Source organism: Pituophis catenifer, unplaced genomic scaffold (assembly GCF_029215685.1).
Source record: "Pituophis catenifer annectens isolate HBS135680 unplaced genomic scaffold, rPitCat1.0.hap2 SCAF_3, whole genome shotgun sequence".
Classification (NCBI taxonomy): domain Eukaryota; kingdom Metazoa; phylum Chordata; class Lepidosauria; order Squamata; family Colubridae; genus Pituophis; species Pituophis catenifer.
In genome coordinates this window covers 119,413,430-119,557,608 of record NW_027256883.1, presented here as the reverse complement: position 1 = coordinate 119,557,608, position 144,179 = coordinate 119,413,430, and the positions used below count along the sequence as shown (strand labels likewise).

At 36.9% G+C, this 144,179-nt stretch overlaps 1 long non-coding RNA gene across 1 annotated transcript; it reads left to right on the top strand.

Moving 5' to 3' along the window:
* The first annotated feature begins 46,815 nt into the window (after positions 1-46,815).
* On the top strand, positions 46,816-105,937 carry LOC139313824 (uncharacterized). The gene is made up of 3 exons (XR_011600161.1): positions 46,816-46,866; positions 99,905-100,032; positions 105,467-105,937. It is a non-coding gene; the product is annotated as an uncharacterized lncRNA (long non-coding RNA).
* Positions 105,938-144,179: the final 38,242 nt, after the last annotated feature.

Below are 144,179 nucleotides of genomic sequence, written 5' to 3'. Positions count from 1 at the left end.
CTGATGTCACACTCTGGAGGCTCCGGAGTCAGCACATAACTCCCAGATGGCCCTGGCCCCATCTGTGCCTCCAATGCAGAGCTCTTGTCTGAGCCTTCCCCAGACTCCAGGACTAGCCCATGTTCTTCCCCAGCCTCCTCACTGTCCGACTCTGCTGCCAGCTCCACAGGCTGCCGGCGGACCACAACAATAAGAGCAATGTGTATGGAGATATTATCAAGATGAGGTCACCTTGAATTATTAATCTATATTGGAGACGATCTGGATTCAAATCTATTACTGGCTATGAAATTCACTAGGAATAAGCCTTTTGAAATGGCAAAGTCAGAAGCAAGGATTCCAGGCTAAAGGCTACACAACATGGACACAACTAGAGAAAAGAAGGACTAGAAGTGACATGATATTCCAGTATTTGAGGGGCTGCCACAGAGAAGACGGGGTCAACTTATTTTCCAAAGCACCAGAAGGCAAGATAAGAAACGATGGCTGGAAACTAATCAAGGAGAGAAGCAACCTGGATTTAAGGAGAAATTTCCTAACAGTGAGAACAATTAACCAGTGGAACAACTTGCCTTGAGAAGTTGTGGGTGCTTCATCACTGGAGGATTTAAAGAAGAGACTGGACAGCTACTTGTCCCAAATTGTATAGGGTCTCCTGCTTGAGCAGGGGGTTGGACTAGAATACGTCCAAGGCCCCTTCTAGCTCTATTCTGATTGATTGATTAACTGACTTTGTAGTACCAACAACATGGACTTTGTATTGTTTTACTTTGATAAGCAGTGTGGGTTCTAGTATTTTAATTTGTCATTGTTTTCTTTTTTAAATGTAATGTAGAAAGCTTTTTGATTTTCTGTTATTAGTGATCGGGTGATTGATACATTTTCAAATTGCAAGATAAAGTAGCTTTGCTCTCCAGGCAAGGATAGGATAGGAGTGTGTTTGTCTTAAAAGGATGCCCATAGTTTGTCTTTTGATTAGTTAGAGAACTCTTCAGAGTTAATTGACATCTGGTTTGTCTCTTTGTGGACTCTTAAGTGGACTCTGAGTAAACTTTTGACATTTTTTTTTCTCATTAACATTCTAAATTCTCTGCCCATAGGTAATGGAGGTTTATTTAAATCAGTGGTGGGATTCAATTTTTTTTACTACAGGTCCTGTGGGCATGGCTTGGTGGGAATGGCATGGCTTGGAGGGCATGGCTTGGTGGGCATGGCTTGGTGGGCGTGGATACTGTAAATCTCCATTCCCACCCCACTCCAGGGGAAGGTTACTGCAAAATCCCCATTCCCTTCCAATCAGCTGGGACTCGGGAGGCAGAGAATAGATGGGGGTGGGGCCAGTCAGAGGTGGTATTTACCGGTTCTTCGAACTCAAAATTTCTGCTACCAGTTCTTCAGAACTGGTCAGAACCTACTGAATACCACCACTGATTTAAATGATCATACTAAGAGTATTATGGGTTAGCTTTCACTGATATACATCAGTGGTCTCTATATGGCTTATGATTCAAATTATTTTGCTCAATGACAGAAAACATTCCAAACCCAATATGTTTGAACTATATATAAAACCATTTCTCCCCTTCCTAAGGATGCTTCCAACTTGTACCTGTGAGTACATCTACTTTTTCTAGTTCAGATGCTATTTTGGGCAGCGGCAGACCAAGCTAAAGTACCTTATCATGATTTATGGCCAACAAAGCATTCTCTTTATTTTTGTAGTGTGGAATAACAGAATATTGAAAGCTTATTAGAATTTCTCTATACCTTATATTATACCAAAGAAAATGAAAATGGGATTACTTTAGATTACTTTCTGATCCTTCTTTTTCGAGACTGAGTCATCTTTTCTGATCTTCTTCTCCCATTAAATAGTTTACTCATTCCTTCCTCATTCAGAAGACCAAGCCTAGATTACTTCACAGTGATGATTCTGGCCCTACTGCATATAATTGATACTATGAGGATGAAAGGTAAGCTGATAACCTTATAACTGAAATAGAAATTAAACTCTCTTCTCGGTCTCCATTTCCAAAGCATTACAGAAAAATGTAGATAAGTCAGGTTTTTAAAAGAATTAGGAAGCTATGCATACAAAAAGTTTTCTAGTGGTACCGTGGAATCCTGTTACCAAATTTTGGTTGTGGATATCCTTTTCCCATTTTTTGTGCCAATAGCTGTGTAGTTGCTAATTTGCCAGCCTTGAAGGTTTTTGCCATTTGTCCTCAGTTTTAAAAATAAACAAGGTTTCTGGAATTAAAATCAGAGATCCCATTTCATCATGTTCAAATCTCACATCAGTCACTTTAAACTCTTGGAAAAAATGCAGGATTGAGCTGCCTGCATTCCTGTCTGCTGATCCATCTATCCATCTATTCAGGAATCCATTTTTATAATGCCGTTGTTATCTATCAGACAGCTTTGGGAAACTCCTTGAAAATATTCCTTGGGTTATGAACATTCATATAGTGACTGTTCAAAGTTACAATGGCAATGAACAAGGGTGATTTACATTGGGTCTTTAAAGTTCTGGCTGCTGCAGCATCCCCATCACGTGATCACAATCAAGGCACTTGGTACCAGACCTATGATTATGAAGTCACAGTGAGCCACAATCATGTGATCATGATTTTCGACATTTCCTGCTGGCTTCCAACAAGCAAAGTCAATGGGGAAACCAGAAGGAGTCAGAAATCATGATTATATGACATCCTTATGTGGTCAACAGGACTGCCAGAGTTGCCATCACTCTATGATGAATCACACTTTGCAACTGTGCCATTGGTGATCGAGTTCCTGGTCCCAATCGTCATAACCTGAGGAAACAAGACAAAAGTAATATGTGGGTGCTTCCTATATTCTGTGCTATTACTATCTTTAAACTATTACTATGATAATCCTAGTGTCATGATTACTATTATTACTATTACCTATTACTCCAGGGGAAATGCTCCTGATTCGGACTGGATCGGGCAATCCGGTAGCGATTGTGGCAGGTGGTTCAGAGAACCAGTAGCGATGGTGGTGCGAGACTCTGCCCACCCGCCTGGGTGTCATTACTTCCTGGTTTTAACCAGGAAGTAATGTGTTTTTTACCCTCTGCGCATGCGCAGAAGGTTTTGCGCAGGCACAGAGGGTCTGTGCGCGAATGTGGTGTGTGCACTTCCGAACCGGTAAGGAAGGTAAGTAGATTTCACCTTTGTATTACTCAAATACAATTACCAATATTCTATGCTCTAGCTATTACACCAATATGCACAAAGTTTGCTTTCTTAAGCCTATTCTGCCTTAAGACCCCTCTCTCTGAGATTCACCTTCTTTTTTCTGTAAATAGCCAGCATGTAGAACTCTTTACACCTTCTTTATGTTGTGCTTTGTCCTGCTGGCTGCTATGCTTCCTTTCTTCTCTTTTGGACCATCTACTTCTTCTGAAGGGGGAAAAAAATATCTCTTTTGTTTGGCTCCTGTGCTCAGTTTGCTAGTGACTGCAGTGCTTCAAAACATGCATCTCCTTCATCCTTCATCCTCCTCCAAGCTTTCCCCAATTTTGTGTTAAGGTTTCAGCTTTATTGGTAAATCTATTGTGCTGAGGCTGAGAGGGACAGAAAGAAGGCAGCACAGACACCTGCAATTTTTTTTTCCCAGCAGTCTTCTCTTCAAAGAATTTTGATATTACTTATGAATTACCCCAAGTGTCAGGGCACGCCACAGGGAAATGGACTCATGGTCACAAAGCTTCATTATTGTTTCTCCTGAGTCAGCTGTAATAAATATTGTTCTCTGTTAGATGGAAGGCACTGGTCCTAATTTTGCTTTTCAAAACCAGCTTAGGGCAATTCACATTACATCACCTCTCTCGTGAAGTTAAAAAAAAAAAAAAAGAAGATAATGCTTCAAATCCAGAATTTAAAACAGCTAAGAGATTCCTTTTTGTGAATGGCATCCTCCTCCTTTAATTAGTTCCATTAAGCAGTTTCTCAATGACTGCAACATCACAGGAAATCCATTCAATAATTCAACATCTGAGAGCCTTTACAGTTTGCAACCTCCGCCGCCCTCTTTATGGCCCCAGTGAAAATGTTCAGATGTTTTGTCTTTTCCAATATTTCAAACGAACCATAAGTGCTAACACTTAATGAATGACAAGCAAGGGCTGCTTCTATCTGCTCCCCATTAACCTTCATTAATGTAACAATGCCCATCTGAAAAAGTGCTTTTGAGAGGACGACAACATTTATTTGTGCTTATTTGACAGACTTCTTTAGCATTTTGCCCTTTCTCTCATTGTTCCAGCTGAGTAATAAAAGAAGACCTGGGCAATGTTCCCCTTTACTTCACAATTTGGAAATTATAATATTTCACTGAAGTGTAAGGGCAGCTTAATTCTGTTTACAATGAATATTTCCTGATTTTTGATTTTCTGTTTGAGGGAAACCAACATGTCAGAAAGAGTAAAGAAAGAAATATTTCTGTTATAAAAGCTTAATGTCAAGATTAGACCTAGCCTACTATATATTCCTCTGATTGTCACTCATCTTGAAACCCATCTTGATTATTTGTTTATTTATTTATGGTATTTTTGCAGGGTGAATATACAATTAGCTTCTGCATAAGTCACAAACATAAAAATATGATTAAAATAGAACTCTCTCTGTGTGTGCGTGTGTGGATCTGCATCCGTGTGTATTAGAGAAAGAGTGATATAGAAATTAAATTTGGATATCAATGGCACTATCAAGAAGAGTGAAGGTGAACTTTTCCTTGAGATAGGATTCTAGGAATTCTGATGAAATAAAAAAGTGATCTACCTCATCCATGGACCACAATTTCAACATTTTTAAGGGACAACAGCAGTGGTGGGTTCCTATTGATTCACACTGGATCGGGCAAACAGGTAGCGGTGGCGGCGGGAGGCTCCTCCCACCCACCCAGATGCTTCTGCACATGCACAGAAGTGTTGTGCGCACCCACAAGCAAACCAGTAGCCGTGGGTTTTGAAACACGCCCCTGGACAACAGTCCATAATTTACGTGCAATAAGACTCTCTTTGTATTTCTGCCTCTGCGGAAATCTACTTCTTTTGGTAGATTATTCATGCCCAGGCAGAATCACTTGAAAGTAACTTAAAGTTCAAGCAGACGTGAATGGGGAGAATGCAATATTGTTACTGACACATCTAGCTCCTATTTTTCTTGGGATGCATTTTAAAATGTAGGCTCCTTTGGTTTTCACTATTATTAGAGAACTATAAGTGTTTTGTTTTAAGTACTAAACTTTTCGTTATGTTTAATTCATTCAAATGTTCAGTTGATGCATGAGGAGGTTCATGTCATCTTCCTTCCTTCCTTCCTTCCTTCCTTCCTTCCTTCCTTCCTTCCTTCCTTCCTCCCTCCCTCCCTCCCTCCCTCCCTCCCTTCCCAATGTTAGAGAATGTTAAGTTGATCTGGAAAGAAATGGGTTGTGTGTTAAAGTATAGCACAAAGCTTTTCATTCTAGGAAATTTTTTCACCTTTCTGAAAATTTTAATAATATTTAATAGATTTTCTCATTGTTTTAGGAAAGTTCTACTTCCATTCAAAATTTAAAATAAACTTTATCAATTGGTAGGGAATGATCATTGTCTAAACATTTCATATTGTTCATGAAACCATTATTTCTTATCAGAATTTAGTACCTTTTTATTCTTTTTCAACTTCACCTATCACCAACAAATCTGCAATGACACTAATAAGTAGATCAATAATTAAAATGAATGAGTGAATGAATTATATAATTCACAGAATGCCAATTCTGTAGAGGGTAATAAAAAAGACACTTCTCTAATAAATACTCTTATGTATTCGATTGCTATCTTGTTACAATCCCATTTATCACCTGTGGTTTCCCATTACCTATGGTGGGTCTTCTGAAAACTAATCAAAAAGAGGATAATTACTGCACTCAAGTTTTAACTTGTCCAGTTTTTTTCAGATGTTCTGGGAATGGCTATCACTAGAATGTGAAATACAAACAGCAAAAAACCTCCCACTTCAAGTTGTTGTCCCTATCAACAGCAACATATAGCTAATATATGCTAATTACCTTCATTTATATGTGATCAACAAAAGGAGCAAAACTTATAAAGCTATGTTGTTGAAGGCCAAGAGCTTATACACTGACTAATCAATTTTTCCAAACAGTGCCTATTTTCTTAGACTTTTGAGGCATTATAATATAGAACAGAAGGAGACAAATTTCTGTCCTTGAGATGGTTGGGGTTACAATTCTTATAGCTCTTTGCCATTAACCATGACTGATGGGAACTGAAGTCCATACATTTGAAAGGCACCTGGTTGTTACACAATTAGCACTAATACAAATTCATTCTTGGGATGCAATGACTTGTAAGTAGCCTTCATCAGTTTTAAGTTACCAGATTCCTTCAAATAATTATCCTCACAAACACACGCAAAAAGAACCTTCCCATCCCAACTCTTTAAACTGGAAGAGAGAACCATCACAATGAACATATTCAGAAAGCACTAAATGAAGAAGGGATGGCATGGACTAGAATAGAATGGAATACTATGCAGGAGAGTAAATCCAAGTTATAACAATGATTAATAATAGATCACAAAGCTGATTTAGCCTTTCAGGCAATGAGCTATCTCCTATATGAACCTAGTTTTAATCCCGTCACCTCCATAATTATATATGCTTGGTTATGATAGGGCTTCTTATCAATGGTATCAAAGCTTATAGAATATAGTTCATTAGCAGATTAATTCTGCTCTCTCCCTCCCTGTTTCATAGCTACATAACTGCATAGCTGATACTCAATGGCAAAGAAAAACAGATTTATTAAGAGCATTTCACTGATAATCTTGCTAAGTTCAAATATTCAGTGAGTTTTGATGGGAGTCAGCTTGTCTGATAGTTATTTCAGTATGCATTTTTGCTAACTATACATGTGCTACAGATTTTATGAAATTGGTACGTGCTTTCTGTATTTTTAATTAGTAGAATATATTATAACCTTATATTTAGTTCTTCATTTTAAATAATGCAATTGTATTTAGTTCCTTAAATATAGTATAGCCTTTATTGTCATTATACATCATGTATACAACAAAATTGGTTTATACATAAATGCATAAATGCATGGTTGCCACCATATAACATTTTAAGTGTCACAATTGAGGATTCAGTTGCTGTAGTGACTTTTACCCAACCAAATCCCAGGGATGAGGAAGCCATAAAGAAGTACACTGGTACATCTTTACATCTTCAGACATTGTTGTCCATTTCAGTCATGGTAATGATAGGGCTCACACTTGAATAAGGCACTGTAAATCCAGCCAACTTGATATTCAATAAATTGCTTAAAGAAACCAAGCTTTAACATAGTGCATGACCTTGGACAGTGACATAAAACTTCATGCAAGGAAATAAAGAACTCCCAAAGCTGTTTACTAAGATTCGTCATCATGAGAGGGATAGAAAAATCTGTGCCTCTCGAGTTGGTTAAAAAAAAATGAAATAATTTTCCTTTCTTTGTTTTGAAGAAAATATTCTAAAATTGTAGCATTGATACAATCCGACAGAGGGACAAAAAGAAAGAGGGAGTGCACCATTTGTCATCCCTATCATTGATGTGGTATAAAAACATTTAGTTCCACAGCAAATCAAATGACTCTTGCTATCCTTTTGATTTCAGTTCAGGGTGTTTTTATCTATGCCTGCCATCATATCTTGGGCAAGAAAATGGTTTATTGGGAAAGAACAAAGAGACTTTGATTCCCCAACTCTATGCTTTCATGGCAATGTCCCCAAAGTAAGAAGTTCACATATAATTGATGTTCTTGTTCTTGTTGTTATGACAGCTTGAAATGTGCAACCCTAACTTATAAAGCTGCTTAAATATAGGAGGGAGGGAGGGAGGGAGGGAGGGAGGGAGGGAGGGAGGGAGGGAGGGAAAGAAGGAAGGAAGGAAGGAAGGAAGGAAGGAAGGAAGGAAGGAAGGAAGGAAGGAAGGAAGGAAGGAAGGAAGGAAAAGGGGGACAAACCAGATGGACACATCTCACTCTGAATGAAGTCAGTGAAAACAAAGGTTGTGCTTAATTCTCCTACTGTATAAGAATGGGGCAGTTAAAAACTTCTTCAACACCTAATCATTCCTATTTGTAGCTATGAGACAGCTCAATACTGGAAAACCTAGAAGCTGATTCAAATCTTTAAAAATAAATCAAAGAATATACAAGAGTATAGTTAGTACTACCTCAAGAAAAGGGAAGTGGGTTAATTTAAATTTGAATTGACTGGCAGTGAGAGGCTTCAAGGCTCATTTTGAGCTCCCTGGCACATAAGGGCTTCTCTATTCTGGCCAGCAGAGAATAGACTAGCATCTGTACATCCATCTAGATTTGGAATGGGAAAAGAAGCTTTTCCACTGTGATAAGCATAATTCTAAAGGTTTGGCCTGGATTTAGACTAACCATTAGGAGCAAATGTGGCAAACCTTTCTGGACATTCCACATTTCTACATAATTATTCTGACATCTTGCATACCTGTTACCTGGTGATCATGGAGCCTAAGTCCTTTCAACCATTTTAGTGAGGTTCTTTCTAACCTTTTCTTCCACTGAACTAAGAACTGCTTCTTCAGTTTAGAGTTCTCTCTAAGCCCCACTCTCATATTCATTCCAGATGCCTTCTTTCTTAAGTTTAAAAATGATCTAGAGGTCATGGTGTAGGAGCCTCAAGAATTATAATTTCCAAAGTCTCCCTCATCATAGTGCTCTATGCAACATCTTCCTGGACTATGGATAAGACTGAGGAACTTTTGTTCCTCAGAAGAGCAAAATAAATGCATAAATGAGCTTGGAAAAAGAGATGTCTCCTCTTATTCCTCCCAAGTGGACTCAAAATGTAGAGCTGTAATCAAAATGCAGGGCTGTAAAGTTTTCTCATACCCAATACTGAAATTTACCACTTTTAATGATCTCTGCTGGGGTACATTTTCCCATTTATATATTCTTCACCAGAAATATTTTGACCATCTGGACTGCATAGGATATACTTAGATATAAATTAAAATGCATACATTGTACAAATAGTTGAAAGACGGTTGTAGACAGACTACAAAGACAATGCTTGAATTATGAACCAAGCTGTTAATCAAGCTTCTTCTCGTTGTTCCTCAGACAGTGTTACAATACCATTTTTTGCCCTTTTGAAATCAGGAGCTCTGCTAATGATAAATGATTCTACTATATTTTTGCTTTATTCCCCAGTCCATTGTGGTAAAGAGATGGAGCAAAATGCCTTTCCATCAAAAGAGGTGTAGCAGAAAAATGATGCAAAAACATGCAAGCATTGGAAATAGGAATACTTACAGGTAACAATAGTTGTACTGACATCCCCTAACAGTATGAAAGGTACTGAAGGAAATATCAAAATATGAATTAAAAAAACATTGTAAAAATATGAATAGCAACTATGAACCAATGTGTATCAGGCAAATTGTCATTTCGAATCTGCTATAAGAAGCTTTTGCAAACTAATTTCTCAGAAAGCCAACTAATAAACAAATCTTAGCACCATGGCACCATAATTGATGAAATTTAAACAAGAGGGGAAGGAGGGAGGAGAGGAGAATGAATGACTTCCATCTACAAAATCCTTTATAATACATAAATATTATTTGTATTATTTTTATGAAAAAGAAGAAGAACATGATGGTTTTCAATTTCAAAGGATCAGAGGCAGAAATCTAAAGTTGTCAGATTGAAGCGGTGGGTACATCATCAAACCATGTTAGGATTTGAAATAAGTAATCACTAGTTTCCATGCTTGAAATAGCAGACACTGCCTGAACTGGAGCAGAATGAAATAAATTAAAATATGAAAATACAACTCTGGCTTCATGTTATATTACTCAAAAATTAGGTTCATTTTTTTTTAACAAAAAGACAAAACAGAAAAGGGAAGATTATCCAGCTGCCCTTTCAACTGATTATGTAAAAAGTAGAAAATGTATTACGGGATGTATCATAGAAATAAAGAATATATAAAAATAAATAATAAATTAAAAAGGATGCTTCTGTTACCTGTTAACAATTGCTTTATATGGTACATGTGATGTGGGGGGGGGAAGGTTGGTGTATTTCCTGCCAGCTGTACAGTATGCCTCATCTGGTGGGGGTAGTCTATCTGGACCCATACCAATCGGGCTTCAGGCAGGGGTACAGCACAGAAACGGCATTGGTTGTGTTGGTGGATGATCTCTGGAGGGCTTGGGACAGGGGTTGCTCCTCTGTCCTGGTCCTATTAGATCTCTCAGCGGCTTTTGATACCATCGACCATGGTATCATGCTGCAACGGTTGAGGGGGTTAGGAATAGGGGGCACCGTCATGCAGTGGTTCTCCTCCTTCCTCTCCTACCGTTCACAGTTTGTGTTGGCAGGGGGGCAGAGGTCAACCTCGAGGCACCTCGCATGGGGAGTGCCGCAAGGGTTGGTCCTCTCGCCCCTTCTGTTCAACATTTATGTGAAGCCGCTGGGTGACATCATCCGTGGTTTGGGGGTGAGAGTCCATCAGAACGCTGATGACATTCAGCTGTACATCTCCACCCCAGATCACCCCAACAATGCCTTTGATGTGATGTCTCGCTGCCTGGAGGCCGTGCGGGTCTGGATGGGGAGAAATAGGCTCAGACTCAACCCTTCCAAGACCGAGTGGCTGTGGTTCCGGTGTCCCAATATAGTCAGCTGGTGCCATCAGTGACTATTGGGGGTGAATCTCTGCCCCCCACAGAGAGGGCTCACAATCTGGGTGTCCTCCTGGATGCACGGCTGTCTTTAGAAGAGCATATGACGGCCGTGGCCAGGGGGGCTTTCTATCAGGTTCACCTGATTCGCCAGTTGCAGCCCTTTCTGGACCAAGACGCCTTGCTCATGGTCACTCACGCTCTTGTCACCTCCCAGCTGGACTACTGTAATGCTCTCTACATAGGGCTCCCCTTGAAGAGCACTCGGAGGCTCCAACTGGTCCAGAATGCGGCCATGCAGGTGGTTATGGGGGCAACTCATTGTGCCCACATGACACCCCTCCTGCACAAGCTGCACTGGCTCCCAGTGGTCTTCCGGGTGCGATTCAAGGTGCTGGTTACCACCTTTAAAGCGCTCCATGGCATAGGACCCGGGTACCTTCGAGACCGACTTCTGCCACCAATGGCCTCCCACCGCCAGTCCGCTCCCACAGAGAGGGTCTCCTCAGGGTGCCATTGGCCAAGTTATGTCAGCTGGCGACACCCAGGGGGAGGGCCCTCTCTGTGGGAGCCCCTGCCCTGTGGAATGAACTGCCCCCGGAAATGTGTAAGATCTCCGACCTCCGTGTATTTCGCTGTGCCCTCAAGACCCTGCTGTTCCGCCAGGCCGGGCTATCAATGTAATGATTTTAAATTGGGTGTTTTAAATTTTTGGGGTTTAAAATCTGAGCTGAAATTATTTAATAATTTTAATTATTTTTAATTGATGTTTGTCTTTGTGCTTTTAGTAGGCTGTACACCACCCTGAGTCTTTCAGGAGAAGGGCGGTATAGAAATTTATTTATTTATTTATTATTTATTTATTATTTATTTATTTATTTATTTATTTATTTATTTATTCAGTTAGTTAGGTATCTATCTATCTATCTATCTATCTATCTATCTATCTATCTATCTATCTATCTTCAGGCACCACTTGCTCAGAGTTTCTTTGCCCACAAAAAGGAATAATGTATGCTGTTCCATGGAAAACTGACATTATTGAGCAAGATTGTTTCAGGGGATTTTCCCCTTCCATCTTACTGCAGTCCAAATTTTTGAAGACTCTGCAGGTGATTGGAATGAGAAAGGAGTGATATAAGTTATCTTTGGCTCATCAGATAATAAATAATGGAGGGAGATGGGTGGTTCAAAAATGTGAATAAGTAAACATCACCCTATACAATATTCTCTCTCTCTAGGCTGTTGGTTTGAGCTCAGAGCTTAGCAATTTGGTTGCAAACATTTCATCACCATTCAAGGAGACATTGTTAGTGCATTTTGAGTTGTGCTTATCTGTCAAAAGACAGGTCTTTAAATATCTTTTTATGAGATGCAAATTAGTCTGAATGTTGTTTATTCGGATATTTCTGAGTCATGGTCTGATTTCGGACTGCTTGATTGGTTGTTGTTGAAGGCTATAATTAAATACCTTCTGTGTGATGTAGATTAGGATTAGAGTTTTTTAACTGGGTGCTTCTGAGTCATGGTCTGATTTTGGCTTCTTTGATAGTTTGAATGGCTGGCTGTTGTTACTGAGACGTGGTCTGATTTCTTGTGAGTCAATGAGTTATAACCCAGGTGAAATCAAGGAGTTAAAGAGAATTCCTTGAAGCCTGCTTTTCCACCAATAAATCAATAAATAGACACATTGACATCAACCCCGTCTACCAATTGCTGAGAATGAAAAAAAAACTGTATCAACCACAATGAACAAACAGGCTCCCCACCCTGCAGCAACAAAATTATAACCTATTGGCTCACATCTCAGAAATCGGACCACATCTCAGTAACAACAGCCATCTACTCAAATTATCAAACAAACCAAAACCACACCTCAGAAGCACCCAGATAAGCAACTCTAATCCTAATCTGCATCACACTGACGGTACTTAACTATAACTCAGCAACAACAGCCAGCCAATCAAACAGTCAAAATCAGACCATGACTCAAAAATATCTGAACAAAAAACACTCAAACTAATTTGCATCTCATAAAAAGGTATGTAAAGACCTGTGTTCTGACAAGCACAATTCAAAACGCACTGACAATGTCTCCTTGAATGGTGATGAAACATTTGCAACCAAATTGGCAAACTTGGAGCTCAAACCAACATCCTAACTACCAACCCAAGCTACTAATATTCAAACACATTTCATTCTCTATTTCTCTCTCTCTCTCATTTATCTATCTATTTATATTGGCTTATCATCTATCTGTCTGTCTGTCTATCTATCTATCTATCTATCTATCTATCTATCTATCTATCTATCATCTGTCTGTCTATCTATCTATCATATATCTCTTCACTAAAAGCAGCATAAAATGAAGCATGAGCAAATCAGTTGATTGGATGTACCATATCGCTTCCACATATTGTATATCCTGCTGGAAGCCTATTCTTTCTCATTTCTTCCACTGAGCTTTTCTTTAAAAAGAAAAACTGCTTGAAAAGTTTGCCTTTAAATACTTAATCTAAATATCCATAAGGCATATTTTATTTCAAAATCGAACTTGTGTGTGTGTATGATTTGTAGAAACACACACAATTCAAGAATGGAAATGCTTGGAAAAAAATATTGCTGCTAAAAAGAGTTGCAAACAGATAGTAGGTTTGCACTCTTGCATGAGATGAAATATAGATCTGAAACTGAATCTGAAGTGCCCGCAGATAAAATAAGATCTGAACAGTAAGATCAAGGTGTGATTACAGTTTCATAAAATAGCTATGCATCCTGTGATAAACTTTGAGCCACCCTGATCATGATAGTGTTATATCTGCAATAAAATGTTGTCTGACAAAGAAAGTTACTTCCCTGTTCTGGGGAAATATGGCTTGCAATGTAAACAATTTGGTATTTTCCAAAAGTTTTAGAATTCTATTCCTATTAGCTCCATCTGAAAGGCACAATGATAAGGGATTGTGAAAGTTGTCACCCCAAACTTCTGGAGAGTATGAAATTGCCTAATTTAATCCTCAACTGTATCATTTGGATACGGCTGCTGGAAAACCCAGATTGTTGGAGAAATCCAGAGGTCAAAACTGTCGCCTTGAATTTTGCTCAGGATCAGCTTGTTAACTGGTTTCTGCCTGAGGCTGATAAATTTATGAAGGTAATCATACACTACTCTTCTCTATATTAGCATACCTGAACAAATCTATAATGCTTTTACAAGAAAATAGGATTTTTGTTCTGTGATTCCAATTGTCAATCATCTTATACCCAAAAGCGGGGAATTGTCTTAGTCATCACTGTTTTACTCTGCAGGAATAGTACCATCGAAGCTGAAAAATAAAAGCCACTTGAATGTTAAGAAATATGAATCCATTACAGTGGTAAAATTTAGTAACTGTCAAAATTGTCTGCTGGCCTTGCACTGTCTGGGTGAAATAAAGTACATTTTGGAAAATAAAAAGAAGGAAATTGGAAAGGGAGGCATGGAAGATAACTAAACAATTTCTCAAAGAATGAATATTGTTTTTCAATTAAAGGGAGGGGTGGAAATTCAAACAGTGTAATTTAGGACAAAACAGGATGTTTTATTTGTCTGTGGATATTCTCAGTCATCCAGGTTATGGTTGTCTCAAAGGTGCTTTTTCAAAAGGCAATTGGACTTTATTTGTTTTTCCTGGAAGACATTTTACTTCTCATCCAAAAAGCTTCATTGGTTAAACAATTCCCAAGAATAAAGGATGCTTTATTCCTCCAAATAATTAAATAAATGTGATAATAGATTGTGAATAGGCAGCATCTCTTGCCTCATGAATGAAAGCTTGAGGCAAACTTGTGGAGCTACAGATAATACCAAGGTGTTGTTGGGGATACCTATTCACTAGGTTACTGTTTTCACTATCTTCAAATTTGATTCTCTCTTCTTTTTTTTCTGAAGCTCAATCAGTCTTTGACACATGCTCAACAACTGCACCCTTTCCAGATGTTTTTGTCTTGACGCAACTCCCATAGAACCAAATAAGCCTATGTCCTAGTGATTTTGCATTACATAGTCTGGAAGACAGGACCATAGTTTCAGTTTCAGGTTCTGTCCATTTTTCATTTTCCAGGTCTTAAGTCTTATTTCTTCATAATTTTGAGGTCTTTTTTTAAAAAAATATTTTTATTTCTCATAAACACATTTACATGTACAGTCATTTCCATCATTTTTCATTCATCTTTTATTTTAACTTTCATTTTTCATTTTTACTTTTTCGGGACTGCTTTTACCTGGCAGGGGAGACACCATGATCACATAATCTGTTGTGGTGGTTATTACTTGGTTTTGTTTAATTGTCTCATGAAAATCCATGGATATTTTTAATATTTTGAATGAATAAATTTTCTCTTTTTTCCTTGTGTAAAAACAGCAACATCTTTCTCAGTTTGTCTGTCTGTCTACTTATTTATCTGTGAAGTTAAAGTTTTACTGGACTTGAGCATTCTTATTCTGAAGAACAATGACGTTTTAGATGTCTCTTAATTTCCCAGAACAAAATTGGATATATTGGCTGTCAAAAGTGAAGCAAACACATTTCTTCCTGATGCTTATCTTGTAAGCCTAGCCACTCCAGGGCAATTACTGGGAAGCTATCACCCTATCAGAATGCTCTATAGATCCTTCCCTAATGATACTTTTACACAGGTATCTAATTTGCAGTGAGCTAAATCTATGAATCTATAAGCTTTCATTCTTAATGCCAAACAGATAAATTCTCTTGCATTTACTTCTTACCAGTTCTCATTTAATCTAATGCAGAAAAAGTGCTCAAGGAATTTATTCAATGAGAACTATGGAAAATAATAAAAAAAATCATGGGTGATGTGAGAGGAGTGAGGTGTCCTTACATTTACTTCTTTAAAAGGAAAATTTGAGAAATATGAGAAATATGAGAAGCCAAAGTGGCCTGCAGCCACTGTGGCTTCTCATATTTCCACTAAACTCAAAGAAAGATCTTCTGAGGGAGAGCCTCCCTTCAGTTTTTCCAATAGCAGTGCTACTTGTATAACTAAAGGAAGTCCTGCTTTTGAGAAAATGTTGGACATTTTTTCTTTCCCCTGGAGAAATTCACAGAAGATATTCACCCATAGATCTGCTGGGGAATTTTATATGCATAAGGGTCCAGCTCTGCAATTACATTCAAGGCTGTGGGAGATCAAATTTTCAGTTCTTAGTCCTAATTGCCCATCCTTTAATCTAAATACTATTGGTGCCGCCAATTAAATCTGCTGGTGCCATTAGTGTTATAGTGTTACTTCTCTAACTTGCTGTAGAAGATGAACTTTGACAAATGGAAAGCATGCAACAACCATAATTGGAATATCAATAGATTTGGTTTCTTCATCATTATTCACCATTTTTATAATTCTATAATCCAACTTGCCAAGACATTTTCAGAAAAGGTTTAAGCAGGGAGTCAGGCTATGTTCATCATTTTGTCGTTTTTCCCCACTTAAAAAAGAAATAAATAAATTGTGCAAAGTTTTGTGACATTATAACATTTGCTATAATGATCCCTTTGCAGGTTGAGCTTTCCTGATATGACCTATTGTGCTGACTTGAAAGGCAGAATGACATTTTCTAAAAGCCAGGAGAGGTTTATGATTAGGGGCAGAGAAAATAGGGAAGGAATAAAATTGAAAGCAGGCATGGCATTTATAGAGACTGCAAACAATAATGATAGAGTAACATTTCACTTGTACATTAAGGAAGTAATGTTGCATCCCTGATATAACTCCAGAAGAAAAGCTGGATTTGTTAAGAATAACTTCATTCAGGAACCTGAATCAGCTGGCATAGAACAAGCTAGCAAAGAACTTGATCGCTGGTTGTAAAAACATGTTGCTTTTTGCTGTTTTTTCAGCATTTGACTCACATCATAACATGTTCGTGTATTAGAACACTTTGAGTTTTATAGGCTCTGGATTGATGGGTATTCTGTGGATAGAATGCATTGTGCATCAAAGAGAAATGCCATCTGGAAAGCAAATGGAAGAAACAACAATGGAAGAAACTCAAGTTTGGTGGAAAAAATGGGCCGCAAAACTCAAATCAGATTTTTGCCTGGAGGCATCTCTGAAGCAACTCATTAGACTTCCTCCTTCAGTGGGAATACCCGAGAAAGGGCATGTGTGAGATGGCTGCAACTTGTTTTAACAAGGTACTTTATTATGAGTGTTGTAAAAATATAGCAGGAGTTAAAATGTCCCTAAACACCACCAATTGTTCTTTTTAAGTGGGAAAAAACATACAACAGATGAAACCTTCCTCCTCTTAACCCTTGTCAGATCACTTTTATAAAATATCCAGCAAATAGACTTTTTGCCTCACTCAATACAGCAGTGGCACAATTTGCTTCCTTAAAATGGTTCAGGATGGCAATCCACGGTGTTTCCAATAGGTGGAAGAACATTCCAGTCTGTGTTTGTGTATCACATGGGTACACATTTTTTCGGTTGCTACCGGTATTCCAAGGACACATAGAGAAGGTCATGAGAAAAAAAGGCTGCAGCTTTGCTTTGCTGACAGGGGCATATTTGTTCATAATACAGGTTTAAAGGTGTGATTTGCCTGAAGCATCACCAGAATGACACATCCTTTCAAAACCTAATAAAGAATATCTTCTATTCCTTTCTCCTTCCACATCTTAGAATGCTTGAATTTGAACTCATCCAATAAATTAGTATTCTGCCTAAAGATCTGACTGGGACATTTTTGGCAACATTTTTAAGAGTTAGGGAAATGTGAAAAGGGAAGGGGAAAAAATATCTTTTAGAGCATGTGAAAATTCATGGGCATTTCAGGAATGCCAGAAGCAGAATTTTCTCTCTTTCTCTTTTGAAAAACAATGAAAACAAACAATGAAAGCCGAGGCATTGCATTCTAATAGTGATATTCAATGTCAGGTATGCTTCCTTCAATATCCAGGAAAGAAAACCCCAAACTCAATCATTTTGAAGAGATTAGTACTTTTACTGAATACGAAATGATCGCAACCCAGGTAAAGCTGGAGGTGAGCAAAACGCGCGAAATGCATCTACTAAGCTTCTCCCCCCACCCCCGTGTCCATTGATCATCAGCCAATCCAAAGGTCTCCCAAAGGTCAGGTGGCATCATGTCTGGCAGCATCATTCATCAGGAATGTAGGGCAGTTGGTCAGCCGTCCCCTTTGAAGATTCACTTTCGTTTCTTATGAAGACACGTCCTACAAGGAAAAAAAAACACCTCCTGCATCTTCCCACCCTTCGCCCCCATAACTAATCCCTCCCCTGTTTCTTATGGCAGCTGAAGCAGGCAAAGCTGAGGCTGACATTCGGCCCCTCTTGCAGAAGAGACGTTATTCCTAAATAAAAGGAAAGAAAAGAGAGAGAAACAGAATATATACAATAATTATGGTTTATCTGGGTATTTGGTATAGAATTGCTGTATTTTCTTGGGAGCTCGGACATCCCGTTTATTTACCCATTCAGCCTGAGACAAAGGGAAATGTTTCCAGGCAATCAGATATTGGACTTTACCATGGTGTTTTCTAGAGTCCAAGATTTCTTTAACTTCAAAATGTTGCTCCCCCTCTATAAGAATGGGAATTGGAGGGGTGCTTTGGTCAGCCCTTAGGGGAGACGAGTGTTCAGGTTTCAATAAACTAACATGAAATACAGGATGTATACGTCTCAACGTTTTTGGCAATTCCAATTCAACTGTTACTGGATTAATCAGTCTAATCACACGAAATGGTCCCACATACTTAGGCCCTAGCTTTTTGGACTTCTGGGTAGTCTGTAAGTATTTAGTAGATAAATAGACTTTATCACCCACTTTATAAATGTGAGCTGGGGACCTTTTCTTATTGGCTTGCGCCTTATGGGCCCGGTGTGCCTCATCTAATGCCTTCCGAGTCACTGCCCATGTGCTCTTTAATTGTTCAATCCAATCCATCAAGGAGGGATTCTGAGGATCATCTTGTGGTAGCTCGGGAATGGGTACGAAATCCTGGCCCGATGCGACCTTAAAAGGAGTGAATCCAGTGCTACTGTGTACGGAATTATTATATGCCACTTCTGCAAATGGCAACAAGTCTACCCAATTGTCTTGCTGGTAATTTACGTAACACCTCAGGTATTGTTCTAGCACCCCATTGGTTCTTTCACAGGCCCCATTTGTCTGGGGGTGGTGACTGGAACTTAGCCCATGGGCGGAGCCTATCAACTTCAAAAACTCTTTCCAGAAACTGGAAGTAAATTGTACACCCCTGTCAGAAATTATTCTTTTTGGAGATCCATGTAGTCGGTAAATCTGCCGAGTAAACAGTTTTGCGAGGGTTCTTGCTGAAGGGATCTTTGAGCAAGGGATGAAATGTACTTGTTTGGAAAACAAATCAGTTACTACCCAAATGACAGTGCAGCCCTCACTCTCTGGTAAGTCCACAATAAAGTCCATAGATATTTCCTTCCATGGGGCGGTCGGTCTAGCCACACTTTGCAGTAATCCAGGGGATTTTCCTGGAGGTCTTTTAGCCGAGGCACATACTGGACAGCTAGCCACATATGCCTCTATGTCCTTTTTAAGTGCAGGCCACCAAAATTGTCTCTTAACAAGATGTAGAGTCTTGACAAACGCAAAGTGTCCTGCGGCCTTGGAATCATGAGCATATTTCAATACGGTTGTCCTTAATGTGGTTGGAACATACAATTTCGATCCAACCCAAGCTAGTCCGTCACGAAGTGTGCATTCACTCGAGTGGTTCTTAAACCACTCGTCAGTTTTTAGCGCTTCTCGTAATTTTTCGAGCAAATCCCCCGAGAGTTCTGGTTCGGTTTTACTCTGTGCTCTGGTAGTGACAGGTGTTGTCAATTGTGTCAAGGGGATCATTGGTTGAACCACTTCCTTCTTGATGCTGTTGTACTGCGGCAATCTGGAAAGTGCGTCCGCCATGAAATTTTTTTCACCAGGAAGGTAACGTAAAGTGAAATTGAAACACTTGAAATGTTGGGCCCAACGAGCCTGTTTTGGTGATAGTTTACGTGGTGTTTTTAATGCTTCTAGATTCTTATGATCAGTCCACACCTCGAAAGGGTGTTTCGCCCCTTCTAAAAATTGTCTCCATGTTAATAGCACCCATCTAACTGCAAACGCCTCCTTCTCCCATATGGCCTATCTCCTTCCCGTATCTGATAGTTTACGGGACGTGTAAGCACAGGGTTGTAAGATCCCGTTTTCATTCTTTTGCAAGAGTATTGCTCCTACAGCTACGTCGCTGGTGTCAGCTTGTACTACAAAAGGTTGTTCCATGTCAGGGTGTTTGAGCACAGGTTCAGCCGCAAACAGCCATTTCAATTTTTTGAAAGCGGCTTGACAGTCCATAGTCCATTCTAGTGGTTTCGAGGGTTTGGGCCTTACTTCCCCTTTGGTTTTTAACAAGTCTGTAATTGGTAGTGCGATTTTCACGAAAGAGGGGATAAATTGTCTATAGAAGTTAGCAAACCCTAAGAAACTTTGTAACTGTTTACGGGTGCGCGGTGCGGCCCATTCCAGCACTGCCCGGACCTTTTCAGGGTCCATCTCTATTCCCTCATGCGATATACAATATCCAAGATAGTCGATTTTGTCTTGGTGAAATTCACATTTAGAAAGTTTGGCATAGAGTTCAGCTGCTCTGAGTTTCTTCAAGACCGTTCGAACCAACTTTACATGGTCGGCCATGTTGTCAGAATAGATCAGAATGTCATCCAAATAGACCAACACCCCCTTAAACAGGTGCTCGTGCATGAATACAATACGTCCTACAAGGAAAAAAAAACTTCCCACCCTTCGCCCCCATAACTAATCCCTCCCCCGTTTCTTATGGCGCTGAAGCAGGCAAAGCTGAGGCTGAGGCTGAGATTCACTCTCCCTCCCTTGTCCTTTACAATACTTTGAAAAAGAATATACCTTGAAATATTGTCCATCTAAGAGCATCACTAGAAGTTGGGTAACAGAAAGATGACTATCTTCAATATCCAAGGATATTATAGAAGGGCTAACTCTAACTATTTTGTCAAACAAAGAAGATGAGAAAATTATCTCTGAATTTATTTTATTTATTTATTTATTTATTTATTTATTTATTTATTATTTGTCGAGAACGTATTTGGTAATAAGTATAAGTATGGATTGGATACATAGAATAGGTACAAATAGAAGAAACATTAGGACAGGGATGGTAGGCACGCTGGTGCTGTTATGCACGCCATCATATATACTAAAATGCTCTAATTTATTCCAGAAAGCCATAGAATTTTTTCCCCCAGATCTCTGATCAAAGAGTGATATTGAGAAAGTTGGCAAAATTTGATGTAAATAAATTCAAGAGGCAGTGGCAGAAGATATGCAGTATTTTTCCAACCATATTACCAGTACATTGTCTCTAGGAGCCATCTATGTGTTCATCTATGGAACAAAGTTATGCATTGTGTCTTGACTCTGTGTCATTTATTATACATATACATACATGCACATGCACACACGTGCACATACACACAGAGAGAGACACAGACAGACAGACAGACAGACTCCTCATGTCATATCTTTATCTGCTTATGCATATGTGTGCTGGGAATTGCATGGTGAATTGTGTATGTTCCCCTCCAGTCAGATGTCCAAGAAGGATGAAGAGCTATAAGAATTGAACAGAAGGCAACATGCTGCAATATTCTCAAATTCTTCTCCCATAGGGAAATACTGAGGGATTGTCTTTTCCTTTTTTATTCTCTGAAATTTCTTTCTCAACCTCACATTTAATGATGTTTTGCTCAAGTTTATGAAGATATCCTGCTGACAGATGTACATTATGAACATTATTATCATTAAATCAGTGGTGGGTTTCAATTTTTTTTACTACTGGTTCTGTGGGCGTGGCTTGGTGGCAGGAGAAGGATACTGTAAAATCTCCATTCCCTCCCAATCCAGGGGAAGGTTACTGCAAAATCCCCATTTCCTCCCGATCAGCTGGGACTTGGGAGGCAAGATGAGGGTCAGTCAGAATTTTTACTACCAGTTCTCCGAACTACTCAAAATTTCCACTACCGGTTCTCCAGAACTGGTCAGAAACTGCTGAAACTCACTTCTGCATTAAATGTGGAATCCTCTTTATACTTAATTTTTAATAGACTTATACTTTATTGATTTTTTTTATACAGATAAAATATAATAATTTCTATTTGACATCGGATTTGCAGTGTTTGTACATATATACTTGAAAAAAAAATCTGGTGTTATTTATACTATATATTTCTAATTGATTTCTACACCTTTTACTCCTTCCTTGATTCTATCATTTATCCATTCGTACCATCTTCCCCACACAGTATCATAATCTGAATTTTCATCATTATTTATCTCGTGCATTAATTTACTTATCTCTGCACACACTAAAATTTTAGTAGACTTATAAATGAAAAAAGAATAGGGCACTGCTGCTGACTTGAATCTTTCCTCTCCCATTTGGGCTTCTGAAGGTAATTCATGTTTGCATGGTTTGGATTTTTTTTTTCATTTTTCCTTATTTTTCTGAGTTTAATTTGTATTTGCATTTGTTTTTCCTTTTTTTTAAAATCCTTTTACTATTACTGTTTTTACTGCGCAGAGTCATTGTATCAATGAGATGGGCAGCATACAAATTCAATTAATAAATAATAAATAAATACTATTGTAACTGAAATGTTTAATCGGAAAAATGAAGAAAGCAGTATTAAGTCTGAGAGATGTGAATATAATTAGACATGTTTTTAACACAGTAAATAAATAAGTAAACACAATAGCTCAAAGCAGAGAGAGGGATGATATTAGAAAGCTGAGAATATATTAATGATGGGATGTAATGGAGACTACATATGAACCCCAAGTCATATGAACCCCAAATCATAGGGTGTGAACTTTATTTTTGATGCAGAAACAGCTGATATGCTTTTCATAGAAAAAAAGCATCATTGATTTGTAATACAAGTCTGGATTCTGAATCTTTATTATGTGCATGAAACATTTAATAGGCAAGTCATGCTCAGTAGTTCTTTAAAGAACTGTAAGAAGTGAAGTAGTACAAACCTGGATCATTAATTTCTAACAAAAACAAGTCATTTTAATGGCTTCTCTTTCGAAAATAATATTGTGCCTAGGTTTTGGTCTGCGTTCTAAATATATTATTTCTCAATTCTCAATTATCTGTATAGCTAATACATCTGTATTAGGATATAGCTTTCTGTCTCAGCAATGTTGGATCAGCAAAATATAAACATATCTATTCACTCATGTGCCTCGTTTGTCAATATTGTGGCTATAAATTATTAAACTGCAAGACAAAACAACATCAGATTTATTATGGGAGAGGCTATTATACAGCTCTCAATTGGATCCAGAAAATTAAAATAAAACTGCCTGATTTTGATCATTAGAATATTTGCATTACAGAAATTGATTAAGGAAAAGAGGAGCCTTGGGAGCATCACAATTAGCTATGTCTGATGAACTTTTACACATTTCGAATTTCAAGCAGAATATGTTTAAATGAAAATCAGTTTTCAACTCAGTACCCTCCTGCAGATAAACTAGAATAACACCCATCACTTTTATTCAGCACAATGACAACTTAATCTACTTTTGAAATACAGGTTGAAATACAAGCTCACTTGATGACCACAAATGAGCTTAAACTTTCCATGCTAAGCAAGAGAATTGTTACAAGAGTTTTGCCCCATTTCTTGTGTTAAATGAAGCACAGCAGTTGGTAACATGGTTGTTAAATGAATCTAACTTCTCCACTGTGTTTTGCCTGTCAGAAGGTCTCAAAAGGCAGTCACATGACTCCAAACCACTGCAACCGTCATGAAAACCGTCATGACTTTTGGCCAGTTGCCAAAAGTCTGAATTTTGATCATGTGACCACTGGGATCCTGCAATGATCATAAATGTGAAAAACAGTCATAAGTCACTTTTTTCAGTGCCATTGTAAGTTTGAATGGTTGCTAAACAAATAGTTGTAGGTCAAGGACTATCTATCTAGAGCCATGGTGGCACAGTGGTTAGAATGCAGTACTGCAGACTACTTCTGCTGACTGCCGGCTGACTGCAATTTGACAGTTCAAATCTCACCAGGTGTTGTGACCCAGCCCCAAGTAGGTAGTAATCGACGCAAACAGTTCCAAAACAAACAGACTTTATTAGAACAGCTGAGAATTAACTCAGTCTCAGCGTAGTCCAAACTAAAATAAAACACACTCTTCATAACACAAATTCTTCAGTCTAATCACCAACCTTGGTATAATTATGCAAACTGCCAAAGGCTTCTCTTGGCAAAAGTTCAAAAGTGGAAGACGCCGACAAGAGATAAGTGCAGCAAGACTATCAATGTAGTTTTCCAACAAAGAGCCCAAGAGCCATTGCTGGTCTTTTAAGCCTTATGGGAGGGGCCAATCATCTCTTGGCCCTACTCCCGAGTCGTCCTCTTTGCTTTAGCTGCTCTTGCCTTCTGGCAGCTTTTCTTATACGTGCACTAGGAACAGGCTCCTCCTGTTCCTCTGCTTCTCTACTGTCAGCCTTTGGAAGCTCCAGAGTCTGCACATCACTCCCTGATGGCCCTGGCCCCATCTCTGCCTCCGACGCAGAGACCACATCCAGGCTTTCCCCAGCCTCCTGGACTGGCCCATGTTCTTGCACAGCCTCATCACTGTCCGACTCTGCTGCCAGCTCCGCAGGCTGCTGGCGAACCACAACACCAGGCTCAAGTTTGACTCAGCCTTCCATCCTTCCAAGATGGGTAAAATGAAGACCCAGATTGTTGGGGGCAATATGCTGACTCTGTAAAAAACACTTAGAGAGGGCTGTAAAAGCACTGTGGAGTGGTATGTAAGTCTAAGTGCTATTGCTATTTCTATCTGTGCTGAGGAATTTGGAGAATCTTGACTGCATTATTTTCTCCAGTTATTTACAGTTTTATGATGGTCTGTTTTGTTGAAAAATTCTATAATCTAGTTCAGGATGAAATAAACAAGACCTGTCTGGTTTAATGATTTATAACACATCTCAACAATAATGTCACTACTACTTTTCCCTCTTGTTAAGCTTATTCAGTGCAGTGCCTTTTTTTGTTGTTGTTGAGGAAAGAATAGAATAGTTGATTAAATTAAATGACTCTGTTTATTAGAATGCTTTATTAGAATGGTCACTAAATGAATGGTTTTTGTGGACTACCTGTAGAAATGCAATAAAACAAGAACAGTTTTTTACCCAAATGCCATCACTCTGCTAAACAAATAATTCCCTCAACACTGTCAAACTAGTTACTAAGTCTGTATTACTATTAATCTTCTTATCGTTCCTATTATCCATCTCCTCCCACTTATGACTGTATGACTGTAACCTTGTTGCTAGTATCCTTAAGATTTATATTGACTGTTTCCCTATGACTATCATTATGTGTTGTACTTTATGATTCTTGACGAATGTATCTTTTCTTTTATGTACACTGAGAGCATATACACTAAGACAGATTCCTTATGTATCCAATCACACTTGGCCAATAAAGAATTCTATTCTATTCTATTCTATAATTATTGGGGAGAATGTACTAGAGGGAATTGCTGGGATGAAGATACATTTTTAGGATAAGATCCTAGGAATCTGATACTGTATGCATTTGTTTCTGTGTAAGAAGAGATTTATCTTCTTTTCACTTTTGCTCCTTCTGTCCTTATTTGGCAGTTAATCTTAAATTGTAACAATGATTTATATCAGTTATACTTTCACATTCCTTCCCAACTCAACAGATGTATTCTTACATTCAGTTCCAATTGTAACATTTGAATATGACTTCTCTGAAGACAAATGTGTTTCAGGAAGAGAACTTGTATGGGTCCCTTGTTAAAAATATAATTTGATAACTAATTTTTGTCACATTGCACCTCTGCCACTCCCCTCTCAGTTCCAGGTGATACAATACTGATTGTTTTGGTACACCAATCAATCATTGCATGAGTGGGACTGAGATGATGTGCTTTCCATTGGAATGTGGTGTTTACTACACAGACAATTTATTTTTATTATGGTGTATTATAATCACAATAGTGATCATCCGTACAATACTACAAGCAGCACATCAGGCATTACGTCTGGAGGAGGATGATCATGTCAATGAGCCATAGCACAAGCTTCCAGACCATAAAAAAACAAATGGCCAGTGGATGATGGTTCTTTAATACTTCTAAAACAATTTTTGAAAGAAAGTTTTTGTATTGACTTAGCAGTCGCTCTATTAGCTCTTTGCTGGACATTGGGAATCTATTTTTTTCAGCCTCCCTTCTATTAAATTTGTTCCAAAGTAATCTTGTTTCCTTAGAAACTTAAATCATAGTTTGAATTAAATTAATGAATCTTCAAATCTGAAACTGAAATTGGATCTTGGCTGATCCATGTGCCTTTAATAAATAGCATGTTCTTTGTTGCAGGGATATAATATATTCACAAATATGTACAGAAAATATAATTTAAGATAAACACTGCTTGAAATAAAGAAGCTTTTGGGCAGAGGGTGTAGAAGAAATGGGGAAAGTTGAATGTAGTACATCATATTTAAATCTGGATTCCTGCTAAAAATGAGAATTGAAGAACAAGCCAAAAGTTATATTCAAAGGAAATTAATATAGGAAAGGATGGAAAATGAATTTGTTTCCATCTTAGTTTTGCATGTGTTCAGTCAAAAGTCCATTCCAGCCTACTTTTACAGTGCAGAATAATTTGTACTTAATATCTGTAAATGTACTCCAATTCGCATTATAGTCATATTAGTCAGAAAGCATGCATTAGAAAAGTTTATCATGAAAGATAGGTCATAGTTTATTAACATCCCTACATAGAGGCTGAAAAAATGCACTTGCTCTGTTTTACAAAGATGAAATTTATGAATTATGGTTCCTGATAGAATGAGCTGACTGAGTTGAAATTTGAAACTTAGCATGATTTACAAGTTTTTGAATGATGGCCAAATTCCAGATCGACTTAGTATGACATTTTCTCCTCTGTCTCTGCATTACAATGCCATACATTATGGCATACTGTTTTCTCATTGAGCATTGTAACACTCTTTGGGCATTGTTACAATTTCTTGCTTATTGACTAATTTTATATAACAATAGTCCTGGCAGTTGTGAGGGCAAAGTTGACAGAAAGAAGAGCAATGAAGTATGCCAAGTGTATGTAGATGTAGATGACTGATGTGAATAAGAAGGAAAAATAATGAATGAGGGCTTCTTGGTGCCCTCTGAGCTTGATTGTTTTCTTGCATCACTCCCCTTTAGTTCAATCAGGCCTACATTGTTACATCATAACCCAAACTAGGTAACATCATCAGTGCAAGTAGGAAGTGGGGTTGCTTCCATTTTGTATTCTAGTCATTTACCCTGTCCTATCAGTATTGATAGGAGTGGTCTTAGTGGCCTTAGCTAACAAACTGCTTGTTTGGCAGTTTCTTGATTGGGGCATTGTTTGGGTAATGGAACGTCTACAGGAAAACAACCAAGCTCAGAGCGCACCAAGGACCCCTCATTTGTAGCCTGAGCTACAAATATTCTCCTCTAGCAAAATGATGAATGGATTATATAAAATTATCCTGAGGGTGTATCAAGAGCAGACATTTTAAATTTATTTCAGTAAATAATTCAATAAATAATCACATGTAGTTAATCACATGTAGAGTGAGAAAGACATGCAGACTATGCAGACCACAGAGACACAAAAGTAATAATCAACTGTTTTTAATATATTACCTGTTGGTAATATATTTCTTTAGATGTGAGTAACATGCATGCAGATATCCCTTATAGACATGAACATAAAGGAAAGTGCAAGAGGCTTGTTAATAGACGGAGACGAATAAGAGTATTTTCATGTGAATAAACAGCATAGCTCTTTGAGTTACTAAAGGTGGAAAGTAAAGTAAAGGAAAGGAAAAAATATAACCAACAATGTAGGCCTGATTGAACTAAAGGAGAGTGATGCTGAAGGGAGAATGGAAAACAAGCAAAGAAAAGAAGATGGCTGGGGAAAGAAAGCTAAGTAGATCAGAAGGTAATAGTGAAATGTCTATGGAAGTTCTCAGTAATCGAAGTCATGGTTGTCCCAAATGTGCTTTTTCAAAAGGCAACTGGACTTTCTTTGTTTTTCCTTGAAGACATTTTGCTTCTCATCCAAGAATCTTCTTCATCCAGAAGCTTCTTGGATGAGAAGCAAAACATCTTCAAGGAGAAACAAAGGAAGTCCAACTGCCTTTTGAAAAAGCACCTTTGGGGTAATGGGGAAACAAACGAACAAACTAGTTGAATCTCTTATACTTCTTCTAGAATGAGACAAAGTTAGGCTGCAATCAAGAAAACAATGGCATGCATGATGTCCTACACCAGCAGATGTTAGAAATAATTAGACTTGCTTTCAATCAAATCTACTTATGTCAGATTTTGGGGGTAGATATTTGAATGGGATTTGATATACAATAAAGCATTGTTGGTATGCAAACATGACTAGTAGCATCCATATTTCCATGTTAGAAATGAAAACAACAACACAACAAAGTTCAATTGTTTAAAGGTTGGAAATACAAAAAAAAAAGTGGTTCTTTTGATTTCTTTTTTGACTCTGCTTGAATATTTTGGCATTTATATGGTGACTTCCACAATTATTGTCTTGATGCACTACTAATCTTTCCCAGAAGGCAATTTAGAAAAAAAAAGGCAATATAGTGGGGAAAAAAGTTACATTTCTTTTAGTCTATGTCCTGACAATGCTGATTAATCTGTTCCTAGTAAATTTGCATTCCAAAAGAGAGTACAAAATTATATTATTAAATTGCAAGGCCTAAATGTAATTGTTTGTAGGAAAAACCTTGGGAGTCCTGGCAAAGAGTCATTGCCAAGGGAATGCTTTGATCGGAGACAGTGTTAATTTAATGCTGAATAAGCAATTGGATTGTGAGTGGGGAAAAGGGCTCAGAAAAGACCATCCCTAGTTTATCAGTCCATAAGAAGTGGGGGAGGAAATAGTGCTTTCAGCCATGCAAAATTCTGTCAATATAGCTTTACAATAAAGTAGAATTACTCATCTGGTTGCTGATTCCTATCTGATTTACCCCAGAAGGCTGACACCAATTTGTGTTTCATTTAGTAAACCATTCATGATTTATGGAAAGTCTGGATAGCATAACTGACCATTGACTTTTCAGATTAGATGCAGGAACTTTTTTTTTATGGTAGGCATAAGAAATAGGGTGGTTTTAATATGGATCAATAGCATAGAAGGTGTAAATAGCAATTGGACTATGCTTAAACCACAATTGTATTTAACCATGTTATAGTAATTCCTTAGCAACTTATTTTTTTTTCTGTAATGTTCCATGACATCATCATCTTCTTATCTCCATCCCATGAGTGAAACAGTTGCCCTTAGCTATATCAATGACTCATTAATTGGAGAGCATGAAGCACTGTCTTCAAAATAAATCTGCTTTGTCACTAATTTGGGTGACTGGCAGTGACCAGAAACAGAAATAATAGAGATAATTAGAAACAATTAAGATACAGTAACTCATTCTTGACATTTGTATCTTTTGCATTCCTATGATTAGTTTAAGAATGCAACAATAATCGAATTAGAACTGTGGACCAGTTTGTTTCATGTTATTCCAGATTAATGGAAGTGGGATCAAACTTAGATTCTACTCCCGTTCCATTTCTCTCCATTTTAAATGCACTTGAACTGTTAGAAGTGATTCTCCCATCCCAGAAAGTCTTGATCTCAGCATGAAATGATATTCTAAACATGCTCAAAAATATGATTTCATTTACAAAATTTTCTGTCAATTTTGAGCTGGGACTATTTTCTTTTGCCAATTCTTACCACGCATACCACTTGGGAAAATAACACAATATGTCTGGGTCAAGAGGCCGGGTAAAAACAGCAGTGGGGAGAAGTAGAAGAAATGATGACAAAAATCAAATCGTTTTTGAAATCAATAGTGAGAAGTTCATCCATCCTTAGGCATAACCATATATGTAATACTTTGAAATTGATGATCCAAATAATTTTAGTCACTGCATGCTACCAGCAGGGAGCAAAATAAATGATCAAGTGATGTGATGCCAGAATTGCTTATGGGACAGAACGTATATTGATGAAATGTGGACCAATGCTATTTTATCATTTGGAAGCTGACGAGGCTGCTATAATTGTAAGCTATTCCTCATAAACCTCATAAGCATTCAACTGGAAGTCGAACCAGTATATTGCTTTCACTATCAAAGCACTTCTTCATCATTAGATGTCTCAGGGTACTTTCAATGGTTTACAAGCTTTTTTCATGCCCATTTCCTTTAGGGATCCATTTTAAACTAGATAGCTCTAGATCTTTACTTCTTAAGGCATTCTTACAAATCACTGCTATAAATAGAGAAAGATAATAACTGAAATAGACAAACTATACACTACTTCATAATAGTCCATAATAGATAATATTCTCAGTGCAGCTATGGAAGGAATGCTCCAGAGGAAGCATATGAAACATGCAAGTAAAACTATGGGTGACATTTTAGTCCTTAATGGGTTCTGAGGTAAATGATATGTGAAGTCATAAATTTGGTTGACATATTTGCTGGCTTTGATGTTCTAATGTATGTGATAGCAAAATAGAAGCTTGCTTTCAGTTTCATTACTCTTTTGTAATTACATAGCATACCAATACGCAAGAAAATCTAATTTGAAAGTAGTTCCAACTGTGTTTTAGTGTTAATTGCTTTCAAAACAATGAATGTTGAAAATCAGCCACATTTCAACTGTCTGGAATACAGATTAAAAATCTTTCAAGCCAACCTCAACTCCTTGTGTCTGCATAGCATAGACGTATTTAACTTTGTTAACGACCATAAGGAAGTTATTGATCCATCCAGGGACTTTTTAAAAATATTAATTCCCTGTCTACTGTAAGCCATAGCACTGAATTTTCCAGTCCAAGAACTAATAATTCCTTTGTTTTTCTAAGATCATTAAAAGTGGGTTATTATAACTGCTAAAGTACCTTGATGATTGCAGGATCAGTTACCGGCACCAGGTTTAATCTTCCAAATTTTCGGACTCATGCTGAGTTCATTCTCAGGGAACTTCTCTCTACCAGAATGTATGCTTTGGGCCTTGATGGTTGTTTGGTTTATCACCCAAAGTTGACTTTCTGCTGTAACAGTGTCTGTGCTATGCTTTCAACTTGACAGAAAGTAATTATTCAGCATCTTCATTGTATATTAACTTGCCATCTGAGTTTAGGAATACAAATACTTACGTATCTTTCATGATTTTGGTTACCTTTCTCTGTGGAGTTTGAATTTCTGTGAAAGTAAAGCAAAATAGATATACAGATTAACCTTCAAGGTGAGCATTCATCTTTGATTTATAGCAGTGGGATTAAGATATTTCTGTAATATTTTGTACACTTCATTTGCAATACATGAATTCTGCTATCTTGCCTTATAGACAGATGAAGGACATTGAATGCATTCCTCAACAAATTATTTCCACAGTGACTCATGCCTTAAATAATTTTACCACTACAACAACCAAGTTCTGGGCACTTTTAGGCTGTCGTAGTTCTAAGAATTTTTAAATTATTTTGGTAGAATTTCAACTGCAATAGGTCACAGAGTAGGAATCAGTATCATTGAATCCATTGGGATATACATACATAGGATTATTCACTCCAACTCTCAGTCGAGCTCAGAAGTGAGGGAAGATTTGTGTCATAATGTACATAAAATTATGATTACATACTAACTACTTCACTAAATCTATTAAGAAGGCACAATAAAGTGCCTTCTTAATAGATTATGACAATCTAGGGGTTCATTGGTGGGATTCAATTTTTTTTACTACCGGTTCTGTAGGCATGGCTTGGTGGGCATGGCATGGCTTGGTGGGTGTGACTTGGTGGGCGTGGCAGGGGAAGGATACTGTAAAATCTCCATTCCCACCCCACTCCAGGGGAAGGTTACTGCAAAATTCCCATTTCTTCCCAATCAGATGGGACTTGGGAGCCAAAGAATAGATGGGGGCAGGGCCAATCAGAGATGGTATTTGCCAGATCTCCAAACTACTCAAAATTTCCGCTACCAGTTCTCCAGAACTGGTCAGAACCTGCTGAATACTACTTCAGGTTGGCATTGAATAAGATAGATGCCTCTTTATCTCTTTAACTATGACATCTACAATCTTTTTTCTTTATCAAACTGGTGAGAGGGCACTTGGATACCCTTCTTGTTTCACAATTTAACAAGTCAAGCAGGATCCAACTAGAATAAAATAAATAAATAAAACAATAAAAATGTGGATAAGCGGTTTATCTATTCCACTTAGAATAAATCTCCTCTGAAGTTGGACAAGATCAGGATGATATGATGAGAAAATTCTAAAATACATAATTTGTCAGTCTTCTCAGAAAGACCAGATAGCAAACACAACCAGATGATCTTATTCTACTTTATTGTAAGACTACTTTCTACAAATAGAGTATAATAATATCATATCATATAAGTGTGTGTGTGTGTGTGTGTGTTTTCTTTCCTTTTTGTAGGCTTTATGTGTATTTCTCTTTAGCCAGGTTCTTCCTACATAAACCAAGATTTTTATGTAGCCCTAGTTCAGTGAAATCAGTGAAATTCTATAACCACATCCAGAAGCCAGACCACAGCGGCATCACCAGCTGCTGCACCCCCCTCTCATCCCCACACAAAGCAAACTGACACACACCATGAACACATGGCAAGACCTCAAACTCGGAGCCAAACCAAAGCCCAGGATGTGGCATCACAGCCATCTGCTCAGGACACTACATCAAAAAACTCAGGACATCACAACACTAGAACTCAGAATGTTAACACACAGCCCATTACCCAGGTGGTTAAAACACAAAAGACTAATGGGCACACATCAAGGACCTCGCCCACACAGGATGTTACGAAACAGCTGACTAATCTGCAAACATCAACAACACAGGCAACCAACCCACTCACAGCAACAAAGCCAGCACCCCACACCTCCCCACCAGTATTTATAGAAAGCCGGGTAAGGAATAAATAAATCTATTCTATTGCAAACACAGTTTTTCTCTTCTTTTCAAGTAATACCAGAAGGAACTGTTTTTCCTTAAAGGCATTTATTTAATGAGATGACTCTTTAACTCAATGAGGAGTCAGGATTCAAGTCATTATAAATGGCTAAATCTGACAGCTATGAGTTTTACTGGGCCTATCTAGTTCAGCTCTGCTTGAAGCTAAATGAACACTAAGCATCCCCTGACATGCCAAAGTCATCAGAGCATTTTTTTTTAACCTTAAGTGACATTCACCTGAATAAGGCGATTAATATATTTACTCAAACTATGTGGAAGTAATCACACAGAAAAGGTCATTTTATATGTTTTGCTATGCAAGTGTACAAATAATAATTTTAACAATAAAGACATGAAATAGGTACTAGTCTGACAAATCTGTCTTGTCCCAGATCATGTTGGCAGTGTATCCCCAAATTATATGCATTTATGATTGGCTATATACTGACAGTCAACCTATCAGTTTTTTCTTCTCAACAATTCTGGTTCTGTAAATCAGTGAAGTGTCATGGCTGATGACAATATGCCAAATGAAACTGTTGAAGGCTTAGTAATAAAACAGATATGATTGTGCAATTCTATTCAAGAAGCCAAACCAATTTGTCAAAATGAAAATTTAAAATCTTCATGTGATGCAGGTTTGCAAGCAAATATAAGATGCAGCCTTATCTCTGTGATGATTGAAAACTTTTTCACACCATTTACCATGTTCTCTTACCAGGCTTATCAGCTACTACAAACCTAAAACCAATAATTTGTAAACAATACTATATTTTCTGACAACTGTCTAGGTCAGGGCAAATGTAAACTTTTCACATCACAAGGGGTAAAGTTGCAAAATGTTTTTTTTTTTTTTTATCCAAAATTCCAAAACAAGGATATGGCATATTTTCCTTTCATCATTCATCTAAACTGTCTTCCAGATAGTATTTATTTGGGGAAAATCTATTTTTATGTGATTATACATTAATTAAAGTATGTATTTTTCAGACAAGTAAATAAATGTTTAGGCAAAATTGAATATATTGATAGAAATCATGCGGGGTGACATTTCCTAAAAAGAGAGAAAGAAAAAAAATCTCACAGTAAGACATAGCATTGAGAAATATTATTCAATTACTTTTTTTTCCTCATAAAATTGATTACCGCTAATTAAAACATTGAGGAAATTTAAAAAAAAAAGATGAAGCAAATAAAACAGAGAATGGAGGGGTGGGTAAGAGAAATTATCCTTATCTTAATAAAAATCTGACATTTCAACTTTTCTCTTTTTAATGTTTGAAACACCCCATGCATATTTAAGCAGCACAAGGATTGTACTAGTCTGGCAACACATCTAGGAAAGTCTGCATGAGCATTCAAAGCAGAATTGCTAGATTAAAATCCTGTAGATGAAATTTAGCCTTTCATCCTGAAAGAACTGTAAAAGAAAGCTCTACCTCAAGGGTGTCAAACTCGATCGTGTCACATGATGTATCATGAAGTTTTTTGCCTTTGTGGAGCTGGGGTGGGCGTCGCCTGCATGTGACACATCTGGCCCACAGGCCACCAGTTTGACACCCCTGGTCTAGAAGATGACCTTCACCTCCCATCATGAAACTCATTTTGAAAAGAAACCTCATAAATGCTTGGAGTGTGGAAATATTTTCTTGTGAGGTCTAAGCTTAGATATCATGAAAAAATTCAAACAGTGAAGAAATCATACAAATGTTTGGAATAGGAGAAGAATTTTGATGGACCTCAACTCTCAGTAAATATCCTATTGTACCAATAGGAACAAAAATATTGCACTGGAAAACCTCAATTGGTACCCTTGCCAATTTTCTTCAGCTGGCACTTATTATTTCTAAGACAAGAAATCTTTATAATAGGTGCTTCCTAACATGTGCATATTATGATTGATCAGCAAAACATTTATATAACAGAATATAAATGTTATCAGGCTAAAGGAATGACCAATGTGGGGGGAAAACAGTTCTTTCAAGGGATATATAGATTTACCTGGAAATTATAAAACTCTTTGAGCAATTTAATAACTTCTTCGGCCTGTTAAATAAAAATTCAAATTTATTTTTAATTGATTTTATTTTTAGTTTATGTATTATAAGCTTTTTGTGAAAAAACAACAACAGGTATTTTAAGCTACTTTTTTAATTAAAAAGCTTTCCCCAAGAAAAATTTGAAATGATGATACAAGCATAATTTAAACTTCAATTTATATTTTAAAAAATTGCACATAATTCCCTGGAGTCTCTTTTGGCTCTATAATTTAAGATTGTTAAACAAACATATTAGTGGCTCTTAGGAGATGACAGGATCTTAATTTAATTGGGGGAAGTAGCTTGAAGTTGCCATAATGTGGAAAAACTAAATGATTGTTTGCCGCGGACACAAGGATATAGCCATTGCTTGTGGGCTGTAAGTTCTTGATAAGTTTTTGAAGAACACATGTCAAGATTGCATGAACAAGCTTGACTTTATTTTTTTCCATGTTTGAAGTTGAAGAATGTGTTGCTGGAAGAAAGGGGGAAAGTTATAGATTGTAGCTTTCAGAATGAAAATGAGTTGGACCTAATCCAGGAAATGATGCATCCCAAACTGACTCATTACTTTGATAGCATCCACTTTTACTGTTGCATAGCCAATAGGATTGTGGGCTCTCAGGCTTGAAAGCCTCTTTTTCTTCACCAGCCTGGGCATTAGCCTGAAAGCAATCAAAGAGGATGTGTTGAGTCAGTGGAGTGAGATTTCACAATTTCAGGAAGAGAACTTATTTTGGTGCTCCAGTGGTAAACAAACAAACAAAACTGCAGCTAATAGTGTGGTTCTTGCCTAGAGATAAAGCAGTATAGAAACATACTCCCTGGCAGGAATTCCCTATATAATATTTGGAGAAAGGCAGCCACTTATTGGATATAGTCATCAATCCTGAAGTGGTCAGTCAAATGGATCAGGAAGAAAAGTTTGGCTTGGTTCTTGGAGTAGACAGCTTCACATTATGAGCAAATGGATGTTTCCTGCGTTCATTCTGCCATTCATTGTTATAAGACTTCCCAAATCACTCTCTGTAATAGTGAAATACATAGTGTATATGATCCTCTTGTTCTCCAACAAAATCTGCCATACAATCTGTCAGGACATGAAGCTTTGCAAAATGACTTGGCAACTCATTGCAGTTTTGTTTTGTTAGGTTTCAGGATAAAAAATGAAGATGGAAAGCTGTAAGAGAAGTCGATGTTTTATGAAGATTTTCTAAGGGAGGAAAATTTTATTACTCCTACCTAGAGAAGAAATATACATTTTATAGATAATTTGGGTAAACTTGTAATAGTAATAGTATACTCGGATCTGTTTTATCTGTTGAAGTAGCAATAAAACTGGATGTTATAGAAAGCTAAAATGCTGTAGATAAAAAACAATATTTGCCATAATCTTGCCTTGCCTTGCCTCATTCCAATGACTTTTGATCACAAGCAACTCTGTTTGGCTACGTTTAAATCTGAACTTCTTTCATCAGATCTTCAGAACTTCCGGACACTGCATCAAGACATCTTATGAGTCTCTGACTTCCACAACTCATACATCTTTGAGGATAATCTCTAGCTAGGCTTCAAATAATTGCCTGAAAGAGGTCCCCTTTAATGTCACAATGGCTCCGCCATGCTTATTTCCTGGCTATAATCTGTCCATTTTCTAAGCTTCTTTTGTAAGTAGATATAGAATTGCTATTTTCCAACCTGGAGGCCTCAGAAACATGTATGTGGAATCTGCCAGGTACCAGAATAAGGAAGGGTGGTGAAGACTAGTCAAAAAATTGTCTGCACTTACAAACTTGACCTTAAAAAAATTCCAACTTGGTTCTGAATGACCACCAGTCTGTGCTACACTCATAGCAACAGCAGAAAATAAAATTTAAAAAATAAAATAAAGTATCCTGCTGTTGGTGAGACAAGCTTATATTATTGACTGTTCTGCAAATGGAATACAGGTAGTTCTTGACGTTACAATGGCACTGAAAAAAAGTGACATATGACCATTTTTTACACTTATGATCATTGTGACAGCCCCATGGTCACATGATACATTTGGATGCTTGACAATTGACTCACATTTTATGATGGTTGCAGTGTCCCGGGGTCATGTAATCACCTTTTGGAAACTTCTGACAAGCAAAGTTAATGGGGAACCTTCTACCGCATAGCTCCCAGCGACCAGTAAGATCCCACAGAGTTGGTCTCCTCCGGGTTCCGTCAGCTAAACAATGCCGGCTGGCGGGCCCATGGGGGAGGGCCTTCTCTATGGCTGCCCCAGCTCTCTAGAATCAGTTACTTCCTGAGGTCCGGACCATCCCCACCCTATTGGCCTTCCGAAAAGTGGTGAAGACCTGGCTTTTCTGGCACGCCTGGGGCCGTTGATCTCACTTTGCAATCTGACGAGATCCAGCCATGAATGGTGTGAATGGGTTTTAATGTCTTTAATGTTTTTAATTTTTAAGTGTTTTTATAGTGATTTTTTGAGTATATTGTGAGCTGCCCTGGGTCTTCAGAGAGGCAGCATATAAATTGAATGAATGAATGAATGAATAAATAAATAAATAAATAAGGAAACCAGATTCACTTAACAACTCTGTTACTAATTTAATAGCTGCAGTGATTCACTTAACAAATGTGGGAAGAAAAATGGGGCAAATCTCACTTAACAAATTTGTCACTTAGCAAAATAAATTTGGGGCTCAATTGTGGTCACAAATTGAGGACTTCCTATATCAAAAATGATACGATATGCAATACCATATCAGATTTTTCTGTCTTGCTTCTCGTAAGTAGATGAGGACAATTTGTTCTCTAAATTAAATATTAGTATGGGCCTTAAGCAAGCTATTTTTATTGTCATACATGTCATTACTAAAGCTAAGGTAGAAATATCTCCTCTCCTGAAATGAACTTTTTATTGTACGTAAGTATATTTCTGTCATAGATCAACAATCCATGGGTATTTTTCTATAAAAAGGACATGTGGGAAACAATTTGAATCCCTTTAGTACTTGTTAATTAGGTAATATGTACTTTAAAACATTTAAGAAACGATATATGTATTATGCAATTGAAATAATAAAACAAGTAAGTGAGACAAGCATGTATCTGAATTCCAAGGTGGTCTTTGCGAAATTACCTATATATAATTGTTAATTGCTTTTTTATATGCTAAAAGTAGCATATGAAACTATTCCTTCAAGTTGAGCATATAATTAATTTTTGTTTTGTATAATGCAACGTTTCCCCCCCGATATTAGTCTGTGGGAAGAAACCGACTGATGTTCTTCTGACAAGGCCTAAAATATGTCTTTGATCAAAGAATGGATAGCAAAGTATTGCTGCTGTGTATATGCTTTCAATAGTTTAAATTATTTTTTCCTTTTATTAAAAATTCTGTAGTTTTAATTCATCCGCATATATCCTTCCTCTCACTAAAATTAAACTTTTTTTTATTAACTAAGAACTCTGATATACTGCTACCGCAATATTTATCACTGGGTTATTATCAGTGCAAATTAAAAACAAAAATAGAAACAATTTAAGCAAACAAATTAAAACATAAATTAAACAAGAGTATAAAGTTTATTTCAACTTTTAAGCACATTTCTTAAAAACAAAGTAATGCTGCACCTCTGGGATTTCTATGTTTTTTTAAAAATATCTGATCTGATATCTAAATCATAATATTTTAGAATATTTCTAAATGTTTCAAGGACAGGATGTGCATATGGGAACACATCTGTGTGCCAATACTTATCTTAATTGACTAGTAATCATTAATCATTTGTGCAACTGTTGGGAGCTGGAGATCTTGAGGGGCAGATGGGGCCAAAATTTTGCATTAAATCTGAGCACTGTCAATCACTTAAATTTGACATAAGAAGGATAAGAATAATGAACATATAAAAACATATGTGTGTAACAGAGATGGGTTTCATCAGGTTCTGACCAGTTCTGGAGAACTGGTAGCGGAAATTTTGAGTAGTTCGGAGAACCGGTAGTAAAAATTCTGACTGGCCCCGCCCCCATCTATTCTTTGCCTCTCAAGTCCCAGCTGATCGGGATGAAATGGGGATTTTGCAGTAACCTTCCCCTGGAGGTTTTACAGTATCTTTCCCCTGCCATGCCCACCATGCCATGCCCACTAAACCATGCCACACCCACAGAACTGGTAGTAAAATTCTTTGAAACCCACCACTGGTGTGCAAGCTTGAAATGAGAGCCATAATGGTATAATGGGTTAAAGGCATTGAATCAGCCACTTAGAAAATCTTGCCAAGAAAACTAGAGGGAAATTATCCAGGCCATCACCAGGTGTCAACACAGAGGCATAAAAATAAATAATAACATACCTATTTACATTCCTAAAATATATCATCAATGCTGCCTTGTAAAAAAGGGGGGGAAAGTCTATATTAGAATAACCACCTATAAGAATGCAAAGAGAACACCTATAACTTGTGTATTGTAATGGTTATGTAAACAAAACATGTATATACATTTTCAGTGTTTTTTTTTAAGGCAAACTGACATAAAACTCGGTGAAAACAACTGAAGAATGATAAATGAGATGCTGAACAAAACCAGCCATGGCAAATTCTACATGAGTTTAATGCCTAAATGTGCTGGATTGCTAACAGGAAGTATATTCTTGATGTTTTGTAAATCATCTTTGTAGAGTACGATGGTGTAGAACAGGGTTTTCAAGCTCGCATAATTATGTCATTGTCACGTGATGTATCACAACTTTTCCCCCCATCGCTAAACCAGGCATGGGTGTGGCCAGTGCGTGACACATCCAGCCCATGGGCTACGAGTTTGACCCCCTAGTGTAGAATATCTCCACATTTGTGATATCTAGCATTTTACATTTTGCAAGTCTAGCAAAAGATAAGTTTGGGACAGATTTCTGACTTCTCCAAAAACCCTCTCTAATGATCCAGAGATAATCCAGATAGTCCCAGGTCACCTTGAAGACAAACTGTTCCATATCATTTTTTTGGTTCAAAAAAATATCACTGGTATATTCTCATTACAATATTAAGAAAAGCCAAGCCATTTCAGAAGTGCATGTTGTGATCCAGCTGCTGCTTATAAATTTTCTTATCCATAATTATGTGAAAGAATGGTGATGCACCGGATTTCTTCACATTTTTCCTTGGGGAGGTGGGGGTGGACAAAAATGTTCTTGCAAAGGCTGAGACTATATGCATGCCTGCATCTTCCTTTATCCAAGAATTAAACCCATTTGCCCCATCTTTCTAAACAGTGGAACTAATTGGTTCTCTGCACATGGAACAGCAAAGAGTGTGACAACATTCTTTACCTAAAATGACCTTTCAGTGCCCTCGATGAAAAAAGATCTTCCAATTTTCTTTGCAACAGTGACAAACAGTAATTACCATCTCCAGCCATATTGCACACAATATTTCCCTTCTTCACATAAACAACCATAATTATCTTAATGTAGTAAAGTAATCACAGGCATTCATACCATACTTCTGGTTTCTATTTCCAAACCATAGAAAGTACTTACAGGGGGAATTTTCATTGTCATATTCCAAAATGTTCCATCAGTCTTTGGCACTTGCAATTTGACCCAGAGTTCGTTTCCCCAGTCTCATCTGGCTCCCTCTGTAATTAGAATGGTTGCTTACTGAATCTAATATTTCTCTTCCTTCCTTTCTTCATTATACCCAAGGGTCAAAATATCCTTCCTTCCTTCCTTCCTTCCTTTCCCTCTCTTCCTCCTTCCCTCTTTCTTTTTTCTTTTCTTTTTGTTTTTTCTTTTCTTTTCTTTTTCTTAGTTGCCATCATTTACAGCATACCACAACTCTGAAATTTAGACTGGAGCTACACAGAGAATTAAATAGCCAGGTTCATCTTGTGTATGTGACAGCATTACCCAAAGTACCCTGTTGTCTCAGAATTTGCTTTTTGACCAAACCCAGTAATCCTAACAATGACATGTAGCTTTCTCTGGAAGTTACAGTCTCTCCACATCTTTTTTAATCTTTTGTTTTTATTATGCTGTAAATTGCCCAAAATGGGCGGCATATAAATTTAAATCAATCAGTATAGTATTTCAGACCTATTGTCTGAAAAAAGGAAGTCCTTTGATCACCTGTTCTCTATATTTTTGATGGCAGGAGAAAAATGCCTTGCTGAGACTCTTGAGACATATCACTATAGATATAATTGTATTCCTTTGTGGGAAATTCCATCAGGAAGCTTAACTTCTTCTCAAATTCCTCAGTAAAAGGTATGTAAATTTTAGTGCTGCAGAGAGATGATACTCAGATTGTCCCTCCATTGCTGGCATCTTTCATTACACAAGTGTAACATCTCTTCAGACAGAAGTGCTCTTTGTTGATTACCAGAACAGACAAAGTAGTGGGACTTATCCAGTGTTATAGTCATCTGGAGGAATCCATAGAATTCTTCTCCTTATAGTGTTGAAAAAGCAATGTAGCCACACACTGATCAATAGCATACTGATACACCATTGTTTTGGCATGGAAATATTTACAAAATGGATATGCTCCTTTCTGTTAAATTGCTACCATTCAAAATATGCTCTAGGAACACTTCCAAAGGTTTCAGGTTATATTCCCAAAGTGACATTTCTCTCATTCCTTCAGCAAGACCTTTGCTTAAAAATAAAACAAACCAAACACATCAAGAAAACTGCCCTGAAGAATCTAATACATTTGTAGTCTAAGAACAGCTGTTTTTGTTGTTGTTGTTGTTGTTGTTGTTTTTCATTTTTATCTTTTTTTTTTTTTTTTTGGTCTATAAGCCATATCTGATTTAGGGGCATTCATTTTGCTCTGGCAATGTATTTCAGTCTGGTGTTGAAATAATTCTAGTCAGACCTGGATGTAAAAAAAATGTGTTTGTTTAAAAATGTGAAATAATTGATTTCAGAGGGGTCATTACATATATTCATGCACTGTAGGTCTCGGTGAGGAACTGGGTTCATCAGGTAGCGAATAATTATTGTCATTATTATTTTTAGGAGTAATTTTATTTAAAAAAAGATTTTACAAAAATTTTAAGAAATACAGAAACACAGAATAAGAAATTGAAAAAGATTATTAAAAGGGAAAAAGTAAACAACAAAAAAAGCAAGAAAGAAATATCTAAAGAAGTAACTTCCAACCTTGTTTGAAACAATAACAAACAGTAATTACCATCTTCAACTTCCCATGTTGCATATATTTGCCTTCTCCTCATGAACAAGCCTTTTCATCAATAAATTTGAAATCAGCAATACATTTTTATTTATTTTCAGCAAAAATTATTTAAAAGATTCTCAGTCTTTTAGATAGATATACAAGATAGTTGTAGTTCTCTCCTTAATCAAACAAGTCAATGTAGTCATTTCTGCAAACTCAGCCATCTTCACAATCCATTCATTTTTATTGGTAGGCTTCTCTTACCTTGCATACACTTACAAAGTGACCATTACTACCTGCTTCTTATGTATTACCCAAATAGGTTGTATTTGAGGGAAATATATTATTGGCGACTAACATCCTTTCTGAAAGTTGTTTGAGTTCAATTATGCAAGCTAGGTAAATATGCATCACCCAACTAAATAAATAATCATTACAATATTTTTTTGAAAGAACTTATTGCACAATTTGGGGAAACATCTTTCCAGTCTTTTCTATTCTAGACTAGGAACCAGCAATTTTGGTTACAGGAGTGGGAATAGAAAGTAGATGAATGTAGACATATAGAAGCCCATCTTAATTTAATGTACAAGTTATTCATTTTGAGGGCATTCAACACTGTGTTGAAGAATTGCATTTGATTGTGCCTTCAATAATGCCTTCTATAGCATTGTGATTTATATACATTTAGCCCATTATTACCTAATACTTTTTTTCTGAGACTATATAGAGCTTTATGTTCAATTTGTACTCTCTGTACAATCTTGAGGAAAGATACAGACTTTGTAAAGATGTGCAAACAAAACACTATGTTTGTATCCATACTTGTTCTGAAGCAATCTTAGAGAATCAAATCTGAAGCTCTTAACAGTCCCATTTGCTATTCATGTTGTGATTGTACAGTACTCTCTTTTTCTCATATTCAGAAGAAGGAAGAGGATAAAGTTGCCTTACGGAGCACAAGGCCACTCATAAACAAAGATGCCTAAAGCGGCAACAGCTATGATTTTGCACAAATCTTTATTCCAGGCATTCATGTAACTTGACTCATTAATCATGCCTCAGCTACCATGATCATGCAGGATAATTACTTCTTTTGATTGTGTAATAGGTGAAATCTAAGCTATTTGAAAGTACTTAAGCTCCCAGTCCATTAATGTGTACTGCACAAGCAAGAAGAGAATGTTCCAGAATGTTTGATTTTCCCCCCTTTCATTTGTCAAAGCCATCCTAGCTATCATTTCTCAGATGTTGAACATAATAGCAAGACAAGAGTACAAGTATTTCAGACCTGGAAAAACTTAGGTATTAAAGTGAAATCAAATAAGAGATAAAACCAGGAATCAGTTAGCAGAGAAGTTGAAGCAATTTGTACATTTCTATTTTCTCCATTCCCATTGTGAGTTGTGTGGTGACTTTAATCTAGTACAGTAAGTATTAAACTGATTATGCACCAATAAAGAAGAATATTTGTAGCTCAGGGTTCAAATGCGGGGTCTTTGGTGCTCTCTGAGCTTGTTTGTTTTCTTGTAAGTGTTTCATTACCCAAACTAGGTAACATCATCAGTGTTACTGTTGCAATGATGATGTTATCTAGTTTGGGTAATGAAACACCTACAAGAAAACAAGCAAGCTGAGAGAGCACCAAAGACTCCCCCTTATTATGCACCATCAAGTCAATGTTTGGTGATTGCGTACATAAAATATTTTCCAGTTTGAACACACATTTACTCTAATTTTACCTGTTTCTTCTAGAATTGCCAAATCATCAACAGGATATGGATAGGCAGTCTGATTATAATGAAGTGAGTGGCAAACTTTATTTGGTGTAGAATTACAACAAACTGAGGGAATCCAAAGCAAACAGAAAATAGATTAGGGAGCACTAAAAAACAACACACAACCACACTAAATTCATACCAATATATAGGTAGATAGATAGATAGATAGATAGATAGATAGATAGATAGATAGAGGGGGGAGGGAGGGAGAGAGAGAGTGAGAGAGGGAGAGATATGATGCAGCTGCGGTCTGGCTTCTGGTCCGTGGTCGTGCCTCATCATTGGTGTGGGTTTGAGTCTGCTTTCCCTGTGGATGTGTGGTGGTGACATCCTATGTGGCCCTCGTGAGTGTGAGTCTGGTGTTATTCCTTGTGTTAGGGACTCGTTTGTCAATAAGGGCGGGTTTCCAAATGGCTGGTAGGCGGGAGGTATCATCTCGTTTGTTCATGCTGTGTTAGCGTTTTTCTATCTCGATGGCTTCTCTGATTATTCTGTTGTTAAAGTGTTCAGTTTTGGCGATAGTTCTGCATCATTAGCCACTTTAAACCCCTCCAATCCATACATGAAGCAGACTGACCCACCATGAGGATGTGGCATGACCACGAACACGAAGCCAAACAACAGCAATGCAGCTCACTAGCTCAAACCCCCCTGCAACTCAGACTAACCTGAGCACAACCAAGCCCTCACCCAAACAGAGCACACCCCCATCCAATCAGAGCACAGCCAACCCCCATCCAATCAGAGCACAACCAAGCCCCCAACCAATCAGAACACACCTCCACCCAATCAGAACACAGCCAAGCTCCCACCCAATCAGTTCACTCCCCCACTAGCACTTAAAAGGAAGAAACAGCTGCGATCACACATTGCTCCTAGAAGCACGAAGCCGAAAACACCAGCCTGAAGATGACAAATGAGACTTCATCAAAATGTCACCAAGACACTTCCAATTTTATGCGGGAGAAAACCCGAATAACCAAAGACCTACATAAGTATGCAAGTCTTGGCATATTTGGGTCTTTTCCCATGTATGATTGAGAGTATCTTGGCGACGTTTTGATGAGGTCCCACTCGTCATTTTCAGGCTGAAGATGACGAGTGGGACCTCATCAAAACGTCGCCAAGATACTCTCAATCTTACATGGGAAAAGACCTGAATACTCCAAGACTTGCATACCTGTACCAATGAAAATCTACGAATATATATATAAATAAAGCCTACGAAAAAGAAAAAGACACATTGTACCTTTACAGGGAGGATACCTGAGAAAAGGGTGTGGCTCACTGATGACGCCTTAAAAGGCAGAAATAGCTATCTGAGTCTCCCAGAGAGCAACACAGAGTTGCTGTTTGTCAGCTGCGATCTCACATTGCTCCTGGAAGCACGAAGCCGAGAACACCAGCCTGAAGATGACGAATGAGACTTTGTCGAAACATCGCCAAGACACTTCCAATTTTACGTGGGAGAAGACCCGAATAACCAAAGACCTACATACAAACACCCACGAAAACCTGAGAAAACAAATATATATGTGTGTGTGTGTGTGTGTGTGTGTGTGTGTGTGTGTGTATAAAATTTCCATTTTCTGGACCACATGAAAGCTGAGCTCCTACTGAGGTATATCTTCAGGTTGACCCTAGCCTCTGTTAATCTGAGCTTCTTCTTGGGTAAGTAAAGCTTAGATGAAAGGACAACAGAAAAAAAAACCAGTTTCTTTTTTAAGTAGTGGAGGCAGGCAATACTATGAGAAAACCCAAATTAGCATATTTGCAGATTATATTAGCATATTTGGACACTGGAAACAAAAAAGTAAGTAAGTCCCAATGGATTGTATGGAATAGCCACATACAGTATATAATGTGAGTGTTCAGTGTGATAGAAAAATATCACATGTAGAAGATCAGCATTGAAAAATGGCAGTCCTTCATAATTTCTTATTTGTTTCAAACCTATTGAATATTTACTATCCCAGAGATTTTCTTCACATGTCTCAAATAAATGATTGCATATCATATATTCTCTATCAAGGAGAACAAAATACACATTGTACTAGTCAGTACATTCTCACAACACATCAAATTGGGGAACTATTAAAATTTAATTTTCTTTGGAAAGAGATCACTGAAATTAAGGAATTTAGAAACCTTAACTTTATTTACAAATAACTCTAAAGGTTTCCAGGGAGGAGAAGAATCCTGAATATCCCAGTGCTGGTAACATTTATGTTTATTTGCTTGTTTGTTTGATGGTGAAATGAGTTCACAACATTGTTGACTCCTTGTAACTGCCTGGGTAATTTCTTGCAGTTTAAAGTTTTTCCAGAAGTGTTTTGCCACTACCTGCTTCCTGGGGCTGAGAGAGACTGACTGCCCCCGCCCCCCCCAAAAAAAACAGATAGGTTGTTGTTATTGTTTTTGTCTAAGGCAGGACTAGAATTCATGGTATTCTGGTTTCAGTCATGTTGGATTTTGTTAAAAGCAATGAAACAGAAAACAAGGTGATGAAACACAGATATAAACAGAGATGCCAAAAGAACTGTTAATGACCTTAATGGATGGTGGTTGGTAGTTGTTGTTTCAGATTTCTGATCTGATGAGCCAAACTCTCTTCTAACCCTATATTTGTTGTCTTTTAGTTCACAGTGCTCATGACATTTCTGCAATGGTATGAGCTGCAAAGTGTGAAACTTGGCTATGTTGACTCCAAGTTCTGCCAGTAGAATATGTAATAAAAATAGACATCATCTGTAGCCTTGAGAAAGTGGTGATATTTACACTGAGCCAAAAAGTTGAAAAAAAGCGATGCTGTTTGATCAGAGCACAGGATTTTGATTGACAGTGCTAAATTAAGTCTTATTTCCCTTCTACTATGTTTAGTCTAGAGAAAGAAGCAAATTAGAAGAGAACCTGCTGTAGGCAAAGGTAAGCTTGCAAATGTTCAATAATATGTGTCTGAAAATGTAACCAATAACCAATGGAGGAAGGACAAAATTTGCTTTTCTGTAATGAAAAAAAGAAAACACGTTTTCTTAGAAATAGCACCGTTAAAATTTTTAAATATAGATTTAAAATATATATAGATTTATATATTTAAATTTTTAAAATATAAATCAAGATTGGTTAATAAGAGCACTCGTCATTGTCATAAAATTGTCCAAGTTGTAGTTTTGCCTTAGTCCTCAGGGACAATTCCATCTGTAGTTAGCCTCTTCTTTTTTGGGAAAGTCTGTAAATAGAGGTACTTAGTTGCTCAGTTAAGGATCCACAGTTTTGCACCTGATACCACCAATTTTATTTGCAACTGATGATATTACTACTAAAATAGATAAAGATAGGAAGGTGCCAGAGAATCTAGGACCTGATCTAGTAGTACAAATAAATTAGTGAAAAGATGGTTATATTGACTGTGTTTGTTGGTTCAAAACAAGCTTCGTATGTTATCTAATCTTTTTTTTTTTGTAATCTTTTTAGACAATCTTAATTTTTTTCACTGCATATGCCATTAAACAAAGGGAGTACTAGGTGGGAAATCCCATGGTCTCAACTGTGTTTTCCTTTTCTCCACTCTGCCTCTTTTGAAATGTTGACCCTGATTCTGGGCTCGGAATTGACAAAAGTTATTAGTTTTTGCCAGTGGAAAATAAAAATAAAAGTTGACATTATCTGTAGTCCTGAAAAAGTGGTGACATTTACAATGAACCTATTTGCCACCTATCTCTCTTAGAGGTGACCCTGAGCACCTTTCAAAAATTAAAAATCAATAAAACATTGAATTTGAAAAAAGCGACTTTCAGCTTTTTTTGGTCTCCCTACCAGTGGTGGGTTGCTACCGGTTCTCCCCAGAGAATTTGAGTAGTTCAGAGAACCGGTCAACACCACCTCTGCCTGGCCCCGCCCCCAATCTATTTGCTGCCTCCCGACTCCCAGCTGATCAGCTAGAAGGAAAAAATCAGGGCTCAGTTGACAAAGACAAAAAAAAAGTCCTAACAACTCCCACAGCCTTTGGAATGTTCAACCCAGTGTTGGAATAATCATATTTACATTCATTGGAGAGAAAAGGCACATAATAGGAAAGCAATGTGCAGGTACTCACTTGTGTTCTGCAAGGGGGGGGGAAGCATGTGTGTTTTCTATAGGCAATCTTTCCTATGCTTGACCCATTTCCATTCCTTTGTATAATGGAAAGATGGGAGAGAAAAGGATCAGCAGAGACTAAGCAGGCACACAAAAGGGAATACACCAGACTGTTTTCATAGCATACGTACAGCTCCCAAACCCCAGCATGCTCAGGGCTGCTGGTGCCAGCACATTGCTTTTGATATCTATTCCCCATTGTGTATCTGTTTATTGTCTACTAATCTCTTCATCCTCCATCTCTCTGATGTGCAAGGAGGGCTGGGGGAGAGGAATAAAAACAACAGGTCAGGCACAGGACAATGCATATTGACTTTAATGGTGATCACATGATTGAAGATGTTATGAAGGTCATAAAAATGCCATTGGTTATAAAATTAATTTTTCAGCATTGATGAAAATTTGAATGGTCACTAAGCAAGGCAGTTGCTATGTGAGGTCTACCTGTATTGAGTTTTTAATTCTGTATTGCTGTCCAAAGTCATGACTGAGAAATAGGAATTCCTATAAATTGAGAAGGAGGAGGAAGAAAAAAATGTTCCTTTTTTTTGGAAAGGCATTTTATCTCTGCATTAGAATGTTTGCTTGTTTTTGATATTTCTCTGTGTTAAATCTATTCTGAATAATATATTGTAAAAATGGAGATTTTTTTAAAAAAAATAAAAAATAAATCAAAAGGTGTTATAATTAATCAACCAGGAAATAGGCATAAGAAAATAAAACATAATATCCTCCGAGTTTTTAACCTCTTTTCAAAAATTCTTAAAGGAGAAATCTATCCTTATATGTAGATGCAACTGTTCAAAGAAGGGATACCATACTGAGAAGGGCCCACTTGTAGGTGAAGTGGATCCCCAGCAGAATCTCTTTCCTAAATCTTAAAAAATGGACAGATTTACTTTACAGCAGTCAATAGTCAGGCCGTGAGTCTTGTAGGACTTTAAAGACAATTATACTTTTAAAACCAATCAGAAACTGACTGAAAACTAAAGGAGCCCCCGGAATAGAGGTGCTTTTTGGACAAACGTTGAAGTGCCCAATACTATTCAGTCTGCTGCACTACTCTTTGCTTCTGACCAGTCATCAAGTACAATTCCATGAAGAATGAATTAAATTGATAAGAACAGATACTAGATTCGATCTTAGCCAAAAGACTAAGAACTATGTCTATGGGGAAAATATTGCAGTTGTTCAACCACGAAGTGACAAGGTCCTGCATGAATGCTCATGTTTCCTGATCCAGGAAAGGTTGCAGGTGACATTCAAGATGTAAATATGCAAAAAAGTCTTCTGACTACAGAGTCTGCCTGCTGTTCAGGTAGGAACTATGAGTCCAGGAGAACCCCAAATTACAAGTCCATTTTATCAAGGGCACATCAACAACTAAAACTTGACCATATCTGGAATCAGAAGGTTTCTGTATTCAGAGTTACATTGTCTTGCTAGAATCTAGCCTGTCTTTCCGCAACTAGACCTTAACAGCATCCAGGTACTGAGACAATTAATCTCTACCACATTGCCTATCATGTGTGTATCAGGCAAACATAACTGCATTTTGGATTTCAATTCCTATCAATCTCAGCCCCTCATTTAGAAAGGACTGCATAAACTCTAGTCTGAAATATCTGGAGAGCATCCGTAAGATTAAGAGATATATACAGTAGCTAGTCCTGAAGCCTTTTGTTAAGTCCCAATTCATTGCAGCCTCTACAAAAAGCCCAAGGCATCCTCATTTTGCCCTTGGTGTTGTTGCTCTGTTTTTTCATTTAAGCAACTCATCCATGGGGGAGGCAGGTTTTGTTGCCAAGTGGAACGAAGCACAAAATCTAAAGTGAAAATTCAGGCACCACATCTACTCTCTAGCTATATGTTGTTTCAAAGAGCTCCGTTGAAAGGAGTTTTTTGAAAAGTGTATTGACTTAGCAGGTTTTCAGTTCTCCTATGCCTTGTAATTACTTATTGGGTTTTGGCTCAGAGGTTAATGGAAAGCAGCATGATGTCAGGGTAATAGATCTACAGTCAGTCAAACATATTAGCTATTCCCTAAAGAGCTCTAACACTGTTTTATCAAAACCAGGAGCAAAGAATGGCTACTAAGCAACACATTTTTAAATGGCCATAGGAAATGAATTAAAGAGTTGAAACAGCCAACAAAGGTTGGGGGTGGGTTGAGGAATCCATTAAACTGCTTTTCCTATTTGAGCCTACTGAGCTAATACTCCAATTTTACACTACAAATGTCTGCACTAAGCAACTACACCAAAACATTTAATTACTGATATTTCTCCGCCTGAGTTTCTCCTCTCCTTATTACTGAAGCAGCTGCAGGCTGAGGACTTCTGCAATCTTCTCTGATCAACAAAGCAAAGGCTGGATCCTGGGCATAACACAATAGGAAATACACTCACTGCATTAAGCTGAAGGAAAATGAAAACATTTTGGAGAGCCTGGAATTTTGACTGCACTCTTGTTTCATTTCATTTCCACTTTTTATGGTGTATATGTATAAATGGTGTGTGTGTGGTACTTATATATATACAGGGTGTGTGTGTGTGTAACAGAATTTCATTTTTAATGTGTGCCAGTGTGCCCATAGTACATACACATACTCTCTCTCTCATCTATCTATCTATCTATCTACCTATCTATCATCCATCCATCCATCCATCCATCCATCCAGGCAATAACTTCTTCAGGCATCTTTGGCTTCTTGGGCTTCTCATAATTCATTTCAGTCCCTTGAAGGCCTTTTCAGATTTGAAAGTGTGAGCAGCCCATGGAAGAGTTATAACAAAACATAACACCATGAGAAATAGCATTTCAACATTCCAACACCATCTCCAACAATAAAGTAAACCACTAGCAAAAGTTTCTTTTTCAAGAAAAGCATACTTTTTTAAACAGTTTATTTATACATTTTCATTTTACATACATATGTGCTTAGTGATCATTTTGCTTATATAATAATACTTTCCCCACTCTTAATTTCTACCTCTATTATCGAACCATTTGTAAAACAAGTCCCATGTTCGAAAAGAAAAGCATACTTTTAAGAGACTAGGAAATAGATTTTTGAATCCTGTACCTACTGAAAGTCCTACAGATAGTCCTTGATGTATGACCATAATTGGGACCAGACCCTTCATGGCAAACTGAGGCAGTTATTAAGTGAGTCCCCATGTGATTGGTCCTGGATTTACAACCTTTTCTGCCATGGCACGGATTCCATTGTTAATTAAATCCAGTCTTTCCCATTGACTTTGCATACCAGAAGCCAGTGAGAAGGTCACAAATAGCCATCACATGATACCAGAATGTTGCAAATGTCATAAATAAATGCCGGATGCCAAACACCCAAATTGCAATCATGTGACTCTGGAGACGCTTGATGATTGGAAGGACTGATCATAAATCGCTTTTTTTCATTGCTGTTGTAACTTTGAGCGGTGACTGAACTAAGGATTGCATCTCAGGGACTACCTGTATTTAGGTGTTTAGTTAAACTCATAGATCTATGTAGAAGAGAATTGGGCTGCTTCATGTCCTTTATTCTCCCTAACTTTTAAGTTGGCAGTTGAAGATCTGAAGAGAATTTCTGTTTGCATTTGCCTTTTAAAGTTTTTGATTGAGAAAAATCTTGTGCTCAAGTTCTTGGTATATCTTCTGTTCACTCTTCTATTGAATATATGAAGCTCAGGGAGAATAAGTTGTGTGCATGGCTTTTATTTTATTTATTTTTTTGTTTCATCTAAATCCACCATATCTTCAACTGAACATCCGAAACAAAGCCAAAGCCTTCATCTGTAACTCCAAACTTTTCTTAATAATTATGCAAAAGTCTTAAAAAGCTTTATATTTATAGATGATTGTTATTCTCTTTCCCCCCTGCTTTCCAAAATCTTACTGAAGGGAATGAAGGAAGCTCCCAGCCTTCTCTAATGAGGTTTATATCCATTAGAGAAGATCACGCCTAAGTATTTTATTATCAATAGAAACACCGGGCACTATTTAAAAAAAAAAAACTGTTAGTATATTTAAGTTCTCAGAATTCCAATACTGCAAGATTTGTTTATCTGTAACCTTTGATTTAACATCAGTTGCTGCTTTCCATCCTGATTTTGTTGCAAATTTCCAAAAAGTATATGGAAGAATATAGCAAGGGAAGAAGAAAAAAGCAGGAAGTTAAGAAAATTATGTCCTGTTATAAGGCACGATTCCAGACAGGATTAGGCTCAGCATATAAGGGCCTCAGGATTTTTGATATTTTGATTTGTAACATTATTCTTAATATCTAACTGTAAAATTTAGACAGAAAAATGTGCAGGTTTGAAAATTAATTTATTTTACTGCTTGGAAGTTAATTTGTTTTACTGCTGATGTTGCTTCCCTTCTCACATACTTTTATTAAAATAGAGGTAATGATTAAATATAAAACCTACCTGCTGGTTCCAACTGTCTAATAATGCAAACAGATTATATATATTAAAATGGGGAGTAGGAAAGTAAAGTTAACATCAGTTCTTGAAAGAAACCTGCTTCGTTGGAATTTTGCTTCCCTCTTCCTCCTTAGTCATTAGTTAATCTATTGAGGGAGAGGGAGAGGGCGGGAGAGAGGAGGGGGAGAGAGAGAGAGTGGGGGAGAGAGAGAGAGAGAGAGAGAGAGAGAAAGAGAGAGAGAGAGAGAGAGGGACTCATCTGAGAAATGATCATATTTGACATGCTAATGTTATTGACATATGTATCATTGTTGGAAAGAGGCACACTCAATTAGGTCTTCTAAACAACTGAGATTTTTGGGCTCTGTCTCTTTGAAGCACATGTCCTCCATTTGATTCAAAAAACAGGAAGGTCAGCTGCATCAGTACCTTTATTGTATGGCTTGAGGAAGGAGTAGATGTGTTGCTGAACATTAATTTCCATATTCTTTCACCAATGGCCATATTGGCTAGGACTGGAGTTCAGTGGTGTGGTGGATATCTCTGCCACCTTGAGTTCTTTGTAAAAATAATAAAGGTGGGATATAAATAAATATTAGAGTCTAATGTTAACTCACATAACAGATGGTCACTAAATATGTTAAATAACATTGCAATCTGAATTTATTTTCTTTTTCTTTCCTTATCCCTTTTTAAATTTTAGTTCTGAGCAAAAGGTTTTTTGCAGCTCTTTTAGTTGTTTTATCAAGTGGCTTAAGAGTGCCACTTATGCAAGATATTGCAAAATATTATATGCAAAATATTATGATTTGAAGAGAAATCTGAGTGAAACATCTGTTCCCTTTTCATAGGAATATATTCTCAGATTATGTTATCAGATTAATGAGGCCACAATTCCTTTGCTTAAAGGTAGAAAATGGTCTAGATGCAACTTCTAGTTTCAATTCTTGGCCTCTTAAGAAAGAATCGGAAAAAAAATCCAGCCTAAAACCTAGACAGATGCAATTATCATCTGCAGTTAAAGAGTTTTACTGAATAAAATCTTCCTACTCTTGACAAACAGCTAAGAACAGAGCTACATATAACACTATTTTATTTGAACAGGGTTTTTTTTTTGGGGGGGGGGAGAATCTGGAAAAGAGCATATGCATGTGATGATAATCCCAACAAACCTTGGGAAAACAGAGAAGGCAGCAAAACAGGAAAGAAACAGGACCATTATAGGAGAGTTGTTTGAATCTAGGGATGATGGAATCTTTTTTTTCCTTTTTTTTATTTTAAAACAAACTTTATTAAATTATCAAACAATTATAAAAACAATTAAAACCATAATAAGATATTCATATACATAGATCATATCATATATTTGACATTTCATTTCTATTCTTTTACATATCTGTATATATTCTTCTCCTCTACACGTTATATATTTCATAACCTAGTCCCATATTTATCCTCCTGACGGTGAAGTCATTGTTGGTATTTATATGAAATAAGCATGGAAATACACTCTCAATTATCAGTTCTTAGTTTAAAACTCACTATTAGAGAAAAGTAAAATTTAATACTCATCAAGATTATCTTTATACTTTACTAAGTATATCCTTATCCACTTTCTTTTCACTTAATCCAATCGTACCACTTGTCCCATACCTTAAAATACTTTGAGCTTTCCTTATCCTTTAATTTCAGTGTTAGTTGATCTGATTCCGCACATGCATATATTTTTTGTATTATCTGCTGGTCGGTTGGCAAATGATCGGTCTTCCAAACTTGTGCAATTGCTATTCTGGCTGCCGTAATTATATGATGTATCAAATATGTCATTTCTTTTCTAATATTTTGTTTATATATTCCTAATAAAAAAATCTCTGGGTCTAATTCTATTTCTTCTCCTGTAATTTGTGATATCCAAATTCTAATTTTCCCCCAGTATACCTTGATTTTGGGACATAGCCACTATACGTGATAGAAAGTTCCTCGGGCCTGTTTACATTTCCAACAATTTGGGTCCAAATTAGGGTACATTTGTGCTAGTCTCGCAGGGGCAAGGTGCCACCTATACCACATCTTGTATTGATTTTCCTTGTAAGTTACTGATTTCGTTATTTTAATGTTGTTTTCCCAAATCCTTTCCCACTCTTCCAGTTGAATATTTTTACCTATGTTTCTGGTCCAGGCAATCATTTGTCCTTTAATTATATTCTCATTTAAGTCAATTTCCAGTAAGTATTTATATATTTTGGATATTAATTTCCCTTCTTTCACTTCCAGAAATTTATCTAGCCTAATAGGTATAGGAAAGACAGGGACGAAGGAGGAATTGATGTGAACCCTAATAGGGATGATGGAATCTTAATGTAATAATAAAAGTGGATTAGTTTGAGTCTGTTTTTCATTCTTCCCTTTCCATGGACTTCAGAATACTTTTCTGTAACACTCTGTTTCCTCCCTTAACTGCCTCACTTGTTTCCAAGGTTTGTTAGGCACTCCATCATAGGAGCAAAGAATGTGATTAGGTTAACTTTCACATAAAATGGAAGTTAATATTTTCATCTTGAGATAGGTTATGGTGAAAATCACTTCTCCAAGCTACCTTTTTGAGATGGGAAAGAACTTTTCATTAGTGCTCATAATTGCTGCCTTCTAGGATTAAAAGAAAGTTTGGGAGGAATAGATTTTTTCATGACACAGGGAGCAAGGGTTTAATACTTCCGAAATATTATATTTTCAGTTAGACCTATGAAGACATTTCCATAGTAGTGGTCCCTCAACTAACACATCTTCTACTTAAAACAAAGAAACAAAACAAACACAATCATCTGTAGATTTTTCCATAGTGGCCCCTACCCTGTAGAACACTTTCCCTGGCAATCTAGCAAGCCTTCCAGAAAACCATCAAGAGTTTTCTTTTCTCCTACACACAAAGGTGTGTGTGTTTATTCATTTCAACGTTATATTGTTGTGAGTCACCCAGAGTTGTGGTCTGAAATGGTCAGCCATACAAATATTTTAAACACATAAATAGTGTCATGTATTTAATGTGAATGATATTTATTTTGACTCAGAGATTCCACCTTCCCTGATGGAGAGGTTTTTGTTAATATCATAGAATTTATCCTTTTTATTAATACTCTGGTTATGACAGAATAGTGAAATCACATTAGATGAGAAAGGACACTTTTTTTTTGGTCAGGATCATGTCTCATAGGACCTGAGACTATATTAGAACAGGAAGGATCCAGAAATGTCTTCCTTTGTGTCACTTGGAGCCTCTGAAGATGATACAAAGGGATGTCACTGGAGACAGGCAGTCCTTACAAAGGTTATTGTCTATAAAAGCGAGTAGGTAATTTCTTTTCAACAACACATAATTGGCTGAATTGACAGAAATTATACCCATTCTACCATTATTTGGAAAAAGGGCTTCTTTTGAGTGTCATATTTTTTTTATTTTCAGCCAACTTACAAAAGGTTTAAGTTGTAGCTCTGCCAAGCAGAAGTCCCAATTACCGCAAAACATATGCTTATGTTGCCACACAATTAGAAGCAGTAAACTGTGTCATGCCTCAAAGGCAAGAGACAGGTCCCATCCCCCGTTGCTCTGTGGTGAAGCCATCATGTACCATTTTCTATCTTTGATGCAAATTGCATCCCCCATTGTGTGAATGGAACTCTGCCAATGTTAGATGAGAAATAAATTGAAAGTGAGAATGACTCTTTCTTTGTCTTCCAATACTTTGTCTAAATAACATCACAAAGAGCTACCACTGGTTACTTTTCAACTTTCCTCTGATAGTTGACACACTTAACTTAGTACATTTTCAAACAGATGAAAACAGCCAAATTAGGGGATACATGAAAGAAGAAGATGGATGACACCTTTTCTGACTAACAGATTTTGTTATAAGACGTAAGCTTTCATGTGATACAGCCTTTTAATAAAATATGTGACTCAGAAAATGTGTTACCAGACTCCTGGATTTTTGTCATGGTAGAGACTAACGTAGTTCTCTTCCTACAGTGAAAGCACTGAGTACAACAAGATTAACCAGAATATTATTTGATATTTGTGCATGCCTGCAACTCAGGAGTGTTAGTTGTGCAATCAAGTTTCCTTCTAGTATGGCTGGTTTTTTTTTTCTTTTATGCAACAGTAGAAGATATATAGAGGCTTTTTAAATTCACATTTTTTTAAAAAAAAAAATCTGATTTATCTATGGACTGCAATATTTGTAGTAAATCTGAATAACCCTTGGTGCTTCAGTTCAAAGTTTAAGGCAATATTTATGTGTTGTCGAGCAGCTTATAATGTTCATAGGATGCTAAAAGAGCATGGGATATTTTCCCTCAGTGATGTCTCTCCAGAATTGATATAAATCATCTATGCCTTATAAATGAATTATACATTATTAGGAGGAAAGATTCTGACTTATCTTTATCTTCCTTGACAGTATGTTGTCCAAAGGTGTGAGAGAAGTAGGTATGTTAAGTAACAAAACATTGAATAAATGTTATTTGTTCCCTAGGTGTCTCAATCTTTCTTCATAAATTTCATTTCAGAATATGCACTGTTTTTGCCAAACATCAAAGGTCTAAAGCAGCATTTCTCATACTGGGGAATTCTGGGAATTGAAGTCCACACATCTTCAAGTTGCAAAGTTTGATAAGCACTGGTCTAAAGGATAGAGCTGGAAGGGAAGCCAAGATTGGAAGTAGAGACTATGCAGTTCTGCTTCCCGGCTTTTATATTAGTGCATAAGAGTGGCTTTCATCTCCTTAAGTGATTCATGTAGAGTAAGGTTTTAAACATTCTTCCCTAGAAGTTTCCTGCAATCAATGTATCTTCTTTGGGGTGGGCTGATAGGGGAATTGCACTGTGAATGTTTTAGGCATTTGTACACAACTATATTTTCCACCTTAGACAGAGACACATTCCTTCTCAGAAAAAGATACTCCGGAAATTTATCTTCTAATTTGGTATTATGTTTAAAACAAAATAAATTCCTAATAATATTTCTTACTTTCAAAAAATGTTTCTTATTACCCATGATCTGAAAGGAAAAATAAAAGGAAAAAAAATTTCCAGGCATTTTTCCTTAATAGTCTTCATCAATTATTGTATAGCGGTCACTGTTCTTCCTTTTCTCCCCTAACCCTAAAGTATGATGGAGGATGAAAAATCGTCCATATCAACAAGAAAACAATTATATGGGAGGAAGGACAGAGGGAGGGAGGAAGGAAGAAGGAAGGCTTAGGTTTCCCTTAATAATGTCCAAGTCTCATCCTGAATAATTATTGAATAATGTCACCAGTTGGATAACTTGCTATTTGTGCTTTCATGGCCAAGATCATCTGCTAGATTTTAATTTAGAGGGTTCCATATATGATTTTCAGAGGCACCCATGTGTTCATAGAGGCACCTGCTGTAGCACTTACCATATTCCCTGTACCATTGAATTTTTATTAACTAATGATAATCATGATGATGACAACAACAACAACTAATGATGGTGATGGTGATGATGATAGTGATGGTGATGGTGATAATTTTAAGGGACTCTCCCATGTAGCAGACAACTAATGATGATGGTGATGGTGATGATGATGATGATGATGATGATGATGATGATGATGATAATTTTAAGGGACCCTCCCATGTAGCAGACTTTGAATGCAACAGGCCAAATTTCTGGCTGGAGGTCCCCATCCCACCCTGGTGGGGGCAATTCCACTGCACCAATGTAATCCAACCAAAGAGACAGAAAAATATGTTATTTTTTAACAAAAGTAAAGTTATTCTTACTTTAATGTTTTGATATTCATGGAGAATTAGGTCATCTGCATAATGACACAATTATGGAAATAATGCAATACTTAATTAAATGGATACCTCTTACTATACCTTGGGGAGGGGGGGAAGGATCAGTGGAAGCCAATAACCCAATGCTACCGTCATTGGATAATGTATATTGTTATCACAATAGGACAGGTTGCCTCTCTCACAGTCACATAATTGCTGTTACACTTGAGTCATCATCTGGTTTCTAAGGGAAAATATATAGTAGTACACTAGAAGACTTGCTAACAATTTCATATCATAGAAGTAACTATTCCTCATTTTTATTTTTCACAGTTTGTATTAAACTGTATGAGCCAAAATTTATGTTATTAACAGAAATATTATGGTCTGCAACATGTAAACATTATACCCCAAATAGCTCTCCCTAGTATTCAATATTGGCACTCTACAAATTTCGTGATTAAATATGCCAAAAAATGAATTGAATTAACATAGCAAAATATAGTTAGCAAAATAGTTTGCTAGCATAATCATTGCCACAGGCCTTAATTAACATGAAAATTAATTTCAGAACCTGGTGTAAGAAACTTTAATCATATATATTATCATCATTGCGTGAAAACTCTGAACACCTCTAGGATACAATTTCTTCAAGGGGATCACAATAAATCTTTGGGATGTTATTAAGGGAAAAAAACAATACTCTCTGTGTATCTTATATAAAAGGGCAACTTTAAATCAAATGAGTAATGCTTTGATATTGAAAGTATTACTCAATGGTGCCCTCTAGCTTTTATTTTTTTTAATGAAAACAAGAATTAAGGTGACAATTGAAAATGCAGATCTGTTGCATTCTAAAAGATAATTGCATATTCTATTCCTTTGGGATTCAAATATAAGTGGTTTATTCCAGTGGTGGGTTCCTACTGGTTTTCACTGGTTTGGGCGAACTGGTAGCAGCGGTGGTGGGAGACTCCGCCCACCCAACCGGACATCATCAAATATGCTCTGCGCATGTACAGAAGCTTCTGTACATGCACAGAAATGGTACATGCACAAGCAAAGTGTGCATGCATGTGTGAGCGAACCAGTAGCAAAGGTAAGTGTTTATTCCAGCTGGTTTATTCCAGCTTCCTCTGTAGATGTCTAGGAACTGTACATAATATAGGCTCTGCTTTGAACTGAAAGCATAGAGGCCTGACATTTAGTTGAGAATGAAATTTGCATATTTGGCCCTATATTTGGCTATGAAAAATCACACTGAACACGGTTCAATTAGCACAGGAGCTCCCCAGGGCTATGTGCTCTCTCCATTACTCTTTTCTCTATATACCAATGATTGCATCTCAAAGGATCCCTCTGTAAAAGTGCTGATGTTTGCAAATGATACAACAGTCATTGGTTTCATTTGAAATGATGATGAGTCTGTGTATAGACAAGAGGTAGATCAACTGGCCCTAGAGTGCAGCTGGAATAATCTGGAGCTGACCACTTTTAAAACCGTAGAGATGATAATAGATTTTAGAAAAAGCTCTCCTATTCTACCACCTCATACACTATTAGGCAATACAGTGTCAACCGTAGAGACCTTCAGGTTTGTAGATTCTAATATCTCCAAGGTCTTAAAATGGTGACCTAACATTAGAACCATCATTAAAAAGGCACAACACAGAATGTTCTTCCTGCATCAACTCAGAAAGCTCAGATTGCCCAATGATCAGATGATCTACAGAGGAATTATTGAGTCTGTTATTTGTACCTCAATAACTGTCTGGTTTGGCACAGCAACCAAACAGGTCAGGTACATACTTCAATGGATAATTAGGACTGCAGAAAAAAAGAAACGCAACCAGCCTGCCTTCCATTGAGGATCCGTATACTGCATGAACCAAAAAGAGGGCTGAGAAAATATCTACAATCCCCATCCTGGACATAATCCATTTCAACTTTATTGTCAGGACACCGCCATAGAGCATTGCATGCCAAATAACAAGGCAAATCCCCCCCCCATGCCATCACTCTGCTGAATACCCACAGCACTGTCTCATTTCTTATTTTTTCTCATCTTCTCATTTTTCCTTCTGTCTTTGACACCTCCATATATTCAACTAAAAACCTGAACAAGACATTTAGGTTCTGGGTTTTGATACTGCTATTTAGATTAGGCTGGCTAATACTAAATCCATATTTTTTAAAATTGGTTCTCAACCTGTGATCCCTATTTTTCTACTTGCATTTTTTATGTGCTTTCGAACTGCTAGGTTGGCAGCAGCTGGGACAAGTAACAGGAGCTCACCCCGTTAAGCGGCACTAGGGATTCGAACCGCGGAACTGCCGACCTTTCGATCAACAAACTCAGCGTCTTAGCCACTGAGCCACCATGTACCTACAGCCCTTACCTTTATCTAAAAAACATAGATTGGGTTTCTAAGTCAAAAATCATTACTAAGAGCATCATGAGGACTCTGTTTCTCAGATGAAGTTTTTGAGCCACAGGACTTGTTTGTGTGGAAATAGAAGTAGGTGCCAGATATACTATGTAGAGCTATCAAATAAGAGATGGGATATAATGAATAAACTGCAACACCAAAGTAGAGTGTTTAAGTCTATGTAGCTATTTTTCTGATCTCCAACTAAGAGAGAAATTCATTTTACAAATGGAATTATTATGAGCCATCAAATCACCCAGTGTTATTTTCACATTATGCTTTTCAATGGAACCAGTTCAGGCATTCAGCTGCTGATTATCAACTGAGCAATATTATTTTTAAATGTATGCTTTTTTTTTTTGTATTGATAAGTGCCAAGCGCGCCATATATGCAACCCATATATACAACATGCCAAACATGATTTCTTTGATCATGGCTTTTAAGAAAATACAATTCATGTATTATATTAACTGCACCAAATAATAAATCATGGTATTAAGACAATGCCAAAATCAAATAAGCCACATTGTATTTTAGAGTGATGGAGATCATCATTAACAGTAATAGAATTTGGGGTAGCAACTGATATTTTGCATCTGTAATCTCCATGCAGTTCAAACACTTCAGAATACTCCGCTTTTATAGTGGAATGTTACATGTCTATTCAGAATGAAGGTTTCTTGAATTTATGCTCAAATACCTGCATATAGGATTTCAATAAAATACCAAGTCTACTAAGGATGTATCTATCACTAGAGAATGTTAATGCAAATGTATTCAGGATTCCTGGACTCTATTACTGAATTTTCCATAATTAATAATCTAAATAGTGCATTTAATTATATATCTCGCAAGAGTTTTAAACTGTTTAGTTAATTATTATTGTTTGCCAAATAAAATGTTACAAATAGCACAAGTCACTGAATACAAGCTGTTCATCAGATGAACAGTGTTATTTACTCTGCATGGAAAATGGGAATCCATCTGTACACTACTATCAAATAAAATGCATTTCCATCAGAATGTGATTCTGTCTTATCTATAATTAACCACCAGATGCCAAGTGAAACCCAGCCATGTAGCCAGTCTCCTAATCACAACCCCTCTTTGTTTTAAATCTATTAATGGATAGTCTGTCTGAAATCCCATTGTTGTTAACCAAAACATAGACCTCTTTAAGATTTCATATTTTGTTCTTTAGCAGAACACAATGATAATGCAGCACTACAAGCCAGGTTCAGATAGTTATAGGTTACAGGGATATGGGAGATCAAAGATGGATAGCTAGTTCATGAAATTATACACCAGATGGTAATAGTGAATTATATGTGAGTGGAATCAGGATTGTTCTATACTAATCTTGGCACAATAGCATTTTTTTCTACATTTGTGATGAATGCATCCTCTAAATCAAACTACTCCAAACAGATTTTTTTTTCCTGAGAACTCTGGAAGAGGAAAACAGCTGGAGGCACCAAAGTTAAATATGGCTGCTCAAACTCTTTCTCATGTATGTATATAGCATGTCTGTATGTGTGTATGTATGTGTACACTTCTGAGAGCAGGCAACAGAATTTTATTTTTAATATGTGCCAGTATACACACATTATGACAATAAATTTCTTAGTATTATCTTATACTAATGTAAAATTAGCTCCTTCTTGAAAAGACTCTTCTCAGGCACTAAAAATCAGATTCACACGTAAAAGTTTCAGCTGATTGCTTCATTGCTCACATCTATACACAGAAATCTTCTCAGACTAACTATTTGTATCCAGGTAAAACTAGACAAGTTTGATGGTGTTCAAAAGGCGGGGAGGTTGGATTTTGTGTCACCCCTTGTGACTAAGTAAAGACTCTAATATTCCTGCTTGACTTCTTCCACTCTAAACTAATGCCCTGCTTGACCCCTTCCCCTGCCTCTGTCAGTCTCTCACCAACAATGCCTGACAATATTATGGACAACCAAGAAAACACACTTAGTCAAATAAATCAACCCAGAGCTTTTACTCAAGCTACAAATGACCAGACTGAAATTATCCTACTTCATTATTCCTATATTATGCAAAGACCCAACTCCAGAGGTATTACTGCAGTTCAGCCATATATAAAGAAACTTAAGTTCCCACTCTTGCTTAGTAGGAAAGTTAGTGTTTAGAAACCAACTGTTTTAATCATTATGATGCTGATAATAATAGGCAAAATGTGATGATAATGCATTGAGAGTCATTTTTCAAACTGTGTTTCCTAGGAATCATTCAGAATTTAAAAGTGTATGTTAAAAAATGAAATTGGAACTGTCAAAGTGTTAATAAAGAAAGAATGCTACAGAAAACAGTCTTGAATTTAGATGAAAGACTTTTTAAATAAGGTGCACCTGGATGTTTTAGAACTTCAAAGACTCAACCTTCAGTTCTGTCGGCTAACAAAGACAAGAATTTCAAAATAATAGGAAAGGAGGCAGTCATATTTTATATCAATTGTTATCTTCTAAAAAACTGTTTAAGGAAAATGCTGCATTTACACACACATATGCACATGTACTCATAACACAGCTTAAAAAAAAACAGTAGTCAAATGGAAAGTATAGACAAAACTTTCTAAATCCTATTTTTCCAGATATGATTGAAGTCACTTAATTAACTGCAAAATAATAGAACATCCTTTTAACCACAGCTGTTTTACTTACATCCAAGATTCACTTGATAGAGCTGACAATTTGCATTTTTTAAAAGTTAAAAAAAATACTTGAATAAATATTGACTGTGGTTATGTTTTTTTTTCATGTTTTCCTTTCCAGGAAGTCCCATCTTAAAACACAGAAAAGTTTACAGACTTTTCACCTATAAGCCAGGACTAGAGGATTGAAACAGATATTGTGTTTAGGATTCAAACTCAGGATTATTAAGTGAGGGTCATTCATTCAGATCTAACGGCATCCCATCTAATAATAGCAATAGCAGTAGACTTAGAGTTATATATCACTTTATAATGTTTTACAGCCTGTCTAAGAGGTTTACAGAGTCAACCCATTGCCCCCAACAAACTGGGTCCCCATTTTACTGACCTCGGAAGGATGGAATTCTGAGTCAACCTTGAGCCTGTCAGAATCGAACATCTGGCAGTGAGCAGTGAGTTAGCCTGCAATTTGACATTCTAACTACTGTGCCACCATGGCTCTTTATTATAAACTATCACAACACAACAAACAGTTCAAGATCAGATGCCAGATTTTTCTGTATGGGATGATTTGTGTCATCCTTCCCAGATACCATTTCAATTTTATTTCTTCCCTTCCCATTGCTTTTCTTTTTCTTTTACCTGTTGGACTAGATGCACAGGTAATCCTCAAGTTACAACTGTAATTGAGTCCTGCAATTACAGTCATGTCATGATAGTTGTAAAGCAGATCATCATATGACTGCATCCAGTTTTACAACCTCATTAAGTGAGCACATCAGTCATAAAGATAACACATAAAGCAAACACATAAAGCAAACATGTTAATCATTGTTTGCCATGGGGCGCTATGGGGCAGGTTTTTTGCCAAGAAAGGAAGGGAGTCAGAACAAGAGATGAAAAATGCAAGTAGAATCCCATTATTCCTCTATTCAGGAAATCCATATGACATATGATAGGCAATCACAAACCAAAGTCTCTGATCCAAAGGAGAATGCAAGGGAACACATGTGAAAATTATATGTGGAATAAGGCAATGCAAGGTTTCAAATAAATGCTTAGCTTTGACAATGCTTTGAGGAAATGAAATCTTCAAGCACACTTTGCAAAAGCAAAGTGAAGTAACACTATGACCTTGTTTTGGCTTGGATTGATCTGATTTCTTTCTCCTGCATATCTTGTAGCTGGAAGAGGCTTTTGTGCTTGTGCTGTTGGCATGCAGAAATTTCTCTCCAGAGTGCTACTGGAATGTCTGGAATATGAAACCTTTATAGATTGAATTGTGGCTGTTTCATACATGTTTAAATAAAATTAAACATTAAGCATTGCAATTGTTTTGGTTTTTCTTTACTCAAAACAGTTCTTGGAATATTGTCCCCAACACACTGCTCGGGGTCAAATAGACCTTCTCAAGAGCCTGAGAAAATTTTGTTCAAAGTTTTGATTTATTAATTCAAATCAAGTATAGTATGTAGATGGATTGGTGCTAATCTGAAGGTTTTATTTCTGGCTTTTCTTTACATTATATAAAAAAAAGTTACTATACAAGATAAAGTAGCTGAGCCAGGCTGGTCATCATCATACTAAAGTCAGCCCATTTTAGTCTAGTGCAGGGGTCACCAACCTTTCGGACCTCAGGGACCACTAAATTCATAATTTTAAATCCCGCAGACCACTAATATGATCTGCCTAATGACCAGCTGGGTGGGCATGGCTAGATGGTCATGTGACTGGGCATGGCCAACTCGATGTCACTTGTATCGAGGGGTACCTCGCCAGCCGCTACTCACCCCTCCCCTCCCAGCCACTCCTTGCCTCCCCACCTGGGCCCCTTAGGGCCCCAACATGAAGCAGTTGTTGGAGCTAAGCAGCCCCCACGAGAAAGAGTTGGCAAAACAGCTGGCTCATTTCACATTGGATCTGACCGATAAGGAGGCTCAGCAGAAGTCCTCAGTGAGGACTACGAGCATAGGCTTTCCAAGCAGAGGGAAGGCCTGCAGGAGTGCAAGGCCAGATACCAGCACCTGCAGGCTCAGCAGGCTGATGGTCAGCCACTTCCAGGCAATGATGCAGTCCCACCGGAACAAGGCCCTTTGGCTCTTCACCACCAGCGGCGCTTCCCTCCAGCCTTCATCCAAAGCCCCATACCAGGAGGCTGAAGTAGACCCTGAGTTGGAATTTCTGCCCCCCTCCAACCTACACAAAAAGATCCTAAAGGGGGAGCCTCTCTGCAGCAACACAAACATTCATTGCAAGTATCCGGCCTAGTGGCCATAGTTTGAGGACCCCTGATTTAGTGCAATATAAAAAATGCAAATAATTTTTCTGCAGACCACCAAAATTTTCTCATGGACCACCAGTGGTCCACGGACCACCGGTTGGTGACCCCTGGTCTAGTGCATGGGTATCAAACTCGCTGTGTCATGTTGCTGTCACGTTGCTGTCACGTGACATTTTGTGATATTTTTCCCATTCATGGAGCTGGGGTGGCCATGGCCTGCACATGACATATCTGGCCCATGGGCTGTCTAGTGTGTTGTGTGGATCCTGTCTGTGCAGTTAGTTTACCAGGATGCCATCAGAATCTTTAACACACAATTAACTGAGAAATCATGTCTAGGTTAATGATAAGTTGCACAAATACTGTCATTGCTTCCTTGAGGATGCCAGCTCAGGATATTGGAGACTTTTTAGAAGTATCCAAAGTTCTCATCCCTGCCCAGCATCTTTATCTGAGATAGCCCATGCTCTTAGTTTATGGAATTTAAACTGAGTAGAAGGAAAATAGCCTATCCAAATCTATGCCAAAAATTTTGGCTTCATGATTTAAAAGAAATCCATCATGGTTTTCAATGGGAATAAAATGGGGTAATCCCCCCCCCCAGGTATGCATTGACAAGGAGTAGCAATCAGGGAATTTGCTGGTGTCCATAATTCTTTACTTTTACTGTGGTAAAAGCAGTTGAAATAAAATGGATAAAGATATAAGAATGGAAGAATTTGAAAGCCATATATTAGGGATGGGTTTAGGCTTATTACAAAAGAGTGTGTATGACTCTACAGCGTATGTATTACAGAAAATGAGTTTATTAGGAAAATTTATGGATCACCGGGAAATGCTGATTTTCCTTCTTTTATAATTGCACAAAATTGACAAAATGGTGCAGTGTGGATATAAATCAGTGATCCTGACATGGACTTATATTGTTCATACTTCATTAACTAAACTGCAGTCTTATGCATCCATCTATCTTCTACTGGTTTGAGAGGAACTTACTTCAACTAAGCATGCTCAGAACTGTAACTCAGAAATTCTGAACCAGATTTACTGAAATGCCAAAGGGATTAATTTCAGATGTTTTTCATCCAATAATTCTTAGCAGCAAAATGGTTTTTAAAAGTATTTGTTATGATCAGAGAACGACTGTACCACATACTGTACAAGCAGATGAGTCATATCCAAGGCATAGTTGACATTAAATATGGTCCAGAACGCAGCCGCGCGAGCTGTTGTGGGTGCACCTAGGTACACCCACATTACACCAATTCTCCCTGTGCTGCACTGGCTTCCTATTGGTCTCCATTCACAATTCAAGGTGTTGGTTATTATCTTTAAAGCCCTACATGGCTCAGGGCCAGGTTATCTTTGAGACCGCCTTCTGCCGCATAGCTCCCAGTGACCAGTAAGATCCCACAGAGTTGGTTTCCTCCGGGTCCCATCAGCTAAACAATGTCGGCTGGTGTGCCGGTGGGGGAGGGCCTTCCCTGTGGCTGCCCCAGCTCTCTGGAACCAGTTACCTCCTGAGGTCCGGACCATCCCCACCCTATTGGCCTTCCGAAAAGCGGTGAAGACCTGGCTTTTCCGGCAGGCCTGGGGCCATTGATCTCGCTCTTGTGATCTGGCAAGATCCAGCCATGAATGGAGTGAATGAGTTTTTAATGTTTTTTTAATTTTTCGATGTCTTTTTATAATGATTTTTTAAATGTATTGTGAGCCCCCCTGAGTCTTTGGAGAGGGGCAGCATATAAATTTAATTAATTAAATTTAATTAAATTAAATATTAGCTATTTTTTTAAAAAAAATATTATTATTTTTATAACACAATATAACAATACAAGACATACAACATTTATAAACACACTCTCTTTACAGCTATTGCATGGTGATCTTCTTTGTTATTAGCTATTTTCTATTCAGTCACTAATTCTAAATTGAAGTGTTGATAGGATTGCAGCAATAGTGGGTTTCAAATCCCGGCGCTAACGGTTCGCTATCGGTAGTGCACGGATGTACGCACTTGCTTTGTGAGTGCACAGCACTTCTGTGCATGCACAGAGCATTTTTGATGATGTCTGAATGGTTGGGCAGAGCCTCCCGCCATCACCACTTCCAGTTCACCCGAATTGGGGCGAACCGGGAGCAGCCCACCACTGGATTGCAGCCATAAACATATACTACAGTATATAGTAAGTCTTGTTAATATTTTACCATGAAGAAATTTAAACCCTGTTTATATCTGATACTGGTACCAGGTTACCTTCAGGAGTGTCTCCTGATACCAGAATCAACAAGTCCAATCTGAGCACTCCAGGAGAAACTGTCCTCCATGTTATCAGCTTTTTAGAAGCTAAACTCATAGAAATGAGATTACATCATTGAGTTGACATTGTTTATCATTGGTTCATATATGTACACCCACAGACATACAAAAACAAACACATCTCATGCATGTTTCATTTATATTATATTTTCTTCATTGTGTATTGCCAAGAGTCAGATGGGAATGCACACTGAATGTATGAATATATGAATGAATATCACATTGTAACCTAGTTTTCCTTGTGATCCTAGTATCATACCATATGGGCAACTAGATAATATTTTCATCTATGCTCATTCCCACATACACAGAGGTTTGTTACTGATGCCATAGAATGAACATCTTATCAAAGTCTTTACACTGACATCCTATACTGTAGACTGATGGTAAAAGGGTAATTGTACTTGGTTGTGACGACCGTGATTTTGTTCTAGGCATGGTTCAGCAAACATATGTTCTTTTGATAACTCCAGTCTAATGCCATCATTTAGAACCAGGGGAAACTCAGGTTGGAAGCCACATTAAGACTGATAATAATGTCCTAGAGCATATAGCTTACAACCAAGAAGACAAGGATGGGTTACATCTATTTTCTATTTTCCTTCTTTGTACACATGGGACCAATATTTCCTTTGATGGAAAGTACAGTTCTTAAGGTTATCACCGTTATTTGTTCATTGGTGGATTCCAGGCCATCAGATAGTTTCATCATCTTTTCACTTTTTTATTATTACATTTTTCAATTGCTTTTGATTTTATGTTATTTCTAAGAGAATGCTGATCTTTCTTTATTAGACTGAAATGTTGTGCCTGATTTATCTAGCAGTTAACAATAACACTTTTTTTGAAATCTCACCATTGAAGTTTTGAATGCAGAAGTTTGTTATGAATAACAAAGAAAAAAATAAGGTGAAATGTCTTCAGTTATATGACTTGCCCCCTTTACAGTCCAAGAATAAGTTATTAATTTAGTGAAAACTAGACCTAACTTACGTAAGCGATTTTAGCCTAAATGCAAGATGCAGGAGTAAAGTTAAATGCTACACAGACAGGTTTGTATTTTCTCCTTACCAGAAATAAGAACATGTTCACATGCTAACATGCTCACAGCTAAAAATAGCAAAACAAAATTTAATAAATAGCCAAAACAAAACATTAAGAACAAAATAAAGTCATTAAGATAAAATTATGAAAGAAAATTTTCAAGTATCAAATATGTCAAAATTGAATGAACATATTTAATTAAAATATAATTAAATAAAAGTTTAAATTGAACTATATGAGATGAAAGATGGATTAACTTTACTTGTGTTATATGATTCTGATAAGACTTGATAATTTAATCACCTACACATATATTTATATTAAAGCCTTCATGATATTTTGGCCCTTTTGCTCAAATACCCTGTTTCCCCCAAAATAAGACATCCCCTGATAATAAGCCCAATTGGGCTTTTGAGTGCATGGCAATAAGGCCAAGTACTTATCTCAGGGTTCAAAAAAATACAAAACAGGGTCTTATTTTTGGGGAAACATGTTACTTGGAGATGAAAGGTAAATGAGAGATGATTTATTTTTCAGTATGAAAGCTATTAATTTGCAGGCTTCTTTATCCATAATTTAGCAGTTGAATCATTATGTCCTCTTCCAAATCCAACTTTTCCCCCCTTACCCACACACAAACTAATAGAGAGCTTGACAAGGTCATGAAATAATATTTTGTACACAAAAAAGATAAATGACCCAATCTCTGTCACAGAACAGTTTGAAAGAGTTTCATGATAGTATGTGAATACATTTGATGCTAATATGTTTAAATATACATTTGTGATTGAAGACTCCAGGATCCCATCTGGGTCGGTCATGCTGGAGCCCATCCTCAGGGAACTTCTCTAGCAGAGTGTATCTCTGCTAGACAGAAGTTCCCTGAGGATGGACTCCAGTCAGTGGTGTATTAACCATTAAGCAGACTAAGCACATGCTTAGGGCACTAGGCCCAAAGGGGGAACCACAAAGTTGAGAAAGAAAAAAAACCCAATGAAGATTTGTACAGCAGTGGTGGGTTGCCCCCCGGTTCAGACCGGTTCACAAGAACCGGTAGTAAAACCGGCGGGAGACTCCGCCCACCGACCCCAACATCATCAGGAAGCTTCTGAGCGCATGGCCCCATTATGAACTGGTAGTAAAGTAAGGTGACCAGACGTCCCGCTTTTGGCGGGACAGTCCCGCTTTTGAGCAATTTGTCCCGCGTCCCGCGGCGTTTCAAAAAAGTCCTGATTTTTCTTGAGCCCCAGCTGATGGCTAGAAGAAAAAAAAACTGTTTAAACTCTTGCCCGGGGCTTCAAAGGGCCGCCCTACAGGCAATCAGTGTAAAGCAGTTTTTTTTCCCCCTAGCTAAGCTTCAGAAACGAAAACGAAACCAGGGTCTTTGGTGCAGCGTGACAAAATGAGGCAGAGAGAGATTTATTTTTATTTTTATTTTTCCTCCCCAAAAAAGGTAGGTGAAAAACTGCAAACAATGGGAAATTTAGGAGGAGAGTTCAAGATTTTAAAACACAAAGGAAAAAAAGCTGTATTTAACTAGGGAATTGTAATAATTGAGATACTATTAATTGTATATTGTGTAGAAAGCAGAAATGGTTAAGTTGTGGTTCGGAGGAATATATGGGAGAAATTATTTGGTTTATTATTATTGGTAAATATAATTAATTGATTTGTAAGAAATTGGATTGCATGGAAATAATTGGAATATTCATGTTCATATTGATTAATATACAAAAAAGATAGTTTTATAACTAATTGATTTATATTAAAATATTGAATTTGTATTAAACAACTGTATTACATAATTACATAATTAACCAATGTGAGGATGGATATAAAAATAGATGACAATGGGAAGGGGTATAATATAGAATAGAAGGGAAAAAATGAATTTGATTAAGATTAGAGATGAGGATGAAGGGTAATATTGGTTTTTTAAAAAAATAGATGAGGAATAAATATGGCAAAAAGGAAATATAGAAATTGTAAATTTAATTGAAATGACTAAACGCTGTTTAAATTTGTGAACCAGCCAAATATTCTGTTCAAAGAAAATACATTGTATCTTTGTATGTGTGTTTCTAATTATTGCTATTTATTCATATTTGTTCTCTTTTATTCTTTAAAGTTTAACAATTCATTCTTTATCTTAATATCTTTATATTTGCTTGGGGTTGGCTTTCTTCCCTTTCATCTTTTTTATTGTACAGCAATCTTTCTCCTCAAACCTACCACCTCTCTCTTTTCTTTCCTTCTTACTTTCTCTTCCCCCCACCCTCTTTTTCTCCTCCCTACTTCCTCTTTCTTTCTCCTTCTCCTCCTCTCTTCCTCCCTCTCTTACCCTCACTCCTACTCTAATTTCCATTCCTTCATCCCTCTCTATTGCTGTAATCCTTTAATGCATATGGACTACTCAGAGGGCTGAAAAAGTTATTTTTGACTGGTCCTCACACTTTTGACCAGTCCTCGAACTTACGACTGTCCTCACATTTTACATTTTTGCCCTATCTTGTCACCATGTTGAAGAGAAGCAGTTGTGAAATGAGTGACATGGTTGTTAAGAATGCTGCACGGGCATAAATGTGAGGATGGTCATAAGTGTGAGGACCAGTCAAAAGTGCGAGGACCTGTCAGAAATGACTTTTTTCAGCTCTCTGGTTAGTCCTTTTGTGCATATGGACTACTCAGAGGGCTGAAAAAGTTATTTTTGACTGGTCCTCACACTTTTGACCAGTCCTCGAACTTACGACTGTCCTCACATTTCACATTTTTGCCCTATCTTGTCACCATGTTGAAGAGAAGCAGTTGTGAAATGAGTGACATGGTTGTTAAGAATGCTGCACGGGCATAAATGTGAGGATGGTCATAAGTGTGAGGACCAGTCAAAAGTGCGAGGACCTGTCAGAAATGACTTTTTTCAGCCCTCTGGTTAGTCCTTTTGTGCATATGGACTACTCAGAGGGCTGAAAAAGTTATTTTTGACTGGTCCTCACACTTTTGACCAGTCCTCGAACTTACGACTGTCCTCACATTTTACATTTTTGCCCTATCTTGTCACCTTGTTGAAGAGAAGCAGTTGTGAAATGAGTGACATGGTTGTTAAGAATGCTGCACGGGCATAAATGTGAGGATGGTCATAAGTGTGAGGACCAGTCAAAAGTGTGAGGACCTGTCAGAAATGACTTTTCAGCCCTCTGAGTAGTCCCTATACACATAGCCATGGCCACCCGGTCACATGACCAGGTAGCCACGCCCACCCAGTCACATGGCCTCCAAGCCACGCCCACACAATAAGCCACGCCCACAATGGTGTCCTTCTTACCAATGTTAAAATCTGTTCACCTTACCCTATAGGCATAGCCATGGCCACCCGGTCACATGACCAGCTAGCCACGCCCACCCAGTCACATGACCAGCTAGCCACGCCCACAAAATAAGCCACGCCCACAATGTCCCTCTTTACCAATGTTAAAATCTGGTCACCTTATAGTAAAGGTAAATAGAACCCACCCTTGTTGTACAGTATGTACAAAGGAGGAGGGCACCAAGACTTGTAAGTGCTTTGGGAACCAGTGAGCCTTAATCCACCACTGACTCCAGTATGAGTACAAAAGCTCAGAAGATTAAATCTCCTGATGACCGACCCAGATTAGATCCTGCAACATTATCTTGGGACATGCATATTTGCCTTCATTCGTGAACACTCCAGATCTCTTTTTTTTAGAAATAAGAGATTATCATTCAGTAGCTTGGTCTCAAGAAAAGCATATTTTCAATGACTGAGGAGAGCATAATATCTATTCTTTTTAGATTAAGATCATATATATAACAGAGGAGTAGAAGTGGACTAAAAATGTAGCTTCAGTCCTTTTAATAGTCTCTGTGGTTATACATTCCATATAATGTAAGGATTGGCTCTGTCTATGTTTAGCTACACTATATAATCATGTTTAGGTTTAAATTATTAGCTCTGCATGTTTGGTACTAAGACTACTTCTAAGTAGTTGTAAAACGAGTTCTAAACCACTTTATAAAGTTCCAGTAAGTATAAAAGTATGTTAGTAACATGCTGATATGATTAAAAAGAGTGTAGTTGGAACTGTTCACCTATGAGGGGACTTTTGATGAGCTTCGTTTAAATCGATGCATTTTGGCTCTTATTTATGCTCACAAGCCCTAGGTTAGTATATCCATTATCTGTGTTTAGAGTTCCTTGTTCAACTTGGGAAGGCTTGTGGATGGATCCAGTTTCTGTGATTGTATTTGATAGCTGTGTTCATGCCACATGATTAAATAGAGTATTGATTTAGGGCTCAGCTATGCTTGAAAGTATTGATTTGGGGCTCAGCTAGGTGCCAAGATAGAACTCAGCAGGTTGTGCTTTATGCTTAAATTAGAAGCATTAACAATTGAATATAGACTGTATACTTGAATTAAAGAATAGAAATTTGATTATTTAAAGCACTCCATGGCACAGAACCTGGGTACTTATGAGACCGCCTTCTGCCTCTGATAGCCTCCCATCGACCAGTATGCTCCCACAGAGAGGGTCTCCTCAGGGTGCCATCGGTTAGACAGTGTCGACTGGCGACCCCCAGGGGGAGAGCCTTCTCTGTGGGGGCACCTGCCCTCTGGAACGAGCTGCCCTCGGAGATTCATCAGATTCCCGACCTCCGTACCTTTCGCCATGCCCTTAAAACACTATTATTCCATCAAGCAGGGCTGGCCTAAAATATTATTTTAATGGGTTATTTTATTTTAGATTATTGGCCAAACTATTTAATAATTTTAAATTGTTTTTAACTTTTATATTGTTGGTTTTTATCTTGGCTGTACACTGCCCTGAGTCCTTCGGGAGAAGGGCAGTATAAAAATTTAATAAAAGTAAAAAGTAAAGTAAAGAAAATATAGGTAGTCCTGGAGTTACAACCACAATTGAGCCCAACTTTTATGTGGCTAAGTGAAACATTGGTTAAGTGAGTTTTGCCCCATTTTATGACCTTTCTTGCAACAGTTGTTTGAATTATTGTAATTGTTAAGTTAGTAACATGGTTAGTAACATAGTTGTTAAGTGAATCTGGCTTCCCCATTGACTTTACTTGTCAGAAGGTCGCAAAAGCTGATCACATGACCCCAGGATACTGCAACCATCATAAATATGAGCCAATTGCCAAGCATCTGAATTTTGATCATGTGACCATGGGGATGATGCAATGGTCATAAGTGTGAAAAATGAACGTAAGTCAATTTTTTTCAGTGCCATTTTAACGTTGAACAGTCACTAAATGAACTATTGAAAGTTAAGGACTACCTGTACAAGAGATGATGACCTTAACAGGAAAAAAAAAAGATGTAGATTGAATCAAGAACTAGTATAATCAAGAGGAAGGAAAATGCAACATGTTTGATAAATGGAACTTGAGTTCTAATGCAGCAGGAAAAATCAAGATGCTATGAAAAGGTTTGGCTTTTTCCCCAATGCTGGAAAGAGGCAACCAGTGTTGGGTTGAAATACTGAAGTACAAATATATGCTAATTTCAGAGGAAATTGTTAATGCTGCTCAAGGTTAAAGTAGCACCTTCCTGGTTTCTGCAGTGGGAAATGGGTCTTGTACTACCATATGAAGTTGCCTTCAACTTTTGCATATCGTTTTGGATTTTAGGGAAAATTTGGAAAGGCTATATGAAACTCTGAGTTCTAGCTACCTACCTTGATTCATAAAAACAATTAGAGATGAAGGAAAAAAAGAAGGAGGCTTAGAATATGTAGATCAAGAAAATTCAATCTATTTCATTGCTAACAGGACACCATATTCCATTCTTTATAATTTCTCAGTAAATTCTAGCAATTGCTATCATTCGTTTGTTTTACTCATTGTCTCCTCATTTATATCCCCTCTGAAGAATAGGCAAGTCTATCTCAATGCACTTTTGAAAATAAAACTTTACCAATTAAATCCTTTTTCCATAAGTGAGTTTCTTTGATATTTACTTACTTACTTACTTTTTTCTTTGATATTTACTTGCTTACTTACTATAGTAAGCTTTTTCTTTAAATTCGTTTTAGCTTTAACATTTTTTTTTTTAAAAAATGCAACTGTTCCATACAAGCTGATTGCAATGCAGTTCAGTATCCTGAACATACACTTTTAAGAAAACCAAGTATGATGGATTGCAATAGATGCTTTTCACCAGTGCTTCTGTCCATTTTGATAGATCATGGCTTTTCAAGGTAAGTGAAATTCATGTCCAATTTCTTTGAAGAAGAAATATGAGGGAATAGAGATAAGTTTAAAAAAAAAAAAGCTCAACTGATAGATCCAATTCCGCCCACATCAGTCTTCCTGGAACAGAAAATGTCCTAAAAACCTTGATGAGAAAGGTTATCCCCAACAACCCAGGGAATCACTGGATATTCTAGGAAAGACTCCACTGTGAAAAGAGCAGAGACAGACAGTTAAAATAAGTGAAGATGGTAAGCATTAGCATGCAAGTTCCATTATCAGCATCTGTTGACTATTGATAATGTGTTTACCTTTGCAGTTGATCTTTGTCAATGAAATCTTTCCCATATAGGCTTTGACAAGGCTGATTTGAAAATTATGTTAAGAAATCAAAGGGACATTTACATGCTCTGAAGCATGGGTGGCAAACTCACAGCCTATGGGCCAGATGCATGACATGCTGGTCACACCTACCCCCCGGTTTAGCAAAGGGGGAAAAAGTCACAATAAGTCATGTGACGACAATGTGACACTGCGAGTTTGACACCCCTGCACTAGAGTCATTTCAGTAATTTTATACAAGTAAACTAGATAATAGAGTATCTGAGTTGGAAGGGACTTTGGAGGTCTTCTAGTCCAGCTCCCTGTTCAAACAGGAAACCCTATACCATTTCAGATAGATGGTTGCCAATCTCTTCTTAAAAACCTCCAGTGTTGGAGCACCCATAACTTCTGGAGACAAGTTGTTCCACTGATTAATTGATTAGTTGTCAGAAAATTTCTAGGTTGAATTGAGACAATCAGTAAATTCCAGAGTTCTAGGCTAAGGTTGGAAAAACAGCCATGAGGGGACTATCAAAAATCACTTTAATATTACTAGTAAGAAAATGTATGGATTGTCCTTGAGACAGTGGTGGGTTGCCCCCTGGTTCACATTGGTTCTATAGAACTGGTAGTAAAACCGGTGGGAGGCCCCGCCCACCGACCCCAACATCATCAAAACGCTTCTGCGCATGCAGAGAAGCTTCTGTGAACTGGAAGTAAAGGTAAGTAGAACCCACCCCTGCCTTGAGATCACCAGCAGTCAAACTCTGCTTAACCCTTCACCTTTCCTTTAAGTTGCCTCTCCTTGTCCTCTCAAAGGAGACAGCAGTGGCAGTTATTCTTGATGAGTAACAGGGCAGTGTTCTTAATAAACTTAAACAGATTGAAGGTCAAAATTACAATTTCCTATGCAATTTCCTATGCAAGTTCCTATGGCACTCATCAGTACCATAGATCTTGCTTTGCATAACTGCCTATATATCATTTACCTATCTACTTATTTATTTTCTTAGTTTGGGGTTGCCTCTTTTTCCTTATCTCTTTTGTTTTGTTTTTATTTTTTCTTCAGTTTTAAATATTGAGTTAACTGTGTATGTTAAGATAGATATGTGTATGTTCTTAAGAACATACACACATCTATCTATCTATCTATCTATCTATCTATCTATCTATCTATCTATCTATCTATCAGGGGTGAAATGCTACTGGTTTGCACGGGTTCAAGCGAACTGGTACTGATAAAAAATACTGGTTTGGGAGAACTGTTAGTAAAAAAAAAGCTACCAGTTTGGGCGAACCGTTTCCGATGATCACCTGTGCTGCACGGTTTATATCCACTAGAAAACAGGAAATCCTGCTTTCTAGCTAAGCTAAATCATGCGACACAGCTGTTCCCCCCGACTGTTCTACTTACCTTCCCAAGCCTCCTTTTTCTGCATGAAATGCATGTTTGGTGTGCACCGCACATGCGCGGGCAGCAAACCAGTGGCAATCCATGGAGGATTTCACCACTGCTATCTATCTATCTAAATACAGTAAATGTGAATCCTTTATATGCCCATTTGCCTTCTTAGTAAATACCTGTTGCTACAGAATGGGCTACCATTAGTTCTTTCCACTCGATTACTCATAGACATCTTCCCTAAGCTTTGAGTTCTCCACACTGTAACTCCCAACTGATTCTCAGTCAATTCATTGCTCAATAATTGTGGGACTGATGTCCCTACAGCTGGAGGCCTATGCTATAAATAGAAAAGGCTATCTGTAATATTGTTTTTAGGCATTTATGATTACATTCAATTTAGGTTCAATGCAAATTCTTGTCAGTCTGCCATAAATAATTTTCAAGATGGTTCATAGAAACCCAAATAAATGTCTACTCTAAGTTCGACCCTTCCATTCCTCTTGAATTCAGCTTCTATAAAATCAAAATGCCAGCAGTATGAATATTAATGTGGATAACTGTTATTAGACTGAACTTTCCAACTTTTGATGTGTCGTAACTAAAATTGAATATAGGAATTTAAAATAAATCCATCACTGATTCTATTTATCTTGAAATGCCTCGAGTAATTTGAAATGTAGACACCACTATGGTGGAGATCACAACAATAAATCAAATTTGCTGGCATATTATAACAAGGAGAATTCATATAAATCAGTGTATATTCATCAAAGTGCATAGAAACCACTGTATAATTGAGACTGTAAAATAAACAATTCATATTAGAAAAATAGCTACAGGAAAAAAGGGTATGGCATAAATAGTTTAATTTAAAAATAGATTCGGAAAAATTAATCCAAAATCCATACATCAGCAATGGTTGATATTCTGATTATATTTTCTAATAAGGCACAGAGAAAGTGATAGGATAGGAAAACGTGAATACCTGTGACTGGATTAATAGGTCTATACTATAATTGGAAATGGCCTTTTCTTTAAAAAAGAATCCTACTTATATTGCTAAAACATTCAGAAGTCTTAAACAAAGCAAAAGTAAAATCGCAGTAAACAAATACATGGGTATTTCATTTTTTTAAAAAAAAACATTTTGATGTAATATGTCATCAATATGTTGATGTCACATGCAATTAAAAATGATGATACAGAGCAGTATCAAGGTAGGTCAGAATTTAACCCAATGTTTTACTGAGCAGCTTTATCTTTAAAAAAGTGTCCAAAGTTTTGAAAGCTTAGTGCTAACCATAACTGGAAAGGCAAGGAACTCCACTACAATCTCCGTCAATAATGCCTTCTGGACCACTGCCTAGCATGAGAACTCAAAATAACCCCATCTTACTTTTAATATAAGATGGGAAAAAATTGAAAAACATTTCTTGATTTTGATATACTACTATATCATTCCTGGAATCATTGCTGTTCCTCTTTCTTTATCTGGCCTATCTCAAAGGGCTGATACCTTGTCTGGAATCTTCCAGTTCTTTTCTTACAGTCATATTGTACATGATACATTCATGTCAGCAGAATAAAAATAATTAGTGGCAAATGATGTACAGTGTGTCCAAAGGAACAAGTAGAACTCATGAAGAAAAGTTACATGCTCCTCTATTTTTGTCAGGTGTTTCAATTTTCATATTAGGGAGATAAGGACAAGAAGGAGTATTTTAACCTTTCTTCATGAGCTGTGGTGGCACAGTGGTTAGAGTGCAGTACTGCAGGGTACTTCTGCTGCCTGCTGGCTGCGTGCAATTTGGCAGTTCAAATCTCACCAGGCTCAAGGTTGACTCAACCTTCCTTCCTTCTGAGTAATAATGGGAAAAATGAGGACTTAGATTGTTGGGTGCAATGTTCTGACTCTGTAAACCACTTAGAGAGGGCTGTAAAAGCACTGGGAAATGGTATATAAGTCTAAGTGTTATTGCTATTGTTTTCTGCACAGTGAAAGGGAGCACCTAAGAGCATCAGTCTACAGAAAGCAAAGAAAAGGAACAAAAAGAGGATCCATTGCTTTCTTTCCTACTAAAGTGCCTAATGGTCAAAGGGTATATGGAAAAACTGCATATCCAATAGTTGTGGCACTCACAATAATACTTGATAGCAAGTCCATAACAAAACAGTTGACCTATCAGATATCTAGATTAGCAATTTAGCTAAAACTCCTGTATTAGTTCAGCTTCCAAGTCAATATCAATACAGGGATCCCAGAATTGTAAACCAAATTACCGTGTTTCCCCAAAAATAAGACATGTCTGGAAAATAAGCCCAATCAGGCTTTTCAGTGCATGTGATAATATAAGCCACCCCTGCAAAATAAGCCCCCGACCAACTACTTACATGCATGCACAGCCGGTCCCGCCATTTTCTCTGGTTGCTTGCCACACAACCAAAATGAGTTGAGGCGAAACCAGAGTGGGGGGAAGGGGGAGACATGCCCTCCCCTCCCTATCCTTCATGCTGGCCAAGCGGCCCAACATGTCCCACCCCACCCCAATGGCAACAGCAGCCTGGCTGCTTCCCTTCCCTGCCGTCTCTTTATCAAGAGGGGTGGCAGTAGGGGCGGGATAGAAGCAAGACACATGGAGCGAGACATGGCTCCCCTTGCCATCTCTTCTCCCCTCCCCCCTCACCGGGCATGGCAAGGCTCCTGTCCCTTGCTTAACCACCCGTCCCCTTTAGGGATTCAATTTGGGGATGGCATGTGGGGCGGGTGAGAAGCAAGATGCAGGTCTTATCTTTCAAGCTCTGTTGCTTTCCTTGCCATTGTGTCCAGGGAAACATGCTGTAAAAGAAAATCTTCTCACGAATTCAATCAAACTTCTCAAATTTGTGAGAAGGTTTTCTTTTACAGTGTGTTTCCCTGGATACAACGGTGAGGAATGTGACGGAGCTGGAAAGGTAAGGCGCACGTCTCACTTCTCACTCGCCCTACCTGCCACCCCCAAATTGCATCCCTAAAGGGGGTGGGTGGCTAAACGAGGGGCAGGAGCCCTGTCATGCTCGGCGAGGTGGGAGAAGAGATGGCAAGGGGAGCTCCATGCATCTCGCTTTCCTCTCACCCCACCTGCCATCCCTCTCGATAAAGAGATGGCAGGGAAGGGAAGCAGCTGTTGACATTGGGGTGGGATTGGACGTGTTGGGCCGCTTGGCTGGCGTGAAGAACAGGGAGGGGAGGTGATGGCAGCGACGGGACATCCAGTCCCATGCTCGCTGCCTCCTGCACTCCCAAAATAATAAGACCCCCTGATAATAAGGCCAAGACCTTATTTGAGGGGGGGGGGAAGAAAATAAGTCTTGTCTTATTTTCGGGGGGAAACGGTACCAATGCATGGAATATTGTTATCCCTATCTAGGAATGGCGCTAACTAGTGAACAGTGAGAATTAGAATTAGCCACTTGTTCCTTTTCTCCCTTAATTTGTAGTCCCTCTGCTAGCCCATCATTGCAGACACTCAACCAGAATTAAATATACAGTCACTAATGATGTAGCTATTGAAACAAGAATACAAATTTAATTTAGTTAAGGAGAGCTTGTAAGGAACAATACACCAATAAGAGAGATAATTTCCTACTCACATGAAATATGCCTGACTATATTCAATCTGGTAAAATTATATTTTCTTAATTTATTTCAGCTACCAATTATTTTAAGTTAAAAAGCTTTGCAAGAAAATGTCACCAAAGGACAGTGATTTGTTGCCACCAAGTATTTATGTACTAGTCTCTAATTTTGAACAGATGTCTTATTGATGGCATAGTTTTCTTGTTTTCATTGCATCACATGTGATAAACTATTTCTGTTGATTCCTAGGATGGATTATGGTAAGGAAAAGTGGGCAAACTAAAGGATTAATATTTGCAACAGTAGCAACAAATAAAATAATATAATACTTTATATCATATTCACGATAAAATATATTTTTCAAAAACATAGAAATAACAGCATTTTTTTTTAAAAAAGTGCTAAGTATTTTATACATGGCTGCAGCAAATTGGTCCAGATTGTTTATAAAAAATGAGAGCATGACAATAATGGTACATTATAACCCTATGTAAAAAAGTATAGATTTGACATCCCAAAGTTAGAATGAATGTAATGTTTAAAAAAGTGGTTCAGATTATCGATTAAAAAAAAATAAAACTTGCAGATTCAGAACGAATCACATCTAAAATACAACATACCAGATATCAGACTAATTGAAAAAAAACAGTTTTACTTATATTTATTTACTTATAGAACAAATGTATATAGTCACCCAACTCATATGCAATGACTCTTTATAGATGTGGTGCTACTAAATGATAGCACAATACTCAAAGGAACTTGGAATATAATACAAGAGGACTTTACAAAGAGATTGAGTTTTTTGGGTATAGTGGTCTTAGATTTTTGCAACACAGATATGGTGGCTTCCTAGTTTTAGGAATTAAAGCAAATGAAGCTTTAAATGAAAAAATGTGACTTCAGTTCTTCCTGCCCCCCAAAAAAGTTGCCCAGTCTTGATTTACTAAGTCAGTTTCTACTCTAACTTTCCATTCAGTAGAGCGGTAAAGGCAATTAATAACATTTCAAAAGATAGAAAAAAACCCAAACTAAGAAAAATAAACTGAGGATAACTTAAAGCACCACAATATTAAAGGCAATTTAAGGCAATTTAACTATGCTTTGCAAGAAGCACACACTATATATTCAACATTGGCTCAGATTTTCTGCATGTCCAAACAAATACAAATTTCCCTTTTCAGACAAACAATGATTGGATTACCAAAGTTTTTAGTAGTAAACTAAATGTAAATAGAAACATAAAAATAACGTAGAAAATGCCAAAAAATAAAAAATTAAAAAATCAAGAAAAAGAGAAACAGAAATTAAAAAGTAAGATTACAGTAAATAAAAAAAGAAATATAGAAAAATGACTTTCCCCTTCATCCCAATAAGTACAAACAATTTTACTAACTTTTCAGTTGTTCTTAAATTACAGTAAATGAATGACATCTCAAATGTTATCTTTTATGTATAAACAAATTTGTAAAACAATATTATTTCAGTCTAGTATCAGTATTATTAAGGGTTTCCAGAAATAATGATTTATTTATTTTAAGCTTTATAAAATCAAATCAAATCAAGTTTATTACAAAGATCAGAGACCAAACAAATTGATTTGAATTATTTGATTTTATCAAATAAGCCAAAATTAACTTTATAGTCTTGCCTTTTATTCCTAACAATCTTACTCTTTAGTTGATTCAAATAATGTTACAAATCTTGATTTCTTTTCATTTTTTCATTGTCTCTTCTCATCAGATACTTCAAAACTTTAACAAGTTTCTTTTGTAAACCTAGTATAAAAAAATTACCCAAGTCACTCTCTTGGTTTATTTTTTGTGTATATCTTAATTATTCAAATTTCTTTTGTATGTCTAGCATCTTTTTCCATGTCATTCTTGTAGCCTCTCTTTTGTAAATTCACTTTTAACTCAGTTTTAATCTTGTCAGGTAAAGCATCTTCCACTTATATAACGTATTTTAAATACAGTCTCTCCATAGAAGCAGATGTCTCCATTGGCACTATTAAAATTAATTTCTGAATTCACTCCCCACCCCCAGAATTTTTAACCTGCAATAGCATGCCTAGTTTCAAATTATTAGAACTATTGAATATCAACAGTCCAATTAGCAAACCCAAAACAAGGAAACACTTCTGGGAGAATTGAATTCCCAAAAGTAAAACTTTTTTCAGTACATCATGTTGGTACTGAAGAAACAAAACCAGCTCTGGTTTTCCACGCAAATGCTTGCCCTGTTAAATAATACTTTCTCTTTCTCCTCCCATCCCTGGTTGATCACATTGTCCAATTATGAGACAATCTTTTGTTATGAGAACAGTCCATCTTTTTGGAAATGATAATCAAGCAATGAATCACCGAACACCTAGAACCGTGATGGCGAACCTATGGCACACGTGCCACAGGTGGCACGCGGAGCCAATTTAGTGGGCACGCCAGCTCAGCTCTGGGGTGCATGCGCGCGCCGGCCAGCTGATTTTCGGGCCTTCTGGGCCCACCAGAAGTAGGGAAACAGGCTGTTTCCTGCCTCTGGAGGGCCTGGGGGGGGGGAAGGCCCATTTTTCTTTCTTACCTGGCTCCAGATCCTCTCTATTTATCTGGGAAGGGCGAAAACAGCCTTTCCCACCCCCTTGGAGGCCCTATGGAGGCTGAAAAGGCCCATTTCCTGACTCTCGGTGGGACAGGAAGTGACTTTTTTCCTGTCCCTAGCCTCCAGAGACTCCTAGAGAGGCTCCTACAGACTCCTAGAGAGGCTCCTACAGACTCCTAGAGAGGTTCTGGAGGCTGGGGACAGCAAAAAATGTCATTTCCTGTCCCAGTGAGAGTTGGGAAATGGGCACTTTCAGCCTCGTAGGGCCTCCAAGGGAGTGGGAAAGGCTGTTTTCTCCCTTCCCAGATACACAGAGAGGATCTGGAACCAGGTAAGAAAGAAAAACGGACCTACCAGGCCATCATGTGCCAGGAGCGGGGGGAGGGGCTTGCACACGCATGCGCGTGGGCATGTGCATGCACAACCCTCCCCTGCCCCCCCTCTCCTGGCCCGCGATGGCAAAAAGGTTAGCCATCACTGACCTAGAAGCAAACAAAGTAATAACCAAAAGCCAACATGGGTTTGTCAAAAACAGATCATGCCAGACTAATCTTATTGCATTTTTTGACAAAGTGACAAAATTAGTGGACCGGAAGAATGCTGTTGATATAATTTACTTGGACTTCAGTAAAGCATTTGATAAAGTAGACCATAACCTACTACTAGATAAAGTAGAAAAATGCGGGTTAGACAGCATCACCACCAGATGGATTCGTAACTGGCTGACCAACTGCACTAAACGTGTAGTCCTCAATGGAACTGCATCTACATGGAGGGAAGTATGCACTGGAGTACCCCAGGTCTCTTTATTAGGCCCAGTGCTCTTCAACATCTTCATCAATGACTTGGATGAGGGGATAGATGGGGAACTCATCAAATTTGCAGATGACACCAAGTTGTCAGGAATAGCCAACACTCCAAAAGATAGGCTCAAAATACAGAAGGATCTTGACAGACTTGAACATTGGGTGCTATCTAACAAAATGAAATTCAACAGTGAAAAAAGTAAGATTCTACATTTAGGGAAGAAAAACAAAATGCACAGGTACCATATATGTGGTACCTTGCTCAATAGTAGTAACTGTGAGAGGGATCTTGGAGTCCTAGTGGATAAACATTTAGATATGAGCAGCAGTGTGCAGCAACTGCCAAAAAAGCCAACACAGTTCTGGGCTGCATAAACAGAGGGATAGAATCAAGATCATGTGAAGTGTTAATACCACTTTATAATGCCTTGGTAAGGCCACACTTGGAATATTGCATTCAGTTTTGGTCACCACGATATAAAAAAAATGTTGAGACTCTAGAAAGAGTACAGAGAAGAGCAACAAAGATGATTAGGGGACTGGAGGCTAAAACATATGAAGAATGGTTGCAGGAACTGGGTATGTCTAGTTTAATGAAGAGAAGGACTAGGGGACACATGATAGCAGTGTTCCAATATCTCAGGGGTTGCCAAAAAGAAGAGGGAGTCAAACTATTCTTCAAAGCACCTGAGGGTAGAACAAGAAGCAATGGGTGGAAATTAATCAAGGAGAGAAGCAACTTAGAACTAAGGAGAAATTTCTGTACAGTTAGAACAATTAATAAGTGGAACAACTTGCCTGCAGAGGTTGTGAGTGCTCCAACACTGGAAATTTTTAAGATGTTGGATAACCATTTGTCTGAGGTGGTGTAGGGTTTCCTGCCTGGGCAGGGGGTTGGACTAGAAGACCTCCAAGGTCCTTTCCAACTCTGTTATTCTATTTCTATTTTTTTTCTCAAGACTTGCAGTGGTGACCTTGATGGCTCCAAGCTCTTACCATCTCTGCATACATTCTCCACATTCCATCTCCCACCCATCCCAGTTCATTGGGAAGTTGAAAAGCATTAGGTTTGAAAGAAGCAAAGCGGTTCAATCTTGACATAGAAATTTTTGAAGTATGTATACTCACTCTGGCAAAAAATAATAATCTTATTTTACAGATCAAGAGATTCAATAAAATTCATAGCCTAAAAATCTGATTGAAATCAAACTGCACTATAAGTCACGTAAAAGTGAGATGGCCAGCTATATAAATTAAATGAATGCATGAATAACTTTGCAGAAAAATTCTGAATAAATAACACATGGAAACAGCTCTTCCTACAGTTCGGTGACATCATATCATTACCACTACCGGCTTGGCGGAACCGGGCGGAACTGGGCGGAACCTACCACTGGGATGAAGTTTTAAAAAAAGAAAAAGAAAAATAATATGGGAATAACAGTAGTTAAAAGGAATACTATCTCCAGTATGCAAAAGATTATCTTGGTGCTGGAAAGCTTCATGAAATGAAAAATAGATAGGTTTTCATGGGGTCTCAGGGAATTTTGGTAAATAGTATTGGATCAAATTAATAAGCTTCTTTTCTTTAAAAAAAATGCCTCTCAGAAATGTACACAGGGAGACAGAGGCAGAAAGAGTAGATGTTTGTTTGAATCCATCTTGATTCCATATAATTTTCTTGGCAATATTTTCAAAAGTGATGTACCATTGCTTTCTTCCTAGGTCTGAGACAGAAAAAGAGTACTAGTTGGTTTCTCTGCTTAAAGCTGGACTAGAAGACATTATCTTTTATTTTAGCTAATGTCTTTTATCACACCAAACTGAGTCTCATAGAGATGGATGGATGGATGGATGGATGGATGGATGATAGATAGATAGATAGATAGATAGATAGATAGATAGATAGATAGATAGATAGATGATAGAAGATGAGAGAGAGAGAGAGAGAGAGAGAGAGAGAGAGAGAGAGAGAGAGAGAGAGAGAGAGAGAGAGAGAGAGATGATAGATACAGTAGACAGACAGACAGACAGACAGACAGAGATGGGGTATGTGCCTTTAATTCATTTTTGACTACTGGTGACTGACTGGACAAGTCCCTCCAGTTTTCTTGGCAAGGATTGCCTCCTTCCTAGATCTGAGAAAGAGCAATCAGGCTATTTCAGAACCAAGGCCACCCAGTTGGCTTTGTACCTCAGGCAGGATTAGAACTCACAAACTTCCAGTTTTAAGCCTGATGCTTTAATCATTGCATCAAATTGGTGCAGAAGATAGAAGGAAGTAATAATAAGAATATATGAGAGGAAGATTTTAAAGGTATTGTTGTGGGCTCAAAAATACCTACCCAATTTCTTTTATGACATGTTTTGAAGTTCTAACTAGCAAAATGACATTGGGTCTTATTTTTTTTTTAAGTGAGCAAAAGATTTCATCACATTATAGCAAAAGGGAGAATGACAAAATGATAGGCAATCTGGCAAGCTCTTTTGGAGAGAGGCAGACTGATCTTTATTAAGCTTTCGGTATGAGCTGGAAGAAAAAGATATTTCTTTCCTCCCCTCCTTCTGTTGCTCATATGATAAATTTCAGAAAGTGATGGAAAATATAAGGTGTGAAAGTTTTTAAAGCAAGGGCTGGCAACCATATTCCGCCTGAAGGAAAAATTAACCCTTTGGAATGTATTGGGAACTACATTCCTAATGAAAGGAAAGCTGTCCTGAAAAGTGTTTGTGACAGCTTAGAGAGAACATCATCAATGCATCTCATTTCAATGTAGCTCTAAATTCTTCATGCATTTGTATATATATTAGTCATGTCAATTAACCAATTAATTCTTCAATTAGACACTTGACAAATATGTTTTATTACATTTGTTAATAATTTCCCCAGTTATTTATATAAAACTTTAATTTTATAAACCTAATTCATAACGAGCCACTTTCCCTCTTAATCCCAAAGTCTATCTTACTCAAATAAACCAATATTGATGATGGTGACATCATCATCTGTGATATTGGCCAGCAGTCCTAAAGAATTAAACCTCTTTCCAATATTTTTTTTAATCTGTCACAAATCTGTCTCTAAACACTGCACTGGGAATGACATTCTCAGGTGCAGCTGGGCCTTTGATAGCTGTAGCTTTCTGTTTCTGAGGTAAATGAGTCCTCAGTCTCTGGGATGTAAAATTGACTAACATTTATAACACTGTAAATTTCACTATGTTCTAATTCACATTCAAGGGGTAACTGGATAATTTGCAGAAAGAGCACAAAAAGATGGGATTGAAATCATTAAATTTGTCAATCAGTCAAACATGGAATATTTTATCAGTCTATTTAAGATTATGGGGACACTCAATCTATTTCTTTCAGGTGGCTCCAGAAAGTTCAGGAACTACCAAATGCTTATTTTTAGAGTTATTGTTTCAATATATTGCTTTTATATCATCCAATACCAAGCGTCTTAATTATAGAATTAATTAACAAAAGCCGGAAGACAAGTGTAATGAAAGGGGTCAAATCAATAGCAATTTTAAAGGCTAAATTCTGGAAGAACAATATTGAAAGACTTATAGAGCAAGAGAGATACTAATTGGCTATTTCATAAATGGAACATTTTCACAGTTCTTTTCAGATTATGTTGTTGATGAAACTTGGTACTCGGTAAAAAAAAATGTTAATGGGATTTAATAATTTGTTTTGCTCACAAAAGTGGGCTAGTTTGACTGACTAGGTGGCTCAGTGGCTAAGACACTGAGCTTGTCGATCAGAAAGGTCAGCAGTTCGGTGGTTTGAATCCCTAGTACAAGTCTTCTAAGTGAGCAGGGGGTTAGACTAGATGACCTCCAAAGTCCCTTCCAACTCTGTTACTGTTAGGAGTAATCATTCAACTATTACAGAGACTCTATTTGAGCTACCCTGCTCTATAAAATCACCTCTGTTTGATTTTTCAGAAGTATTTCATTTTGGAGAATACTCATGGAGCATTTTCTCCAGGCTTTATATTCATGGTTATAGGCATATAGAACAACATGCATGGCACTTTAAAATATCCAAAAGTTTAATAATAATAGTAAGAAGGAGAAGAATTTATATCCTGTGATGATATCTTTAACACTATCAAACAAGACCCTTGCCTGTCTCAGGTCTTTGGGAAGGACTTGATAGGTGGACAAAAATGCCAAATCCAATCTAAACATCTGACTGACTGTGCTACCTAATAATAAATTTCTGAGCCTCATGAGATTTTCCAATAGTGCCAGATTTCCATGAAAAATCTTGTGCCGAATTCCCTCATATCTATAAATATTTAGGCTATTTCTTTTCTTTTCTCGCTCTTTTATCATGTTAGTGCAAGTTTGCATTGCACATGATCACTCCATTTTGTTTGCCCCTTAAAAAGCATATTGGATGCTAAATATATTTAGTTAGTTAGTTTGTCAAACATGCACATGATAACAGGTATAAGTATAAACATGGATATGAATAGAGGAATTGTGTACAAATAAATGGGGACAGTATAAGAATTTCATAGGAATTTTTGCCCTGGAGAAGGAGTCACTGTGCTCCAAAGTCCTTCACGTACACATGAAGCAGATTCTATGACATTGTTAACAATGTATGACTATGAAATGGAAGACTGAATAGTTCCAGTGACCCTTATACAGCCCATATACAGTGACCATCTGTCCATAGTAATCTTTGAGCTCTCTACAAAGTACATTCTCCCAGATGGCTGATTACCCTTTTAATTGTTTGAAAGCTTCCAGCTTTCTTCCCATTACTTTAGTGTGAATGAATGACCCACATATGAATATGAAACCATGCAACAATTCTTGTTTTTCATGCTGGTGGAGGTGTTGCATTGATTGATTATGTATAATCAAGTCATAAATGGAAAAGCTACTTTATACCCTGTGTTGGGCCATATGGTAGAAGAAAGAAGAAAATAAATCAAATGCATTTGTTAAATGTATCATCATTCCAAGTCTAGCATCTTTTCCTAGCTTTCTTCCCCTTCATATTTGCTACCTCTCTCCCCTACCTATTTTATTGTTCTTATGTGATTTCTTCTTGAATGTAAGGTAGTTTAAAAGCAAGTACAATTTTGTAAGACTTTACAACTGAGAACAGAGAATGGATCCACTCCCACAGGAATGTTTGGGGTCATTGTCCACAAAGTCTTGAGCTTACCCTTTCACCTGACACATTGCAAAGAAAGAATTTTAAATTAAACCTTATTCTAAAAATAGCTGACGTGAATGGTATGCAGAAATCAATCAAGTCAGCTCTTAATTATTCATCAAAACAAGCCTTAATTGCTGCATTTACATATCTGAACACTTATTACATCATCCCTTTCCAATTTTTTACCTTCCTATCTCTGCTAATCTCACCATCAATGTTATTTAGATTATGATGTAAAACTGCTGGTAGCATCATTAATAATAAGGCAAGTAAGGATAACCTGTGCATTTTTTTTCTATGGCAGTTCCTCCACATTTGTCAAAATTATTAGCAGAAAAACATTTTCCAAGGTAATGTGACTGTAGTTGTCCCCCAGTTATATTTAACTTGGCATTTGGAATCATGTTCAAAGACGTAATTATTTCTCTAAAGTGGAATTTGGATATTTATCATACTTCAGAGATCATTCATCTACAGTATCACCCCTATGAGCAGCACCAGAAACATGGCCAGTTATCAGTTATGAAAAGTACTTACTTGTTTACTTGTTAGTTAGTTAGTTAGTTTCTCTCTTTTTTTTGTATTGTCTTTATGTATACATGTTTGTAAGTATTTTTGTCTTATATTTTCACTTAATATTTTTTTTTTAAAAAAAGAAAAGTACTAGTCCCATGATGGCATGCATACCAGAGGTGGCACGCAGCAGCCTCTCCGATGGCATGCAAGCCGTCACCCCAGTTCAGCTCCACTGTGCATGTGTGCGTACCCCCACCAGCCAGTTGGTCTTCGGGTCTCTGCCATGCATGTGCGGGGGTTGGGGTGCATGCGGGGGGTGCGTGCATGCACGGGGGTGGAGTACATGTGGGGGCACATGTACACATGCACAGGGGTCTGAGGCACATGCAGGGAGCATGCACGGGGGCTGCACACACATTGCATTTTGGGGGTTTGGGTACGCGCACGCATTCACACGCACATGCATGCACTTTGGGCACTCAGCCCGGAAAAGGTTAGCTATCACTGTACTAGTCCTTCTTCTTCCCTTTGTCTTTCCCCTCTTTCTATAACATGCTATTTTCCTTTTCTACATATACACATTTGCATTTTTAGACCAAAGAGGTGTCCCCACTTGGGGTCAGCTACTGGTGACTGCATTAACAAATGTTCGTCATGCTGACACATCCTCCGTGATTACTTTATATCTTGTAGTGCTTCCAAAAATTTTCCAATAATCTCTTTGCCTTACTCATCCAGCAGGAGAGATGGGATTAGTTTAGGAATTTTAATTAACCTTAATTAAGAAATCTTAATTAATCATCCATCTCCAATATGATACTCCCCTGTTGGGGCCCTAAATCAACTGGCAGAGCCAGGTCTTCAGGTTCCTGCAGAAGGACAGAACAGTGGGAACCAATCTCAGATCAGGGAATAAGATATTCCAATGGGCAGGAGCCATGGAAGAGTGGCCTCTTCTTCTGGACCCCACCAACCAATTTTTTTTGACTGATGGGATGTACAGTAATCTAATATAAATATAATTGCTAACAACCATCTTCATCTAGCCTTTTTATAATATCTCCTTGTTCAGTATCTGGCAAGGTATTGAAACAGTTAATCAGATTTGTCTTTAAAGGGTGTTCAGGAAACTGACTTGCTGTGGGGGATTGTTTGCTCAGGATGTCTTTTCTCAAGGACAGTGGTGGTAGAATGTCCTTGGAGTTACTTATCTTTATGTTGCCACAATTACATTTTAAAGTAAAAGCACTCTTATTGCCAAGATGGATTATTAATGAGCTATCTCCCTCTGTGTGAAACATAGATAGTGGGAAGACCTCAAATTTGCTCAGAAAATGCTACCTTTTCAACAATATGCTGGTGATAGTAGGATGTTTAAATGTTAGAAGGATTTGTTTAGAGTCTCTCTTGGATGGAAGCCATTAAACCTTTTGCAAATCAATCAATTGGCTTTCACTGCAAAAGCTGACTAAGGGAGAAAATGGCTAGACTTCTCGATCCCTGTTTTTCTCTATTTACTCTGTTGTTTTGGATTTGTAGATACTATTTAATCAGGATCAATGCCATGTTGGGCTTTATAGGGAACAACCAACACTTTAAACTGTACTTGGAAGCAAACTGGCAACCAATGCAGCTTGTGAAGCAAAGGTGTTACATGGGCTTATTAATGTAACAAAATGTTCATTATTGCTCATTCAACTGCATTGTGGACCAATTGAAGTTTCCAGGTGGTCTTCAAGAGCAGCCTCACATAGAGCACATTACCATATTCAAGCCACAAAGTGACTTAAGTCTTGATTGACTGTATGAAGGGTATCCTAGTGTAGGAAAGAGTGCAAACTAGTGCAATAGAGGTTGTTGGCACCTACTCAGAACTGCTGTTCATGCAGAAGATATGAGTCCAGGGAGATTAGCAGACTACAGGCCAACCTTGAAGGGAAAAGTGCAATCTTGAAGTGGAATATCCCCTAATCTGGGTACCTCAAACACTGACAGCATTCAGTCTTGGTAGGATTGGAGGAAGATAATGCTAGTGATGATGATGACAACGTTGATGATGATGATCAGAGGTGTCAAACTCGTGGCCCACAGTCCAGTGGGATGTGTCATGTGCTGGCTCTGCCCCTGCCCAGTTTAGGAAAGGGGGAAAAAAATCCCAATACATCACATGAAGCTGCTGTGATGACACAAGTTTGACACCCATGATGATGATGATGATGATGATGATGATGATGATGATGATGACGATTTAAATTTATTTGCCACCCAATTGCCAGTGACTTTGGTGATTTTCAAATTGTTAAAATGTTTAAAACCAAGGAAATGGCAAAAAGAAAAAAATAGCAAAAATTACAATACTGAATGGGAACAAATAAAAAAAAAAAAAAGCTCCACAATCTAAAAAGGTCTTGAACCATCCTTGAAAAAGCCTAGGTGAAGAGCCAGGTCTTTAGGATCCTTTGAAACACCTGTAGAATGTTCAAATATTGGGGAAAACCTCTTTCCAGAGGGGAAGCTGTTGTGATACAAGCATTATTCTTTTTATGTTCTGCTTTTAACATTCTGGCTAAAGTTTTTGATCCTGCAGATGCTGCTATCTGCATCTGACTTTGGGTTAAGAGGATTTATCAGTGACACACTTATTTTTCTGACTCTGCCCATACAGCAAGATTAAATTCCAGTTAACATATCATACATCATCATTTTGCATTTGTCAATTGATTCTGATGTTGTGCATCTGATCATGCCCAGGTATAGGATCTGTGATTATGTGGCGTGAAGCAGGCTTTGATAGAAAATGTCCATTTTCCAGCATTCCAATCACTCATGAGTACATTCTTTTTTTGATGTTGCATTTATCATCTTCTGACATTTGTCTCAGAATGCTTCAATATCTTTTTCCATTGCATTTACAGCAAAGGCATACATTTAAATAGCATTAATGTTTACTAGATGTGTCAGGCTCCAAGTAATGCACCCATTACAAATCAAACTCCAAGGCATTGCCTTTCCTCAAAGAACAAATTTATTTAGATACATCATCTTGGCGCTACTGGTGAAAAACCAGTACTGAAGTTCCTGGGCTATGCACCCCAATATAAATTTCAGTTCTCAAGTGTCCAAAACAAACTGTCACATTGTCCAACCAAGATGGGAACTGGTTGCTTGGTGACTTCTCTCCTCCTCCTCCGGTTAGCCAGCCATTGGAATGTACTTGATTCATCAGCTAACTATGATATTTTGACTGAAGGCTCCATCCTCCTTCAGCTCCAAACGGTGTCAAACTGAATTCATGTCAGAATGCCCAAGGATACAAACAATCCCAGACCCCAATCAAATTCAGGCTTGACAAGATGTCCTTTAACTCCAATAGGTATGAACCTACTGTTTATTACATTATAACTAAGCATATACTTGTCAATGTCCTTTTTACATACCTTTGCCATTACATTTGAAGAAGAGGGGCTGGATTAATGCTCTGATACATTTTCCATTTTTCCAATCATAGAAATAATTCTCTGGAGAATAGAATAACTTCCTTTACAATTGGTATGTTAAACTTAGAATTAGCAAACCAAACCAGGTCAAGTTAAACACAAATTTTAAATTACAGTGCAAAGCAAATCATTCCATTTGTATTCCTACCCATTAAAAAAAAAAAAAAAACCCAGGGATTCAGAAGTATTCTAAAATTAGATGTTTTAGAGGTACCTGTCCTTATCTAAGAATATATAAGATTCTGCCTTGGACTTTGTTTTTTAAACATAAAATAATCTGATCCAGCCCAATAATTACATTTGCACAGAAACCAGCATCTCTGATTGAAAAAGTTAATTAAATTATGATGTTTGTGACACTGTAAATTTGGGGAAGGATTGGGTTCATAACAATATATACTCTATTTGGTTTAGTTGTACCTCAATAAAACATACATTAGAGAAGATAGCATAGAAAAAAGAATAGTTATGTAAAAAAAATACAAATTACAATATAATTCACTTATATTATATACATTTCAGGTAATACCACCTACATTTTAGAAATAAAAAAACCCATATGACAATAGCTATGAGTTTAAAAAAAATAAGAAATCTGTGTTGCTGAAAAGAGACAGATTAGAATAAAAGTGAGTGCATATATACTGAATAACATCTGCTTTTCACAGGAGCCCATACCATATGTTCTGTTACTAAAATGAAAATCTATCATGTTCTTAGTAACAAGCATTATCCATAAGGTCTCACAAAAATGCCTTTCTAGTAAGATGGAATTATTATTTACTATAGCAATATTTCCAAAACTGGGTTGTACATTGCTATACATTGCTGATAGCAAAGATTTGATATGTTATTGTTCTGAATCAACTATAAATGATTCCAGAATTAATTAATCTTATTTATTCAACTCAAAGTTTAATTTCAGATACGAAGCACATATCAAATTTCTTTTAAAGTAAGAACTTTCAGTAGCCTCCTAATAAATTTATTAGGAGCCAGCTTTGCCCTATTCCCACTGCTAATAACAAGCAAGAGAGTTCCTTGTTAGGATGGCAATGGGAGACTTGTGGTGTATCAGCCATTTGATGAATGAAGAGGCTCTTCCACTTTGCTATCTCTCATGTAATAATTAAACATTTGGTAGCAATTTTGAAGATGGTTCTGAGAGTCACAAGAAGCATTTGGGATTCTGGAACAACCATTTCCTGCTTGAAAATATTACTGTATTTCAATAGCTGTCCATGGGCTTTAATATTACAAAACTGAAATGAATAGAAATTGATTTGAGAAATCCCTTTAGTTCAGCATGTCCCAACCTGGGATTCTTCAAATGTCTGAAAGACACATTTGACTTTCTCTTTTTTTTTTAAATTGGAAAAGTTTTACAATTACATTTTCTCTCCATTCCCCCCCGCAACCCTCCCTAACCTCCCTAACCTCCCTAGCCCTCCCTAACCCCCCCTAACCCCCCCTCCCCCCGGACTTCCGCAGAATATAATCCAAATCAAAATCCCCTTTTTATAAAACTTGAACCCCTCCACCCCCTATATATTTTCCATCTTCACAAAATTCAAATATTTCTATCTTTGTATAATACTTTTAGTTAAAAGCTATCTGATACTTCCTAGTTTGATATTTGTTCTGCACATAATCTATCCACTTTTTCCACTCCCATTCATAAGTCTCTTGTGAGCGATCTTTTAAATATGCTGAAATCTTCACCATCTCTGCAAAACTGGCCATCTTCAAAGTCCATTCCTCAATAGTGGGCATAGCTTCATTTTTCTAGTATTGACCTATCAGTAATCTCGCTGCTGTTATCATATACAATATCAACTTTATTTCACCCAATGTAAAACCCTTAACTATACCCAATAAAAACAATTGTGGAGAAAATTGAATTTTTTTCTTCAAAACATTCTGCATAACCCACCAAATTTTTATCCAAAAAGCCTTCACTTTCTTACAAGTCCACCACACATGATAATATGTAGCATCTAAGCAGTCACATCTCCAACATTTTGGTTGAACATTAGGGTACATACACAACAATTTCTTAGGATCTAGATGCCATCTATAAAACATTTTATAAAAATTTTCCCTCAAATTCTGTGATTGTGTGAATTTAACATTCTGAACCCAATTTTTTTCCCATGTCTCGAACATCACTGGTTCTGCAAAATTTTGTGCCCACTTAATCATGCAATCTTTAACCAATTCAGTTTCTGAATCCCTTTCCAACAAAACATTATAAAGCCTTTTAATATGCATTGGACCTTTCTCTTTTATATGTCTAACCAATTCTTCCTCATGCAACATTATACCAATTTTTTGGTCCTCTTTCCATCTCAGTTGAAGTTGATTATACTGTAACCAAGTTAGATTAATCCCTTCATCCAACAGTGTTTCTAATGTCTTCAGTTGCCATCTGCCCGCATCTGTAAAAAGAACTTCTTTATATAACCCCCCCCGAGTGACATTATATTTGTATTCCATATGATATGACCAAGATCCAGCCATAGTGGTATTTTGTAATCCCATTTGAATCGGTGCTTCTTCCAAACTCTCATCAAAGAGTTTCTAAGTATGTGGCTTTTAAATACTTTATCCACTTTGTTTTCATAAAATAAGTAAGCATGCCAACCAAATTCAAGATCAAAGCTTTCTATATTCAATATTCTAGTCTTTTTCCTTCCAAACCAATCACTTGCTTGAGTCAAAGCTGCTGCTTCATAATATAGTTGTAGGTTTGGAAGTTTAAGACCTCCCCTTTCTGGAACATCTTGCATAATTTTCAATTTCACTCTCGGTTTTTTCTCGTTCCAGACAAACCTATTCAGTCCACTTTGCCATTCTTTCAATTGTTTATGACTTTTAAGCACCGGAATCATTTGAAACAAGAAAAGAAATCTTGGCAAAATGTTCATCTTAACTGCTGCTATTCTTCCAAGTAAAGATAGCTGCAGTTTTTTCCAAGTCTCCATGTCTTTCTGTACATCTCGCCACAACACCCCATAATTATTTTGAAACAATTTCATATTTGATTCTGCAACCTGAACTCCTAGATATTTAACCTTTGGTGCAATCTCAAAACCTGCCCTCCTTTCAAGTTCGTGTTTTCGATCTTGTGTCATATTTTTAACTATCATCTTAGTTTTTTTCTGGTTCAGTCTAAATCCTGATACTGTACCATAATCTTTTATAATGTCTTTCATCTGGATTATTGATTCCATCGGTTGTGTTAGGGTAACAACCAGATCATCTGCAAATGCCCTTATTCTGTAGTCTTCTTGCCTTATCACTATTCCTTTCAAGGTGCTCGAGTCCCGTATTGTATTCAACAAGACTTCTAGTGTTAAAATAAATAACAGTGGGGATAACGGACAACCTTGTCTTGTTCCTTTCTCAATATTAAAGTCTGTTGTCAAACTTCCATTAATAATAATCTGTGCCTTTTGTTCTTGATAAATTGCTGAGACCGCCTGTATAAATTGATCCCCAAAGTCCATCTTTTTTAAAGTCTTTAGTAGAAAATTCCAATCCACTCTATCAAAGGCCTTCTCCGCATCCAGGAAAACCAGCACTGCAGGGATCTGTTTATTCTTCTCAAGATATTCCAATAAATCTATAACTTGCCTTACATTGTCCTTCATATATCTGCCTTCTATAAATCCCGCTTGGTCACCATGGATCACCTCTTGGATAACTGGCATCAACCTGTTGACTAATACTTTTGCAAATATTTTATAGTCATTGTTCAGAAGAGATATTGGTCTGAAATTCTCAGGTTTTTTAGGACCTGTTTGCTCTTTCGGTATCAAAGAAATATAAGCTGTTTTCCATGATGGGGGTATTTTCCCCCCTTGTTGTATGTTACAAAATAAGTCTCTAAGATGTTCAACCATTTCTGCTTGCAAAGTTTTGTAGTACACTGCAGTTAAACCATCCGTTCCAGGAGCTTTAGCTGTTTTCAATTGTTTAATTGCGGCGATAATCTCCTCAGCTGTTATAGGATAATTCATTCTCTGCTTTTGTTGATTGGTAATTTTTGTAACTCTTTTGTTTTCTAAATATTTCTCTATAAGTCCATTCTGCATGTAATCTTTAGCATATAATTTAGTGTAATAATCTACAAAAACTTCTTTAATTAATTTTTGTTGAGAAATTTCCTTCCCTCCAATATCAATACTATCAATAATCCGTGTACTCTGCTTCTTCCTTAGTGTATAAGCCAACCATCTGCCCGGTTTGTTAGCGTTACAAAATGTGTTGTGTTTCACAAATTGTAAATTTGTTGCTGTTTGTTCCGCCATAAGCATTTGAAATTGATCTTTCAGAAGTTTTATAGCACCACGTATTCTTTCATCTGTTGGGTTTTTTATAAGTAACTGTTCTTTGTTCTTTATTTCTGCTTCCATTTCAAATCTTTTCTTTTGTCGATTCAATTTATATTTAGAGTTCATATGAATGAGTACCCCTCTCATATACGCTTTACTCGCATCCCACACGATTTCAATAGGGGTACCCTTATTCAAATTCATTTAAAAAAATTCTTTCATCTGCTTTTTAAGTTCTGTTATATTTTTTTCATATCTAAACAAGTTTTCATTTAATCTCCATGATCTTCTCTCAGTCTTTCCCATCTCAATTTCTATCCATACTGGGCTATGGTCGGTTAGAGTTCTTGGAAAAATCTTTGTTCTTTTTGTCTTAACAAGTAAATCAGTTGATAGTAAAATAAAGTCAATCCTAGAGAAAGATCTGTGTCTGTCTGAGAAAAAAGTAAAGTCCAATTCTTTTGGATTATGTATTCTCCAAATATCTTTTAATTCCAGATCTTCTTTCATATCAAAAAAAGTCTGTGGTAGTCTAATCCTTGACTTCGCCAAACTCTTTTTATCTATTTTAGAGTCAATTACTCCATTCCAATCTCCCATGATTAAAATAGATCTATAGTCCCATTGCAATATTTTGGAATGCAAAGTTTTGTAGAAATGATCCTGTTGTTGATTACATTTGACTTTCTCAACCCAATGGCTTTGGTGGCTGAGAATTATAGGAATTATAGCCCACAAAATATGGATGATATCATATTTGTGATTTACTCTACATATATAAGAATAAAGAAGCAGAGAAAGCAGGTAAGAGCAAACCCACAGGAAACAGTAACCATGATTTGAGGGGGGGGGACATTTTGCCCTAATAGCAGCATTTCCTATAGTACCAAAGTATTTCTAGTCCTACAGAGGTGTAAAGGCTTTTGGTGATTATTGCCAAGAGCAGTTCCTGGTAATTAATGATCAGAAAACCAAAGTGGCAGTTTTTGCTAGAAAAAAATCCCAAAAGATGTAAATGGACCATCAAAGAAAAGAAAATCCAGTAGATGAAAAATTCCAATATTTTTGCATGCTGATGTAAAATACTGGTCCCTGGAAGGCCCATATTAATTATTTACACAAGCCCCAAAAAGAACAGGAGCCTTCACACAATTCAGACAAAGAGTAGGGACTGCCCACAAGCAGCTCTGAAACATTTTATTGCACAGCCCATCTCCATTTTTTTACAGACCACTAGAGATTATAAAAACTAAGTTCTTGATGTACACTATTTTAAGTATTCAGATGCTGTGCCTAATGTGTCCCTCAGAATGGAAGCCGGCTAACCAAAAGTCAAAGTGAGGGCTGGGCTTCTAATTTTTTCCCATTGGCTTAAATGCCATTACTTTCTATTAGCACTGATTCCCTTAGTCTTTACTAAACCCTTCCAATTTTCTTGGCAATGAGCAATAGTGGGGAAACTCATCCACCACGGGGTGTCATTAGAACAACTCTGCCTATTGGATTGCACCCAAGCTAAAAAATAAAATTAGAGAGAAGAGAATATCAGAATGAATTCAGCAGCATCTCAGCACACATTAGAACACATAATGCACCCAAGAAGGAAATTGGACAGGTATCAAATGATCCTAATTTCTCCTGTCCATCAAAGAGCTTTTTTTTTTTTTTTTGGGAACTAGGCTCAATGTACTTCCATCTTCTTTGCTTAATGGAAGATTTGCTAAAATTTGTCAAAGTACTTTAATGTATGGAGCCATTGAAATATCACATATGTGCTATTCTACTGCCCATATTATCAGAACATGCATCAAAATCACACACACACACACACACACACACACACACACAGTACATGAAAACAAAAGCTTGCTTGTAGGTTTTTCTTGTTTGATAGGAAACCACCCAGTAATGTATCTAAGTTCTGTGTGGTGGCAGTGAAAATTGATAAAGAGATAGTCAGTGGACTTGGATATGGGGAAATTCACTGAAAATTCTCTTTTATTTGTTGCCACTATTTGCTGCCATTAACTGTGTTTTATATTGAATGTTTTTCCTGTATTGAAACAATTCTAGTCCATTTCTCATTCCAGGACCACAATAATAAGCTTCCCCCACTTCATGCCAGGGTCATACTAACAGTTTTAATTCTAAATTTTACTCTTAGTCTAAATGGTAGTCTGTTTTGTTGTTTTACAGTCAAACGCTGTTCAAGAAACTACTTGGGTCTGGTATTCTCTACTGTGTATTTGTTCTTTTATTGCTTGCCCCATTACTTTATTTTTTTTCTTAATATTTTATGCTGGTGATTGATTTATTAATATTCCAGATGAAGCCACTGAGCAAGGTCATCTGCCAGCATAACACAATGCCTCAAGGTAATCAGTCACCAGAGCTTGCCTCTGTCATACAGACCCTAAGCTGCACGATGGAATGGATGAATGAAATGGTGACAAGGTAACAAGACTAAAGAGAAATGTGGTGCTATCAAGAGAGTTTTTTTTTAAAAAAAGCTGTTACTTAGTGGAGAACTGAAAGCTGAAGTACATTGGAGAGTGTAAATAGAATTCAAAGATTGGAAGACTTCCCCCCAAAAGTCCTGCACTTATTTTTCAGTCCAATGGCTGAAGATCCCAGAGACAGAAGAAAGGAGGAAAAACCAGGCCAAGGACCATGAAAGAAAGAAGTAGCAAATCTCTTTCTCTACAAACTGGATGAAGTAACTGAAATGGCTGATGGAGGCAAATAATTACTGCCAAGTCTTGGGTTTTTGGATGACTTCTTTCAGTTATCTTGGCAAGATTTCAGAAGTGGTTTGCCATTGCCTCCTTTTTAGGGCTGAGAGAAAGTGACTGGCTGATGGTCAGCCACCTGGCTTGATGCCTAAGGTAGGTCTAGAACTCTCAAGGTTTCTAGCCTGGTCCAGGGGTGGGCTGCTGGGGGTTCACAGGGGTTTGGGAGAACCTCTAGCTAAAATTCTGTGCAGTTCGGAGAACCCCCAAATCCCACTCCTGGCTGGCTCCGCTCACCCAGCCCTGCCCCTCCCAGGAGTCCCCAAGCAGCCTGTTTTAGATGCAGGTAAGTACAGGGCACACATGGAGGCTTGGGGAGGGTGAAAAATGGGCCTACTGGAAGTTTGGGAGGGCATCCCAGAGGGCCTCCGGAGCCTGGGGAGGGTGTTTTCGCCCTCCCGGAGGCTCAAAGAAACACACACACACGCCATGGTGCAGGAGGCCGGCTAGGCCACGCCCACCATGGCCACGCCCACCCAGCAATCAGGCAGAGAACCCCTTACTAAAATTTTTGAAGCCCACCCCTGCTGGTGCCTTAACCACTACACCAATCTGACACTCTTAAAATCTGTTTAGTGAAGCGGAAGTGATGAAATCTTTCATGTGCAAGATGGGGTGACTAGAAGTATACAAAATAAGCACCTTATTAATAGGTGGAGAAAATAAAAGTAAGAACAAGTTAACAATGAAAGGAGCACAATATTTATGAAAAGTAGGACTCCTTGAAATTTCAGAAGTGCATCTGGGAAAAAAAAGATTTTTGTAATTCACTGTAAACAATAATTCATTCAATAGTTGTCAGCTCTTCTACATGGGCTAGGCCTTTAATATTATGGGATGGTTTGCCTGATTTGTTGCCATTTGCAAAACAAGTGTCATCAGCATGCTCATCATATCCAGTTTTACAACTCCAGGATATTTTATGAAAAAAAGCAGGTATCATCATAAATGAATCATTTAACCCAGCATTCTGCAAAATAGTTTCAGTTTTAAATTACCGGTTTAGTAATTTCAACTGCAGTCTAAATATATACTATAAGACATTCAAACATTACACCCTTTATTGATAAAATCAACAACCTAATGTCAGAATGTCCTTGTGCCTATACACTTTTTAAGCAGCATGCTTTTATTTCAGATAAAGTACAGCTAAAATGTGAGCTGCATACTGCCAAAGTATCATTCAAGCATTTTCCTTATCTGAATGACAGAACAGTGAGGTTAAGGGATTTTTAAAGGGTTTAGAGTTTCAGAAAGGTCTGAAGCTAAATATACCTTTTGCATCATTTGACAACAGATGGAACTCGTAACTAATTCATACAGGGATGCCAATCAAATGGGTACTGCATCACCTCTTGCCCATGAGAAGTCACACAATAATTCATATGCAGTGCCTGTCTGTTCTTTCATTCAACTATTGGTAATTAAAACCCAATTTATATCTCAAGTGGAGCCTTATGTTGTCACTTCTGGGAATACACAAAGCTGGTGGCAAGGTTTTGATCTTGCTGGAATTGCATATAGGCTCTCCATGAATTTAAATTGAAACATGCACAGCTCTCACTGTAAGTTGATTCAAGCTTTGTCTGTGTATGATTCCTACCATATCATGTGTTGCTGATGAGGACTTCAATTCCCAGAATTCATCAGCCAACCGTGTTGGCTGGAGAATTCTGAGAGTTGAAGTCCACAAGTCTTAAAGTTAGGAGTCTCTGAGCTTGGTTGTTTTATTGCACACATTTATGTGCTAGTCATCATCATCAATCAATATCAACATCATCATCACTAGCACTGACAATATTACCTAGTTTGGGTAATGAAACGGATGGATCTACCCACTTCCACAGATGACTACATAAGGACCTTTTCAACAATTGGATTCATTGGAATCCTGATACTCAGATTGACTAGGTTCTTGGGTAATTTCTTAGATTTGTGTGTTAAAATCAAGGCATGCCAGTTGGACAATGCCATTCCAAGGATCTGCTCCACCATGAGTCAAAGTGAGCATCTATTTTAACCTACTTGCAGATATGTTACAGAACTCATATATCATTTTGCTGTACCAGTGCTAAAGGAATCTTTCAGCTTTGATGATAATGGTAATAATAGTGTATCTTGGAAGAATTACCCATACATGCTACAGATTCTTTTGAAGTGAAAGGATTATTTAAGTATCTGTGTCCTAATGGGAAATCTTAAGCTCTACTTAGCAAAGATAATGCAAATGTAAAATAGATTCTAGTAAATTACAGTTATTTGGATGACCGAACATTGAAATCATAATTTCTTTTTGTAAGGTATTGTAAAAATCAAAGTGCTACAATTGTGGCAACTAAATGTTTAGTTCTCTGAAAAGGATATGGCTTTCTACCTATCCCGTACTCTGTTTAACCAAGTAGAGAAGGGATGCTGTCTGTATGGCTTTCTGTAATATAATCAATTTTTCATGAAGATAATGAAATATTCTGAGAATCTCATTTTCCTAAAGACATTCCACAACTTGACATGGTCAAAACAATCAAAGGCATTAGGTAAGGAAACCAGTTGGGTGACATGGGCACCCATGTCTTTTAGCCCTAGGAAGGAGGCAGTGACAAACCACTTCTGAAACTGTTGCCAACAAAACTATATGGAGTTGTCCATATAGTTACAGAAGACAAGACTGACTAGAAAGCAGTACACACACACACACACACACACACACACACACCGCAACACAACACATAGAGACATTTTAAGTGTAGTTATTTTCAGAGTTTCTGAATAAAATATCTCAGTTCTGATACGGAGCTACTCACTGTAATTTTCTATAAAGCATATACACAGAGGTTTGTCTGTTTTGAGAAACTTCTTAGGAAGAAACACTGTCTGTTAAAGCATTATGCTGATTGGAAAAAAAAAAACAAAGCACCTGAATATCGAATATCATAAGAAATTGTTCTTATGTAGTTCTTTTTTAAAAAAAAAAAATGAAGCATCATTTACTTTTTGAACCTAAGTTCTTTTTGCTTGAAAATATAATGCATGTGTTTCTCATACTTAAGTAGCTTCCATTTGAAAGGAAGGAAGGAAACAAGCTATTAATAATAGGCTGAGCTCCAAACTGATGGGAATATCAATACTTGGACTAGAGTTTTCACAATAAATCCAAGCCCATAAAGCCTTATGTGAGAATTTGGAAGTAGATACATTTTATACCCATGTATGTGAAAACAACACATTGACCTGCTATTATAGCATCAGTAAAATGAACATCAAAGCAACTCAAATGGGGAAAATGCACAAAGTAGTAATCTCTATCTTTCTCTCTCTCCTATCTTCTCCCATCAATTCATAGTTTATGAATTATAGATTTCAATTATTGCCAGAGATAGTTCATTTTCAGGTCTTGACCCTAAAGGTGACATGAAGAGGAAGAATCATTCTGTAACTAGCAAGAAATCTTCTTTAACCATTTGAGTTCACAGCAATTCCATGAAAATCAAATCATGCTGACCTTGCAGGCCATTCTCACCACAGAAGCAGGAAGAAGCAACACCAAAGGATACATCATCGCCTTCGCTGAAAGCTAAAATACCCCAAACATGTAGTTCATGTGACTCTTTCCCTTAAGATTCTTCCTTTATTTCCTCAGTCCTCTTCGACAGGTCCAAGAAATTTTAAAAGTTTACAAGTTTACAAATTTTACAAGTTTATTTGTTTATTAAAAAGACCCAACATTCATATGTGATTGCATATCATGGAAGTTAGGCACATGAGCCAGAGGAGATGTTTCCACCCCCCTTCCCTTATGCACAGACCTTCTTATGTAGTTCAAGCCACCATTGCTTACACTCGACCTAAAGAAATTAGAATTGATGGATTTCTTTGATTTTAAGGGAGAAAGAGAAATCTCAGAGACTCATCCTGCACAGTTCAGGAAGCAACAGACTGCCAACCACCTTTGAGTGATGAGTCAGATTCAGCACTTGTGGTTGCTTTTCAGCCATCAAGAAGTCAGAGCCTGACTATGACCCTAAGAGTGTGCTAGGTCCCAAATCACATTCCCAGTTAAAAAGGGCCTTGCAGTTGAGATGACTCCCCCAGTAGATTTTTCCCCCTACCTAAATAAAGCTTCTATAAACAGTCTTCAGGTTATGCCCCTGGTGTTCTAAGCACAGTTTAACAATGGGTCTCTAGGCCCTTCCATTGTTTAACTGGCATTAAAACTTAATAAGTGATGAAAACTAAACTCAAGTGTGGCAGTGAAAGTATTAAGGGCATGATAACTCAGGGAAAAAAATTCTGTGGTGATCCCCTTCCTTTGGGGATCAAAGCACTTGCATACTTTGCGTAATGGTTTAATGCAGAGCTGCCTGCAACAAGCAACAGATTCTTTCTCTGCAGATCTTTTTCTACCTAATTTATAATTTCTCAGTTCTAGCGCTATCTGTATACTGATTTATGATCAAGCTAACGCAACAGTTGGAAATGTGTTAATTATTTCCTGCCTAGTGCACAGTTAGTATTCTGTACTTCATGTAATTTGCCCCTTACCCTAACAATTATTTTGGAATGAACACAAGTCAAACTCTAAGCTGGTTTTACCACTGCATTAAATATGATGTAGAATCTTTCTAAATTAGATGTCCTGTGAAGTAAAATTGTGCCCGTTTTCCTTTTTAGGAGAAAGATGATATTGTGTTCTCTTGTCACAATATTGTTTTTGGAAAATATAGACATAGAAAATTAGGCAAACAATATTGTGGTTTAGATGTGGTTTTAATGCTAAAGAATTTCAGAAATATAAATGCTTTTATTACTATAAAGTATTTCACAGAATGTTTTAGTATATTTTTTTTTTGTTTTTTGTGTTGAGTTTCTTATAGTTTTTCCTTTCTAATTTTCAGTTTAGGAATATAGTACATTGTCCATGAACCAAGCTTTTAGACAGTCTTTGCCAAGCAGATAAATATCCCTTTAAATCCTTTCTCCATTGGGTGAGTGGTTCAGAGATGTATTTCAGAGTGTCCAATAGAACTTTGGGATAGCATGTGGGATTTTCTGGAGCCACTGATTTTTATTCCTATTAACTTTTTAATTTATTGCTTCTGTAGAAAGAAAATGACCATGTGATGCTCTGGACACCTATCTCACCCTTTGGCATCCACTCCACACAATTCAGGCTCAGGTTCCTTCAACCTGACTATAAGCCTACAATTAACAAAACAAAGAAGCACTTAAGCCTTGCCATCTATATTGACACATGAGTGGAAAATGATAGAGCTCATCTCTCCAGGAAGCCAGATGATCTTGACAAATCAAACCAATAATACTGTTCTCTAACACTAGCTCTCTCACCCAAATCCTGACTCCAGACCCCTCATAAAATTCCATTCGGAGAAAAGATTAACACCACCTCCAGGATTTCCTCACCACTAGTCTTCATACATCTACAGGATAAAACACCTCAACTGAAACATCTACATGCCTCAAGATCAAAATTATTATTATAAATATTACTATTCTCAACTTTTTGATTTAATAACCTACCTTTCGATTGCTATACTTCATGTTATGCTGTTGAAATAAATAAACCCTCCCTCTACTCCAAGTAACTTGCTCTGTAGTGAAAAAAAAAAAGAAAGAAAGAAAGAAAGAAAGAAAGAAAGAAAGAAAGAAAGAAAGAAAGAAAGAAAGAAAGAAGTTTTTTTTTTTTTTGCTTTAATTTATATGCCGCCCTTCTCCGGAGACTCAGGGCGGCTTACAATGCGTTAAGCAATAGCATTAGCATTTCAAGTGATAGCACACTTGAAAATATTATTGCTAGTTATGTAAGATAGAAGAGAAATTGATAAAACATAGAATCAAGACTCCTAAACTAATGAAAAAATAATAATTGTGGATGTGATGCACAACAGTGGATTGAAATGTGGGATACATACAGAGAAGGCATTTGCAAAATGATCAAAGATCCTGCTTTGTGCATCCAGGCAATGTCTCCTCTCAATAGGGTGGTGCTGGTGCTGGTGCTGGTGCTGGTGCTGGTGCTGATGCTGGTGCTGATACTGGTGCTGGTGCTTCAAGGACCTTGAGATGTATCACAGAAGACATTTCTGCTAGCCTTTCTCCCAAAGTGAGAGTTAAGAGATTTCTTCTAAAAAAAAAAATTGCAGTGCTCTCAAGAGGATTTGGTACCTCGATGATCTGAATGAAAACTTCCCTTTGCAAAATGTTCCTCTTAATGTTCCTCACAATCTTAGAAGTAACAGAGTACCCACACAATAATTCTTTATATGTTGAAGGCATTAAACAGTTAGAAAACAGTGACTTAACAGCAAGCAAACTAAGGACTTCTGTTCAGAATTGAGTTCAAGTGTTCAGTTCAATGGCATGTACTTGCAAGTAAGCATACTGAAGATTATATCTAATACAAGGGAATGCAGGCACTGAATATGTAGTTACGTAACTCTAAATCATTATGAAGCGACACAATTGCCTCTACACTATGTCATGATGAAGAAAAGGATCTATATTTTTCAATTACAAAAAAAGGAAGATAAAACTTTAAACCAACTTTGAATAGGACCATGAAAGCTACACGATCCAATTGTAATCGGAATAATCATTAAGTCAATCTCATATGGGCTCTGGAAAGAGGCCTATTATCTCAACTTGCAAAAAAGGATAAGGTCATTCAGGAATGAAGAGATGAAAATTTACAAATATTTTATTCAGCCTCACATATTTTCTTCATATACATATACATAGAAAAACTATTTTCTATATATATTCTTAATTTTAGCATGGTGAAAAAGAAACAGCTAAAATACAGTTTTGATTATTTTTATTTTAATAACAGTATTATGGATCATTTAAGTAGCAAAACTGCCATTATTTTTTCACTGGGTGGTATATGTCGGTCGTCTCTTACTATCATTCCATTCAAGAACTGAGAGAATGAATCACAATGGATCCTATCACTGTAATGTTGCCTACAACAAAGAAACTGGCACATTTAAAGAGCTTCAAAAACACATTAAAATGCTGGAATTACCAGCATTAAAGTAATAAATGCATCAGTAATAAATGCATCAGATCAGGCAAAACTGGAATACAGACTAAGTAGGGATCTGTCTTTTTTGTCTGATTCATTATAATGGTGGGAAAGGAAGGAAGGAAGGAAGGAAGAAGAAAGAAAGTTTGTACTGGCCCGTAAGAATCTTTGAAGTCTGTCTGGGTGTCAAAATGTTTAATCCAACTACTAACTTTCTGGATGCCAAGGTCAAACAAACAACAGCACACTTTTTATATCAAGTATTAAGTTATAAAACAATATTGTTTTCAAACAGGATGGAGATCAGAATGACACAGGCAGGCAATAAAAGTGCATTTAACTTATAAGTGCAAATTCTCTGTTTCTCATTTGTATATCCACATTTTTGGAATCGATGTCCAATAAAAATCTGGATTTTATTTTGATGGCTGCCATTTACATTTTATTATTTATTATTCAAATTCATATACTATCTATATGTCCATAGTATATTTACTATGGGCAGCTTTTGTTTGAGACACTTTGGTTAGAGAGGGAGAATGGTCCCATAATAGCAGAATCTAGACAACCTAGGTCATCTTTCAGAGCTATTACCTTATCAAAATGGAGAAACAAAAGGACCACAGGTGGGTAAAAAAAAGCAGAGGGAGTGGGAGTGAGTTCCAACTTCCTGCTAGCTTCCCCATTGATATTGCTTGTGGGAAGTTTATAGGGAGTGTCAGAAATCACTCATTTCATTCCCATGGGTTCCAGTTTTTGTAAGTTTGCTCATGTGAGTTACCTTGGCTCAACAGCTGTTTCCTATACCTTCCAATTTTGCCCACTTGAAAGTTACAGATACTGTATGAGAGTTTTAGTAGTCTATAGATATAATGTGGATGCACCAACACACTTCAAAAGGAGATGAATTGGGGTTTCAAAACCAAAAGTCCAGAAGAAGATTACATGTTCCTGTGGGCATTCTCTTATACACACTCATTCTTTAGATGTTTTCAACTCTTTAGATTTTCAAAATACCTAGTAGACATGTAGACACATCTTACATGGAACCAGTGGTGGGTTGCTCCCGGTTTGCACCAGTTCGCAAGAACCGGTAGTAAAAATCTGTAGTAGTTCGGAGAACTGGTAATAACATTGGCTGGCCATGCCCCCGAACCGATCCCTGGCCCAGTTGCCGCTCGCTTACCCCGCCCACCTCATCAGAGGCTTTTTTTTTTAACTTTTAAAAGCATTTTTTCTACAACCTCTTCAGCTGAAAAAATGCTTTTAAAAGTAAAAAAAAAGTCTCTGATGATCGCGCGGCTCAGTTGGAATCGTCAGAGGCTTCTGAAAGCATTTTTTCTGCAACCTCTTCGGCCGAAGAGGTTGCAGAAAAAAAAAATGCCTTTAAAAGCCTCTGGCGATCCCGGCTGAGTTGCCTGATCATCAGAGGCTCCTAAAAGCATTTTTTTCTGCAACCTCTTAAGGTTGTAGAAAAAATGCTTTTAAAAATAAAAAAAAAGTTGGCCACGCCCACCAAGTCACATTACCCCCCTCACCAAGCCACACCCACAAAATAAGCCATGCCCACAGAACCAGTAGTAAAAATTTTTAGAACCCACCCCTGCATGGAACTCTGCAGGGAGAATACAATCAAAAGGTTCTTACCTCAGCACTTACGTTAACTAATTTGCATGGATCGCTACTTAGATTTCAGATCAAACTCAAGAAGAATTGTAAAAAACAAAGGACTGGTTTTGTAAACTCCCCCCCCCCCCGTGCTTGGAGATAGCTTCTGTTTAATTTTAATTGTGACTGCCACCTCCTGGATCCATTTCAATTGCATTCAATGGCATGGAGAGACATCTTTGATATTTTGTTTTATTCTACTCAGGAGGCACAGGACTCCACAGGTAGAGCAGTTTAATTATAGCTCTTTCCATTCTTATCACTACATCTAAAATTGTACGGAGAGGCAAAAGTTATGTAGAGCATATGCTTTGCAAATAAATAATCCCATATTTAATCTTCGGTATTTTAGAGGTAGGTATATTTTTTCCTGTCCAAAATTCCCAAGAACTCATACCAATCAATAATCAAGAAGAAATTTCATATAAATTTGCACCCATTATTCCTATGAAATAACATTTTGTTGCTCCAAAATTGTCTTAATTTTTGATTAAGAACAACTCAGTTTCCCCACATCCCCTTTACTAGATGTCAAGAATTCTACATTGGATGGTTCTTGATAAGACAATTAGAGTCCTGTTAAACTGTAATCCATGCTGTCTAAAAACATTTTTACTTGGCAGCTTTTCCAAAATGCATTCATGGTTAGCATATATATATGGGGGTTTTTTCTATGTTATTTTCACAACTGAGTTCAATAATCACTCTAAAGTCACCATAGCTGATGAAAGATTTGTAATAGATTTTTCTTAATCTGATACAATAAGTAAATAGTAGAAACAAGCAAGAGGCTTTCCTAAATGCTTCCTCTGGAATTTAAACTGGACTAATATTGAAAGATTTAAGAAATCCATAAATTGAAACCTCTCTTCCGAAATGAACTGAAATCCACTTTTTAGCAACTTTGAAATGTGAATGTCCTGAAATCTGAACATATTTCTTTCAGTCTCTCTTCATAAGGAAAATACCTAGATGGAAAATGGTAATGAAGGCTTGTGCATGATAGCTTTCGCTTTGAAAATAGTGAATGGCTTTAACAGGTTTTCCCATCAAGATGTCTCAAGAAAGAAATGTTGAAAATTTAGGTTTTTTAATCTCATTTATACCTGCTACAATGGTATGCAGATTCTTGGCAGCTTGCAATATAAAAGAAAAATAACAATAACAATGAATCTTTTATAAAATAAAACTGACCATCAAAAGAGATAGACCTAAATTTGAAAGGATGAGCCAGTTTGGTAGAGCATATAAAGCAATTGGTTATAACCTGGGAAACTCTGAATTCTAGTCTCACATTAGGCAAAAAGGCAACTGGATGACTTTGAGCCAGTCATTCCACCTCAATTCTGGGCAAAAGCAATCAATTTCTAAAAATCTTACCAAGAAAACTGCAGGGACTTGTCCAGGCAGTCACCAGAAGTTAGCACCAACTTGAAGAGACAATCATCATGATCATGAATCTGGTGTCACTCCCCAAGCAAATACAGGTGAAACTCAAAAAATTAGAATATTGTGCAAAAGTTCATTTATTTCAGTAATGCAACTTAAAAGGTGAAACTAATATATGAGATAGATTCGTTACATGCAAAGCGAGATAATTCAAGCCTTGACTTGTCATAATTTTGATGATTATGGCTTACAGCTCATGAAAACCCCAAATTCACAATCTCAGAAAATTAGAATATTGTGAAAAGTTTCAATATTCTAGGTTCAAAGTGTCCCACTCTAATCAGCTAATTAAGCCATAACACCTGCAAAGAGTTTCTAAGCCTTTAAATGGTCTTTCAGTCTGGTTCAGTAGGAATCACAATCATGGGAAAGACTGCTGACCTGACAGTTGTGCAGAAAACCATCATTGACACCCTCCATAAGGAGGGAAAGCCTCAAAAGGTAATTGCAAAAGAAGTTGGATGTTCCCAAAGTGCTGTATCAAAGCACATTAATAGAAAGTTATGTGGAAAGGAAAAGTGTGGAAGAAAAAGGTGCACAAGCAGCAGGGATGACTGCAGCCTGGAGAAGATTGTCAGGAAAAGGCTATTCAAAAGTGTTGAGGACTTTCACAAGGAGTGGACTGAGGCTAGAGTCAGTGCATCAAGAGCCACCACACACAGACGGATCCTGGACATGGGCTTCAAATGTCGTATTCCTCTTGTCAAGCCGCTCCTGAACAACAAACAACATCAGAAGCATCTTACTTGGGCTAAAGACAAAAAGAACTGGTCTGTTGCTCAGTGGTCCAAAGTCCTCTTTTCTGATGAGAGCAACTTTTGCATCTCATTTGGAAACCAAGGACCCAGAGTCTGGAGGAAGAATGGAGAGGCACACACTGCAAGACGCTTGAAGTCCAGTGTGAAGTTTCCACAGTCTGTGTTGATTTGGGGAGCCATGTCATCTGCTGGTGTTGGTCCACTGTGCTTCATTAAGTCCAGGGTCAACCCAGCCGTCTACCAGGAGATTTTGGAGCACTTCATGCTTCCTTCCACAGACGAGCTTTATGGGGATGCTGACTTCATTTTCCAGCAGGACTTGGCACCTGCCCACACTGCCAAAAGTACCAAAACTTGGTTCAATGACCATGGGATTACTGTGCTGGATTGACCAGCAAACCCGCTTGACCTGAACCCCATAGAGAATCTATGGGGCATTGCCAAGAGAAAGATGAGAGACATGAGACTGAACAATGCAGAAGAGCTGAAGGCTGCTATTGAAGCATCCTGGTCTTCCATAACACCTCAACATTACCACAGGCTGATAGCATCCATGCCATGCCGCATTGAGGCAGTAATTGATGCAAAAGGGGTCCAAACCAAGTACTGAATACATATGCATGCTTATACTTTTCAGAGGTCCGATATTGTTCTATGTACAATCCTTGTTTTATTGATTTCATGTAATATTCTAATTTTCTGAGATTGTGGATTTGGGGTTTTCATGAGTTGTAAACCATAATCATCAAAATTATGACAAATCAAGGCTTGAACTATCTTGCTTTGGAGGTAATGAGTCTATCTCATATATTAGTTTCACCTTTTAAGTTGCATTACTGAAATAAATGAACTTTTGCACAATATTCTAATTTTTCAAGTTTCACCTGTATATTGCAGAAATGTTACTACTTCTGGCTCTTACATTAGAAACATTATGACTTTCAGTGTAATATGTGAGACTTGGAAAGATATATTATTGGGCATGCGGACTGGTGGATGTTGAAATAATTTTCAGACTGTTTGCCCCATATTTTGAATTCAGCATGGAAAATTGCTTTTAAAACTGAGGCTGCCACATCAGTGGAAGTATATCAAGAACACAATTTATGGGGAGAAGAGCATCCTGAGCATAAAATGCATACATCCAGATTCACATTGCTTCAATGATCCTTTTCAATCCATCTGCTTTGAAATGAATGAGGATTATCTATTAGAAGGACCTACAGTACCTTGGCCTGGAAAACAGTTGCTTTGCAATTGTCTCATTACCATCAAATAGCATGATGATTCAGACGGGTAAAAATGATCCCAGAAGAAAGAAAAGATTCTCATTCATTTAGACAGACTGAATATCGATTAACTGATTGACAGGTTTCCAAATATGATAATCATGCAGTCAGAAATTCAAGAAATAGAGAGACTTATGGGCCATGATTCCCCTGGGAGTGAATGAAGTCAGGAAAGAAAATAAAGAAATAAATCCTGGGATCATTTCAGGAAGCTGCAACTATTTGTTCATAATGTGGTACACTTCTCAGATATTGGTTATGAAGTATGGTTCATGGACATCAGGGAAACTGAATTAATTTGTTGCAGATGTGTTAGGTTTGGTGGCAAATTAGCTTAATTTCATTGCTCAAATGGTGGAATTAGGATAGATTAATTAGATTAAATAGATTAGATTAAAAATGACACATTTCTCTATTCTTCTCTCCAAAGTATGGAAAGACCCCCAACCTTCCAATAGAGTTCAAAATTTAGGGGCTCACATTCCTGCTTCATCAGTTCACTCTCAAGACTTCTACCAATTGCCATATTGCCTTAATACATCCTTGAGTGTGAAGTGTAGAAAATCAGCCAGCCTTTGGACTGTGCAGCAACTGGATTTTTGTCCACACCAAATCTTGTACTGAGCTGTAGCCAATGAAAAGCTATCTATCTCACCTCTCATAATAGGCCAGAGATAGAAAACTGTGGCTTTGCCTATCTTGGTAAACTCCAGCATTTTTAATCATTGGCCTGCTGGCCAGAGCTGCTGGGAATTGAAGTCAGAGGGCCACAGGTCATGTATATCTGCAATAAAGAGAGTACAATTTCCAAAGAATGATGATTCCTAATTTAAAATACAAAGGAAGAAAAATATTGACCTTAGTAAAAATCTTAGTTTTCCAATATAACATGGTTACACTTGGCTGATTAACACACTAAAATCAGAGTTTTTAAGGCTGCAGTCATATACTTACCTGTTCAAAATAATTCCACTGAATATGATGAAACTTACTTCTGAGGAGAAGTAATATATATTAGAGAGAGAGAGAAAGATTACATTGTAAAGTATTAACTTTGAATTATGCCAAACATTTGTACTGACATTTTGCTTGGTCTTGGAAACATGACATATTTTAATCCTTCACTGTGCCAATCCTACAAGCTTTATTGGAAACAATTTTGTTGTTGTTGTTGACCTTTGAAATTTTGGTTTGAAAGGTGACTAGCTTTTTGGTAAACAAGTGCTTAAGAACTAATCCCTGACAAAACTCTAATTTAAGGCCTCTTATTTATGAGTTACAACCCTGTGGATTTTAGCATTTATTTGTCCTTGAAACATAGTCTTGTCTCCTTTTAAAAAGAACAATTATTAGGGAGGAGTGGGTGGGCAGTATAAAGATATGTAGCATATTTTCAGTTTTCATTTATCCTTTGAAATCCCCCTGAAAAGAATAGGAAATAATGAGAAAGGATAAAGAAGCTTTACATTTAATCTGCTTAAATATGTCCAGTATGATCTTCACGATAGATATGTTAATATGCAGCTACCTTAAATCATAATTTCAAAACTATGAGAAAGTAATAATAAGAATAATAAAAAATATGTAAAACCCAATTTCTGTCATGGCTGATCTCTGATTTTAGAAATTATGATGACATAAGTTTTCTGATGTAGCTGAGATTCCACAGAGATGCCAAAAATAAACAATTGCAGCTAGCATAAATTGGGAAGAGCTTTATCTGCAACTTTCAAAGCTACAGCAAATTCAAAACGACTAGGATTGTCCGATAGGATATCCTTCAGATATGTTAGACTAGCTCTCAAATACTTGTCATGTAGTTATGTTGTCTGACTGATGGAGTAAATAGAGTTTATGGGATTTGCCATCCATTCCATCTGAGTCTCAGGTTAGGAAAGCCAATCCAGGTAGGTTCTCGATTTACAACAGTTCATTTAGTGACTGTTCAAAGTTACAATGACACTGAAAAAAGTGACTTAAATCTGATTTTCACATTTATAACCATAGCATCTTCCCCAAAATCATGTGATCAAAACTCAGAAGCTTGGCAACTGGTTCACATTTATGACGATTGTTGTGATGCAGAAACTTTACTGAAACTTATAAAATGCCATTTCCTCCCTTTAGTTCTAAGAACATTCGGTGTAAGTTAACACAATAAAATAGTAAAGAAGAAAATTGCTCATATATATTAAACATCAACAATAAATAAAAGGAGAGGAGAGGAAATGTTGGGTACAAGGACATGATATTCAATACATATTATACAAATAGTGATGCCTTTTATTTCCCATGTAGGTAGTATAAAAAAAACTTCATCAAGCCAACATGAAGTATTTGAATATTGTGATTATACATATGATTATTGCATAATGAAAAAGAGAATCTCAAGAGTTCTTGAATTCCTGCACTAAACCCTGGAGGCTTTTCATAGAGATCTGGATGTGCTAGAAAACTACAGCTAATTATTGTATGTGGTAATTTCTTTTAGGCTGTATTTTAAATTCATGAAATCTTCCATACATGAAAATAGTATCATAGTTATTTAAATAATGGGAAATTAGTCTAATACTCAAAAATGTGAGTCAGTAATTTATCACATTATTTTTTAAAAAAATTGCTATTGCTACTTTATTGTTAGAACTAGCCTCTTGTTTCAGGGTCTCTTAAAAGGGGTGAAAATCATTCATAGGTACAATTGTGTGTCCATCAACTGTCATTCCAATGTGGAGTAAAAATACTTTGAAAATGCAACCATGACTTTTCTTCATGCATAGAAGGTCAGGGTTCTACTGAGGATTGTAGTAGACCAGAAACTCCCTATAGTGTTGTCCTCCTCTGGGGTGCAATAAGTGTGTGACTTATTTATCTGCTTTACATAATATTGTGCACAACGGATAATATAGTCTCTTTATTGTTGCTTTTAAGTAACTTTCACAGAAATCAGATGGAGATTAGAATCCATAACATTATGCTTGTGTGAAATATTGCTTTGGGCACATTATGTTCACATAATTTTTCTTCTCTTCTTTCTCAGAAGTTCACCATATGAGTCTTTGGCTATTCATGGTAATGTTTTCAAGTGAAACTTTCATCTGTGAATCGATTGTCCTAAGACAAACAACACAGAAATAATTGTGTTTCAAAACAATATGTTTTTCAATTTTTAACTTAACGTCTGGTCTCATTTTTATCCTTTTCAACAGATCATTTATTACTATTACAACAAATTATTTTTTATTACAAATTATTTATTAGAAAAAGATTTCACCCCTTTTCAGATGCATAAATCAGTCTTGAGGCAGTACGTAAATAGTAGAGCCAACCTGAAAGAAGGTCTAGTCAGAAAACAGGTGTGAGATATGCAAAACAATAATGATCAGCATATAACAGATTTAATGCACCATCTGCTAAGCCATCATCAGGATAAAACGAATAGATGCTAAAATAAGCCTCAAAAGTAAGTTTCATAACCTGAAAGACTCAGCACCCTGGTTGCAAAAAGCATCACATTATCAGAGACTAGAGGCAAGGGAGATGGGGTGGGATTGGGTGAAATAAGTGCCATACAGCAAATGTGCATAAGCAACATAACAGCAGGAGTTAAGTAAACACAATATGTATCATAGAAAATAGTTGATGACGAGAACTATAACTATCAAATATTCTCCTGAAATTATCAAAATAAAACATTAAAATTGTAATTAAGAATTTATTGATGCGAAAATGTTGAAAAGAAGAAAATTGTAAAAATTTCTTTTTGTTGTTTTTTTAAAAAAACTGTTTAATAAAAAATATTTTTTAAAAAAAAAGAATTTCAGGATGTAAAACATCAGATGAAGATGTTGCTGAACTTCATTTTCTGGCAGTTTTAGCCAACCTGGTAAAAGGATTGGAATGATAGTACTTGCAATCCAATTGGAAGTAGAAGGACACCGATTGAGGTTTCCAGATGTAAAGAAAAAGAAAGGTTTATAATATTTTGGACTACATTTCCTACAGCTAAATCAAGTCAGGTTGCATGCAGTGGTTAGGGAAAGCTGATAAGGTCTATTTAGTGTTTAGAGATAAAGTAAATCATCTAGGTGCCAATTCCTTGGGGAAGAAGGTAGTCAGAATGCATTGCAAATGGGTCTATTTAAATTGATGGTTTACTTTTGTAAACTCTTGATTTATGACCATTAAAACTGATGGAGATTAGATTGGATTGGATTGGATTGGATTGGATCCTTGATTTGAATTGGATCCAATTCAAATCAAGGGTGACCTCAAACCAGTCACTGCTGAGATTCATATATTATGATAATCAATATTGTCATTTTGTAGGTTTTGATAGTATGGTGGTTGATCACAGCCGAAGTTTGTTTATAAACATAGTTTATAGACTAGTGTTATTTATGAAATAGGAGAATATTGCTTATCCCCAAAACCATACTTCACAGTTTAACATAACAGGTAAACCCAATTATGTCTTAACATACATTAGATATTTATTAGGGGACTTTACACATAACAAAGTACACATGGAATCATAGAAGGCATACAAAAATAACAAAAGTACAGGAAAAATATGTGGAAGATCCACATGTGAGCAATGTATTTTCCAAGCTTTTCTTTGTTTTTTATTTTAAATAATGATTTTTAAAATCTTTGCAAGAATATACAGTATATTTCAGCCATATCTGATTCATTTTTTATAGTCACTGCAAGGAATACTGGGTAACTGGTTCTAAAATCCAAGTGTTTTTATTCTTAAGAAGTTATCTTCTCTGTTAGTCAGGGACTGGAGTAGGCTGGATAATGTGGATATCACATTTCCTGATATTAGTATCCATAATATAGGAGAGCAAAAGTCATCAACTAAATCCTCCCTTAAGTTTACATGATATTGTCCACTTTAAATCCTTTCAAACACATTAAAAGGATACCCTTCCCGTTTCCTGTTACAGTGTATCAGGTATGTTGGAAGCAGTTGAATAACTTGGATGTTTCTGTGAAATACAATTATTATAAAATGAAATTATTTCATCCTGATTATTGAAGTATTGGGAGGAAAAGACCATGGATATATCTACAGTATATCAACCAGCCTGCCCTGAGTACAATTTAATCAGAAACATTTCCAACTGCTCATTCTGTTACTTCTTCAACTTATCCCACTGCAATTTCATTTATCATTTTAAACAATAGCCTACTTACAGCCACTTGAGAAAGTCGTTTTGATGGTAGCATTTGCATAACTTTCTGTGATGTTCAGTATGTCTTTCAAATGTTAGGGTGTTGTGCTTTTCTATTTTGATTTAATTTAGGGAATAGCTAGAATCTTTAACTTTTATCTGGGAAAAGAAGTTGTTACAACTTCTCTAAAATAAGCAAATTCAACCCAATACTACTGAAGAACTTAAATGACCCAGATATATTCTGATATTTTTAGATGAATGTTTTCAGCTTTAAGTTCACTTTTATTTTTGCTTGTGTCTCTGGTTCACTGAATTCATGTTCTGGTGAATCCAACTGAACTATGTATTTAGTTTTGATGTTGAAATGCTGTTATTAAATATTTGAATTGTGGAAACATTTGTGCTTTTCAGAGTCTATTTGCTGCCATTGTTTCTGCAATTAATATGAGAGCATGATTTTCCCTCCCTTTCCATTAGTTTATGCTCTTCTTCCATTTCATATGCGAGAGTCATTTCTAATGCTGCCATCAGCTCTGAAGATTTACAGATGACTGTGTAATGCTTTGCACTTTTACAACAAGACATAAATGGGAGAATTTTGACAAAAAGAAAGAGATTCATTATTGGAAAAAAAAACTGCTACAAGGAGTTTCTTCTCATTCTGCATCTACTATAAATAAAATAAATAATAGAACAACACAACATACATTATATCCAAGGTTCTTTCATAATTCTTAATGGTTTTCCAAATAATAACATTGCTAGGAATCTATGTAACTTATTAGAAAATTGCATCAGAATCTGCTTAGTAACAAAGTTTTGAGCAGTAGATAATGAAGGAGATAAGATACAGAGGAGAGAGAAAGAGGGAGAGAGGCCATTTTGAAACTTTGTATTGGGCAAATTGAACTCAATGCAGTTGCAGGCACCAGCCTGACTGCCAAAACTGCTTTACTCTGTATTTTATCAACAGTTTAATTATAGTGATATATAACTGAATGTAAAAACCGAGGTCAGTTCTCAGTGAAACTGGTCAGTGACAAGAATAGTTAAATGACCCTGACAGAAATGGCTCAAAAGGTGTAAGTAACTATAATGGCATAGTAACACAGTATGTTGAAGGCTAACATTGTATATACTAAATCACTGTCTCCAATGATGAAAATAAGTGGATATTTATTTAGTAGTCCTTCTGTCACTGGGTTAATAGAAGTGAATAGGAAATTTATTAAATAAGTGGCTATGCCATGGGTCAGGTTCTCTAGTAATTCCATTAGCTCCTAAACATGCACTTTATTTTACAGACAAATCAGTGGATATAGAAATCATATATGGATTCATTGACATATCTCAGAACATTTAAATAATGATGCATAATTCTATGTAATTAGAGAGATTTTGTAGGATTGTAGAAAGCTAGTGAAATAAGACAGAAAATGTTGAAATACAGAATGCTCAGATTCAGTCATGTTCTGTTTCAGGAGTCTCCTCTCCTGTCCACTCGTCTCACCTTACCTCTCACCTCACCTCTCACCACACCTCATCTCTGCCCTTCCCTCTCTCCCTCCTCTCCTGTCTCACTCTCTCTCTTCTTCCTCCTTCTCCTCTCATCCCCCTTTCCTCCCTTTCTCCTCTCCTCCCCCTCCCTCTCTCCTTTTTTCTTCCTGCACTGAAAAAAAAAAAGTCAGTATCCCATGCTGCAGCTCTTGCAATTCCTTCTGTCATTGTAGTTTTACAATAAAATAGAATTAGTTACACTGATTCCTATTTGGTTCACCCTGCAAGACCGACATAGATCTTGCAAATCTGAAAGCACAATTCTCTCCCCAACCTCATGACCCATACAGCCCAAGAAACTAGGAAGGGTCTCTTCTGAGCCTCTTGCCCCATCCACTATCCATCTGGTACACTATGCTGTCATTTATCTGATCATTCCCTTGGCAATGTCTCTTTGCCCAGACTCCAAGGTCTTTCCCAATTACATTACAGGTCCAAAGCAATGTTCAACAGGTTATTCTCCACTGGGATATTTTCCCTCTAGATGGGACCATCCTGCTTTTACAATTCTGCACACAGCCTTTATCAAAAGTAAGGCAAAGTGGAAACAAATGTGCTTCTCTACCCCACTCCCAACCCTGTACAAGGATCACTTTACATCTACCTTTTAGATTGGTAATTTGCTAATCTGTGTTCAAGAGCATAGTAGCCCTTATAAATGCTCTATGAAACAGCCTGGGGAAAATGACTACTTTTGCAGTTGAGACTTTAATACAATAATATCCACAAGGAATAATGAGTAAATAGCAGAAGCTCTGTTCTGCATAGTGCATTAGAAGACATAATGTTTCTTAAGTACCATAAGAAGGCTGAGAAGAGGTCCCAGACAAGATATATATTTTATTGGGTTAAGCGAAGGAAACTCATGCCATACAAAAAGGAAAGCTTTAGCTTTGAGTTTTTAAACATGTAAGACATGAAAGATTTACATCCAGTATTAAATGATTAACTGATATATATACCACAAGAATTTGAAAAAAAAAAAGAATATGTGAATATGCATTATTTTAGTTATTATATTTACTTGTGAGTTTATCTAAAACTTTGAATACCACATGTTCAAAATATGGGCCTAAGATATTCCATGCTAAATAATTCTACATTCTTTCTGCTGCTAACTTGCCTGCTTGGTTCAGTCACTCAGGCATATTACTTGTTTATTTTTCTACAGTATTTGATTTTACTGTTTATTTTTCTATGTATCCTTTCTCTGAGAGATTGAAAGCAGTACAGACACAGCCGCTATTGGCTCAATTTCTCAGTAGTCTTATATCTCCCTCAAATTCAATATCATATGATTTAAAATTTGAAAAACTTTGCGCAATCAAGAAGTTGCACTAAGAAGGGGCATTAAAACATTCAAAAAACGCAGACAAGCCAATAAAAAGAACAAGCTCTATGTCTGCCCTTAAGATTGTATGATTTGCATTTTTGGTGAATAAAATAATAATTAGAATAGTGTTTCTGTTTGCCTCTCTTCTATTCCATTAATTTAAAAAAAATATTTATATATAGATTTTGTATCAATCAGGAATAGCAGCAATTTTGTCTTCATCATCCAAAATGCATGCATGATATAAGAACAATAATTCTTAGCATCATGGTACTGGTCAAGAAACGTATTCCAGAGAAACTTCTGAAACTTAAGTGATTAATGTGTTTTTTACTCTCCAACCTGGTTTAATCCTATGTTTAAATATTCATCATTAAATTTCTTTACTGAAGTTTTTTTTTTTTGGCTTGATTGCATGAAATTATAGTTCCACTTAGCACAGCACATGGGGTCTTACAAACTATAACTATGTTGAGACCTGTTTACTATTATCAGGTGTTTTGTTGTTGTTGTTGTTCATATTTCCATTTGAACTAGTATTGTGCTGAACCATTTTTCAAAACCTGATCCCTTTTCGTGAACCAACTGAATGATAATGAATATTGGGAAGAACAGATTTCCCAAGATGGCGAATGAGTTCTGGCATGAACCCTAACTGGAAGTAAATGCAGGGAAATTATGGCAGACCATCTACTGCAGGGCTGTTAAACTCCCGGCCCATGAGTCAGATGTGTCATGCGCTGGCCATGCCCACCCCTAGTTTAGTGAAGGGGGGGAAGTCCCGATATGTCATGTGATGCTGCCGTGATGATTTGAGTATGACACCCCTGATCTAGTGGGCCTCCATATCACATTGGTATTTCACAGTCCACAATCTGAGAAGTACTGCTTTCAACATTGCAAAATACTGGAGTATTTTCTGTTCAGAATAGAGAAATGCCTTTGGTTCAGCTATGCATGCCTGTTAACCTCTTACTCCCTAATGCATTTGGAAATCAATAAACCAGTCCATAGTCAAGACTTCTAATGGAAAATGAAATCTGCTAAGGGCTTCAAATCTTCTCAACAGCAGAAGCTTTCTTCACTGATTAGATATATACACGCACCACATGTGAAGACCAAGAATACAGCAAGCAAAAAAAAAAAAAACCAATCAGATTAAGGGACAAGGAAATTGAAGAATAGAATTACTTTAAAGGTAGCATAAATATGTTCCAGTAATGGATTCCCTCACCTTTGCAAGAACTTGAAAGTGGCTGAAATAGGTTCTTATTTGGAATAAATGCTGTCTACATTTTAATCTCATTTAGGAGATCACATCAATCTAAAGTCAAGAGCAACACAAGTGTAGGTCAGCTGCATTAAATCATCCTGAAAGCACCTGTTGGAATATCATGGTTATGCTGCTGCTATGTTATATTGTTGCTGTTATATATAATCTTGTACAGGGATAAAAAAAAAGCCAGTATAGTGATCAGAACAGTATATATTACACTGTTTCTTAAATCTTCACATACAAAATAATGGGATGGGAAGTCTGTGACTGACTCACAAAATAATAAAAAAAAAAGTGCTATTTGACATTGCAGTTGGACTTACTTCTTTTTATAATAAAAAAAAATCAGCAGATTGTTAGAATCAGTTGGGAGATTGCCTTAATGTTGTGCAAAATTTTGGGGATCTGAGTATATATCAGTTCTATATATAAAAAAAACATGTAAACAGTCACATGTAAGTCCATATCAGCCAAACGTGGGGAAAAAATCAACAGAAATATTTGTAGTGCTTGCACATAGACCGAATATATCTTTTTCTTAATATTGATTTATATATTGCCTTTTCTACTCTGCACTTTTTAAAAATATATATATATAATTTCCTTTCTGTATATTTAGGTTAAACAACATCTAGCACTAAAATTCACATCTATACAAAAAAGAATGCAAATGTACACACATTTCCTAAATATAAATTAATCTGAATGAATTTTTGTAGCCATAGCTTAGTTTAGGGCTATGATCAAACGACCAGCATATAGAGTATTGAGATTTGGAGAGCAGGGAACAAGACAAATATATATATCATTAAATAATATATCTCTCTAATCTAGAACCTAACTTTCCTTGGCAAGAGCAGTTGCCAATAATCTCATCTGAGTATGGCCATCTTCTATGTTTTGGGCAACCTGACTTGGATAGATGATGAAATTTCATGATAAAACTTATCTGTGATACATTTATTTTACATCCTTGCCAAGTTTATAGGGAACTGTTTTGTTTTGTTGTTTTATTTTGTTGCAGACCTTTTCTTTTTGGTCTGGAGATTAACATTAAAAAAATGGCTTTCAGATCTAAAGCAGTACTTTTCACTATACTGTTTTAGGACTCTACCTTCTTCTATTGTTGTAGGTGAAGATTACTAAATTGTCTTTATTTGAACAACTGGCTCATTTACCAAGCATAAGGTAAGATTTTTAACATCAACTGCAAGAGTTATTGGACATGTTCTAAAAGTATGGAGTCTTTACAAGTTAAGCATGTGTAAAGGGGAACACATAAAAATGAAAAATAGGCATTGAGGCCATTTAATAAATTTAATAATTATTAAAGCAACTTCAGTTTTTTTCTGAAGAACCTCCTCAGCCTGCTATCCCTCCATTCCAGTTTCCTCCACAGTATGGGAATTTCCTTCTTTTCATCTTGGTTTTAACAAAGGACTTTTGTTAAACTTTCTGACTAACTCTCTAATCAATTGATTACTTCATCTTTGCAGTAAGATACAATTTGATCTAGCAAGCTTCTCAATATTAAGAGGTTGGGGAATTGGGGTGGCCAGTTTGACTAGACAACAACTTAGTCATAACTTTAAAGTTATTCTGTAGTGACTATAGTTCTTTCACATATTGCCCCCCAGAAATCATTAAGTTGCTTATTGTTCTATGAAAACATATGCTTCCCATATGAATCATAACTGGTTACCAACAAGAATTTATAATTCAATCAAGCCATTTCTGGCTTTATAGTCCCACTTGGGAGAAATGTTTTATAAGGAGTTCTGCCATAAAAAGTACAAGGCTACTTCAAATTTATGACCCTTTCACTTTAAAATTCATTTCCTTGCCAGATAAAAGCCACATATTATTATATTATATTATATTATATTATATTATATTATATTATATTATATTATATTATATTATATTATATTATATTATATTATATTATATTATATTATATTATATTATATTATATTATATTATATTACTATATTATTAATTATAATATTGTACTGGTCTGTTTGTTCCTCTTCAATTTACTCCTGTCTCCTTTACAATCTCTATGTTTTATTTTTGTTATAAATCCCCCAAAAGATTTTAAATCACGCTGAGATGCATGATGCATTGCAGTGATCTAATGTCTCTAAACCCATATGAGGGAAAGAAAAGAGAAACAGGCTTTGAATTTTGGGAACTGTAGTTCTGGAGAGAATTATATTGGAGAAGGCGATTGAAAAGTATTTACATATTTATGATTCTCACAAATATATTCTTTTCTGTTTTCCATATTAATCTGTGATTTAATTTTTAATAGGATGAAAATTTGTATTTGAAAATGTATTTAATTATGAACATTTGAGGATATGGATCTCCTGTTGTAGCCTTGGGAATATTTATGAAACTTTTGCAAATGTCAGTAGCTCTACCTTGCAAACCACAAAGTCATGAAATAAAGTATGTTTATGAAATGCAACCTTTAAGAAGGACAGTGTTATTTATTTACTTTATTCCAAATTATTTTAAGCTTATGACCAACATACAATTCTGGTTTATCTTAATAATCCAAAAACAAATGTAATTAGCATTTGTTAATATGAGACCTAGGCTCCCTTAACAAGCAGGAGGCAGGAATTACTGGCAAAACCTCTTTTATTTACACAACTGTGAATTACGTTCATTCATAGTCAGCAAGGTTTGTCCAAACAGTTTTTCAAAGGAATATTTCTCAACATACCTTATCTTGTTTGGCAAGCTGCCACTTGAATTGTTTCCAACCGCAGTACAAAGCAAAATTTGAAACAGAGTATCTCAGAGTCATGGAATGAACGATTTGTTTCCTGCAAAAAGCCCACTCCCTGTTTGCTCCTCTTTTATTTCCTATGGGATGGGTTCCTATGGGATTTATTTCCTATGGGATTATCTCCAAGGTGTGGCCTTACTCCTGAGTTGATCCTGCTTTCTTAATTGCTCTTGTCTTCTGGCAGCTCTGCGCATGCGCACACTGGGAACGGGCTCCAGTTGTTCCTCTGCCTCACTGCTGTCTAACTCCCTCTCTGCCTCTGATGCAGAGCCCTTGTCTGAACTTTCCCCAGCCCCCAGGACTGGCCCAAGTTCCTCCCCAACCTCCTCACTGTCCGACTCTGCTGCCAGCTCTGCGGGCCACAACAATATGGTAAGATCTTTCAGAAATGCTTAATATTTTTTTTGTTATTTGTTTCTAAAAATCTGGATCTGGATCTGAACATTGGAAAGAAACTTTCCATTTTCATATAAACTGACTTTCCAAGATTTGAAGGGTTTTGGGTTTTTTTGAGACCCAGATATAAAGCACTCAAGATACTTAGTTCATCATTTCAATATCAGAACCTATCCCATCAATTTAGATTTTTTTTAAGATTACTTCTAATCTTTAGGTAGCAGAGGATATATGCTGTGTATGCAGAGGTTTGAGAAAGGAATAAAACATCATGTCAAAATGACCTAGCAGTATGGAAAATATCCTTTCTGAGTTGTATGCTACAGACAAACCCTCACCCAGCAGATGGCTTAAAAGGAAAGAGATTGTTAATAGGTCTCAAGATACTACATAGCAATTAAAATGAGTGACCAAGGTTAAACAGCCATTGTTAAATCGCTTTGACATTGTTTATGTGAAGACGTGAAGAAGTCCTTCTTTAAGTAATAAATCTTTAGGGAGAACACAAAAAGGTGAAAAAGTTGCCAGGTATGGCACAATAAATGAAGTTTGCTTTCACCAGTAGAGGACAAACCAAGAAACAGCAACCAAAAAGTGAAGTTCACTATCTGCCTATCTATCCCTCCCTCCTTCTATCATATCCATCCATCCATCCATTTTTCCTATGTACACATTCAATTTATCCACTACCTTAGCACACTCAGGCAATAGATCCAAGCTTGTGACAAAGCAAAGGAATACTGGGGTAAGATCAGTGGTGGAATACATTTTTTTTTTTACTACCGGTTCTGTGGGCGTGTCTTGGTGGACATGGTGTGGTTTTGTGGGCATGGCTTGGTGGGCATGGCAGGGGAAGGATACTGCAAAATCTCCATTTCCACCCTACTCCAGGGGAAGGATACTGCAAAATACCCATTCCCTCCCACTCCTGGGGGAAGGATGCAAAATCTCCATTTCTACCCCACTCTGGAGCCAGCCAGAGGTGGTATTTGCTGGTTCTCCAAACTTCTCAAAATTTATTCTACCAGTTCTCCAGGACCTGTCAGAACCTGCTGAATAGCACCCCTGGGTAAGATTCATATTTTAATACTGAAGGTTCTACAAATTAAACCAGAGACTTCTCTTCTAGGTTTAATGGACAAAGTTCTTGAAAAAACTTTGCTGCACTGAAAAGGTTCAGAAGCTAATACTTTTTTCTTTTTTCCCCTTCATCCTCTTTATCATCATCCTGTTCTTCTTTCCCCCTTTTCTACTATTTTCATTTGCATGTTATCCTCTAATAAGCTTAATAAAATGATATTATTAAAAAGTAATATAAAAAGAAAGCAGAGGAATCCATAATGAAAGAGGTAAGGCAAGATGAGACAGAATGACAAAAGGAGCATCACATCATCATATTGAAAGTTCCACTCTTTTTGTACGTGTATTATGACTTCACACAAACACGAAAGGGGTAGAAATTGTACTGAGATAGTACAAGGTTGATTTTGTCATTTTGAGGGAAGCAGGAATGGGATCTCATTCTCTGATTTATTTATTGATTGATTGGTTATTTGTCATCAGCTCAGAATCAATTCTTAGTGACCACATAGTCTTGCTCCATGATGATCTATCTCTAAGTTGATCCTTCAGATCCAGTGGTACACTCATCATTACTATAACTAAGTCTTCAGCCTTGGTGCTCATTATCTTTTTCTTCTCCTTCCTTCCACCTTGCCCAATATTAGACCTTCTCCAGAGAGCTATATATATTAAGGTATTTGCATAATGTGTCTGAAGTAGAATATTTTGAGTGTGATCATTAATGTCTTGAGTGAGAATTTGGGGTTGATTTATTTAATGATCTAGTTTGCTGTCCATGGAATTCTTGGGAGTCTTCTCTAATACCAAAATTCAAAAACACGAATACTCTTTATATTCTGCTTCTTCAATGTCCAATTTTCACTTTAAATTTGTGACAGAGATACTCTATGGAATGGTAGCAAGGAGTACCATTGCCTGCATGACTCTCATCTTTTTAGGTATGGACATTTTGAAGGATCTCAATATATTTTCCAAGGTTTCATGGTTCTCTACCAAGTGTTTTTCTTGATTGCTTTTCTTTTACTGTTATTACTAGATCCTTAATGGCACATAATCTATCAAGGCAGGAGTTTGCATGGGCATGAATGACTGACCTCAACTTTTCTTTTCAAGATAAGGTTACAACTGTGTAAAAACTCTCCTGGCCAGGGCCTTACCTGATCTTTTAGTTGGTGTCATATGTTCAGAAGAACAGGCTGACAGTCAGCCTGTTTTTTCATAATCCCACTGGAAGTCAACAGTGATACAAGACAGCAATCAATAAGCTTCAACAGCCACTTCATTTCACTTGAGCATTCCCACTCCCAACTGTGTCTAGATCCTTTCAGACTTTTTTCATTAATGCAAATGCAACATTAGATCTGAAGTAAGGATATATTTCATCCCAAATTATAGATGACATATCCCAATAATTTCATATAAATGTTAAGTGGGAAAAAATTAAGTGATCAACTTCTGGAGGTAAATCATTCTACTGTAGGATTTTATATAGATTGATTGATAGATAGATAGATAGATAGATAGATAGATAGATAGATAGATGCAGACTCAGATATTATAGTAACCAAGTGATATATAAGATTCTTCAGAAAATCTAAAAATAAATAATAACACAAAATAAATAATGCTTATTAATGCTTGTTTCTTTTTATCATAAATAAAAGATAGATAGATAGATAGATAGATAGATAGATAGATAGATAGATAGATAGATAGATAGAAAGATACATGCATACATACGCAGGCAGGCAGGCAGGCAGGCAGGCAGATGAGCCTTCAGCACAATTGCATGCAACCCATTTGTTTATGTTCATCTTTGACATCAGAACCTGATCCTAGAAAGGCAAAAAGGTTTGGGGGGAAGAGTTGTGTGCAATGAAAAGATCACTGTGATGTAGTAAAGATCTAGTCCAAACCTATCTTTTGCCTTATGTTTATTTAGGCTAATCCAAAGAAATTCCTGCCCACTCTGAGCAGCTGAAGCCTTTGGTTTGGTTTGGTTTGGTTTGGTTTGGTTTGGTTTGGTTTGGTTTGGTTTGGTTTGGTTTGGTTTGGTTTGGTTTGGTTTGGTTCCCTAGAAATGATAGTTGCAGCCATCCAATTATCTCACATCCTGGATCTGACTAGCTATTGCAGAGTATTTGCTCAGGCACCACTAAATGTTTTCCCTTCTGCTCTCCTGGAAGGCAGATTTAATAAAACTCCTTATGAGGAGCACCTGCCCAAATGGAGAAAGGTTGGCTGGAAAAGTCAAGCATAGCCTCCAAACAATGCAAACATAATTGGGATAATCTACACCATGAATTTACAATGTCCCTGTTAATAAATTTCCTAGGCCACCCAGATTACTTATCCCGAAAGTAACAGACAGTCAGCTAGAAAAGTGGTTCTCATCACTTTCCTTCACCATGGACTTTCTTTAAAGGCCTCCAAGACTTAACTCAAGATGTAAATCATAAAATTTCTTCAACCCTTTGCAAATACCTTGTGATCACATTGTGGACCCCCAAGTTGAGAACCACTGAGTTAAGAACCTCTACAGCAAATGGTGTGCAGTAGTAAGTAAAAAGCAGTGAAAATTATAATCTTTGCAGCAAATAATCTCTTTTTTCATGTTAATATCTGCCTTAAAATGGGCAGATTATTGCCTGGTTCTTTCAGTGGGATAAAATATTTTAAACTGTTGGTCTTTGAAGACTTAATTTCTGACTTAAAAAAAAAAAGCAAGCAAGAGGACAGTGAATGCTGCTTCTTCTGTCTAACAATCTTTGAAGAGCAGGGAGTATTGTGATTAGGGTAGGAGATTGCCCTATTCAGTCTTGTCCCCAGATCATCCCATCACAACTGTCAACTTTAAATAGCACATCAGGAGACAATTCTATATAATAGCAGGAGACCAACCTTTGGCCATATTTCTTAGGTTAATTTACAGTTGTCCGAATGAGTTCACTGTAAATTGCATTTTTTTTTTACCTTGCTGCCATTTTCTTTCTCGCCTTCCCTTTTTCAATTCTTCATCAACACAGGCAGCATATATTTATGAGGTAGAAGTTGCTCAAAGAAATGTGCAGGCAGATGACACAATGCTTATTTCTTTGCTTTCAGCAGTCCCCTCCTCACAGCTGCTCTGTGACCCATGAAGCTTCTCCATTTGAACAAGAATGAAGAAGGGGGGGGGGAAAGCTTGAGGATTGCTCCCAATGCATATTCATTTCCCTGTCATGCCTTTTACTTAGTCTAATTTCTGAAGACAGTTTAACAACTATGTCACTTACAATCATTATACTAGAAATATCTGTTTTCTTTAGTCAAATAATTTTTCCCTCTGTTGGACAGTTAAAAATAATAATAATAGTATTTTCTTATACACAGGGACACTTTGTCAATGTAAATCACCTTAACAGCTAAACATAAAAACATTTAAACCATTGCAGTGAAATGCTCATTGAGTCAGGCTGGAGTAGATAAAGGTAAGGTAAAGGTTCCCCTCACACATATGTGCTAGTCATTCCTGACTCTAGGGGGCGGTGCTCATCTCCGTTTCAAAGCCGAAGAGCCAGCGTTGTCCGAAGACATCTCCGTAGTCATGTGGCCAGCATGACTAAATGCCAAAGGCGCACAGAATGCTATTACCTTCCCACCAAAGGTGGTCCCTATTTTTCTACTTGCATTTTTACATGCTTTTGAACTACTAGGTTGGCAGAAGCTGGGACAAGTAATGGGAGCTCACTCTGTTATGCAGCACTAGGGATTTGAACCGCTGAACTGCTGATCAATCAACAAGCTCAGTGTGTCATTTTTTCCTCTCCATCTTCCCTAAATCTTCATGCCGCCCAGTATCGGGTTGGGGGCTCAGGACCCCGGATAGCCCCCTGTAGTTCAGGGAAGCTGCCTTAGATTGAAAGGGGATTCAGGTTAATGTCAAGGTTCCAAGTAACACCCCAAATGAAATCAAACTCTGAGGCTTGAATTTCTTCAAAGCTAACTTTTATTAAATATGTCATATTTGGCACATCTGGGAAAACCCAAATCTGAGAGCTTCCGGGTTTTCCACACCCAAAAGAAAGTTCAAGACCTTGCCCCACTCCCACATGTCCACCACACATCCAATCAATTGCTGTCCAGAACAGAAGATACCTCATCATACTTCTACACACAGCTGCAGAGCCCATGATCTTGACTTTCTATAAAGAATTTTATTGTGAGTACATATCTTCTTCTCTCTATGCAATCCCTCCTCCAAATTTCCTACAGTAGAATTTGTGGCAGGCCTGAAGCCTGAAGGCATAAGGTAGAAATATGACTTCCAGGTCTGACACAGTGTCTTAGCCACTGAGTCACTGCATCCCATGCTGGAATAGATACAGTAGCCTACACCCTTAGGTTTTGAGCAAGCATTTGGGCTTGATAAACTGTATGGTCCAAGAGTGAAGGAGAGAGCTCTTGATTGTGGAGATAGACTTAGAACAGGGCTGTCAAACTCACATGTCATGGCGGTGTCATGTGACGTATCGGGACTTTTTCCCCCTTTGCTAAACCGGGCATGTACATGGCCAGCGTGTGATGCATCCATCCCACAGGCCAGGAGTTTGACAGTCCTGACCCAGAATAACTTTATTGTCACTTTCAATGTACACTAACCGGCATATTAAAATGAAATTTTGTTGCATACAGCTCTCAAAGGGTCACCACTTCCAATATACACTACATAAACAAACAAATAAATAAATACAAAATTATGTCATATGTTATATGACATGGACAAACAATACAGTCTAGTTCGGATGTATACAAGGACAAGGCAAGAGAAAGGAATCTTGTGAGTTTACCAGACGAATGGCATAGGGAACAAAGCTGTTACAGCATTGTTCTGGTAGTCCTGCTAGAAATACTTCGAAACCTCCTCCCAGAGGGGAGCAACAGAAACAGACCATGAAGTGGGTTTGTGGGGTCTCTAACAATGCTTTGAGCTCTAAGCACATAGTGCTTATAAGCAGTATCCTGAATAACAGGAAATGAGCATCCTATAATCTTCTCGGCTGTCCTTACCATTCTCTGAATGGACTTTCTGCTGAAGCACTTTCAGCTACCAAACCAAACAGTGATGCAGTTTGTTAAAACACTCTCAATCATGCCTCTGTAAAAAGTGGCCAGGAAAGAAAGAGAAAGATGTTCTCTCCTCATTCAACACAGGAAATGCAGGTGCTGGTTTGCACATTTCACTAAGAATGATGTGCAGAGAGACCAGTTCAGATTGTTAGTTATCTGCACCCCTAGATACTTAATACTGTTGACAACCTCTGCAGCTTCATCCTTGATACTGAATGAATTATGACCATGCCGGCTCTTTCTAAAATCTATGATGATCTCCTTTATTTTATTAACATTTAGAAACAGGTTACTTTTATTGCATCAGTCCAAGCCAAGGGCAAAACTTAGATTTCTACCTGGAAATCTCTCTCTCTCTCTCCCTCCCTCTCTCTCTCTCTCTCTCTCTCTCTCTCTCTCTCTCTCCCTCCCTCCCTCCCTCCCTCCCTCCCTCTCTCTCTCTCTCTCTTGCTTATCTTTGGCTGCTACAGTAACAGCAGCAGCAATAGAAACAACCAGGGGCTCAGTACTAGACTGGCAGCCCAATAACACAATCTCAACATGATACAGTTTGTGATAGAAAAGAGGTTGTTATTTTTTTGGCTTGGCCAGCAGTGCATTATGCTCTGATCTGTGATACCTAAATATACCAATGGAAGGTAAGGTGATAGACTTGTGTCTGTTTGGGACAATCACTGTCTGTCAGGTTTCGATGTCATCTTAAATAAATTGCACTCCCAAACAATTAATCTTTGCTGAAATATTCCATTTATTGAGTACGACAGATCTGGCCCCGACTTCGTCGTAGCCGATACTAACCCCCAAACCCTTCCCTTTCCATTCCCCAATTCTCATCTTCTCATTGGCCATCTTCCAAGTCAGTCTCCCCAGCTTCTGACCTCACCCCACAGGAATGTTCCCCCCTCCCGTCCCATCTCCTAGGGGATATTATCTACAGAGAAAATAAGTAGGTGAAAAGTCAAGCCTCATCTTTTTATGGCAGCATCAGAATGCTGACACTGTCAAGTTCTGGCTAAATTTAGCATTGGCTATCCAGCAGTGTGACTTCTTATTCATTCATCAGCATTCCAAGTGAGAAGGTGTTTTCCAAGAAATATGATATAATGATTTGTGGAACTTTTTTTTTTTTTAAGATGAATCTCCTTTTGCTGAACTTACTGTATCTGATTTGCCACTGGTGGATAATTGTATCCTGGTTCTTTCACTGGCAACAGCTTGTCTACTGTCCAAATATAGTCAATGATGAGAGGCAAGTGTCTAATACTCTAGATCGTAATAAGGAATACATGATATTGAAAAGAGCCCTTGATTCTTGCCTTTTGAGATATACTCCCTGGAGGAAGCCTTCCCTGTGTCCTCTAGTTCACTTGACTGTCTCTATCAAGCCTGGAGTAAGCACTGAAAGAGAAATACACTGGAAGAGACCCCATGTAAGTTTATTGATCCTTGGATCATCCATTCACTCAAAAAATTTGTACTCTCCCTCAACCCTGCTGTTATGTCATGCCTCTCTTCATGCGTGTATAGCCAAGGATGGCTATGGACCATGTCCCTGACTCAGTTGAGTCAAGCAGAATGCACTACTTGGAGCTCACATACATGTGTGTTTATAAAGTTGGATAATATGTGGATGGATTAAGACATGCAGCCTTCAAAAGAGAAGTAGGTATATGTTTGTCCATATACATGCACATGCTTCTATATGTACAGTATATAAAATAATGTAAATGTTAGTAGCTTATGCTGGTATTTCTGTTCTGTATGGTCTTTTATAATCTTGGTGGCAATTGTCCCAGTGGACACAAACCATACCCACAGGTTATTCAACTTCTTACAGCCACTGTGCAGTGTCTGTGGCTGGGGTAGTCCTATTTCCTTTTTCATCTCAGATCAGTTTACCACATGAGTTTGTGAAAGAACCATAAAGGTAGGGGGAAAACCTGCATGCACCCATGTGATTATGTGAGTAGGGTGCTTTCGCCTGCCAAGTGAATTAATCTGAAGAAGGTGGACAGCTGAAGAAAGTCACAGGTAACTCATGACTGACTAATTAGGAAGAAATTCCAACCAGTTTTCAGACATTAACAAATCAGTGACAGGAACGAGACTGTTTTTTTCCCCACCAATTCCTTTCAAATCTAAGTAGTTCTGACAAAGCTTGCACTAAAATGCTTCCTAATTTCCTCTCTAGTTAAGCAGTATTAGATCTGTAACACACTTGGATAGGAAACCATCCAAAAACCTCAGGGCTATAGATTAGATGAAGTACTTGAAGAAACATGCTGGAAGAAAGCAATGACAAACCTCTTCTATATTGTTGCCAAGGAAACCATATGAGTAAATCCATGAAATCACCATGAATAAAGCTTATCTTGAAGAAGACTTAGTACTTTATAAACAGAGTGATTTCTTCTTACTTTTGTTTAAAAAAAGACATCTAAGCCCACAAATGCATTTGCAAGCACATGAAATTACCAATATAGTAATATTTTTTGTTTTGTCCTGTTATATGATTATATGATGCATATAGATTATATGATCCATATAGATTATATGTTTCATATTTGCTTGATACAGGACAGTGGCTTATATTTTTGTTCATTTAGTGCTTGGAAGGATGGATGGATGGACATACAGGTAAATATTGGGGGGAAATTGATAGATCATCTCACTTTTATGGATTTCTCAGAAATCTTCCATAAATTTAAAATGGTACCTTTTACAGATGATTTAGAACTAAAAGCAAAGAAACAAAATGGCTTCCTCTTCTGAAATAATTAATAAGCACACCCAAAGATTGATTGAGTCCTCACTTTTATGTAACCATCAATCTCACAGAAAGTACACCAATAATTTCCTCCCTTTCCTATCATTCTCTTAACACTTATTCCTCTATTTCTTCCTAAACTTTGCAAACCATGTAAATCATGAGCAGGGCAAATCAAGTTCAAAATTGGCCACATGTAACATGTCAAGAAGAAGCAGAGTTGTGTCACTTTGTTTCCTCAGAGACTATGTCATGACTTTATAATGCCATATTTTGATGGGAAAACAAATTTATACAAGCCCTGGGAGGCTATTTTCCTGTTCCCAGAATGATGAGGTTGCATTATTCATATAAAAACTACTGAAAAATACCATGGATATGAAAACCTATCATCTCCTGTCAAACTATCAGCCTTACTGTTTAAAACCCAAGAATGATGCTGTGATGGGATAAAGTCAGCTGCAGACTTTAATATCAAAATACCACTATGAAAACATTGATGCCACCCCGACTGTTTTTTATTGCTTAAGGAAACCACCAGAGTGTCATTGGTTTAATGACAGACATATATATTAGGCTTGAGTGAAGTCTCAAACAGATGTCTTGTTTCATTTGAGTCTCCAGTGAAACATCCCTTTGATTCTGCAAATCTATGTCAGGAAAGCACAACATCTTGCTTTCCCATCTCATAATGCTACTTCACTTCAGCAATTATGCTCAAAGTGCTCTGCAAAGTAAATTAGTTCCATATAGATCTAACACTTACAAGGCTGATTAATTGATTGATTATGACTCATTGATTATGAGCCATCCAGTTATTTTGACTTCACATAGACAGGTTTTTCTCCATGATGATCCTGTTCGTACACTTGTTGCTACTATAATTGAGTCTGTCTACTTTGTACTAATCTTCTTCTTCTTCTCTTTCTTTCCACTCTTTCCAACATTACAGTTTTCTCTAGAAGATAGCTAGGTCCACATACTGTGCCCAAAGTAGGATAATTTGATGGAAAGTTGTTTATCTTCTATGAGGAAAAGGAACATGCTGTTGGGGATCAACAACAATGGACATAACTATCTCCTCCAATGTAAATGCCATCCATATGTGTTAGACTACATTTCCCACAATCCCTAGTTGGCACACATTGGGGAAATCCAAGGCATGTGGTTTTTATCAAAGTCCAGAATCACTAACAGTCATGTCTCAACACAGGGAAGGCTTCCCACTTCGTTTTTTGTCCATCTACTCTGAGTAATTGGGTTTAATTGCTATTTTAATTTTACTTGGTTCCCCCAATTAATAGGGAAATTGTGGGAAACTGATGACCTTAAGTTACCTGGAATGCTATTTTTGGGGTTTCCCCATTTTAGCTATATATCTAGCTATATATAGATTGTTAGCAGGATTCACTGGGATAGGGATTTTTTTTTTTTTGGTCCTTCACTGTGAGTTGTTTTGTGTTGTGGGGGGTGCTTGAAGGGAGGCTCAGTCAATATCATAGTACACATGTTGTACTCTGACAGTAAAGGTTTGAATTTGAATTGAATTTGAATAAATTTGCAAGAGAAATGGCTAAGTAGAAGGCAATTTTGTTTAATGCTTCCCTGTTTGTGGTAGCTCTGTTTGTAACACTTGGCTAGACTTAATGCCAAAATTCACCTAGTTTTCCCTATTGTTTTCATTCAGTTTGATGAGAGACTGCTTACTTTAGAAATTACTTCCAAGAAAAAAATTCTCACAGGCAGATTGTGGCATTTCTGTCTCATTTAGTTAAAAAATTTTCATTGAATGTACTGTACTTGAATGTCCCATCTTTTTAGTACAATATTTCCCCCCACAATATAAATTTCCCAGGTTTTTATCAGTAGCAGTGATCCTGTTATAGCCAAAGAATATGTATTTGTGTATGTATGTGGCTTTGAGAAATTGTTGGATATTTTCTATCATTCTTTCAGATATTCAAATAAATTGTTTGCCCAATGTACCACTCCATAATTTCAGTACATGATTTGGAAAAGCCATTAGTCTCTATAACTGCAGTTCACTAATGTCATATTGTGATACTGTATATAATTTTTAGTGACAGAGAAAGAGAGAATGATAAAGAATATGTGCTTAGTATGAACCCCACTTTTTGTTGCCAAAATTTCAGGTGTAACTTGTAAGTCCTAATAGAAATGTCATGCTATCACAAATAAAACCCTTAGCCATTAGAACTAGAGCTTTCCATGATTAAAATAATCCTAAATCCATTTATTTGGCCCACTTAAAATATTTAATACCATCAAAACTGACACCAACCACAGCTTAGAAAATCTCAAAGAAATAGTGCAAGATCAGAAGATGTGGAGAGACCTGGCCCACAAAATCACCACGAGTCAGACTCAACTGAATGTATATTCAGAATGGTTGCAGGAACTGGGTATGTCTAGTTTAATGAAAAGAAGGAGTAGGAGAGAAATGATAGCAGTGCTCCAATATCTCAAGGGCTGCCACAAAGAAGTGGGAGTCAAGCTATTCTCCAAAGCACCTGAGGGTAGGACAAGAAACAGTGGGTGGAAACTAATCAAGGAGAGAAGCAACTTAGAACTAAGGAGAAATTTCCTGACAGAACAATTAATCAGTGGAACAACTTTTCTCCAGAAGTTGTGAATGCTCTGATGATGTGAGGGATACAACACGGAATAGAAGAGAAAAAATGAATTTGGTTAAGATCAGAGGTGAGAATGAATGGTAATACTGGTTTTTTTAAAAAAAAAAGAAGAGAATAAATATTATGGCAAAAAGGAAGTATAGAAATTGTAAATTTAGTTGAAATGATTTTTGTTAATGTGGAGAAACACTTTTAGAAATTGCAAAATTTAATAATTTTGTATTGGTACATCAAAATGATTCAGGTAGAATATAATTGCTGCTCTTAATATTCCAATGCCTCTTTCTTTCCTTTTTCCTTTCTTTTCTTTTCTTTTCTTTTCTTTTCTTTTCTTTTCTTTTCCTTTCCTTTCCTTTCCTTTCCTTTCCTTTCCTTTCCTTTCCTTTCCCTTTCTTTCTTTCTTTCTTTCTTTCTTTCTTTCTTTCTTTCTTTCTTTCTTTCTTTCTTTCTTTCTTAGTGCAACATTAAACTTGGCAAGAAGCTCCATTCAATTGAGTGGCTTTTTTCCAGCGCTGACATAACAAGTTGAAGCAGAAAGAGCGGAAGCTTGATTTATTGCTGAGATGAACTTTTACCTAGTTCTGTATATACAGATAGGGTTTCCTGGGAGACGAGGGTGGGGGCGGCATTCCTGTGAAAGCAAATGGTGTAATATTGAGATCTTTGTTAGGGTTAGAATTAGGATATTTAGACTATACTGTATATTGCTCTGGCTCTGAGCAATAACTTGTTTCAGTACCAATTATTCTTGATATACAGTAAATCTTTACTTGAATTCTGTTTCTTGACCAACAGGCAAGAAAACATTGATATATTTTTCCCCCCTCTTTATTTGGCCATATATTTTCTTTACACATCTATTGAGAAAAGCTATTTTTTCAATTATTAAGATTGGGTTTAAAATAATTTAGTTTCCTACACTAACTTAAGAGATTTATCAGTGTTTTATTCCAATATTACTCTACCATGCTTTATGGAATTCCATTTATAAAAATGGACAGGAAATTATAATATTAAAACATAAATAGCTATAAGAAAATTTGAAATATGTGTGATAACACAGATAAAGAATGTATTTACCATATGCACCTTATATTTCAGGGTTTAGTCATTGCCATGTAGTCAAAATAAATATTTCCCATACTTTCTTTGTTCATTTATTTAGCAATTTTATATAGCTGCTCATACAAAATGTGACTGGAGGCAGCATGCAATATAAAAAAACAATAAAACCCCTAAAACAGAAACACAAAAGAGGGGGGCAGAAACACCCAGGATGGTGAAAGAACAACAATAATAAAATCCTCAAAGTACAATGAAAGCTTGAGAAGTCATGAAAACTTGGTTTGATTGCCAATAAGCTACTGAGATCAACATTCTAATCACAGCCACATCTCTTTTAAAAGCAGACATTGGCAGATTAATTGTGACATCACTTCTATATTGCCTTATCATTCAGTGCATGAAAGATGACAGATTGCCTTTCCTTTACTTTTAGGAGCAGATGGTTTACAAGGTATATTAAGGAGTTGTGGTCATTAATGATTACTCAATTTATTTTGAGTCTTTCCCATGTGGAACAAGAAGATAAGTCTTTATGTGTTGCTGGATTCTTCATTAAATCAAGAACTAAGAATAGGGTGGCTGTACAGGATTTGTTCTCATTTGTATTGCTTTTTCTGAAAAAAAGACCACCTATGTTTCTTTAGAGTCACCTTAGGAACCATGAATCCATTGCTCACCTCTGCCAGCCAAATGTATTTTTCATTGACAAGACTGCTTTTAGTAATATGGAAATTCTGCCCAAGAATGATAGTTGGTTTTATGAATCACCTATTGTGGACTAGGTGGCTTGATCATTTCGAATGGTGCTTGGGGTTTTATTCAACCCTGTCCCAAATTAATAATAAACTTAGCTGTTATATCATTGAGCTTTGAAATATTTCCTTTTATAGAAATGATGCCTCTCTGTCATCTATTATTTTCCATTCAGAAGTCTTCATACACAATCAGGTTTCATAACTTTAGTGGTACTTTCTTGGTTTTCAATTGGAATGGGAACTCTATTTGAATGGGAAAAGGTATTATATGCTATAGAAAACTATGTTTTCTCACTTCTCCCAGTATTGAAGTAAATATCTTAAGAAAAGAAACATAACAGAGTGCACATTTCATTTTTTTTTTAATTTGATTTATATGCTGCCCTTCTCCGGAGACTCAGGGTGGCTTACAATGTGCTCAGCAATAGTTCAATTTTAAATGAACACTTTTTTTTTTTACATTCACAGATTAAAACAGAAATGGATGTTTTTTTCCCCCACTCTTCTTTTAGTAAGATTGTTATTCCCCAAGAAATAATAATGGCATAAATGGGTAAAATTAACCATAACATCTAACTTGCAATAAGAACTAGCAGTAAAATTAAATATTAAAAAAGTTTCCTATAATGTATCTCCAAAATAATATATCACAAAAAGAGCCATTAAGATGCTTTTGAACAGTCTCTATCTAGTCTAATCAAGTAAATATTCCATTTCAAATAAGCAGGCAGGGAAGGAAAATTAATTCTTTATATGTTTGCAAGGTACTAATGTAGCATAAAGAATGGTGTCGATGGAAAGACAGCCTTGGTAAAATTCTTACATATTACAATTTGGGGGCATTTATTTAAAAGGCAGCACAAGAGCTTAATCAAAGATGCAGGCATTTTTTGTTTGGATATTATCTGATTTAATAGAAAAGTTTATCTTTGGAGCTTTAATTTAAAAGGAAGTTGGGCTTTGCAGATTGGCCATTATCCTAGAAATATAGAAATTTCTTTTACACAGAACATTAAAAATAAAAAATTGAAAGGAACCAGAAGTCCACTATCCATATTTTTTACATCAATTGTTTATTATAAGCAAGGACACTGCATTGGCTTTTCAGTTTTTTGTTGTTCTGTAGATTTTTATTCCAAGATGCAGCAATGCAGAAATGATATGGAAGTTGTTTTACGTATTTTATCAAATGGATGGGTAGGAGATGAGCCTGAATGGCTTCCCAACTGATTACTGTTCAAGGACAGCTTTATCCCAATAGAATATTGCATTATTATAATTGGTAACCACTTCATTATGTTCTTCCATATATTTCTTCAAAAAGAAATTCGTCTGACACAAAGATCAAGGGCATCAGTATTTTCTTTCAAACAGTCTGAAATTCATATTGAAGGCTGAGCACTTAGAAAATGCACAAATTACATATTTCTCTCTATCTCTAAGTTAGGTTTTGTACCTCATAAATCATTCTGTATGAAATGCAATTCCTGTAAGGATCAATTACCACTAACTCAGAGAATGTATGATACACAAACAAAAAGTGCATCTTCAAATAATTATAATGATTCAAATTGAGTCAAGGAACTCTAACATACTGTATGATCATTCTTTGGGCAGAGATATTAAGTCTTGCTCTGGTTTGGATAGTGCTGTTCTTGGCATATGGTGGCAGACAGTAGGTGGTGGCAAAACATAATGTATTTTTTAGATCTCTTTTTTTAAAAAAAAGAAATGATTTGATAACGATCAAGAGCTGTATTGCTAAATTCATCTACAAAGATGGTAGAGGCTTATAAATTTACATTTCGAACTCTGAAAAGAATCAATCTGCTTCTTCCACTATTTTATGGTAGAGTATATATGCTTATTTCCCCATTACAAACACTGACACAAATATATAATGCATATCACAAACAACATGAGTTCTTCTACAGAAAATTTAAAATGACCAAACTCATTAAAAGTGCCATTTATATTCCTTAAAGAAGTTTGATAAAGGTAAAGGTAAAGGTTCCCCTCGCACATTTGTGCTAGTTGTTCCCGACTCTAGGGGGCAGTGCTCATCTCCGTTTCAAAGCCAAAGAGCCAGCGCTGTCCGAAGATGTCTCCGTGGTCATATGGCCAGCATGACTAAAAGCCAAAGGTGCATAGAATACTGTTATCTTCCCACCAAAGGTGGTCCCTATTTTTCTACTTGCATTTTTACATGCTTTTGAACTACTAGGTTGGCAGAAGCTGGGACAAGTAATGGGAGCTCACTCTGTTATGCAGCACTAGGGATTCGAACCGCTGAACTGCCGACCTTTCGATCGACAAGCTCAGTGTCTTAGCCACTGAGCCACCGTGTCTCTATTCCCAATGCATAGCTTAAAAGATATGAACTATAACCCACTATTTTAAAACAAATTTCAACAGTGATAATTCTATCAAAAGACTAAATAAATGTGGAAAGTATGATAGTTACAATATTTATTGGTTAAATACCTAAACATTTGAATCCAGGGAAAAATTAAAAGGTTTTCATCTTTTAATGCTCTAAAGTTGTAGCATTTCCCATATTAGATGCTATGAATGATAAAATCTTCTCAGAATTTACCTGCTACATTCTGTTTGTAGGGGCAACCAGTCAAAGGCTCATCTGATCATATAGTTTGTTATGTCTGGTCAACATAATAGAAGAAAATCTGACTCTGAAAGGTTCTTCACAGCATCTTTATTTTGGCATTTTCTCCCTGCATACCTTTCTCTAGGGAGCAATGGCCCTAAATATTTTCTTTCCTAAAATACAGTAATAAATGCTTAATCTTGCCCAAGTTAAATTCAGTTATCGACAGGCAGCAATCAACAGAATATTGACAAGCAGAAATCAACCTCTGCTACTTGTTTCACTAAAGTAAATCTAGTTATTGCAGAGATTGGCATATCCGGGAAGCAAAAAATTCTGTTTCTTGCCTTCTCCAGCAGTTTCAGAATCAATAGTTTAATCACCATTGATGAACTGAATGCATGGATTATTTTATCTGAATCTATGTAAATGCACGTATACATTTCATATGCCAAGTCAGTGCAGATAAATTAGTCATCTAAATACCATATTTATATGCATATGCACACATACAAGTACAAATTCCAAAAACAAAGTCAATCAGAATAAGTTAGCTTATTTTGTAAAAAAAATGCAGATCATTCTTCATCTCTACATCATCCCTGGTGCTAATATAATAAATCTATGCAAATCTACTAGTTTATCCTGGATTTTGCTTTACATCTTTTTTAAAAAACACACACACACACACAAAAGAGACAGTAAATCTCTGGATTCATGATCAAGCTTATTCTCATATCTTACAATGGCTATGGAAAAATAAGAAAATGCATTAGGTTTTTTTTTCCCAAGTAAGTTCATTATAACTCAGGTTATGCCTCTGAAGTGGTGCTAACTAATTTCATGGGCATGAGAAATCTCATTATTGCTTGAAGTCCCGTGACATTCAACTTTTTTTCCCACTCAGTCTGCATTAGGTATGTATCTTTCATCAAAATTTCCCATCAAATTGCAGAAGTTAGTTGTGTTCCCTATATGAAGAGGTTCCTTTTATTCCCCCCCCCATTAGTTACATTCTTTTTTTCCCCTTCTCTTGCTTTGACTTTAAAAGTTTATAATACTGTGCTGAGCAGGATATAATGCAACAAGTATGTTTCCCTGTATTGAGAGCTTAAGAGAAGGTGGACATTATATATAATTCTGATAGCTGGTTCCTTTTACTGTGTTTCCCTGAAAATAAGACATTCCCCAATAATAAGCCCAATCAGGCTTGTGAGTGCATGCGCTAAAATAAGCCCTCTAAAATAAGCCTCCCAAAAATAAGGGCTCCCAAAAATAAGCCCTTCCTGAAAATATTTAAAAACATGAGCAACTGGTCCCCACCATTTCCTCTGGTTAGGGTTAGGGAGACAGAGCTGGAAATCAGGTAAAACGGCAAGAGGAGCCCCATCTTGCCCCCCACACCCCAAAAATAATAAGACCTCCCAAAAAATAAGGCCAAGCATTTATTTTGGGGTTCAAAAAATATAAGACAGGGTCTTATTTTTGGGAAAACACAGTACTAGAATGCCACCTTAAGCACCTATTCAAAAGTAGTATGAATTCTGTGGTTACAAGAATGCAGCATTACTTAAGAAAACAGGCATATTTATGAAAAATCTGATGGAGGGATTTGTAATTGAAGAGAGTAAGTCAATTACTCAATAAGTCAATAGAAAACAAGAGGCTTCATATATTTTAATAGCTGCAGTATAAACAGATATGAGGTTTGTACACATTTTTATTGTCTTTATTATAACATGCAACATATCTACAATTTTTAAAAAGCAGGTATTAGTCTATTTCATTATATAATATACAATTTTATGTCCCTTCAGTAGGTGCTCTCAAATCCTACATTTTACTAAATTCATCTCAACAATGTACTGTTGCCAATACATTCTAGAATTAGAATTTTAAAATACATCATGATGCTTCTCACAAAATGGCTGCCATAATTAGAAAACAACCATTTCTTAGAAGATAAGCTGTCAGAAGTAATAATAGTCAATCCTTCTGATTTACCAAGGTACTTTCTATGATCACACTTATCATTACTACCTGATCACAATGGAGACTCACCACTTTACTTCAGATCTGTTATTTTAAAGGGAAACTTTTGATTTTAAATCTAATTTCATAGACACATTTCAATATTAGTCTCCACCCTACACAGGACTATCAGATTAAAGGTGTTTACAACACTTCAAAGGATGTCAATGGCAAGACACATTGATAAATAGAAATGATATTAACATGATCCAATAGTTGCCTTGTGATTTTCACCCTAATTAAGTTTTCAGAAATAAATACAATAATAATAGCAGCAACAACCTGGGAAAGGAAAGGATAGCATTGCCCTGAAATCTAATTTTTCATATTTCTTAACAATAGTTAAGGGGATAAAATTCACACTGGTCTATTTTGAAGAGTAGATTTACATGAAGGATTTGTTTTGTTTTTACCACACACTGTCTCTCACACACATGCGTGCAATCCTGCTTATTGAAAAATAAAATAGTAGGAATGAAGGTGTCCTTTCTCATCTCTAGTTTTCATGTGGTTCTTTGACCTGCTACTGAAATTATGCATTCCAAATGAAGAAAAGGAAAAAAAAAGCCTCAGACTTAAGTACTAGTGTAATTAAGTACTACATTTTGAGATGATTAGCAAACTTTTAAAATACAGTATGAATGAATATAAAAAAATAACACCATCTATACAGTTTTAAAGTAAGTAAATGTTTTTTTCTTTTTTCTTTTTAACAAACCACAAAATGGGCTGGATCAATTGTCTTGAAAGTGATTGATTGCTTAAAATCAAGAAGGAACTTCGTCTGATGGATTATCATGCTTAAGAGAAATGAATTCATATCAGCTATTGATTCATGGCTGAAATGAATCTGTAGTGCTGATGATTTTTACCAGAGAAAGGCAAGGAGGAATTGGATAGTCTTTTGCAACTCTGTCCCATTGGTGCATGATACATAGAACTCTATATGATTTTATAGAGTCATGCAAGAGTTACATTAGAAGACTATGTCTGTCTGC